At 35.9% G+C, this 120,833-nt stretch overlaps 3 protein-coding genes across 3 annotated transcripts; 2 read left to right on the plus strand and 1 right to left on the minus strand.

Moving 5' to 3' along the window:
- Positions 1 to 9,892: 9,892 nt before the first annotated feature.
- Positions 9,893 to 38,365, plus strand: LOC138701452 (pleckstrin homology domain-containing family A member 8). Its single transcript, XM_069828338.1, has 5 exons — positions 9,893 to 10,121; positions 23,498 to 23,553; positions 28,855 to 28,973; positions 31,998 to 32,148; positions 36,795 to 38,365. The coding sequence occupies exons 1-5, from the start codon at positions 9,977 to 9,979 to the stop codon at positions 36,975 to 36,977; spliced, it is 654 nt and encodes a 217-aa protein (XP_069684439.1). The 5' UTR covers positions 9,893 to 9,976; the 3' UTR covers positions 36,978 to 38,365.
- Positions 38,366 to 42,823: 4,458 nt separating this feature from the next.
- On the minus strand, positions 42,824 to 52,394 carry LOC138701458 (transmembrane protein 17B-like). Its single transcript, XM_069828348.1, has 4 exons — positions 52,054 to 52,394; positions 51,846 to 51,949; positions 49,490 to 49,603; positions 42,824 to 43,140 (listed from the first exon to the last, which is right to left on the minus strand). The coding sequence occupies exons 1-4, from the start codon at positions 52,352 to 52,354 to the stop codon at positions 42,871 to 42,873; spliced, it is 789 nt and encodes a 262-aa protein (XP_069684449.1). The 5' UTR covers positions 52,355 to 52,394; the 3' UTR covers positions 42,824 to 42,870.
- A 318-nt stretch (positions 52,395 to 52,712) lies between these two features.
- Positions 52,713 to 99,627, plus strand: mRpL16 (mitochondrial ribosomal protein L16). The gene is made up of 6 exons (XM_069828354.1): positions 52,713 to 52,877; positions 58,775 to 58,846; positions 61,802 to 61,959; positions 84,986 to 85,117; positions 89,668 to 89,778; positions 99,178 to 99,627. The coding sequence occupies exons 1-6, from the start codon at positions 52,838 to 52,840 to the stop codon at positions 99,391 to 99,393; spliced, it is 729 nt and encodes a 242-aa protein (XP_069684455.1). The 5' UTR covers positions 52,713 to 52,837; the 3' UTR covers positions 99,394 to 99,627.
- Positions 99,628 to 120,833: the final 21,206 nt, after the last annotated feature.

The following is a 120,833-nucleotide window of genomic DNA, read 5'->3' on the forward strand; positions in this document are numbered from 1 at the left end:
GCCTGAATAATTTAGCCATCTTGAACTGTTCTAAGTAGATGAATATCATTCACAGTGGTAAATCTCAAACGAGATGACTTGTTTTAACACAGAATTAGGCCTACGGTAAACTTTGTTCACATCCACGTTATCCGCCTAGAGTTAGCACAGGCCTGGGCACAAATAACTCAATCAAGTCACTGCACATTTCCCCTTAATTTCCCACTCCACCTTCCCCGGCTGAGAACAGTAGACGATGGATTGTATAAGGCAGGCATCATAGCTTTTACGAACTTTCGACTCTCGCTGGTCGCCTGAAATCCATCACTGATGCATAGTATCTACTGTGCCTTTGTCTATAACGTAGTTTAAGAAAGAAGGACAAGGCCAGGGGTTTTAGACTTTCGTTCCACTTTCCCATTGTGCCCAGGACTGAGATATCGGGTCCGCTATTGAAATAACATGAGATGAATGGTTCTGATTTGCTCTTTCATCAACGATGTCAACATAGCGTTAACCTTTTAATGATGAAGAATCGGTAGAATGGAGAAAAATTCTCTCTGGCACCGAGACTTGAACCCGGGTTTCCAGCTTTACATGTTGGCGCTTTGTTCACTAAGCTACACCAGATTGAATCCTTCTCATTTTAAGTTTTACCTACTGTGTTCCTCTTTGTTGGCCTACTCTCGTTAACCGTTCAGCACACCTACAGGGTGCGAAAATTTTCTCTCTAATACCATAATAAAAATACTTGAAACAAACAATTTGTGAACGATAATAATGTATTTTGCAGTCTTATGACATTATGGCGTACAATGTAAGAAACTGCTCATAGAATACAGAGATGAAGAGAATTTGGATTCGAACCCTGTTGCTACAATACTGCCAACAATGAAGAACAGTAATTTAGATTTTTCAAAATTGTCGGAAAACCTATGCTTAATATATTGTAAATATGTTAAAGGAAATAACATGTAGCCATGTTGCCTAATTTCGCCTATTCGATTTTTGAGGTAGCCTACACGGTTATTTGAAAATTTTATTACCTCGTTACTTTATTGCCTTCCAACGTAGATGTCGAGACAAGAGAGTCGTCCCTAAATTTGCTGTCGTTAAACATGAGATTCGAACAGTGAAGGCCCAGAGAATATGCAGACGTGCCAGCTTGGCCCTCATAAGGGAGAGAATTCATCACACATACCTGGAACTCAACAACATCTCACGGGAGCTACTACAGCTATGCTTACAATGCTGCAGGAAGCTACAACCATCCGATCAAGAATGGATAGACAGGTCACTAACTGCCCAGGTCCAGATGCATATGAAGAAAGTCTGAGGGAGGCAAATGGAGAAATTCCACAGATTGGCCTCCTCACAGCCAGGCATCCAACCGCTGGATAAGAACAAACCTGTCATTAATGTATCAAGTAAAACATTAGATGAAAGTCCACACCTGTGGAGTAACGGTTAGCACGTCTAGCCGCGAAACCAGGTGGCCCGGGTTCGATTCCCGGTCGGGGCAAGTTACCTGGTTGAGGTTTTTTCTGGGGTTTTCCCTCAACCCAATATGAGCAAATGCTGGGTAACTTTCGGTGGTGGACCCCAGAATCATTTAACCGGCATTATCACCTTCATCTCATTCAGACGCTAAATAACCTAAGCTGTCGATAAAGCGTCGTAAAATAACCTACTAAAATAAAAAATAAAACATTAGATGAAGACACCATAACGGTACTGGCCAAGGGCCTAAATTTCGTTCCAGCTCCAAGACAATGTCCAGTCAAGGACATTATCAGTGGAATGGAGCAAGCTTTCTCCTCTCTTCCTCCTGGAATATCTGAAGAAGTGAAAAGAGATGTCTGCCGAATAATTAACACAGCCAGACCACCCAAACCCAATATCACGAGGAATGAACGACTAGCACTCTGTGATCTACGTGAAGATGAGAGTATAGTCGTTCTCCAGGCTGACAAAGGAAACGCTACGGTGGTGTTGGACTCTTCAACGTACCACCAGAAAATTGTAGAACTACTAGCAGACACAACCTACAAGAAACTGACACATAATCCCACTAACAGGATCATAAGATTTAGATGTAGGCCTATATTATACTTTAGATTATATCAATATCTATTTTATTACAAAATATTTTCAGTAGCCTACAGATTTAAGCTTGTAATACTAGTGACAGGCTACAGTCGCTAATCACGATTATCTCCGATCGCGATTACAGAAAATGTGTGGACACATTAGGTCATGCTTGGTCCCATCTGGTCAACAGCTGAATTACCATGGTGTTCTCTATGTAAATATATGTTTGTTTGCTCTGGGCATCTGAAATTCATACTTTCTTTCGATGTTTTTTTTATTGTTGTTTCTTGCAGCTTGATGTGGGAATTTTATTTGTTAAAATTTTTACGTGTTTTATAATCTAAACTGATACAGTTTACTTTGGGAAGAGATTTAATAACTTATATAATTTATATCATTAGGCCTAAGATTTTTATTATTTTGTATTAAAACATATTTTTAAAATGAACTCTAACCTCAACGATATTGTTGTAATGGAAATTGAAATTAAAAATCTGCAAATGAAATCAGTTACAGTTTGTAATTTAAAATTTATTAAAATGAAACATCTTTCAGCAGCCTTCTGTTTCCCTCCATAGGATGGTCAAATGTGAAATTGAATCAGGAATTTGCAAAAGGGACCAAGTCCGAAAAAGTGTGGAGAGCCAGAAAGTGGTATAAACTTAATTTGCAAAAAATATGGACTTGGTCCCTTTTGCAAATTCCTGATTCAAATTATATTACCACGAAGATTCTGTAGCATGTGACTCGTGATACCATTTGTGCCAGGAGCCTTGTTGAAATTGGATTTCTTAATATATCTGCAAACTTCTGAAACAGTGGCAGGCTGTATCTGAATTACATGCTGTTTCTGTCTTAAATAATTTACTAATCTTTGTATTGAGCGATAATATATTTTTATAGTGATGGTAAGACAGATGAGGCTTGAAGACATTCTTAAGTTCATATGCTATAACACCCGCTTTTTCATCGTCAAAGTATAAAAGGCGATACTGCTTGAAATTTGGAAATTAGCGTACGGTACTCCTTGGGTTTTGTAAGTCAACGATTTATTTTCCAGGGAATATAGAAGTTCTGTGTTAATTTATCAAGATCATCTTCAAACTTTGTTCCCCTCATATATAGGGTGATTCACGAGGAAAAGTAAAAAATTTAGGATGTGAATTCTGAAGTCATTCTGAGCCAAAAAGTTCATAGGAATATAGCTCCGTTTTCGAACGGTTACAGAGAGATGGCTCTTTGATTTCACAAAAACTTCTGAGATTCCATTGTACTAACTCGCATTTCGAGACAGATAACGGACAAATTTAAAGTTTATATTCACGTATGCATACATAGCTAATATTGTAGACGTCAGGGTCGATGTTTTCGCACATTTTCAAAGGTACCTCCTTCTGCTTCAATGCACTGTTGCGCTCGGGTGTGAATCGCGCTCATCGCTCGGGAGAGTTGCATGTTCTTTATGCCGCATCCAAAATACGGTCGATTAGCGCCTCTCTCGTTTCCCCCTTCCTTTGCTATACCAAGTCTTTCATCTGACCCCATAGACAGTAAGTACTGTTCGATATGGTACCCTTCTGTTCGGAAAGCGTCATTCATATTCAGCAACAGCATGCAAGGAACTTACATCGCACAAACCACACACATACACAATATCGACGTATTCTTTAGTCGAAAATGTATAAAGCATTTTGAAAAACATAACTTAACACTTCCGATAACTGTACCTGTATAACTACTGTACTGTAGGTAGCTGACTGAACTGCTGTGAACTGATGATAGTATATTTGTGTTATCTGCGGGTTCTGTGGCAGACAAGGGCAGGCGATTGGACATTTGTAATGCCCCAACACCCGGCTTCTTTCTCTTATCTACATCGCTCACAATGCAGATTCCAATGTTACGTCATTCATTGCGGTCAGTGACCCTGTCTCAAGTTCTCACGTCAGCAGCATATGGTAACTTTTGATTCACATTGGGGCGAGGCGTTTTACCAAAAAAAAAAAAAAATGCATCTAGCTCTGCCATTGTTCGAAAACGGACCTATGTTCACATGAACTTTTTCACTCAAAATGGCCTAAGATATTGTATCCTAAATTTTTTACCCTGTATAACAATTACTTTTGAATCGTTCTTGTGACTTGACTTAATTTTATTTTAGCTGCATGATCACGATATAGTCAGGGGCGTATTTTGCGGACTACCGGGGCTACCGGCGGTAGCCCAAGGAAATTACAAAAGAAATAGTTTATAATATAACATAATGTAATAATTTTGTATTACCATATTAGTTTTACCACAGTAATTAAAATTACAGTAATTGTTAGATTTATATGCGCTCTCTGCTCTCGAAAGAAACAAGTTGTCAAGGCGGCATCAGTGGAGAAACCGCTGCTACGAGGGGTAGCCTGTGACCGTTCCGCTCACGTCGCACAACTGCCCGTCCCCCGCTCACTTCTGTTTCTATCGTGCAGTGTAGGCCGGGTGAGTTGCTGCTCTTATGATCAGTTTCTTCGAAGGCGCGAAGCAACAATACGCTTAGTACGCTAGCTCATTAATGTGATTGTGTTTTTGCAGTGCAGTATTTTAAATTTGTGATTTGATCGAGTGTCTAAGAGTTATATTAATTGTGAATTATTAAGTTTTTAATTTCCCAATTAAGTGATATTGTGAAAAATATGGCAGAACAAGTTTCTGGAGAGGTTTGTGTTGAAAATGACTGTGTAATAGAAGGTTTATTAAAAGTGCCTTTTAACCGTCGTACATACAACGAGAAAGACCAACTCCTGAGTTAAATTTGTCCATGGACGTAAAAGAAAAACAGCGTGAGTACACACGCCATTTCACTTCAACATCATATGCTAAGTGGAATTGGTTGTGTGGTAGTTCTAAACTGTCTAAACTATTTTGCTGGCCATGTTTGTTATTTAGCCGCGAAACTAATGTGTGGTCAAAAGAGGGGTTTTCTAATATGAACTTCCTTCGAACGGCAGTCCTAAAACACGACAAATCAAAAGCTCATATTTATAGTAGCATGAACTTTGCAAACTTTGGGAAGATAAGAATTGATTTACAGCTAGATAAGCAAAAAGCTCTACACATCAACCAACACAATGCTCTTGTGAAAAAAAATCGGGAGATTTTACTGCGTCTTATTAACGCAGTCTGCTTTCTAGGAAAACAAGAATTGGCTTTTTGGGATCATAATGAGAGTGTGGAATCAGACAATAGAGGAAATTATATTGAATATTTAAGTTCCTTAAGTGAATTTGATCATTTACTGGCCAATCATCTTGAGAGTTCAACAGTATTCCGTGGTACTTCTCCCGCAATTCAGAATGACTTAATATTTGCTATAAGTGGGGTTATGATAAAGAACATAAAATCTGAAATAGAAGAAGCACCTTTTGTGGCCATTGTTGTTGATGAAACAAGTAACTGCTCTAATCAGAGTCAATTGTCCACTGTTTTAGGATATGTCGACAGTAGTGCCAATGTTCAAGAACGGTTTATAGCATTCACAAATGTCAGTTCGGGCAAAACTGCTGCTGCTTTGTTTCAGCATGTGGAAGGTGTTATAGCAGAATACAATGTCGGCAATAAGTTAATTGCACAGACATACGATGGTGCTTCAGTTATGGCGGGAAATATTAATGGCTTAAAAACAAAAGTTCAAGAAAAGTATCCTCAAGCACTATTTGTCCATTGTTACAGCCATGTTCTCAATTTAGTTTTGCAACAAACTACTTTATCCATTCCAGAATGCCGCATTTTTTTCAAAACACTGTCTGGTTTAGCTGCATTTTTCTCATCATCTCCTAAAAGATCAGAAAAACTCAAGGAATTTATGAAAAAGAAACTCCCAAAAGTAGCACCAACTAGATGGAATTTTACATCTCGGCTTGTAAATACAGTAAAGGAATACAGAGAACAACTGACTGCTTTCTTTGAAAATATCATTTGTAATGACTCTGAAGAAAACTGGGATGATGATGTAATTGTGCAGGCTCAAGGATATTTGTATTTTTTCACACAGTTTCAGAATATATTTCGTCTTGAAGTCTATGCTAGAGTGTTCGCACATACATATGTGCTCTACAATATTCTTCAGACAAAAAGTCTAGACATAGCATACTGCTTGCAAGAGGTATCAAAGTTAAAAAATACTATAGCTGAGTTCAGACGTAGTGGGTTTCTGTCCATATGGAGTAATATGGAAAATGAAAATTCTTCAGACAATACAATGGAACCACCATTAAAGCGAAGAAAAGGAGATGATGAATTGAAATACAGGCAGCTGTACTACAGCATACTAGATCGTATGCACATGGAAATTACTGACAGATTTTCTGATTATGGAAAGCTTCAGTTCACACATCTTCTAGACTCTCAAAAATTTTCTGCTTATAGAGAAAACTTCCCGAATGAGACACTAAACAAATTATTTCAGTCCTATAACAGTCACTTTGTTCAAGTACGTTTGAAAAATGAATTAAGTGTAATATATTCAGCAGAAGTCTTTGATTTTTCGAACAAACCTATCCATGAAATATTATCTGCCATATATGAAAACCAGCTGAACCAAGTTATTCCTGAAGTCCTTAAATTGGCAACATTAACTTAATTGTGACAATACCAGCTACGTCAGCATCGGTAGAAAGAACATTTTCTGCGTTGAAGAGAATAAAATCCTACTGTAGATCAACTCATACACAAGAATGTTTATCCGGCTTGGCACTGATGTCCATTGAAAAGTCATTTCTGCAGAAACTTCGCAAGCAACCCAACTGTAATTTCAATGACGAAGTTATCAAAGTATTTTCGTCCCAATCAAGACGTCTGGAATTCACATATAAATAGGTAAGGAATTTTATTATAGGGTTTTTAAAATATATTTTGTGTAATAATAGGGTCGTGGTAGCCCAGACCCTTAAACCAGTATACGCCACTGGATATAGTTGGCATCGTTTTCGAAGTTGTTTCTTCTGTAGGATTAGTGGATCAATATCTGGTGATGTACTGTTCATGTTATGTTTATTTGGGTGAAGAGCTTGAAATTTTGCCGACTGTAATGTTTCAGTCAGGCATTCCACGTGAAAATCTAGTTCTCCTGTAGTAGTAATGTTTGGTCTTGGAATGTGGATGTCAGACAAATATTTTCGGAAATAATCCCATCGGATGACATGCCTAATTCTTGCTCGTATGATTTCTTTTTCTAATGTAAAATCTAATTGGAGAAGTACTGGAATATGATCTGAATTCAATTCATCAAGAGTTTGGATTTCTTTTACTATTAATTTAGGAGAATGAATGAAAGAATCAATAATATCTGGTGCATGATGACTATTTGTAGGGAAATTGTTAGAGAGTCTGGTCCTGTAACCACATAATGAAATTTATTAAAGTGCCTCTGCAAAATTCTGCCATTGGGTGTTATAATCCGTGATTTCCACTGATTGTGCTTAGAATTCCAGTCCCCTCCTACTAGGAACGAAGGTTTTAATGATGTTAGTGCATCCAAATCTTCTGACAGTAATTTTTTGATTGCTGGTTGGTATATGGCAGCAATAAGAAATTCCTGTTTGTTGATTGTAGTAGTAATAGTTGTAGCCTGAAGATTTTTTAATTTTGGAGGTGTAACTTCTTATGAGATAAAATGGATTTGATAACTACTGCAGTACTGCCAAAACCTTGTGTTGGGCCTGGTGTATGGTATATGCGATATCCTGGAATACGCCAATTAAATTGTTGAGGGAGTCGAGTTTCACATACTAATGCAATATCAATGTCATAGCGTTGAAGCAAGTTTGTAAAGAGCAGATAATCACTAGAAATGCCATTAGCATTATATGTAATTATATTAAACGAATTACTAGGCATTTTAGTCAAAAAGATTAGCTACAATATCAATAAAACCTGCACAGAAGCTAAATATCTTAGACATCTTGTCTGGTTGGAGTCTAACATCTGTAATTAGTGTCTTGAAACTTTTGATACTATTTTTAAACTTAAGTTATCTGTTCTAAGAAACTGGATGATATGTTTAATGTCCTCAAAATCTGTAGCAGTGGTTTCTTCATTGTTGCTATGATATTGGAAGCCAGGAATTCTCGAGGTTGTTGATCACAATTTAGGAAATGAAGTTGTTGGTGGTACAGGTTTTTGTGCAGACTGTCTATTCTCTTGCCTTTTTTGATATTTCAAGATTTTTGGGCAGTTTCTAAAGTTTGCTGGATGCTCTCCTTCACAATTGGTACATGTAGCCGGAATTTCAATAGGTTTCTTGCAGTCTCTGGTATTATGACCCACTCCACATTTGACACATTTAGGTGGTAAGGTGCACAGTTGTGCCTTATGGCCGAGGCCTTGGCACCTGTAGCATTGAAGTAATGAATTGTTACTTTTGTAGCTTTCAATTGATATTTTAATGTGCTCAATGCCAGTCAAGAGCTTTAATTTTTGTGTCATTTCTGGCGTGCGTGGAATAGTAAGCACCCATACTGGAAGAGGAATTATTTCTTTGCTATTTGTGTCATTATCGTACATTGTACGCTTAAGTTGTCTAATATGTAATAGTGTAATCTCATTCTCTTGAAAAGCATTAATTTTATATTTGCCTGGTCAAAAGAGGGAGATAAACCTTTTAATATATACTTAATATTGGAAATCTCAAATTCTCTATACGTATAATATCCTCTACTGTGGTCTTGAAGTAATTTTAATATAATATTTCATTCTTCAGTAGTGGTAGGTTTTATTTTTAGTTGTCCTTGAGGTAAGTACTCTGCAGAAGTGTCATTATGAAATTGTGTCTTAAATAATTTCATTAGTTCCATATCTTTATTGTATTGCAAAATGATTGGTGGTGGTTTCTTGGTTTTGGAACATTTATACTTGTGCCAGGTGTAGTAGTTTCGGGAATAATACTTGAATGCTCCATTTGTTCAGAAGTATTCAGCACTTCATATGCATTGCTAGTTTCAATTGGTTGTGATTCATGATGTTTGGCTTTACTTGTTTTAGCCGGTAATTGGAAAACATCTTCAAATTGTTGTCCTTGTCTTCGTTTACCTCTCTGATGATAAAGCTTTTCATATTGATCACACTAAACTATCGAGAAAAGCAGAGCTGATCTGACATTCTGTTCCTACTTCACTTATGAGATTACGTTCAAACAGGAGTAGCCTATTGATATCAATCTGCGTTAGTGTATTGCTTGAAGGTGGAAATGGTAAGCCTTTTTCTCTGCATTTCTCTTTGAAATATGGTGCTTGATCGTACAGTAGGCCGACATTGTGAAAAATGTTCAGACTGAAATTGTTATAATTTTAACAAATCACAAAAGAAATAAACGTTTATAACTATTTAATTGTTTGTAGTAACACTAATGAACACAAAACACTATTAACTTAGGAAAATAAAAACAGTAATTATTGTAAAAAACAATAAATTATAAACTTTCACTATTTCAGTTCGAATTTCGCGGTTCCCAAGAATGAACTCTGTAGATGCTGCCATGTTTTGTTACATTAAAAGTGCATCCGTCAGTCAATAGATGGCAGAGTAATGCCATGGTACCTCATAATCTTTGTGAAGGTCGTGTTAGTTTTGTATAATGTGGAACCCTTGAGTTTAATTTTCATGGAAGACTAGTGTAATGCTATTTATTTATGTAGTTTTCACACAGTTGTGAGTTTTCAGTTAGTGAGACTTTTCTATCTAATATCAGATGACAACATGACATAGATAAAATTGAGTTAAAAAAATTCCTATGATCATCGATATCATGATCGATATATTGTCACAACCAACAATGAAGTTCCGAGCTACTTGAAATGGGCACGTATTATGACATGTCAACGCCGTAAAGAAACAAAATCCACAAAGGCAGGCAAAAGGAGGCAAAATGTCTGCCTCAAATGGAGGTATTCCATTTGAAGAAGAAAGAAACTTTTTTAATAGTGTACAGCTTCCGTTTCCAGAAGTAATAGATGGAAAAATTAATACAGTTCAATTTTTGGAGTCTTCCAAAGGTGTTGTCGGGCTAATAGGTGAGTAATAAACGATGTATCTGTAATTTAATTTCAGGGAAGTGTAATACAATGATGATGTGTTTACAGTATTATTTATTTAAGTTTTTTTTTAATATTCTAAAATGTCACACACTAAATTCTATAATATCGTAATCGTTTATATCTGCAGTAATTTTATTTAATAAATGAAGTTATAGGCTAGATTGTTTCTATTTTTACTGCACTCATTTGATAATGTACGACTGTAGGTTACGTACGTAATTTGAATTCATTGTCTCGTGATGAAAATTAGTTATACTTTCTGTTATCTACTAAAAATTATGGATAAATTTCAGAACACGGATATCTTCCTTTTCCTTTTACTCCAAAATTCCAACCTTGTGCACACAAAATAAATTATTTGTCAATGAAAAGTGTCTTATCGTAAGCATGATGATGTTCATGAGATTCATTCGACAAACACAGACAAATCTACTCTTTTTAGTATTTTAAGATAATTGTTGTCAATGAGGTATCCGTATGGTTCCCAGGTTGAACGAGGATTGAGCGTATTCTCTTCCTGCACTTCCAGCCATCTTACATGTCATACCAACATAACTTACGAGGCATTACGAACGTTCCGCGCTAGTTTGCAATATTGCAGCGGGATGGTTACGCGGGTATTTAAAATGTATAAATTCATAGCTATCGATATAACATAACGAATGTTTCGCGCTAGTTTCTAATGTTCGAGCGGGAATTCGTAGTTGTGGAAATGGCTGCAGTAGGTGATCGTATTAATATTAGAAAGCTGAGCATTATTAATAGTGAAAATGAAGCGCAACAGTGGTGCCGGGAGAAAGGTCTGCTTCCCGCAAATATGGAGTGTCCACTTTGTGGGGAGTTTTCGTACTCCCAAACAATAAGGGAGTGCGATGAGACTAATGTACCAGATGTAGCGGAATCAACGATCACGGATTGGTTTTCATACTTGAGGGAAGTGTGTAGAGGTAAGAAAATGAACTGTTATGGCAGATTGGGTTAATTTAGGATTTTACTGACAGGTTAGGTTAGTTTAGGATTTTACTGACAGGTTAGCTTAGGATAGATAACGATGAAAGAATAATGGAACGTATCGTATGATGACGCAGAATATCTGCATGGAAATATCATATGTACTTCGGTACATTGAAATAATATTAGGATAGATAAGGTTAGTGTAGGATTTTATTGACAGGTTAGGTTAGCTTAGGTTTTTATGGTGCGTTACGTAATTATTTGTGACAGGTTAGGTTAGTTTAGGATTTGTGATAGGTTAGGTTAGTTTAGGATTTTAGTGACAGGTTAGGTTAGTTTAGGATTTTAGTGACAGGTTAGGTTAGTTTAGGATTTAAGTGACATATTAGGTTAGTTTAGACTTTTATAATGCGTTGCATAATTATCTGTGACAGGTTAGGTTAGTTTAGGGTTTTGGTTAGGTTAGGTTAGGTTAGATAAGGTTAGTGTAGGATTTTAGTGACAGGTTACGTTATCTTAGGTTTTTATGATGCGTTACGTATTAGGTTAGTTTAGGATTTAGTGACAAGTAGGTTAGTTTAGGATTTTAGTGACAGGTTAGGTTAGTTTAGGATTTTAGTGACAGGTTAGGTTAGTTTAGACTTTTATGATACGAAGCATAATTATCTGTGACAGGTTAGGTTAGTTTAGGGTTTAGGTTAGGTTAGTTTTGGATTTTGGTTAGGTTAGGTTAGGTTAGGTTAGGTTGGGTTAGAATTTTGGTTAGGTTAGGTTAGTTTAGGGTTTTGGTTAGGTTAGGTTAGTTTAGGGTTTTAGGTTAGGTTAGTTTAGGGTTTTGATGAGGTTAGGTTAGGTTAGTTTAGGATTTTGGTTAGGTTAGGTTAGTTTAGGGTTTTGGTTAGGATAGGTTAGGTGAGGTTATGTTAGGGTTTTCTTTAGGTTAGGTTAGTTTAGATTAGGTTACGATTTTGGTTAGGTTAGTTTAGGGTTTTGGTTAGGTTAGGTTAGTTTAGGATTTTGGTTAGGTTAGTTTAGGGTTTTAGTTAGGTTTATGTTAGGTTAGGTTAGAAATTTGGTTAGGTTAGTTTAGGATTTTGGTTGGGTTAGGTTAGTTTAGGGTTTAGGATAGGTTAGGTGAGGTTAGGTTAGGGTTTTCTTTAGATTAGGTTAGGTTGCGATTTTGGTTAGGTTAGGTTAGTTTAGGGTTTTGGTTAGGTTAGGTTAGTTTAGGGTTTTAGTTAGGTTTGTTTATGTTAGGTTAGGTTAGAAATTTGGTTAGGTTAAGTTAGTTTAGGGTTTTGGTTAGGTTAGGTTTGTTTAGGGTTTAGATTAAGTTAGGTTATTTTAGGTTTTTGTTATGTGTTAGATAGTTTTAGCTTTTTTATGCTTTGTGTAGGCAAATCTGTGACAGGTTAGGTTGGGTTAGTTTAGGATTTTGTTGAGAAGTTGGGTTAGGTTAGTTTAGGCTTTTGTTATGCTTTGCATATACGAAACTGTGCAATGTTGGGTTAGGATAGTTTAGGTTTTATTGACAGGTTAGGTTAGTTTTGGAGTTTAGTGAAATAGGTTAGGTTAGTTTAGACTTTTATGATGCGTTAGGTTAGGTTAGTTTAGGTTTTTGTAGGCTTTTATTTGCTATAAGTGTTATTTTCTTTCTGACAATGTGGATCGCCGTTAGAAGAACGAACCTAGAATTGGAGGGCCGAATCATATAGTAGAAATTGATGAATGCAAGATTGGACGTAGGAAATTTTAGGCTGGTGGTCGTATTGTGGAGGGTTCTCGGGTTTTGGGCATGATAGATCGTGAGACGAAGGAAGTGCGATTGGAGATTTGTCCGAATAATAAGAGGGACAAAGATACTTTTCTTGGTGTTATTCGGAAACATGTCGCCGCTCAAACCACAATAATGACGGAATGCTGGAAGGGATATGAAGGCCTGGATGTTAACAATTTCCGTCATTTGACTGTGAATCAGAGCCTCAACTTTATTGATCCGGAAAGCGGTGCATGCACGAATTTGATCGAAAACGCAAGCGATTGAGTGTGGCTGTCGTGAAGTAGTGATGTTTTGTTTTTTACGTTGGCAGTTGAAGGACGTCATTGTGTATCATAATGGCGGGCTTCGAAAGAAAGTTCAGTTGTGAAATTTATGTGTTTATTGTAGTATTATATGCTCCAGCGGAGTGTTTTTCAGTGCGTATTGAATTAATAACAGTTCAGCGTTCTTCACATTACATCGTATCGTGTGTTTCATGTGACTAAAATCGTTTCACTGACTAGAAAACAGAACGTTTGCACTCACATTACGTTGGACGTTTCATTTCACAGGTAATTTGCCACATATCTCTACAGTTATTTTACTTGTAACAATTACCAATAGAATGCTTAAGTTTTAAAATGCATCTCCACAAAAAATTCCATCAAATTCGCTTTATAATTCGAACATTTTGTATTGCAAAATCGTCGGAATCCGCTCAATCCTCGTTTCACCTGTTAACTTATTCTTAGCCATGAAGTATTTTGTGCTGTCAATTTATGTACCACTCTTGAAACTATAAGCAAACATGTAATAATTTGGTTCTGTTATGAGCTTATGACATACTTATTGCTATCTTAACAATAATTTAATAAATTAGGCCAATGAATTCCAGTACCGGTATTTATTTCGTTTGTTAAAGACTATAGGCATAGACTTAATATTTTAGCAATAAGTAATTATGTGTTCCGCACCGTGGCGTCGTGGTCTAAGGGATCTTGCCTAGGACTCGCGTTATGGAATGCGCGCTGGTTCGAGTCCTCATGGGGGAAGAAATTTTCTCATGAAATTTCGGCCAGCATATGGGACCGGTGCCCACCCAGCATCGTCATGCACTTGGGTAGCTACTATAGGTAGCGAAATTCGGTTGCGAATGCCAGGTATAACGGCTGGGGGAATCATCGTGCTAACCACATGATACCTCCATTCTAGTTGGGTGATCGTCCACCTCTGCTTCGGCTTGTGGGCGTGAGGCCAGCAGGCGGCTGGTCGGTCTAGGCCCTTCATGGGCTGTAGCGCCACGGATTATTATAAGTAATTGTGTACATAGTAAGCATCGGCCAGGCCATCTTCCTGCAATCGAGGTCCAAGGAACATAAGTTATGTTACCAAAATATATTATACTTACAAATGGCTTTTAGAGAACCTGAAGATTCATTGTCGCCCTCACATAAGCCTGCCATCGGTCCCTATCCTGAGCAAGATTAATCCAGTCGCTCCCATCATATCTGGTGTTTCCGAATTGGCTCCCAGATTAAAATGAGTCATCGAATTGGCTCCTAAATATTTTCGGATGTTACCTGCAAAGATAGGCGGCCGGGTAGCTCAGTTGGTAGAGCAGCTGGCTACGGACTGAAAGGTCCGGGGTTCGATCCCAGGTGGTGACAGGATTTTTTCTCGTTGCCAAACTTTCAGAACGGCCCCGAGGTTCACTCAGCCTCCTATAAAATTGAGTACCGGGTCTTTCCCGGGGGTAAAAGGCGGTTAGAGCATGGTGCCGACCACACCACCTCATTCTAGTGCCGAGGTCATGGAAAGCATGGGGCTCTACCTCCATGCCCCCCCAAGTGCCTTCATGGCATGTTACGGGGATACCTTTACCTTTTTACCTTTTACCTGCAAAGATAAGCAATTCGCGTCCGAATAGGCTCCCATAAGTTGATGATTTTTGTAATTTTATGTTAGAGAGTTTTATATCTCCGTCCTCGAGTTTCTCGCCTAAAATTTGGGCTAATTTTCGGATTCCATTTGCTATACGACTAACTGCTGTGAGTCTTTCCATTAAAAGTTGAATTCACAGTTCTATTCCGCTCATCCCATTACTTTAAATTTTATTGATGTTTTAATTAGTATTCAAAATAACACATACATCAAACTGAACAGCAAGAAGAAATATAGAATTACGTAAATCACAAATTGAGAAAGAAAACGTTCTTAAAACTATTGCGAAAGAATACAGACGACGTGATATTACACGGATGCGGTTTTTTTTAAAGTGATCTTTAAGTTTTACTACAAATTTAAAACATCCGAAGCTGTTGGCTTAGGTACTGATTTACTGCAACAACATTTTTAATCAGACCTACGTAATGTAGACAGTCCTAAATCTGTTAAACTTGGAAGGAAAATGCTGATGCACTTGAGTCCCTTTGGAGCCAATTTGGATGTAACCGGTAGCAAATTCGGATTTTAGAATTTTATAGTCAAAGACCCAATCCGAAAAATGGGAGTCAATTCGGATGCACCCCATATCCCACCTCCCTCAAATCCATTTTAATACCTCCCAACTACATCTCGGCCATCCAAAAGGTCTTTTTCCTTCAGGTTTCCCAACTAACACTCCGTACGTATTTCTGGATTCACCCATACAGTAGAACCTTTATTATCTGTGGTAATGACGGGGTTAGTCGAAAAAAATGGGATAATCTGTACCATAAAATATTTTAAACAATTTCGAAATATTCTCCGTGATGTTCTGTTTAACATGCTAGATAGTGAGTATCAGAAGTTCACTAATTGAAATCTGGTTGTTAACAATGAATTTTTAAGGGCCGGTCCCATTCGATACGGTTCAACGCTTGGTTGTGCTGAGTTGTTTGTCTTGCATCTTGATAATAAATATTATTATAGCCATGACCTAAGTTATTGATTGTTGTCAGCTTTCTGGTGATGATAATACATCAATATTATTTTCTTTGCTTACTTTATACTGTACTTTATAAAATATACTCGTATTAAAACAATTATATTTTGTGAGGGGGGGATAGAAGTTAACCCTGGCAGGGATTTTAATACGAATTTATGAGAGAGGGATAACTTTCCAACGGGGGGGGGGGAAATCCCCCCCCCCCATCACCTCCATTAATTCACACCCTGATTATGAAGCATTCGATTGTTATGACCATGTTATTTAGGAATTTAAATTTATTAGAGACAAAAATAAGAAAAATAATTAACTATAATAATATTACAATAATTACAGTAATAAAATTACACTAATTACAGCAATAAAAAAACAAAATAAACGTAAATTTAAATCTAACTTAAATAAATAAATGCAATAAAACTAGGACTATAAATAAAAACTATACTATAATAACGCCTAATACACATTATTAATGCATTATGAACAGGGTGCGAATTAAGATTTCTGATGAGGGGGGGGATAGAAACCTAGATAGAGAATACTAACATAAAATTATTATTATCCTCATTCGACATGGCTCAATGCTTGGTCGCACTGAGTTGCTTGTCTTGCATCTTGATTATAATAATACGAGGTGCATCCAGAAAGTAAGTTTCCCGATTTTTTCCCCTTGAAAGTAAACGTAATTAGCCGTGTCAGTTGTGCATGCGTAACAGATCTATGACGTATCAATCATATGCCAGCCGGACAGGTCCCGCCTGGTGCCAGTAGCGTGGTAGCAGTGGTCTGAAATGGAAGCTCTTATTCCTTCTCCCGCCGCCTGCGAGGTTCGGTCGGTGATAAAGTTCTTTAATGCACAAAGCATTGCGCCAATTGAAATTCATCGGCAGCTCTGTCAGGTCTATGGGCCGAACATCATGAGTAAGCAGATGGTGCGTTGCTGGTGTAGGCAGTTTTCCGAAGGTCGTCAAAGTGTCCATGATGAAGAGCGCAGTGGGCGACTGTCCCTCATCAATGATGATCGTGTTGAGCTGGTGCGGCAGTGCATCATGGAGAACGATTACGAAGCTGAGCAGCCATTTTCTGCAGATATCGCGATCCTTGTTGCATGAGATTGTCACTAAGTACCTGCTGTTCAAAAAAGTGAGTGCCGAAAAACCTTACACCCGAACACAAAATGCAACGTTTAGGAGCAGCACTGACATTTCTGCAACGGTATCACGATGACGGCGACGAGTTCCTTGACAAGATCGTCACGGGCGATGAGACTTGGATTTCGCACTTCACCTCGGAAACCAAGCAGCAGTCAATGCATTGGTGGCATAGTGGATCTCCGGTCAGGACAAAATTCAAACAGATGCTGTCGGTACGGAAAGTGATGTGCATGTTGTTCTGGGACAGGAAGGGCATTCTGCTCATTGACTTCCTTCCAAGAGGTAAAACAGTGAACGCTGACCGTTACTGTGAAACACTGCGAAAATTGCGACGTGCCATTCAAAACAAGAGGCGTGGAATGCATACTGCAGGTGTTGTGCTCCTCCATGACAATGCTCGTCCACATATGACGGAATTTGGCTGGGAGTTGTTTGATCAGCCACCCTACAGTCCTGATCTTGCTCCCAGCGATTTTTACGTTTTCTTGCACCTCAAGAAATTCCTGTCCTCCGGTGAGCGTTTTGGCAACGACGAAGAGCTGAAGACGTCTGTCACACGCTGGTTCCATTCACAGGCGGCAGAGTTCTACGACAGAGGGATACAAAAGTTGAGCCCATGATACGACAAGTGTCTCAATTCTGATGGTGGCTATGTTGAAAAATAGCTGAAACATTACTGTACCTGTTGCCAATAAATGTTTTCCTGAAAGTGTGTTCTTTTTTTTTTTTAAATAGGGAAACTTACTTTCTGGATGCGCCTCGTAATTATCCATGAGCAGGCTTAAGATAAGATGTGTAATTCCTAAGTTATTGATTGTTGTCAGCTTTCCAGTGGTGACAATATATCAATATTATTTTCTTTGCTTACTTTATACCGTAGCCTACTTTATAAAGTAAGTATACTGGTTTTAAAACAATTATATTTTGTGAGGGGGGGATAGAAGCTATCCCTGGCAGGGATGTTAATATGAATTTATGAGAGAGGGATAACTTTCCAACGGGGGGGAGGAGGGGAATCCCCCCATTAATTCGCACCCTGATTATGAAGCATTCGATTGTTACAACCATGTTATTTAGGAATCTAAATTTATTAGAGACAAAAATAAGAAAAATAATTAAACTTGAACATAAACCATTTATGGCTAGAGAATGGAAACATAGCTCCATCTTCTTCCACACGATTTGGATCAAGTTCTTTGAAATAGGTGATACACCATATCGGTAGCACTCATAGATTGTCCTGCGTAATAGGTCACGAGAGAAGTCATCACTTCGCTTGGAAGAGACTTTAATCTTCTTGTGTTCTTCATTCGGAGTCTGATAGTTGTCAAGATTGATGGATGAAATTTTCTTTACCATGGTAATTCCTACACCTGTCGCATCCCCAGTTAAATGATTATTTTAAGTTCTTATTTATTAAGATGTTCCCTTTATCAACTATGGAACACAGAAAAATTTAGATTTTTTTCATCACCTTCACAGTCTGTGTGTGCAATCTCTCTTCTTTTACAATAAAAGGTCCTTTTTCTTTATGGGGGTTTTCCGAGACAAAGGTCCAGGGTTTAAACCATCTCTTGTAGGAATTCTTTGGGACAAAAGACCAGGATTTGAATTTTGCTCTTCATTTCTTGCTTCTCAAACTTTCGCACCACTTTCACAGTAAAAAACAGAAGACATTGTTTCAGTTGATCACTGCACTGCATATACATACACTGACTAAACCGATAGAAACAGGAATTTGTCTTATGATTAGAATGTTAGATAATTGTCAACACTACATTTTTCCTTAATGAGGGTCTGGTTGCTACTGTTCCTTTGTCGATGTGAGGATCAGTCCCTTTTTATGTAAATGGCTGGAAGGGGAAGGCTTCTTTTCCATTTCTAGAAAATAAGGCCATCAAGGCTTGTCTCCAGCTATGCCACTGCCTTAGACCATGATGCTAAGATGTGGGACTTCATTAGTGGAAGATTAACTGTTTGTCTACATATTGGTACAGGACATACAGGAATGCCGCTGAGTGATAGAGCGCTGCTATTAGGTTGGTGCATAAATTCTTAGCATTTTTCTGTACTTTCATTCATTTAATAGTACTCGTGGCTAACGAGAAAGTCAGGCTTCGGCATGAATCAGAGTCACGTGATTATCATGGTCCAGTCATTGACATCTTGACAATCGCCTAATATAAATACATGTTAAAAGTTCTAAAAAACAAAGGAATTTCTATATTAAACTCATGTTAAACGTGCATTTATATATAAACTTGTTCATTGTTGGCCATGTTATGACTAAGACTGTGACGTCATGCCGTAGCCTATCCTTTTTTGTTAGCCACGAATAGTACTATAGTGACACAGCTACCATGGCAACGAATGCTACGAACTTATGCATCAACCTAATATTGTGTTTATATCCATGTATAGGTACAAGTAGCAGGAAATGAGGGGAGGAAAGAAGCAATTAGGCACAGTCTGTCAAAATGTTATGTTTTTTTTTCTCCTTTGCATAAATTTAATACATTGTAAATTATTTTTCTGTTTTGTGAATGTAACTTTCTGTCGTGACTTTTAGGCGGAGTTTCCATGATTCAAACATACACATATCACTTAATAGCCAGTACTGTCCACATGATGAAACACTGACAACTTATCAAGTTCAAAATGATTGATATTTCCTGCAGAGATTATTGATGATGTCACTGTAGAGAGAATAATTTGTAAACTGAATACTGGCAAAGACAGTTATCCCTTGTAGCACCTGCATTGACTAAGACAAAGAATAAACTCAAATCTTACAGTAACTGATAGACTAAAAGAAACTGGCTTTGACATTTATTGTTGCTGTTGTGTGACTTGATGCATGTAGAATTTTATTTAATTTATATTAAAAAATTTCGAGTACTGTACATATGCTCTTCTACTACTACCATCACCATCACGACTATTACTGCCCCTGCTAGCCTAGAATTTAACGAATTATTCTAAATGAACTGGAACATTCCTTAATTTGGAGGATCTATAAATGTATTATTAATTTTGCCAGTTTTTGGTTTTCCTTCACAATTTGCATCATGTCCTCCTGCCATTCTCGTTACAATTGGCTCTATGCACCCTCTGATTTGGGCCACACATTTGTGTTTCTCTCAGGTTTTGTAGTGTTTTCATTTCCGCAGAATTCAGGTTTTTCCCTCATTAAGCTTATTCGAAGTAAAGCAAAAGACTTTCAGGGAGGAGGTTTGTTTTTGTAAATTAATTATACTTTTTAATATTTTCATGTACAATTTCTTAAAGGAAACTCTTGCAGACTTGATATTTTACATTATTAAAGGACCACACTTTCACATTCTTTGATGATAATGATGACAAATACTGTATGCTACATGCCTATCACTCGACAGGGACTGCCACACTGTAAGGTTATTTACTTTGAGAATATATCGAGAGCATTGGATAAACAAAGCAGTGTAGCTTGCATGCCAGATGTAGCCAGTTTTTTCTTCTTTTTCGCAACTTCTTCAATTTGCACAATATTAACATTTTGATCACAGAAAAAAATATTATATCGACTTAATTTTGTGCTTCTTTTGTAGAAACTTCACTTTCTAGACCATCAATAAATATTGTTACATATTGCTGTGTTAGCTAATACTCCTTCAAAGCTATAAGACTTAAATTTATTTATTCCTGTTTGTTTTGTTACCATTTTAAAGCATCTGATTTGTACATCTTATCTAAAACGTCTCTAATACGGTACAAGTTACAAGGTAATTTAAGATCTGAAAATACACTTAACACAATCTGTTACCTAGCTACTACAGTACAACCCAGTGGCGTAACTTTTTATAGCTGTGCCCCCCCAGCAAAAATGAGAATCTGTGCCCCTTTCCTTGCTGCCATTTTTTTTTTCCTATTTTCATATTGTTATTTTTTTACATCTAATTCGAATAAAACAATTTAGGCTTTCCCAGCGTTTGATGTAGAATAACTCTTCTCGGGTTCTCAGCCAGGTGAGTTGGAGATTAGCTTCCAAGCTTTCGACGGCTAGCTCTGCCATCTTCTTCAGGGACGAAGCTACTGCCTGAAGAAGATGGCAGAGCTAGCCGTCGAAAGCTTGGAAGCTAATCTCCAACTCACCTGGCTGAGAACCCGAGAAGAGTTATTCTAAAACAATTTAGCATAACAAAATACTCCATTTTTTAAACAAAATTAAGTGAACAGAACTGAAAAAAAATTAAATGTTATAACCACTGTTTTACTAAGGCTACAATTACACAATAATACCTAAGATAAATTTAATGTGAAGCTTAGTTCAAAGCTCTTTTCCCTTCTGACCTTTTGAGAAGCAAATGACTCAATCAAATCATATAGATCAAGTCTTTGGGTCTCTTCAAATTCAATACTTAATACACTGAGAGCACTAAGTCTTTCTTGAGTCATGGTACTGAAACACTGGGATTCATTCCACCACAGGTAATTTGTGTTTGACTACTTGGTTAAAATACTGAGTCCGTTTTAGTCAGTTTCGAAACAGATTTTTCAAGTTCTCTTTCCCTTTTGCGTTTTTCTACACCACTTAAATGTTCATAATTACTTTTAAAAAGTTTCATTGTCACAAAACCCGAGAAAAATGATGAATTAAATCTAGTAACAAGTAGATGTGTTGCTATAGAAAACTTCATTATTTCAATGTGCATTTACTGTTTATATGCTGCGACTACGGCTGGCAACCTGATGACTAGGGCTATGAAAAGGGAGCAGTTAAAGCTATTGATGGTACCGAGTATAGGTGTGGCAGATGGAATGGGGTGAAATTACCCTACAACTTGATGTAAGCAGTTGTCAAGTTGTAGGGGAAATTCACCCCATTCCAACCAACGCAGCTATACTTGGTACCATCACTAGCTTTAACTGCCCCCTATTGATGACATGAAAATACACCACGACAAACAATGTCTCTATCCATAAAAATCACTCTCACATTTTCAACATCGGCGTCACTGAGGCAATCGATGGGGATGTATGATGCGAAGTATTGCCAGTTGGATCATTGTATGCGCATCCTCGGGTTCAGTGATGGAAGTCATAATCACAGATTTCCATATGCCAGATAGTAAAAATAGTGGCTATGCATTATGGAAAATACGTAATGTGGGCCTTGAACTGTGTTGTTGTTGTTGTTGGTTGCTAATGCTGAATTTCTGACAACGAAATCATTCTCTCGCTCTCCAGTATTTTTCACTCAAGGACGCCAAGTTGATAGTGGCTGGGCAGTGGGCCTTGAACTGTAATTCACACTCATTTCAAAATATGCGTCAGTAACCATTGAACATTTTCGGCCCTCCCTGGCCTCGGCCCCCCCCCCGCAACGTGGGGTCTGTGGGGGTGTAAGTTACACCACTGGTACAACCCCTTTTTAACGAATTTCTGAGGAATTACTTTTTGTTTCCTTAAAAGGTGGTTTACATAAAACGGGAAGGAAAGGCTAAAATAACTAATACTAACATGTGTTACATACCAAACATTATAATCATTTAATTAAGCCTACAATTATTACTTAATTATTTATTATAAATTTCATTTAATATTTTCTAACTCTTCAAATAGTGAGACATGAATGTTTTTCCATTTGATTGAATCTGAACCACACTGAAACTTGGCATTCAAAAATTTCTTCTTTCTTCATTATTCCCCATAATGAAGTAGTTGGCAAACCATGTTTTTTTTTTTTTACCCTATGTAATAGGTTATTTGAGGATTAGCTGCAACAACTCATTATTTTCACTTTCTGCCTGATAGTTAATTTCTTCTGTTTAGACACCATTATGACAATGCATAAACAGCATAAACTAACAAAAAAGAAAAAAAAAAAAAAAAACTTGGAAACAGGATCCATACAACTCGCAAGAACAAAGCAACCACTCTGTGAAAGAACACAAAGCAAGACCATAAAAAACAGCAAAGAATAATGCCGCATTACTATCAATTGAGATATAGTATCAAATATGCTAGTACTATTGATTATTATTGAAAGTCGAGTTGATATTCGGCCTTTATTATCACAAACTCCACTTGAAAAGTATTCCTTAAAAGTGGAATTTTTCTTAAACCGGCTTCCTTAAAAGCGGGAAAACGGAGTTTTACTGTATTTATCTTTCATTGTCTTTCGTATTAGTTTTTCTTTTAATAATATTTCGTTTTGTAGATAGTGTAAAAATACCTGAAATTAGTGTGATACATCTTATTTCGAAAATGAGCAAACTAACTATATTAGTGTAATATTTCGGATATTCTGGGATTTAATTTGATCCTCGAGACATTTTCCCCCCTCAGTAATATTTCATTAAAAATTCAAGATTCAATTAATTTCGGAATATGTATGATAAGAACTTTCTTGTGTTAAATATTAACGTAGGTACCTTGTTAACATGTTTCGACCTATTTTCGAATGAATGCTACATTTTAGACATCTCTGGAATATGTTTCGGCCAGTTTTACAACGAATATGTTACATGAATTAAGTTTAGCATTATTGAAGATGTTTTAATATTGGTTTTCTTTCCAGAGAAATTTGGCAAAGTATTTGCTCCAGTAAGATATGATATGACAGGCAACATTGAGGTAAGTTTGTGTTTCATATGTACAGTATGTAGCCTATATTAGATATGGATCATTTTTTGATGGCCAACACAAGATTCGGACCAATCAGGTGATGGATTTTTAAAGGCAATAAATATCCTTGGCATGACTTCAGTTGGAAGGAAAGAAAAACTAAAAGTCTGTATCGTAAATTTGCGGCAAGTAAAATGACTCTGTCCGAGGAAAAATTACCATATACTTATCTCGTCCTCACTCAGCCAAGTTTCCTGCTTTCCTGTGAGCCAATGTTTCGGTTACAAATGTAGACTCTTTGTGGATTAAAGAAACCTCTTAATGATGGATACATCAAAACAAAGTAGAAAAGGTGTGATACAGTAGTCGTTTTAGAGGCAATATTTATAAAGCAGCCATTAAAAACTATTTATAAGTATTTAGATTTATTAGATATATAATGGATGGACGTGTTTGTTTGTAGGTTAGTTTTTTGCAGTCTTTCAAGAAGAAAATTATTAGATTGCCAATAGAAAGATATTTTATTTTTCGTTTCTGAACATCGAAGTATAGTAAGAACACTAAGTTCCTCCAGGATTTTAAACAGGTTTAGTCACATAGTTGTGTTCTTCTGTGCTCTGTGGTAAAACTCACAATGACAGCACAGAGAATTTCCAGTCGACAGTTAACCTCTTGTTATATTCTGTGGATTATGTCCACATCAGTAGCCTTAAGGCCTTAACTCTGCCAAGTAAAATGAATAAATAAATAATAATAATAATAATAATTATTATTATTATTATTATTACATGGTCTTAATGCCATCAGTTTTATTAACTGATAATTGAGAAGCTATGATCTTGATATAGATCAGCATAAAAAAGGCTAAAGTGAATGTACCTTATCTGACAGCCCATCTTACAGCAAGGACAGTCATTCATGGCCAGTACAGCTAGCACATTATGCAGTGTTGTAATGGAAAACCTTGCTATGCATATTCTAAACAGTTAAAACATTAGATTCTCAAACTTTCTCATTTTCGAATAATTAAATTTGTGGTGTCAGAATTGAGACGTCTACCAGAACTAGGTATTTCTGGGCGTTTCTTGCAGATACGGTACTATTACTTCAAGAAACATTTATTTCTTCACTTATTTGAATTTTTCCGTTGAAGTTCGATAACTGCAGCTCTGTTTATGATCACTTTCAGAACATTTATTGGTTATAATTGTGCCATAGTCTGAAAAAATTCCGTGTATTTTCCAGCATTTATTTTCTTGAATTTCTACACATCTGCCAAATTCTCTTCAATGTTTCATTGTAAGAAATAAGAGATTGTTTACACAATTTAAAGATCTTACCCCTACCCTGCAAAGCAGAGGTCAGCATCAGGTTTAGTCAGATCTGATTTCTTGTGCAAGCAGCATGAGGGTACAGACACACTGTGCTAGCAAAGAATGACGTAAGCAGCATGAGAGGATAGATCGGCTCTGGCATCACGTATTGTTCATGTTGCAGTAGGGTCTCAGATCAATAGGAACCTGGTGCAGGACTTTACAGTGGCTCCACTTGCTTAGAACTAGGCAGTTATTTTTCGACAATATTGTGACCATGTCTAGCCACACTGAAATTCCACCTTTTGAACTTCTAGGAAGACTTAAAACTGAAGAATTTAATGGCATACCCAACTCCAGTTCACCAGTAAAAAGAACAATTTGGGATCAGTTTTATGTTTTAGTGAAAAAAGACAAGACTGTCATCCGGGATTTGCTCAGTGTGTTAAATGTAAGCATGTATGTACAGTACTTTGTTACAACTCTAGATTGGGAAATACAAATTTGTAGTTTAAATTTCTTCTCAGGTAGAATATAGAAAGTCTGGAAAAGTCTCAAATACTACCAAAGTTGGCTGTCCGAATTGAAGTTAGTTACAAAATACAGGCAGTTATTTTGCATTGCTATATTATAATTATATCACATTATAAATTTTTATTTTGAGGAATTGTTAATAAAGCATTCAAACCATTTGTGGGAAAGATTACGAAATTAATATAATCATAATGCAGCAATGTGAAATATTTTTTCATCAGTCATGCACTATCACTGCTTGCAGAACACAGCACTGCTTGAGTCAGATTTGATGTCGGATGTTAGATAGAATTCAGATGGGTTCAAGCAGTTGCATACCCAATAGAATATGAACCTAGCTTAGTAGGATCCTGACCTTGCTGGACCATCAACTTACCTGACTATATCCGGCTGATACAGACCACTACCACAAAGAAAACAGACCCACTTAGTGGGCCATAGAACTTAGAACTGTACAGTACTCCTTTGTATGTTAATTTCCATGTCTCATTTGCCGACCACTTCATGCAGGCGTAAGTTAAAACTTCGAGTGATTCAGTATAGGTTATAGCAAGACACATGTGTTTAATCTGTTTAAGAGTTGCTCTATTCTAGAAGCCAGAGAAAATTTGTGGACACACAGTATCTTGATATCTACTATACATGTACAACCAATTTGTGGATTCTTTCTAATAATAATTTGAAAGCTTTTTTGATAAAGTAACTATTCTTTATTTCCCACCCCAAGCCTCATTTCCTCCTCCCTCTTCTAATCCCATTCTGTTGTCAGTCTCTTGCTGTATAGCTTATTAAATTTATTGTACCCTCTCATATTTTGTTCTTTGCTTCTCCTCTCAGAGACCTCTGCAGTCTCATGAGATGTTATGCAGAAACATGTGAAATTTCAATTAAGATGTCAGAGTCCATGGATATCCAGAGTACCGCAATCCTTTGCGCCGGAAATGCTGACAAATCAGCCATTGTTATTCCAGCGCACGCTATTTGATGTATACAATTGTAAGGGAATGAATGTAGCTTATGTAGCCTAAATCAGAATCAGATATTTTTAATTTTAAGGGCCACGGACACTGACCTAAATTGAGTTTTACTTTAAATGTTCCTATCCCAAGCGGTTGAAATGGAATAACAGTAGTGGCCAATTGTGCTACTCTGGGTATCCACGGACTCTGTAAGATGTCAGCCTGCAGAGACATCTGTCCGCAAACAGGGAGCTTTGTTGGTTGAGAAACAATGTATATTGTTATTATTATTATTATTATTATTATTATTATTATTATTATTATTATTATTATTATTATTGTTAAATTTTATATTATTTTTTAAATCTTAAGGAGACACTCAACTTAAAAATTGGAGAAAAAGTGTCATAGAAATGAAAAAATTAAATTTCTACACTAATTTACGTGACAGAACTAAATCAATACGCAGAATTCTTCCCCTATTCTTTGAGAAGTCACAGTCAAATGCACAAAGCCAAAAAATAAAAAATGATAATTAAAAGTGATATTTCAATTAATGATTGATTAAAAATTGAAATATTTTTTATTTGGAAAAGTATTGGATCTAATGAGCTGAAATTTTGCATGTTACTTTCTATGTGTATATTAAACTTTTTCTCCAAATTTGAAAAAGATTGGTTAAATAGGAAAAAAGTTCCAAAATATAGTTGAGTGTCCCCTTAAGTCTACAACATGAGAATCTCAGTTTTATTTCCTATACGAAATAAACCAAGCTGAGGATTTTTATCACCCTTTAATAATTCATTGCCTTGGCCGATTTTGAACATGTGAAGGATGGTAGGCCTACAGTTTTTCTCTGCCTCCATGCAATGTCACAGCTTGCGGAAGTTTGCAATGCTTTTTAATGCTCTGATGCTCACGTCTAAGATAAGCCACGTGAAATTTACCAGTCACTTACCAGCAGAGATATAATAAAAGAACTGTAAACTCTAGACCACCAACAATTACTGTTATTACAGCCCTTGAACTTACATTGTTGTTGTATTTGACCAAAAAATTTTATTTGGGAGCAACTTTCAACATTTTCATCCATCATCTCTTCTTATTCTTCTTCTTCTTCTTAACCTGTTCTTCCAGTTTCCATTAGGAACCTTTTATTTTGGTTGTATCAACATTTCATTTACCTATTTCTTTGTAAGTTGTACTAATTTTAGGAGCATCATCATTTCTTTTTTGTTAACTTCATTACTTCTATTAATGTTTTCTTTAATCTAATTTGGCTGATTATAATGTATCCTTCAACAGCTCTTAGAATGTAATGTAGGCGCTAATATTCATTTTTATTCTGAACCAAATTTTTGAACCCTGCAACAGTGTTGGTGGCATCATAACCCTACATACAGAATTTAATGAGCTGCCTTCTTATGCATTTATTTACTTCAGTTTTTAATGTACGAGGTGTAAAAAGAAAATCTTGTGACACTGCAAAGTATAATTTTGATATATTAATGGAAATACATGTTTTCAGCATTCCTGATACCGAAAAGTAATTTTTGGCTTGGCTTTTGTCTGCCTATATATATTTTTTTTTAATGTTGAAGTAGTCTGCAGATATTATCATAATACAATGCACATACCATTTAGTTCATTAACTCTAGAAGAGACAAGACTAATAAAATTGTAATGCATGATGCATCTGCAGTTCAGCTATGTTGTAATTGTAGAATAATCACGAGTTTTCGGATAAAAATTTGCAAGTGAGTGTAATGGTAGACAAACCATATGATATGCATTTCCGTAAATTGCTGCATTTTTAGCTTCTACAGATAATGTAAAATAAAAAAATTAACATAATTTCTTATTACTCTTTTTATTTTACAATTACGAGTATAACAGCGGCTCTATTATTGCCCTTGTAGCTCCACCAACTTGTTGCCTTGTCTGCAGTTGTATAACGTCAGCTGTATAGTCATGGTTCTAAGCAGTGACTTAAATAGTAGTATATCCAGTTAGCATTAAATGAACCTGAATTCGATTCTTTCTGCAAGTGAAGATTTATCTCTCTTCTATAAAAACTGATTATGTTTACTTTTCGTTGTGTTCTCTATGTTGCCCTTAGTTTTGCGTCATTCTGACGCTTTGTAGATAACCTCCCAGGGAGCTTTCATGTAGGATACAAGGTAGACTACTGCCAACATTTCAAAAACTTTAGTGTGGTTCTTTTCTTACATATTTCAATTTTGTCTTTATGATATCAGGAATTATTAACTTACCAGTCTTATAAATTTTGTTAATTTCTACCTTCTGAGACAAAAGGCAACCCAAAAACATTTTTTTTTCTTTGTTTTTACAAATATTTTTAAATCGTGTATTTTAATTGTTATGTTTAATTCTTGAATGCTTTTTAATACATTTTTCTGATACAATTTCCTGAGTACAGACAATGCTGTAGCCATATCTCTGCAGTAGTTGTATCTAAGAACAAATCATGGTTTACATTACAGAAACTAACTCAGCGATATTACACCAATAAAGAGAAACACATGTACCTGAATGACATGATCTTATGTGAAAAGGAAGAAGGGGGGAATTATGCAATAGAGGCGCTTCTGTGGTTAAGAAGGTAATAATACTTTATTTCTATATTTCTCAGTTTGAAGATTATATTTTCACTTCCTGTAAGAAGTAATATAGACCTATGCACCATTAACTGGATGACTAATGCATGACCTTTCTATGCTACATTCCCAGGTCCATATTTCGGCAATTCAGATGAAATTTTGGTAGATAAAGATAGTACTCTGTACTGGGAAAGATTTTCTTGGGTACTCCCAATTCCCCTGTCACAAATTCATCTTTAAATGAAATTTTGATAGATAAAGATAGTACTGCATATTGGGGAAGATTTTCTTGGGTTACTTCCAATTCCCCTATTACAATTTCATCTTATTGTCACCTCTCCAGGAGGGAAATGTGTGACCTACCCAGTCAACATGCTGTAATATATTCTCCAGCCTGCTGAAGGAAAGTGGATAAAGAATGAAATGTATTGACATTGTCCAATTATGCTATATTTTCATAGTAATTATTTAAAAGTGATTCACTATTTTTTACCTGCAAAATTAATATCCTTTATTAGGTAATGAATGTCAAACTCTGCTACTGGTCCAGGATATTTCACTCTCTGATCTACAGTCTTTGTCTGGAGTTGTTGACTGCGTCTAAATACATGCACTTCAGCCATGCATATCTCCTAATAGTTTAGGCATTTTAATCTAAAATTATAAACTATTCTTGTTCAGGAAATATTTATAGTGTGCAGTGCGCAAACTATACTTCACTATACAAATACAATATAAAATAACTTGCAAACGAATGTATTTCTAAATAGGCCTAAACGGAATAATCCAAAGGATTAGGAAAATCCAGTCATCAATGGTCCTGCAGGTCATAAAAGAGAATAATAGAATTTCGGGTTAATGTACATTTCCAAATGATTTCTCATTCCTTTGGAGCCAACATCTTCAAAACGAATGTATTTCTTAAAACAAGTTTTAACAAAAATGTCATTTTTTAGTTTTTGTCGTAAAAATGAAGATTTTCACAGAAATGGTCAATTTTCGCGAAAATTCGCGACAGAATTACAGTCATAAATCAGTCACATTTGTGATACATTGTGCATATATTTCTTGCTGCATCTCTCCATTACATTTCGCGTTTATTGCTACAAAAAACCTGGCGCTGCTTGTAACCCCCTGTTTAAAGAAAGTATTTTGAATGCCATATAGCCTAAAATGTAAGTCGGAGCTAGCTTATCCTACGAATCTTCATATAAATCAGTTCAGCCATTATCATATGAAAAGTACCAAACAATAATACGGACAGACAAACAGACATACAATCAGAAATTTAAAAAATGCGATTTTTGGTCTCAGGATAGTTAATTAAACATGTTAACACCTATTATTTTTTGTAAAAGCGAAAATTACCAGAAAAATTTTGGTTACAGTTTTATTATTAGTATAGATTATTTTAGGTTAATTACAAAAAGTATCATCCCTTAACTTTATCACTTTGATTTAATTTAACCAAACATTATTAAATCTATTACATTTTTTATAGAACTTTAACAAAAAAAAACTTAATGCATGTTGTATAATTCAATAAACACCAGATCACGTGTTTCAATGGAGGCCATGTTTGGTTATCAATTTTGGCATTGAAATAAAAATTAAGACACTCTTAGATGCTTACATTATAAGAACAGTGGACCTACAGAATGCTACTGAATAACTGTGATCAGGTTACCAGACATAAAGTCCAGGATTATAATGTTATACGGTGGAAGGCTGTGATCATGCATAGAAACTGAAAGCTAGCACAAACAAAAGACTTTATGGTGACTACGAGTAATAAAACTAGTGTGCACTAAATCGGATTGAAAATTGTTACTAATGTCAAAAGTTGTAGTTAGCCTGCTCTATTTACAGTAATAGAAATGTACCGGAAGGTAATATGGCAAAACGATGGTTAGAAGAGTTTCAGCTATAGTCGAAGTGATTAATATTAAATAGTGAACAATGGTTAGTAGAAACAATATTATTATGTCCAGAAAGAGAGATTGTGATGAAGGAGCATGATTCGAGAAGAAGGTTAATTAACAGGGAACTGTTAGCATCTGCATCTCAAAATGGTTAATGAACGCGAATGAACTATGACTGGCCTTGTGCTCACTAGACAAGAGAGTATATTGATCTAGCTTTTCATCTTGTTTGCTTTAATAATTGGCATATTTAGATACTCTACTTAAATTAAATTTACATTATGCTGTTACAAATTATACAAATATTAATATCTATAACATAAGTCGTATGCTAAGAAAAGGGCAGGTTAGATATAAAAAGTTGTGAACAGTTTGTCACAGTTGTAGTTAAGACTTTTTTTTTTTTAATTACTTCAAAACTATATAATGAGAAAGTATGTGACATTTCAGATGATACAGTTAATTATGTATGTATCCAATACCTACCCACTTCACTTTACGTGATTCGGGTTCCCCATATTACGGATAGATGGCAGGATTGTGACCCATTTTCTATTTGTACACTACTTCAGCAGGCCACACAGTACATGATGTGTATCTGTGGAGAATTATGTCGTGTACTAGGGTGAGTGTATGTGTGTGTGTAAGTATAGTGTCTGGAATGAGTGATGGTGATGAAGATGAGGAAGGGAGAAGGAGAAACCCAGTGCCGACACATAGCCTGTTCCTGTTGAATAGCACCAAGGGGGCCGCCAGGCTTAACGTCCCCGTCTGACAGGCGAATCACTATCAACAGTGACATATGCCTTCTCTTCATATGTACTGTGGAGAGATTTGGAATTTAATCCAGGCATATTGGTGCACAGTCTAGCGATTAGAAGTTGCGCGCACCGCCATCTCTCTTAGTCCCGAGGTAGAAATTTTACATGAAAATTTCTGACCTTGCCGGGAATTGAACCTGGGCCGGCTAGTCTGGAGGCAGACATGCTACCACAGAGCTAACTCGGCAGACACACAGTTAATTATTATAAGTAACAAAGCTGCATAACGTAATTTTATATTAATTTGGTAATGACATGTTGCAATGCAAAAACTTTTTTTCAGAGCCCTACATTTTATCCATACATTTTTCCAATGTATATTAGAAGATACACGGCAGGGTAAAAATTCTGAAGATTTGATACCTTTTCTGAAGAAAGCCTATGATGAAACCCTGAAAGCCTACCATGGCTGGATGGCCCAACAATTGTTTGGGGTAAGTTTCCTTCCATTAGTTATGTCGTTCCTGTGTCATTTCACAAAAGTTAGTTCTGATATTTAGTGGAGCAGGGAAAGAGATATTTTATTAATTATGCCTTTTTATTTTTTACAATAATTTATGTTTTACTTCGTTTACTTTTTCATTGTTCATCCAATTTTACTAACTATTATTACAGAATGAGATTCAAAAACTTTTTTTTTTATCTCATATTTAACAATATGTTTTAACTGCGAGTTCATCGAATGTCATTGGAATTAGTGGAAGTGAGATGGTATTTTTTGTGAGATAAGATCCAAATTCACCATGAGATTACATGGCATTCGTCTTCCAGTTGGGAAAAATGTTGAGAAAAACCCAACCAGATAATCAACCTAAGCAAGCAACATTGAAACCTCATTAAAGTACAGTCTTGGATCACAAGTTCAGCTCATTACCTCTGGCCTATGCTGATGAACTTCAAACAGGACAGTTATGTGATAGGAACTATAATAGTAGGAAACTTTTCACAGACACTCCTCAAGAATTTAACTTTCTATTTAGTGTTGTCAGATATTTAATCATAAAAATTGCTGGTAAAATTGGATTCCATGTAATGGTATATGTTGTTCCCAAAGAACCTTCTTAGTGTATTAAAAAATATTAATGTAGTATCAGAAGCAAGTTATTTACCAATATTGTTCAGTAATATCGAGTGGCTGTGAAGTGTGTGAACTCCCCTTTATTTTGTGAAGGTTTGTGTTGCCGTGTTGGTAAACTTGGTAACTATGCAGTGGAAGTAATAAACAAATATGGCTGATCAGAGTCTGTATACCATCGAGCAGAGATTTAATGACAGAGATTTTGCTTCATGAAAGACCTCATTTCACTGACACTGTGAATAACATGAAAATGAAATTTCGAGACTGCTTTGATATGGAACTGCCATGGAAAGCAAGTGTTGTGTAGGAAAAATGTGCACTAGCAACGGACAGTGTGAAAGACTGTTCTCGAAATGGCAGACCAATAACGAGGTGGGAAACATACCACATTGTTGGGATATCAGTGCAAAAATCTTGAAAGAAATTCACTCGGAAAAGGTATGCAGAGCTCGGTATTCTTTCGATCATGGTGGATGACATGAAACGTGGTTTAAAGCTAAAGCCTTACTCTCTATTGCACATCAATGAACTGAATGCTGCTGACATGGATGTGCGGAAAGAGGTATGCAGGTTGCTTCTTGCATCATTCCATTTTCATGTCTGTGGAATGTTCATCTTCACAGTTGAGTGTGCTACAACTCTAAGCCATGTGCTAAACTTTTAGGAATTGTACTGGATCCCAAATTATCTTGGGCCCCATATGTTTGTACTAAACTTTCAAGAGTTAAATAACTCTTATTAAGCAAATTGAAATCACTGGTGCCTAAAACATATGTAAGAAGTGCTTATTTTGCCTTCTTCAATAGTATAATAACCTGTGGTATTTCTGTATGGGGAAATGGTTCTAGTACATCTAATGTTCTCCTTCTACAAAAAAAAAAAAAAGCCTTACGTATTTTAACTGGTTCTGCTTCTGATGCGCACTGTAAGCCATTATTCATAAATGAGGCTATTCTGACTGTTATTAATCTTTACATCTTCACCTCTTGCTGAAGGTAAAGAAAAATTTAGCAAATTATTATCACAGATCTGATCTTCATAATTATAATACAAGATACAATTTTCACTTGACTGAATCTAATGTTACACTGGAAACAACTAAAAAAATAATTTATGTCCATGGCAGTATCTATGTTTAATAGATTACATAAGTCTGCACACAGTGTTAACTATAACACATTTAAGAATGTTTTAAAACGCTGGATGATTAATCATCCCTTTTATAGTATTAGTGAATACTTTGAGTCCTCTGTTAATAACGTATGTTTCTAATATAATCTTATTCACTCTATTTTGTTTCTATTATGACTATGTCCATAGTATTTGTATAATACTCATGACTTTAATATAATCTAATCTAATCTATCTCTCGGAGCATGCACTTTCGAAATATCACCTTTTGAAAACCTGCTCTCTGGGGATTCATCAAAAAGAGAGTCTGAAATAATCAATATCACACAACAGAAAAGTTATGAGCTGCTATGGAAGATGTATTCACGCACATGACCCCGATGTCAATCAATCTTCTTAATGTATCCAGCTGGTTTGCTGACAACATAAAGTCCACTATAGTCTATTCAGTTCTTGGTTTTCGTGAGAAATGAGGGGTATTTTGATCGGTGTTCATTATAGATGCCTGTTGCTAGTAGCCAGAGTTGGGGTGTAGTCAATATATACTGCAGGGCTGTGTCTTCTGCAACTGGTACTGATGGTTTTAATTTACTTCTTTTGTGGTTTATGGATGGACAATATAGAAGAATGTGTTCCAGATCTTCATCATGATTATTACATCACAGACAAGTAGGATTATCAGAAAGGTGAAATCAGTGTAGGTACAATTGTGTGATGTCAGAACATGGCACAAAATTCAGCTATGCTATGATAATGACTGTCTGCATACTGGTGTTCTGGGTCCTTAAAACATCAGGTAAATGTTAATATCAAGCATTTAGTAATAACCATCATAATGTAGAAAATAAAGGAAGGGGTACATCCACTTCTCAGCCACTCCGTAGATTTTTATTATCAGTATATGATTAAAGTAGCTTAAAACGAATTAAACCACAATATACAAACTTTTTGGGAGCTGTGATGAACCCTGTTTCTCGTGTGCTTCTTGTTCCTTTACAATCCTATGAACTGATGTTTCAGGTACAGCCACTCCTGTTACTTTAATTGCTGTCTTTGCACATGTTGAATCTTTTTAAAATATGCACAAGAAGTAAATTCATCTCTCCTTTTTTCCTCTATTTTCATCAAGTCAAACATATTAGCGACAATTTTTCAGCTCTGTATACTGTAATGTTTTGAATTTAACCGGTGTTATAGTTTAATTTTATATTTAAAGAAGAGGTGGTAATTTCATAGAAGCAGTGTACTGGGTACAAAGGCAAACCACGAAGCACATATTAATTACAGCATGGTTAAGGTGCTACAGTCTATGCTAAAGAATGTAAAGAGCCCCTCTAAATTATTTTCAAAATACTGTTAATAATTAAGGCTTAGAAATATGTGAAGTACAAATTTCGGTAATTGGTTAAGAGAGGCATCCTTTTACGTAAAATGCCGTTTTTCCGCAAAGTTAACCTCACTCAAAGTATTATTTGTTGTCTTTATGTATTTAATTGGTTTTTGATGCTATTTTTATTTTCATTGAGCATCATGGGAGTTTTTGGGAGCGACAGCATACAAGTGGGGGGGATGGGTTGAGATATATCTAATACATTACTTTGTTAGGTAGAACATAGATCGAATCTCAGCTACATACGAGTAAGTCAAAGGTAAATCCTTTATAAATTCGATGATTCTCACTTTCAAAATCACCTGCTGAACTTATTGTGCTAATTTCGCCTACCCTTATCCCATGATGAAAAAATATAATATTTATTTCTATTATTCACTATTATCAGTGAGGGAAGTAGGAAAAAACCAGAGGTGATATGCTATCCCAAGATTTTCCTCTGGCATACCTCGATTTAAAAAAAGGCATACCCCTTTCCTTACAACATAGACGTAAATGATGTATATAATAAATTGTTTCGTGCAGTCAGTAACGCAAATCTTTGAAGCTTACACAACACATTACAGTTCTTAATAAACTAATTTTAAGTTACTTCAGTTATTATTTACTAGATCATTTTACAATGTCCTTTGAGACTTATCATTTAAAATAATGTTAAAGCTTCAAAGTGTCGTACTTAATTATTAATAAAACGTGCAACAACAAAAATGACACAGTCACTAAATTGGCAGCAATGGCCACCACAAGCTACAGACTACAGCCTTCTATACTTGAAATACTACCGTTGTAAGCATTCCAGGAGTTGAGCTTATCAAATAAACGTATCTAAATACACGTTGAATATAGTTCCAGAAGGCTGTGGTTTACATTTACAAAGCAAACAGATGATACTCTCTGCTGTGAAGAAATGTATAAACAAATTTTTACGATTACATTTTTTCAATGACAGTATGTCATTTTTTACTAATGGTATGTTTTCTGGCCATAGAAACCAGTAGCGGTATTCCATACTGTCACATACTGTCTCACTTCCTTCACTGACTATTATGATATCAGTAACGAAGTGTCGTTCCACACAAAAGCACCCATTTATACGCATATTCACAGCAGCTGGAATTTAGTACACTGTTGCTATGAAATTACCGAAGATGCACATACATCAACACAGCACTATTCAGAAACAGACTGCTCTCACATGCATCAAAATCTTACAAAAATCAAACTTAAAAAAAAAAAAAAAAAAAGACATTACTTATGAGACGATCTAATATTTCATTTCCAATGAATAATTATGTATATACCACTGCTACCATGTCATTGCTGCTGCTCTGATTGTGATTTTGTCTAATATGGCCATTTGTTTCTTCTCGTCATTCTCGTAGTATACTATAACATGTAGTATATAAGAGCCCAATATTACTATTTTACTGGCATGAAAAGTATGTGAAATGTTTGAAAGAATATTGTGTGATTTCATTTAGCTGCTGTCTCGGATGTGCCCGTCCCGCAGTCAGTTGATGCTAACATTAGCATTAGGACGAGAGAATCACGAAGAGCCTGTATTGCGTGAAATGGCTGTCTTCCTACAAGGACTGGATTCTAACATTCAAGTGATTATAAAGCTTTATTTAGAAAATGACTTGGAGTCCAATGCGAGAGTTTAATTACAAATTTATTGTACTTATATCTCAAGTTCTGAATTACCTATTGATTTTAAATTGCCAGTCAAGTGTGAAAAGAGAAAAGCTAGCTTTCATATTGTATCTGGTTGGGTAGGATTTTGAACATTCTCTTACTCATTGTGATATCTCTCGTAACACAGTCGCAGCTCTTTTATTTTTATTTTACATACCGTACTTGTTTTTAAGGAACAGATTTTATCACCATGTACAGATACGGAAATAAAATTTGGAGCTCCTTTATTTTAAGTTCTGCTTACAACACACTGCACATAAACAAGAGCTCCTGTATATACTCTACTTGTGTACAGTCATACGAAATTGTTGCCTACATACAGGTGGACTTCCATCAAGACGCTCCAAGTTTTAATTCCGTATCTGTACCAGAGAAAATCAGTGATATTCTACAATTTAACAGAAAGTAAACTAATTGTTACCTTATTATAGTAATAGATTTGTTTATATAAATTGAATATTGATATTGCATTTGATAATGGTACTTAACCTTGCAAGTCATGAGTGCCATACTATTATTTAACTTCATGGCCTATGATGATATGTAATACTGAGAAAGATGTTAAGTGATATACAGTGTAACAGCTTTTAATAATTCTACAATGCTTGGGAAAAGTGGCATAAGTCAGTATCCACAAACATTTTGTATTAATTTATTGACAACTTACGGAACATCTGCTTGCTTGGGAAAAGAGACATAAGTATTTCTCCATTACAGTAATTCTTGCAGAAAAAAAATAAAATCGACATAAACCAGTGTAAAGACAGTTTTTTTTTTCCTTCTCCTGTAAAATTAATATTTTTGACTTGTGCCACTTTTCCTAAGCAACAGAACTTCTCTCCTTATGTTCATTTCTATAAACACTTTTGTAGAAATTTTGTATAGTGTCTTTAGAATGAATGGTTGTGAATGATATACCCATCCATGTAATTGACATTTATTATGCATTTATTAACAAAAAAAATCAATCATTACAGTATTTAGAATTTAGAGGGGTACATCTTTAAGGCAATACAATTAGGAAATTGCTCAATTTTATTATGACGTATGAATGAGATATCACATTTCTCAGGATATTATAAAACAAACTGCTAAAGACTCTAGAAACCTAAAGGAATTAAATTTTTCCACCTGGGAACTTTTTAAGCATTCTTTCACGAATATTTGGAGAGCGAGTAAAATTAGATTAGTAATAGAAATTTCAAGAAACAATATGTTATATACTTACAAATGGTTAGTCTTTTTGATGACTACATACAATCCGTCGTTCACTTTTGTATTTGCACATGAGTACCTAGTGTTTTGTTATAAACTTGTTAAGTTTAAATAGAAATAAATTATATTTGTTGTCTTGTAATTCTGTTATTTATTTGGTATATTGCATTTATATTGTGATGTTATATACAATAGAACCCTGACTGTCCGTCACTCTATTAACTGATTGGCGGATTATCCATCTTGTCTTCCTCGTCCTTTTTTTTTCTGCAGAAAAAATATCAAGTATTCTCCATTATATTATTACGTATTTTTTCTAGAGAGAGTTATTACAAGCCTTTACTCTTACACAGTATTGTCTACTGTTCAAATGGCCGTACTGTATAACTTGTATGCAGAATGTCTTTTACGAGTGTTAAAAGAAAACTGTTGTGCTAAGTATCCAAAAAAGCGCAAATAATTGAGCAGTTTGGTAAAAGAGAAACAGTGGTGCATCTCGCATCAGAATACGAGATTCAAATTACAACTGTGCGAGATGTAATAAAAAGAGGGTAAAGTGTATTAATTACGTAAATCTACAATATGACACCTCTACTATTCCATCTTGAATCTTGCTTACACTACTTTTAACACTTAATTACATATGATTGATAAAATGGCAAACTTACTAGTGTTAATTATATAAGCACGTGTGGCTTACAGCTGTTTCGGTATATACTGTAAACCATCATCAGAGCCTACCAGATCCTGGCATCATCTAGATATCGTTGCCTGTTGTAGGGGTGTGTTCGTGTCTCAACACACAGATCAGTTTCAGAACACACTCACTATTTGACTCCACTTTTCAACATGCGAACACACCCCTACAACAGGCAGCGATATCTAGATGACACCAGGATCTAATAGGCTTTGATGATGGTGTATAGTATACACCGAAACAGCTGTAAGCCACACGTGTTTATATAATTAACACTAGTAAGTTTGTCATTTTATCAGTCATCTCTACTATTCCTATCTTTTCATAAGCAGCCATCATAAGGAGTTTTCTTTGTCCTTAAAATCCCATCGTTGACAACCAGGCTTAAATTGGTGAACTTCTGATCTGCTACCTATCATGTTAAACACAAGGCCACGGAGAAAATTACGAAACTGTATTATGCACTTCATTTATGAAAATATTTTATGGTACAGAATATCCGATTTTTTCGCTTGAGCCCAACCCACAGTTTTCACATAATATATTTTCGAAGTCATTCAGAGGAAGAGATCGGTGTCAGGTGTGAGTGTAAAAATGAGCAACAAGTGAGCGAGTTCTTCTGTGTTATTTAAATTGAATGTGATTGACTTCGTGGAGAAAATGTATTGACATTTTTTAACCAATTTCTATATTTAGGCCTACTTACTGTTCACCTAATTTTAAAAACTTTATTTCCTTACTCCTTTTATACATATCAACATATAAGACCGTCCTTACTTTTTTTGCATTTAAAAAAGAGAAAAACAGTGGGTCTAATATGCGAGTAAATTTGGTATGAGAAATGCAGAGAAAGATGGAACAGAGGAAGCAATCCTATGTAAACGCTGCCATGCTTTCATGACTTCATTGTGAAGGTAAATAGTTTTGCGAACATTTGAGTGGTTCAGCATTTATTATGTCGTAAAATGTAAATAATAATGCCATACCAGCAGATGTACACCTGGAAACAGGTTTCACTTTCTACAGCGCCATTCAGGCCTATAGTGTATGTTATCTTCAGAACGCGATTTATGTAGCAACTTCCTTTTTTTTCTTAATAGTCTCTTTCACTGTTTTTATTAAATTCTGGATTGTTGACTCAGTTGATTGTTGAACATCTGGATATTTCCATAGAAATATAACACGATACTTTTTGTACGATTTCTTCTTAACTGTATATATCATAAATTAAGATTTACTGTTCTAATGTGTACTACAATGCCACGAACTAAACTGAACTGCACTGAATGGAGGTAAGCTATATACTAATGCTCTAATCTGACATCTTTTCAGCCTGTTATATCTGTCCATACTAGTCAATACAAAACCTTCCCACACTCAAATTTACGTGAGTGAAGCGTGCTTCGTAGCGAACATTCTGTATAAACGTTACAGACGTTTCAAAATTTGCAAAGAAGAGCACTCATTTAAAGTAGGATTCAATCTGAATGATCTGAAAATGAAGTAGCAGTATCTACATCTAACTTGTTCAAAACGAACCATATCTAGCATAATGTAATTTGCCATCTGATACCAGTGTACTATGACATAAACGTAAGACCAAGACCGTTTCCAATACTCAGACCATAATACAGAAATAAAGATGGCTGCTGCTGCTGCGGTCCAACCATTTCCATATATATAGACGGTTCCGCCATATAAGATGTCAAAATAGTTATATTTTTCGTATTTATTAAGTTGAATTACTAAATTGTGTCTTAAATGAATGTCCAGCGTTAATTTATGAGCAATGTTAGGTTCAATTTCAAAGGCGAGACAACAAGATTAGTACAGTATGAGTAGAAACATATTGCTATAATGTTATGAACTTAACAGTGCAAATGCAGCCTGAAAATAGTTTTCAGTAAGTTGAAAATCATACCCTGAACTCTGTACAAGTTAATGCAGTAAATGCAAACGTTCACTAATAGTTGTTGGGCATACAAAAGGATAACACATACTCAAAATCAAGTAACACAATTAAAAAAGCTCAGCCAATACTATTACTAATACAACTACTGCTGCTGCTATTACTATTACTATGGTACCATGTACCATTGCTACTACTACTGGTACTAATAATAGTAGTAATAATAATAAATGATCTGAAAATGAAATAGCATAATGTTATTCAAGAAGCTTATGCCCAATATATTAAGAGCAGAACACAAGAGAAGCACTGGTGAAAGGACATCTTAGAAATACCAAATAGGCAGTCACCAAGTTCCACTTATGCACTGGGCATGACTGTCTAACTCAACACCTGGATCGTTTTGGCTTACTACCAGACCCCAAAATGTACCTTGTGTGATCTACAAGAAGATATGAACATCTACTTCACTGTCTAACCTTAACCAAAGTAAAAGAGTCTGATCAATATTGGGAGGCGAGGAAATTAATGAGACAGTGAAGGACATTTTCTTCTCCTTTTGCACTCTTTTTTTTTTTTAATTGTATTTTATACTGAAGTTCTGTTTAGGCCAAAGATGTAAATCTCAATACCTGTCATTGGAAAATAATAATAATAATAATAATAAATGATTATATTTTATATTTTTAATAGATGGATGTTGACAACCTAGGGTCCTTGGTCTAATTCGTCCTGAATTTCAATTCTTTATGTTTTATCACTTTTAGACTTAAGCCTAACTCTTCATGACCTCTTTTTCACTTTTTTCAATAATTGGTTTGAAATGTTTTACCCCGTTCAACAATTTTGTATAGTTGATAGAATTTCTTCTACACTGTCATATTTCATATTCAAGAAAATAACATAGTCACCTTAAACAACAGTCACAAATGTAGCCACACACTTCTTTCCTGAACATCACTTTGAAACTGATCAAAAGTGCTAATAATGTTCCTTTACACCATTCCCTGAAAAATTCTTCTCTCACCTTCCGTTCCCCTTTTCGTTGATCTGGATTCTTTCTGGGTGCTAGAATGACTGACAGTATGGTATGAAGGTTGGTTAGGAAATATGATTGTTTAGGCATTGTTGGTAAAATTCGAAATTTCCCGAGGAATACGAAAAGCATCACGATTTACAATAGGAGAAATATCTTTCCTAATAACTAATGTAGGTTCAAAATGTTTTATGCGTAACACTGTCATTTTAGGAGGACAGGAACTGGCCACCCTATCCCATTATCTCTTGGCTTAGTTGCCTCATAAATGGTGCCTTGTTGGTATCATTTGTTAGATTCAGACCTATCTTCGGACAATGGACTAAACAACAGGAAACTGTAATTTCCTTAACTTGGAAATTATCACGATTATGCACCTAAACCATTTGTCGCGTAAAGTTGTGTTTTTCGGGAACTTAAACTGAAATATGAGACAGATCCATTATTAGAATTACAACCTGGTACACAACACGAATGGCCCATTTCACGACGTAATTAACACAAGAAAACATAATAAAATCACGTGGTAATCATGTTTGGACAGCCAACGGCGCCATTTTGGCCAGAATCAGTACCTGCATTAAGGTCTGAGTATTGAAGATGGTCTTGGTAAGACTGAATGCCTTGAAAAAACAGCATGGTGTCGGGTGCAAAAAAAAATGGAATAAAAAAAGCAATTATTTTATGCTCTGTGGAATTAAATGACAACTTTTTAGATTAGAAGACACAAAAATGTCCTATGTTATATTTCCATGCTTGGTTGTTAGAACATCGCAGATAGAGTTGTAAAAAAAAAGATTCTATGGGTGTACTAAAAAATTGTATTCTTCATGCCATAACAACAATAAGATAGAATATCATTCTAGTATACAATTTGATAATTCTGACATTTATTCAGCTATTGTTTCTTATTAGCGTTCATTTTGTAAATGTAAAAAATTGAAATAAAACACGGAAAAAATTTATGAACCTTTTATTTTACAAAAATTGTACATAATACATATTTCAGTCTATTTTAGTGACAAGATTGAGTTCACTTCTAGATCCAGGTGGAGTCTGAAATTGCATAATATGGAAACGCTTGGCCTGATGCTGAGAAGCATGCCTCAGTGCAAAAAATCCAGAAATCAATTGTACAATTAAAAATGACAGCATTATTCCTTGGACAGCACGTTCAATAGGTGAAGGTATAGTCTCTTCATTTACAAATAAGAACATCTGTAGTGGAAACTGTAGCAGAAGTGATAGCATCCAAAAACCAGCTAATTCAGGTATCTGTAAAATATTAAGATGAATATCAATATATTTACAGTAGTCCAATAAAATAATTACATTTTCTGTTCAAACTTTTTTTAAACAATCTTTCATTTTGCTTGGTATATTCAATGTTCCATATTAAGTACTCTGTTTATTGTAACTAATAGGAAGTAACTTTCTTCCATCTTTTTATTCACAGTAAAATAACTTTGCACTATCGAAGGAGCTTAAATAATCAACTTTTTCTTACAGTATTTATCTTCAAAGTTAACACGTCTATCAACCACTTGCTTTGTCATTCATTCCGGTTCAGACCAAACCATATGTAAGATCTCTCTCTTCGATTTTCTACCTATTAAAGAAATCGATGAATAACATTTTACAGGTTCAGATTTAAGACTTGCATTAAAAAATGTAAAATTAATCAAATCTTGTTCAGCATCTGTTGACCTGACAATGTAAATTTCATTTATAGATGACGAAATTCATTATTCCCATAACAGAACAATAGAAGAATCATGGCTAGCAGAGGTCTGAATTTTGATCATGAATGATGACTAGCACAAGGGTAATTTTGTTGAGTTAAAAATTTTGCCTAGAACCCTTTTATTCAGGGATAAGATTATTTTACGTGCAATACATCTCCGACATGAATCCTTAACTCACATTTTCCAAGGAAGCCATGCTAAGAATAAGTTCTTTGGTGACCTTATAAAATCTATAGAAAGAATTACACAGTAATATACAGTGGTGTCAGCAGACAAAATATCAGAAATCAATTCACTTGGTCACAAGGGGAAATTTTTTCCGAGATGAAGAAATAAAACAGTTAGTGGAAGATAAAAATATCACTTACGAGAAATGGCTAAACTAAAAGACTAAAGAGGATAAAATAGATTATAAAAGAAAAGCAGCTCCACAAATAGAGAAACAAGGAAAAGACAAAGAGTCTCTTGGAACAAATTTGTTACAAATATGGAACAAGAATTGTATAAACCAAGACCTAATACATAAAAAATTTTGAAACATTTAAATGTCGACACAAAAGAAGCTGTAAAGATCTCGGGGAATATTAATGAAAACACCTTTTCAGAATATTATAAACACCTCTGGACAGATAGCAATACAGTAATCAGCTAATGTCAGCTACTCAAGAAGAAGAAGAAAAAACATTTCCAACCAACTCATTTAACTATTTAGGATGTTTACCATCTTATGAAAATGAAAAAGGTATTCAAAATAAAGTTTCAAGTTCCTAAAAATAACAGGACTCATAAATCATATTTTTAAACCTACAAAATTTTCAAGGAGAACTAGAGTAAAAATTTATAACATTTTGGCACTTCCAATGTTAATGTATGGCAGTGAGATATGAACTCTAAAAACATTTGATAAATCAAGAATTAGAGCAGCTGAAATGAAGTTCATGAGAAAAACTGCGCAATATATTTCGTTAGATCGCAAAACTAATGAAGAAATTTTAAATGAACTAAAAGCTACATCAGTGCTGGATAAAATACAAAAATAACTGATTTGAACACATCCAATGGATGCCACGAGATCGTCTACCAAGAATAATGAAAAGTTACCAGCCTTAGAAAACAAGACAACAGGGATGACCATTGAAACAACTACTGGACAACTGAGATTGAAACGGTTCTACCATTTGGTCCAAATGCATGAAGTGTTATAATGATGGTAAAATCCATTGCTCTCAGGTGGATTTGAACTCGTGAACCTTAAGTCTAACTGCTAAAGATATCGATAAGAATATAGCTATACTCCGCGTCAGTAGAAAATCCATCTGAAAGTCAAATCCAATGCCTTGCCTCTCCAATCCGCGAACCTTAAAACTTCTCACGATGTTGCGAGTGAATGTCTTGAATCAGCATATGTCACGCAGTGTTAAATCATGGTGCTATATGCGTATAAGGAACATCAGTCTTTACCGATAGCCGTATTAAAATTAGCGTGTTAATTGTGCAGTGTCATTGCTCTTTAAATTCATGTCTATTGTATTGTTTTATTATTTTTCATTGTTATTTTGCTAATTTCGTTTATTGATCATTGACATAATGCAAGAACTTCAAATAGAACCCATTATGCAGTTCATCAGCAAATATCAACTTCAGTGGAAGGGTCATCTCGAACGAATGAATCGATGCAGAATTCCAAAAGCACTGTTTCATTACCATCCATATGGCAAAAGATCTCTAGGCCGTCCAAAGAAGAGATGGACTGAAAATTCTAGTTTGAGACTGTAATAGGCCACTTGGCCTAATACTTGTTAGGAAGATGATGATGATCATTTTGTCATTATGGAGAGTATGGCTGGATCATCTGCTATCTACAGTACACCAGTTAAAAAACGCAAACGAATGGGACAATCTGATTTGCGAAGTCACAGCAAAAAGACTGTTTACACCAGTTAAAAAACGCAAACGAATGGGACAATCTGATTTGCGAAGTCACAGCAAAAAGACTGTTTACACCAGTTAAAAAACGCAAACGAATGGGACAATCTGATTTGCGAAGTCACAGCAAAAAGACTGTTTACACCAGTTAAAAAACGCAAACGAATGGGACAATCTGATTTGCGAAGTCACAGCAAAAAGACTGTTTACACCAGTTAAAAAACGCAAACGAATGGGACAATCTGATTTGCGAAGTCACAGCAAAAAGACTGTTTACAGACTTTCTTAAAGATCTTGCGGAACATCCCGAATAAATGCCACCATTGATCTTAGGAAATCTCAAGATCTGATGTGTGGAATCTCCAAACGAAATGTAAACAAGGTTTCGAGAAAGAGCTAAAATCTACAGAACATCTTGCGAACTTTTCTTTTGCTAGGAAAACATTCAAACATGACATCGTCATGTTATTGATTTCAGTGACTTCGATAAAGACATGTTGCGCCGTTGTATTGCACTGGGAATGAATATATTTCGTGCAGGTATATTACAGTGAATATATTTTATCTTTCCACGCTCACATGTGGACAGCTGCATTGTGCTCTGCCATTTCTGCTTTACCTCCACGAATGTGGAAAGATAACATTTATGCACTATATATTAACATGTATGAGCCAATGTTTTCGTAATGGGTATATTTCTCATTTATTCAAAGAACGGCTATATTTTATTGAGATAAATCTATTTTGCACAGTCATATTATACGAATATTTAACATATTATATGGACGAATATCTCGAAAACATATATTTCTGTTTTTTAAAGAATGAATGTATTGTATTAGGGTTAATCTATTTTGTGGAAGCATATATTAAACATGTATGAGCTAACATTTGCATAATGTGCATATTTCTCATATTTTAAGAATGGTTGTATTAAACTATTTTCTGCAGATATATTATACAGTATTAAACATTAGGGATCAATGTTTTCATAACGGATACTTTTCTTCAAGGATGGTTATACTGTACTGAGGACTAATCTATTTTATGCAGGTGTCACTTTTGTAGTAAAAAATATATAGGTCAATGTTTTCATTCAGGGGATAGCATGCTGTACATGAAATTCGCTGGAAATTCTCTTTCCGTAAACATCTTATGACTTTGCTATACTGTGTAAACAATACAATTACCAGTTACTTTTATTTCATTTGAATTATTTGCTAAAATACACAGTCTTCCGTGAACTAAATATTCACAAACATTGCCTTTCATTACCAAAATAGGAACAATCACTCAATGATAGTGGTTTTGGAATAGTTGTCTTATAGGAGGATGTGGAACGTATAGATAGGGTACAAATTGCTTCTGAAAGTCTAATGTTCTTGAAATGGGATAAAAAGTTACTTTCACATCGTGAAATGAAATAGAATAACAAAATGGTGTTAATCTCTGGTCTAAGGAAACATACGATTATTATTTTGGTGTTAATTGAAATGATTTTTTTTTTACTACTAACATAATTTCTAAATTTTTATTTACAAAAATTGTAATGTATATATGTACTATTTCCAAGTCGTAAATTCAGAACATACGTTTCTGAAAACTAATATTGATAAAAATTAGTGAGAAGTTTAATTTTTAATTTTGTTATATTCAGATCATCATGCCAACTCCAATTGCCTCAGTGCTATGTATGTACTTATCCTCGTTCATGACTGTTGGCAACATATTGCTTTGCGCACTTCAAGGCAAACTCGTACTTGTTTCTTTTATCACGGAGGAGACAGTGAAAGACACAATGTCAGATAAGGAAATATAATTTCAAAACATACTAGACTTGTTTGTAGAGATAAGAATATTGCGTAATTGTCATTGTCCCATAATTCTAAGAAGTGGTCTTGAGGTACACTGATAATTTAATTTATTTTTAATCTTGAATCATGGTTAAAATATTGGAGTGCAAGAGGTCAAATGACTTTATTGTCAAACGCCTGGCATTAGAAAACAACATTTTTAATCTTGAAAAATGATTAAAATTCCTTTGAGATGTAGGCCTAAGCCTGAATATAGAAAATTAGGGAAGTCTGTACAAATTTACAATCCCAGAATTGGAAAAAATGTTTTTTTGGATTATATGAATATCTATTTTTTTTTTTTTTTTGCATTTCTTTTTCCTGCTTGTTTGTAAATTTTCCTGCAACTGAACATCCAAGATCAATAATTATTATTGCATAAATAGATATTACCACGATAAATAACAGCAAAATACGAGCGATTTCGAAGAATACGTAATCAATTTTTTTTATTTCAATTTAAATACCTTTTTCAGATTTTGTTTCGTTTTTCAGGATATGACCAGGAACTTTGTGTTTTTGTGAAATCTGGCATACCGTGAACTGAGCAGGGCCAGATGGAATTTTAATGAAAATCTGAAGGACACAGCAAATCATTTCTCTCCACAAAAATCGTCTGTAGCTGCATTTAGATTGGCAACAGGCCATGATTGTTTGGCCAAACACTTGCATAGAATTGGAATATATCAGTCCCCTAACTGTCCATTGTGCAACTCAAACCAAGAAATGGATTCGGAACATCTCAAAATCTGTGCTTCAGTGGCTGGTCATGATAATATCTTTGAAAAATATTGGAGTGCAAGAGGTCAAATGACTTTATTGTCAAACGCCTGGCATTAGAAAACAACAACAACATTTCTCTCCCTTATGGACTGATCTATTCAACACAGGCCTCTATAATCGATTTAATATGTGTAATATTTTGTTTTTGTGTTTTTATGGTATTGTATCCATGTATTGCAATGTGTTGTTTTTATCGTGATTATTTATTTTTATTGCGTTTTTATATTTCTCATGTAAATTTATATAAAACGTTCACCATTCATTTTACTATCCCACTTTGCAAAGTGTCCCGATTTTGGGATTTGAAAATCTGGTCACCTTAATTAAAAGTGACAATGCTTCTTCTCCTGCAAAATCTTTTTAAAAGCACATAGCAGACTTTGGAGGTGCAGCAACGATATCCATTGCCATTTATATAAATCTTACTTTCGTCTACCCCTTTCAAATACATAAAATAACACAACAGGTTTTAGCTAAAAAAACACTACACCTCTCTCTTCAAATAATTATTAATGCTATAACTTCACACCTCTAATTTGCGGGCCTTAAACTGCAAGCAGGCATAATAAAATATAGGTCACCTTTGTCTACTCAGACCTATTTGGATGATAGTTAGCTTGTTCTGAAGCATGTGGACATAGGCCAGCAGTCAGCTGGTTGATGTAGTACCTTTATGGGTTGTGGCACCACAGATTATTTTTTTACTGAGACCCATGAAGTCAGAATCATATAATAATAATAATAATAATAATAATAATAATAATAATAATAATAAAAAAATGTCTTTATTAAGATTAAGATGCATAGTTTCTGTGGAAAGAGATAAGACAAAACTCTGAGTTACGAGAAGTAATTGATATTGCATATTTTTTTCTAAAACTGTTTCATTTTCCTTAACATGCTTAATTTCATGTGTCACAACGTATTTAGGTCACAATAACGTTTACAGACTTTCACATGGGGAATACTTTATTCATTTATGACATTTCTGTTATCTCTAAGTTATCTAGGATATATTTTGTCTTATTTTTTTCCCCTTATAATAATTATAAGGCCAAGTGGCTCAGTGCCAGATTTGCCTAAACAATATTCACACGGGAAAAAGATAGTGAAGTTTTTTTTTTAAATCATGTTCTCTTATATGGTAATTATTCTTCCTTTACCATCATCTAATATTTACCTAGTAGGCCTACATGTACTTTGGCACATATAGAAATTATATAATTTACAGTCATTCTAGGCAGAAATCAGAGGTTTACAAATTTGTAGGTTAGGCAACTCTGGCACTAAGCCACTCAACTAATGTGTTTACATTACTTTTTCAGTTAGATTGCCTAAGTAGCCCATATATAGTCGAAGGCACTCTATACCAATCACTGCAATCAAAATAGTCACCACTATGAAGCGATAGATGTTGCTTAAACATTCATACTGAAATAGAAAAAGGAAATATTAATGTAATGCTTCTCTTTCAGTGTTCAGACCATGGTAATTTTAACATGATAACGAGCATTTACCATTCTTGTAATATAAGTTAATTAACACAAAATGTAATAAAGATGCAGACCTAAACACGCGTTTTTATCCGACAGTTAATTGAAAATCCTAAAAATCAAGTATATTAATTAAGGAAATGTTCCCCAAGAAAATTTATAGCTCAAAACTTGTATACAACTTAATTCTCGGTATCATTGACTTTTAAATAATATGTATTCAAGCTAATTTACATTAGAAATGCATCTTTTCATGTTTAATTGAGATGTCTAAAACCATTTTTAATATTGGTTATTATCCTATTACTTATGTAAATGTTTAAGATCTTACTTTTCGTCATTAAGATTACCAGTATAAGAATTATATATATTTTATAATTAGCCCTATTATCGTTTTGGATTATGTTTGATACACTCAGACGTTTAATAATTTTTCAGTTACTTATATTATATTTTACGCCATATAGATGTTAATGTAAGATTTATTTTAGTAGTTCAAGCTCCTATGAGCTCGAAATTTTCTGAAAACATGTAATGTATCATACAATGTATTATGCGAGATTGTCGCTTATTTAAGAAACAGAATTAGAGAAAAATGAACATAATTTCGATCAAATTACCTGTGCACTACTTTCATTTCTAAGAGTTTAAAATTAAGTGAATTATCATTCAAAATTGTGAACACTGAATATAATCAAATTGAAATTAGAAAGATGACATGTAGGAAGTACCGTATTTCCTTTTCTTTGTTAGGACAGTCACGAAGCTTGTGTTTATGAGGGTACAAGGAACAATTGACTGCAGATACTATTTCGCATTGTTTGTGATGAGGCGATAGTAGCGATCCTAGTGGCCAGCAACTACCTATGGATGCATTTTTACTACGTATTGAGCTTCGTGACTGTATATACTAGATTGTGGGAATACTGTATGCACGTCATTCGAAACCTAGAAATAGATTTTTTGGAACTTCATGATATTTTCACTACACTTCGTAAATAATAAGAAGCATCATTCTCTGCTTAACTAGGTGAAATTACCTACTGATATAACTATTTGACTAGGCTATTTCGAAGTTAAAAAAAGAACTATATTTGCGAAACATTTTACAGCTTCTTTATCTGCAAGTTCGCTATATTGACAGTTTTGTTTGATTTCGTTATGGCATAGGACCTGCACATTGTCAGCTAAGAATGCGTTTTCTTCGATAGTGCGTAAAGTTCATTTTACACACTGTTATCAGTACCTGAAGTCAGCCTTTAAAACACTAGTGCGTAAAAAACTAAAATCACTTTTGGTACTGCTATTCATTTTACGCACTGCCAAAGAAAATGTAATATTCAGTATACAAACTTCAATAAGAAATTGATGCATTACCTCGATCTTTCATTACTTAAATATTACACGTAACACAAATAAGTAACAAATGTAACATTCATATCTACAGTTTAGCCCTTATTCTGAAGTTACATGTAGTACTCATTGTAAAAAGATTTAACATTCAACTGTTCCTAACAGCTTTGCTGTTTATATGGACAGTTTAGACGGCCACGAAATCGTGATCATGAATGGTTCTGAGTTTAGACAGCCATGGCATTATGATCTTATAATCTCTCAACTTGAAATATTTAGTTAATGTAAATTTGTGCTATCGTAGAAAAAAAAATATTTATGACACGTTCGTTAAGTTATCTTTTTGGCCCTCGTGAAGCCTCGTTTTACAAACTTTATACTCGTACAAATAAGAGAACCTTTACGAACTATGTGTATTACTACTGTTATTTTCATTTTATCTACTCTGTAATTACATTGTTGAGTGGATTAAATAAATAAATAAATAAATAACTATTTTGGTTTCATTCCTAGCCGACGATATAGCATTCAACAATGAAAAATATAACAATGTTGGAAGGACCATTAGTGGACAAACGTTATTAATAAACCGAGGTAATTTAATTCTTAAATCAGTTTATTTAGTCCAGAGACATATTATATTATTGACATCAATTGAACATGTACAGCTAACAATGCAACCTAAACACATAAACTGTTTATACTGAAATTGGCGTTGCTACGGAAATTGGCCACAAATGGTACCACCATTACAGTCGCACACAAAAGGGGGTAACTTTCAAGTTACTCGAGTAATTCCGAATTATGGAGTCAACATAATCATTTACCTTTAACTGTAACATAGTTATCACTGTACACAGCCAGAATGGAAAGAAAATGACATTGAAGTATAATGACATTTGGAGAGGTAGGTTCGACACAATTTCGTTTCCTGAAAATACAAAGATTTACATTAGCTGGTCCTGTATTATGTGCTTGGGTGTACGTTCATTACAATATAGGAGCCATTCTTTTTATGATTTCCGAAATCCAAACCTAGTTTTATGAATTCTGTTTCTCCATAAGAATTATAATACGTTAAGCCAGGGAATATTTTGTCTGACGCGCTTGTCAATCTTTGTTTCCAACTTTCCGCCATTGTTTGACAGCTGCCCACTGCCCAGCTGGTAGCTGCAGTGATGCCACTGACAATCAAATGTACCAGGTATCTCAGAGAAATATGCCAAATTGTACCGAAAGTATTTTTTTTGTGTACCAAATTTACCAAACTCTTGGACCTTCCTAACAAATTACAAATTCTGGCAAAAGACATTAATACGTAACAGAAAACTGACATTTTGTTGCACTATTACTATATATTTACAGCAATACCACGCAATACGATTGTCCACGCCAATGAGTTCAGTCAGTTCAGTTAAAATAGCGTACATACGGCCAGGTGCAAATATTATGCAATCTTCAACGTCTTCTGCTGTGGAGGAGCTGGAAAATGAGCAATTTTTCTTCTGACTGGGTATGTAAATTAGACTTTTTAAAAATTATTATGTATTATAGAAATACATTTTAATGGATTATGGTATTTAACACAGTCTAATACTTATCTATTAGACTGTGGTATTTAATTTGATTTAGCGACTTTTTAGTTTAGAATTTGGCGACTTTTGGCTATCACGAGTTGGCTACAGTGCTGTGGCGACTTGGAGTCCATCTTGGACAAAAATGGCCGTTGTAGTGAGCTGCATTGCTATAAAAGAAAGAAGTTTTTAATTTGTTGTAGAGTACTTTATTAAATTTATTTGTTGTATATATTAGAACCAAAATGCAGTGCTACTGTTCGAGAACGGTAGGAAAACTATTGTGTAAGTTATTTACCATGAACTGGAGGCCTGTATGAATATAAACTCACAATACAATTTAAGAGAAGTCTGATTTAACTTTTCATTTAAAACATATTATCATTGACTCTAATATGTTCTTATTGAAGGTGAGGAACTACTACTACTGATGGGGATTGGGATTATTACAATAATAATAAAAAACGAAAATTCTGTCTGTGTCCTCTTCCTCTGAGAAACCGAATTTAGGGCGCGTTTGCGTACAGGGGCAGCGGCATTTCTCTAAGGTTAGAGCCCAGTTTGTGTGTGTGTGTTTTTTTATATAAAGAAATACCGAATTTTTTTTTTTTTTTTTTTTTTTTTTTTTTTTTTTTTTTTTTTTTAGGGCACAAATCTAAGAATTAACTTATCGTTATTAGTCCGCCGAGTTAGCTCTGTGGAAGCGTATCTGCCTCCAGACTAGCCGGCCCGGATTTGATACCCGGCGGGGTCAGAAATTTTTATGTAAAATTTCTACCTCGGGACTAGGAGAGATGGCGTTGCGCAACTTCTAATCACTAGGTTGTGCACCAATATGCCTGGGTTAAATCCCAAATCTCTCCGCAGTGCATATAAAGAGAAGGCATACTGTCGGTTTCTTGGTGAAAGTGACCAAGTCACATTGAAGGATTCCAAGCAATATGAAAATTTAAGACACGATTTTATATTAAAAACTAATAATATAGCACATTTACCTTCAAAATAACTAATTACTAACGTCTAAAGAAGTACAGTTATCTTTGGATGGATCATTAAACCTTTAAATGCCTTTTCCCAACAATTTTATATTTTGGACTTGGTCACTTTTACTAAAATCCGACGATATGTCACTGTTGATAGTGATTTGTCCGTCGGACGGGGACGTTAAGCCTAGCGGCCCCCTTGGTGCTATTCGACAGGAGTAGGCTACGTACCAACACCGTGTTTCCCTTTCTCCCTTCCTCATCGTCATCGTCACCACCACCACCACCACCACCACCCATTCCATTCCATACACTACATTTACACGAACACTTACACACACACTCACCCTAGAACAAGACATAACACTCCATACACATCATGTATAGCGTGGCCCGCCGAAGTGGTATGCAACTAGAAAAATGGGTCACAGTCCTGCCATCTATCCGCAATATGCGGAACCTAAATCACATAAAGTGACATGGGTAGGCATTGGATACATACATACATACAGTCGACCTGGTTGGCGAGTTGGTATAGTGCTGGTCTTCTATGCCCAAGGTTGCGGGTTCGGTCCCAGGCCAGGTCGATGGCATTTAAGTGTGCTTAAATGCGACAGGCTCATGTCAGTGGATTTACGACATGTTAAAGAACTCCTGCGGGACAAAATTCTGGCACATCCGGCGACGCTGATATAACCTCTGCAGTTGCGAGCGTCATTAAATAAAACATAACATTTAATATTTACATACATACATACTTACTTACTTACTTACTTATCTTTATTAGAGTCAGATCCACGGGGATACTGGTGTAGACTGACGGATTCCAGGTATTCACTACATTGATATTAATTTCTTTTGTTTTCTCAACCATTGCCAACATACTATTATTGACATCCAGTAATACCTGTGTTGTGACCAATGTGGAATTCTTAGAGGCCCAGTTTCTTCAATCCCGAGTAGGGATTCGATTCCTAGGCAGAAACATAAAAATCAAGGGATATTCTAGTGCAGGGTGCCTTCTCCAACATTTTCACACGCAATGATCACATAACTCAGTGATACCGGCATGATGTTGCACTATGTGGGAAAGTACTCCATCGGTCCAGGGTAAATCTATATGTGAACCTATATACCAAAACACGTATATGCAAGGGACACCAAAAATCTGAATTAATCAAACCTAACCTGTTGCTGGTCTACAAACTTACGAAAACTCGCTTTATGTGTACCAAAAAACATATGCAAGGCATACCGAAAGACTGGAAAAACCGAACTTAATCTGTCACTGATCCTCGATCTTACGAAAACTCGCTTATTTAGGCCTATTATTCCAAATGTCGATTTCTAAAGTTATAGGCCTATCATCTCTCAGTTTAATTTCTTTAGGAAAATAGCTGATAAGTCAGTGTGTGCTAGACAATATTTTCTTACAATTTCAGTGGTAGTGTAATTTTTGGTGGGTTTTCTGTACTTCTAGTGCAATAATATGTGATTTATATTCGTATTGTTGGCAATAATGCATTCTCCCATTGTCTTCTCCCATCTGTTTCTATATTTGTGAATATGGCGGACGTGTCTGTGTGCACTAGAGTTCATTTCCCTGTCTAATCACTGTTAAATATTTCTTTTGTGTATTAATTATTATTGATAAACATTACCTTTAAAGCGGCCACAACACAACAGTGAGTTCTGACAAGGTTAGAATGGGTTAGATGAGGGAATAGCTAAATGACAACCTTATCACAGTTCTCAGCCTCTTGTCATTTATCTCTCTCTCTCCCTCCCCTCCCCTCCCTCTCCCTCCCTCTCCCCCTCCCTCTCCCTCCCCTCCCCCTCCCCCTCCCCCTCCCCCTCTCTCTCATTTTGCAGCTGTCCCTTATTTGCATTCTAAAACCTGGCTAGCCTAGCCGAAAGTTATATTTACATTATTATTATTATTATCATCATCAGCCTATTATTATTATTATTATTATTATTATTATTATTATTATTATTATTATTATTATTATTATTATTATTATTGTTAGAACTAGGATTCGTATGTAATAATAGCTAATATTTTTAGTCGGTGTAGTTTATAAACATGCAAGTCATGCCCCCACTACTTACTTATACTTGCCATTCTTGTCATTCAGTACTTCCATTAGTTAGCGCTAAGGGTCTTTAATCCTCTTAAACACCACTTACAAAACAGCGAGAATTTAAAAGCTGCATTGTCTAGTCCTTGTGATTTTTCTTGCATTTCAAGTCTTCTCAACCAGGCTTAGAACCTTCTTAGCTGGCATCACATCGACTCCACTATACTCGGCATCATTCTAAACTTTTACTACATATAAATCCTAGCTCTAGTTATTGTTATTAATATTATTATTTATTTATTTATTTATTTATTTAACCTGGTAGAGATAAGGCCATCAGGCCTTCTCTTCCCCTCTACCAGGGGATTACAACTACAATATTAAGAATACAATTACAATTATAATTACAATTAATATTAAATTTACAAATACAATAAAAATCAAAGTACTGAAAGATTAACTGATTAATAAAATTTATATATTTTGATGTACCGAAGTACATATGATATTTCCATGCAGATATTCTGCGTCATCACATGATGAAAGAGTGATGGAACGGAGAAAAATTCTCTCCGGCGCCGGGATTTGAACCCGGGTTTTCAGCTCTACGTGCTGATGCTTTATCCACTAAGCCACGCCGGATACAATCCCGACGCCGTTTAGAATCGTCTCAGATTAAGCTCCATCTCTTGGGTTCCCTCTAGTGGCCGCCCTCTGCACTACGTCATAGATGTCTATGAACGCAGGACCGAAGTCCATACATGTGTTGAGGTGCACTCAGATGAGTGACTGTTTGGCCGGGATCCGACGGTATGGGCGCCGTCTTAAATCGGTCCTGCGTTCATAGACATCTATGACGTAGTGCAGAGAGCGGCCACTAGAGGGAACCCAAGAGATGGAGCTTAATCTGAGACGATTCTAAACGGCGTCGGGATTGTATCCGGCGTGGCTTAGTGGATAAAGCATCAGCACTTAGAGCTGAAAACCCGGGTTCAAATCCCGGCACCGGAGAGAATTTTTCTCCGTTCCATCACTCTTTCATCATGTGATGACGCAGAATATCTGCATGGAAATATCATATGTACTTCGGTACATCAAAATATATATATGATATGCGTAATAAATCACTTTGTGATTTAAGACGGCGCCCATACCGTCGGATCCCGGCCAAACAGTCACTCATCTGAGTGCACCTCAACACATGTATGGACTTCGGTCCTGCGTTCATAGACATCTATGACGTAGTGCAGAGGGCGGCCACTAGAGGGAACCCAAGAGATGGAGCTTAATCTGAGACGATTCTAAACGGCGTCGGGATTGTATCCGGCGTGGCTTAGTGGATAAGCATCAGCACGTAGAGCTGAAAACCCGGGTTCAAATCCCGGCGCCGGAGAGAATTTTTCTCCGTTCCATCACTCTTTCATCATGTGATTAATAAAAGCTAGACAGTTTATTGTAAAAGTTAAGAAGAGAGAAGCATTTCTTTTATTGATTAAGTACAAATTAAACCTACTCTGCGCAGTAAGAAAATGCTTAATAAGCTTGCTTTTGAACGCTACTAAATTCCGACAGTCTCTGATGTCACTGGGAGGGTATTCCACAAGTGCGAGAGCGAGATTGTGTATGATGATGAATACGATGATGTCTTATGTGTTGATATGGCTAGTATGCGGCTATTTTGCATGCGTGTGAACAGATTATGATATGACAGGTAACTGAAATGGGAGGCAATAGGTGTAGAAGTGTGAAGGACTTGGAAAAGGAGAACAAGAGAATGAAAATTTCTACGTTCGTTAAGCCATAGCCAGTTTAGAGTTTGGAAGGATGGGGTAATGTGGTCAGCGCAACGGACATTGCAGACTAAGCGAACACAAGAATTATGAACACGTAATTTTTGCGACTGGTTGACATTGAGGTCAGTCAGTAGAAAATAACAATAATCGAAGTGGGGCATTACTAGTGTTTCCATTAGTATTTTCTTGAGTGATAGCAGAAGGAATTTTCGAATGCTGTTTAAGGAATGTAGTATGGAAAGCACTTTTTTGGTAATATGGGTTACTTGGTTATTCCAGTTTAAATGCGTATCAAAGTAAACTCCAAGGTTTTTAACACAGGAAGCAAAAGGGATTATTGTGTCGTTTAACTTGACTGGAAGAGCAGGAGTAGTATTGCATAATAGACGTTGATGCCTCACTAGGATCGCTTGTGATTTTCTTGCATTGAGAGTCGATAAGAGGAGAACCAAGAAACTGTGCTTTCTGATAGTTGGAGTGATCGTAATTTTCTCGTCAGTAAGTCGATATTTACAGTGTCAAACGCTTTACTGAAGTCTAGTAGTGTCAGTATTGTAATTTTACGTTCGTCCATAGCTTTTTGGATGTCTTCCGTTACTTCCAACAGTGCAGTTGCTGTACTGTGTCGAGTCCTGAAATCTGACTGATGTGTGTCCAAGAGTTCATATCTGTTTAGGTAGTCAATGAATTGTCTGTGTACTATCCTCTCTAACGCCTTCGATAAGGTAGGTAGAATACTAATAGGTCGATAGTTGTTGGGGGTAGTCGGCGTTTTAACTTTGGGTATAGGGCGCACAAAGGCATTTTTCCAAGCTTTAGGAAATAATGGATGCCGTCAGTGAAGCATTGAAAATGTGTGTCAGTGTTGGTAATTATCATCATTATTAGTATTATCATCATTATTATCATTATCATCATTATGATGATTATTATTATTATTATTATTATTATTATTATTATTATTATGTCCACACCTGTGAAGTAACGGTCAGCGCATCTGACCATGAAACAAGGTGGCCCGGGTTCGAATTCTGGTCAGGCCAGGTTACCTGGTTGATTTTTTTTCTGGGGTTTTCTCTCATTCCAATATGAGCAAATGCTGGATAACTATCACTGCTGGACCTCGGACTCACTTCACTGGCATTATCACCTTCATTTCATTTAGACACTAAATAACCTGAGATGTTGGTACAGTATCGTAAAATAACCCACTAAAAATGTCAATATTATTATTATGATTATTATTATTATTATTATTATTATTATTATTATTATTATCACTGCTGTCACCATTCTTTCAAAGTGGATGTGTTTTATTTTTTCAGGCATTAATGGCATGCCGAGTATCATACAAGTGGCTGGAGTCAAATACTTTCCACGACCAGAAAAATATGATCGTAAGTTTATATTTAATTGTTCTATTTAATGTTAGTGGTGTATGTGTGTGTGCGTGCGTTCGTGAGTGTGTCGAAGCAATAGAAAAGTAAAATGCGTAGTAGTTAAATCTTCTGATTCTGTATGAATACCTATATATTGTCCTTAGTCCTTAAAGTAAGGGAAGCTATTTACTGCCATGGTTGAAATCAGGGGCGCACCCAGGATTTTGTTTGGGGGAGAGGAGGCTTCAGATAATCTACTGTACTTTTAACGTTAGTTACGTTCAGAGCACATACTGGTAATGTATAGCTTAATTTAGTTTAAATATTAATTTCATTTGTTACAGATATTTTCAAAGATGGGAGTTAGATTTACAAACACAAATATACTATGGAATAAAGGACGCTAAATTCCGAAATATGAGCCTACTGAAAATTTTTAGGTCGGCTTGCCCACTACTTGTTCTAAAGTACGCTACCTAAATCTCATTTTCAGAGTATGTCAAACTTTAAAAGATTGGGTCATATAGAAAGTCACATATATTTTAAATACAAAATCAACTTTCTTGCACCCTCATAATCACAGTATCATATCACTGCCACATTGAAAACAGGTAACTTATTAGGTATAATGTCTGGAAAGAAATTATCTATTGATTTAAGTATTGATAATGGAAAGAGAAGTCAGGCTTTGGAAAACAGGAAGAAAACTCGAGACAGTTATCGAAACTATGTGGACGACAAGATCTGCCATTATGTAGTCATAGGAACTGTGGTGAGTTTGATATAACTAAACCCCCAGTAGAGAATGAAGGAAATTTTATAACTATTTTAAGAACTCGCGTAAGTGTGGGGGATAGTATGTTAACGAACCATTTTTTTCAGTTGTAGTAGAATTGGTTAATTTTTGAACAGCTGAAAATGATGAAGTTGACATGGGGTTTTGTAAGATTTTACTTCCTTTCTTAGCAAGATGGTCAGCAGCTTTATTACCAGATAATCCACAGTGTGCTGGTACCCATTAAAAAACTAGCAGCATCAGTAGTGGTAGGTACGAAAATATTGCTCTGTACCATTGATATCATACCATTTCCACGAAATTTAAAATAATAAAAGATGGTAGTGTCTCTATGCACAACAAAATATAATTCCTGAGTAGCTATGCAAGGCCATGTATTGTGGGTTCCTATCACCATGGCATGGCGCGTCCTCAGGTTGTGGATAGAGGAGACGGCCTCCAGATATGGAGGGTAGCTGCGAATATATTGAATAAGCAGTCGTGGACAGCCGATAAGGGGCGGTCCTCCAGCTTGGGGGTTGGGCGAAGGGCTAACTGTAAAAATCAGCTTGTTACAAAACCTAACAATAAGCCTCGAATGGGACTGATTCTCCGGCATGACCACAGCAAAGGAATAAGGTTATAAGATTTGGTACATGGAGCTGCACGCAATGTATTCTTCACCTGACATAATTAAGAACATTAAATCCAGACGTTTGAGGTGGGCAGAACATTTAGCACGTATGGGCGAATTCAGAAATGCATATAGAGTGTTAGTGGGAGGCCGGAGGGAAAAAGACCTTTGGAGAGGCTGAGACGTAGATGGGAAGATAATATTAAAATGGATTTGAGGGAGGTGGGATATGATGGTAGAGACTGGATTATCTTGCTCAGGATAGGGACCAATGGCGGGCTTATGTGAGGGCGGCAATGAACCTCCAGGTTCCTTAAAAGCCAGTAAGTAAGTAAGTAAGCTATGCAAGGAAAAGTACAGTTGCATCCTTTCAATTACTCACAAGGCATGACTGTTTGTCAAAAAATTGAACAAAATTGGTATTATTTCCTCACAACTTTATCCATTGTGCAGTCTTTAGGAAGAAATGGGTCAGAATCATCTTCAGCGATGTCCAACCCTTCCTTCTAAACCCACTGTGTGTGAGAAACATTGAAGAGCAAGAAAGTTAATGGCTTTATTGCCAAGAACTCAGCATTAGTTAACAACTACTCCCAAATGCAAATTTTGTCGTTTTCACCACTTGTTGTCAAGACCAAATTGTCAAAATTGGGATTTGTCCAGAACAGTTATAATAGTGATTATCCCCCCTCTGCCTCCCACAGCCAGAGCTTTCCAATCCTGATCATGACTCCAGGATTGTCTAGTACCGGTACTAACATGTTAGTTGATTAGATGATAATAATTAATAGAGACTGGATTTTAAAGGGAAAATTTTTCATCAAAAAAGGACAAAAAAGGGGGAAGTTGTAACCAAAAAAAGGATTTGAAAAAGGACTATATTACTCCCGAAACACACTTCAGCACATTCATGGAAATACATGGCACACACAATCTTACATTTTATCTCTTCACAACATAAGGAAAGTGTTGTATTTGATCACATTCAATATGTTTCAATATGATTCTGTCTCTCTGTCTTTATAAACAGAAAATGACCGCTCAACATCAACTGAAACCAGAGGTGAAAATTTTCTTTTTATCCTGAACTCTAAATCAGCACATTTTATTAGTTTTTCAATGTCTGGAATCAGAAGAAGAACGATATTTATTTTCGCTTGCTCAGGAAGTTATAGACCTATCAGAAAAATATAGGAAAATGATCTGAATGTTTGCGATATTCTGTCAAAAAGGACCAAAATAAGAGATGTTTTTAAAAAGAGGGGATAAAAGAGAATATGGACTAAAAAGGGGGGGAAAAGGGAAGTCAAAACCATATAATTTGGTCAGTGGAAGATAGTTTTGAACATCATAATAATTATTTCATGTTTTGTGTTAAAAAAAAAAATGGGATTCCCTTTAAAATCCAGTCTCTAATAATTAATCTCATTTGAAACAATTACATAGCTACCAAATAGAAAACTTAATAAGAGAGTTGGTAAGAAAAGGAAGAAAATGAAACATATTAAACATTGTGTGTTATTCAGAATTTTCTAATTTATGTATTGTATGATTTCTGTACTAGATGTGGAGTATCCAGAGAGAACAAAACTTAGGTTTATGGAGAAAGTGCCAGCATTACCTACAAACATTCGACCTCCAAAGATGACCAAAAGCCTTAAGTATATGCGTGGACCAGAACTTGTTCATAATTTTCTTCTTCATGAGCAGTATGGAATTATTGTGAGTATTTTAATATTTAACATATTTTACATTGTTGGCATATTAATCTTAATACTTCTAGGAATTTTATCTTTATTAAAGTTTTGTCATTGTAACATTTCAGATAATTTTAAGGTTGTACATTAGATAGACATGCAGTAGGACTTAACATTTTACACTGTTGGCATATTAATCCTTATAGAAATTTTATAACTGCTTATGCTGTAACTGGCTATTGAGAAATTATGCTGGAATGAAAGAAAGCAATTTCCAAATTTTCAGTCATATTGATTTTGTTAGGATGCTCACAATAAAAGGAAAATGGTCCTTTCTATTGATATTACTTATTAGGACTAAAATGTCCCAATTATTGTTTTGATTGCGTATGATGACAGACTTTCATTTGCTTAAAAAGATACTTGGTTTTAAGAATAAAAACTTATATGTGTGTGTGTAGTGTCATATCTAAAAACTCAGGTATCAGCATCAACTCCAAGGATTCCTGTGTTTACTTGCTCCTTTGAACTTCCCTTATAAAAGTTGTATAGATTTGCGGTCTTACTAATAAAAATTCTATATACAGGTGTTTAACTGTCTTATACAATGAGTAGCTCGTTTACAAGTCGTGTGTAAATTCCTTACTAATAATCACTACATACTTCGTGTATAACAGTATAACTGTTACATAGCTACGTCATAGTTTCGTCATTACTTCATTACGAAAGGTAATAGAATATCTGAGGTTCTCTATTGCATCCGGTAGAGTGCTCTAGTGTGCTGTGTTAAGTATGAATAGTACAACTGGCTCTGATTGATTACCACACTGTATTTTGGTCGAAGAGTACAAGCTACAGCAATATTATTCTTATTATTCTGTGCTCTTTGATTTGTTCTTCTGTGGTTACAAGGCAACCATCATCATAAAATGACAGTTGATATGAACAGCTGTTAGAGGAGTGGCCATTTTTTTCTCTATATACAACTCTTAGACAAGGGATTTCATGTATATAACTACTGCAAAGCAATTCCCATTGTATAGTTTATACATCCATCACTTATGCATGGTTTATTAGTAACGTTTTCTGTCCCAACTCTGCATAAGTCTCGTATAAAAACTATACATGATTTATTAGTAAGACCGTTGGTCTACAGAGAAGATGATATGTTGCAGTGGTTTACTGTTACTACACGGGTAATGAAAATGACTGTGATTTATGTAGAAGTGGTGGGAGGATGCTAAAGTAACGCAAGTGCCTTGAGAAAACCCAGTCTAACAATTTTTTGTCCACCAAACATAGATTCACCTAATTTGAATTCGAATCTCCATAGTGGAGAGCAGATAACCTATTAGAATGGCTAACATTGTACCTAATGTAGGGTTATTCAAAAGTCACGAAAGAATAAATTATAAGTCTCATACCGTACCTAAATTTGATAAAAAGTAAATTTATAGAAAAATTATAATATAGTTTTGTTAATAAAGGAATGGGCTTATTTTCACATAATTGAATTGAATTTAATTTAAAGGGGGAGGGCTATAACAGCCCTAGCAATGCGACCTAAAAGATCTATTACACATCCTCATCATAATATCCTATCAGTCCATTAGTTTGATGCTCTTAATGAACTGAATCAAACTAAGGACTGGGACAGTTGATAGCTCTTCAAGCTTTGAAAAATGTTTTCCAAAGATGAGAGCTCTTTGATGGGTGAGTGCATTGCAGTCGCACAATAGATGAGTTACAGACTCATCTCCCTGTCAACGAGTACAGGTTGGGTTGATATTATGTCCCATCCTGTACAGGTTCTTCTTGAGGGCACAGTGTCTGTAAGGAAACCGACTGTCCAGCGGAGCTGTTTCTTGCTCAGTTTTAACAAGTCGACCTGCTTTTATTAAAATCTCTTATGAGGGCCTTAGAGTGTCTGCAGCTCTCACTTGAGTTCCAGTAGTTTTTGTGTTTCTTGAGAGCCCAGTCCCTGATAACCTCTTTTACTATTCTTAGATATAATCCCAACACAGGCTCAGGTCCTATGAATGGGATCTTGGTTCCCTTTTTGGCAGCCTCATCTGCTCTCTCATTACCATGAATACCTGCATGTTCCAGCAGCCATTTCAGTTGAACTGTGTTCTGTTCAGCCAGTATCATGAGGGACTCACGGCACTCCAATACCAGTTTTGACTTAACCAAGGGGTCTTCAAGTGCCTTAAGTGTCACTTGGGTATCTGAAAGTATAAGAATATGTCCACGATTGTAGCCCTTCCTAATACTTTTCCTGACACTGGCTAAAATCTCAGCTTGAAAGACTGTGGCATTTCCAAATAATCCAGCACCAGTTTGTGACTTGGTTTTGAAACCATCAGTGTACCAGACTGGACCCTCTCTGGTTTAACCTGACTTTCCTATTCACTGCGCTCTGTGAGAGGGAGGAGTTTAGGTTCCCCTATGAAAGTGAATGCTGTGTTACATAAGTCCAAGGCAAACCTCTCGACATGTGTTGAGGTCCATTGTTTGTAATTCACCTTGAACCAAATGTGAAAGTGGAAGCGTAACGTGTTGACACATGACAAGGTAAACAACACCTCGACACGTGTCATGTGTTCAGCGTACACATTGACCTTCCGCAGCCCAGCCGGTTGAAGAGAAGGTTCAGTTGCGAAAGAGTTTTTTGCTGCATGCCACTGGTATAAAAGTGGAAGAATTCAGGTTGTATACAGTTGTATCATGGATCCATTAGCTACATTATCACGCATTAGTGTTGGGGAGTACACAAGAATAGGCAATATTGGGACGTTAACTCCCAACAAAGAGTATATTTTGAAAAAGCTAAGAAAATCAAACACTATAAACGGTCTGGTGATAGTGGCGGATTTAGAAGACTTATCTGTTTTCCTCCCAAAACGGTTTACGAACTTATCTGAAGCGGTTCTCAATGAAATAACGTCTGATTCAAAGATATTGTTGGTGTACCGAGGGTTGGTGCCGATTGGCGGAGGGAGTAAAACGATCCATAAAGTGGACTTCAAAAGAAGTGAATAGCGGAGAGGTGAGTAGAAATGAATACGATTATACAAATATGTTAGTATCACCAAGTATGTTGCATTATTGGTAGTGTGTTAGAAATATGTACTATTTTAAGTTAGGTAATAAGTTGTAAATGTTGAGTTGATATGATGAGATATGGATGATGTGTTGACATAATGCTAGATGTCTCGGAAATACGAATCTAATTACTTACAACATAATGGTTAACCCTGACATGGAACAGACACGTGTGGAAATTTAAGTTAGGTGAAAGTCAGGCGATGCGTGATCTCCTGCATCTGCGTGCGTGCGAGAGAGGTGAGAAAGCGAAAGTGTTTGGACATGCGTACTAATGTAGTTTAGGTAATATGTTGCTTAAGGGGGTTAGACAGAACAGGAGCCCCTTCGCTGTCAGAAGTACAAGATGAATTATTTTAGGAGAGAAAAAAAAAAACAATGCCTGTCTGTGTGAGAGTTGGGGATTAACCTTGAATGAGCCCCGAAACACGTTGAGGAAACTCGTATAAATAAGACGTTGTACATTTCATAGGAATACAGTGCAAGAATGGACTTCCAATTACATTGTAGGTTGTACCATAATGAAATATGTAATGGCATATTTCATACAATACGCTGTAGAAATCCAGGAGTTATGGAGCCATCATTACAGATATACGATTGTGCAGCAACGTGTTATGTGTATCGATTGAGCCAGTTGGAGGTGAATGTAAGTACACTGCATATTTTAATCATCGAAGTCTCATATTTATTGTTTCATTAACGTACTTGTATGCATGTATCTGCTTACCATACACAGAACCAACATAAGTTCACTGAATAGTTTAATTAATACTTATGTTTGTTTCATTATCTCATGTATGTGTATTTATATGTTTTTGTGTTGTGATTATCATGATAGCGTCATTAATAATGTGATGTATAAATCTAATGCATGATTTTTATCAAAGTGCACGTCATTAATTACATTAATCAATTTTTGTTTCATTATCTCATGTATGTGTATTTATATGTTTTTGTGTTGTGATTATCATGATAGCGTCATTAATAATGTGATGTATAAATCTAATGCATGATTTTTATCAAAGTGCACATCATTAATTACATTAATCAATTTTTGTTTCATTATCTCATGTATGTGTATTTATATGTTTTTTGTGTTGTGATTATCATGATAGCGTCATTAATAATGTGATGTATAAATCTAATGCATGATTTTTATCAAAGTGCACATCATTAATTACATTGATCAATTTTTGTTTCATTATCTCATGTATGTGTATTTATGTGTTTTTTTGTTGTGATTATCATGATAGCGTCATTAACCCATTTATGCCCAGATTATTTTTTTTTTAATTTTTGTTTCACATATATTAAGTGAGTCAGAGGGACGTTGTAAGCATGAGGAACTATGGAAATACTGATTTTTGTTACTTCGGTAAAAATTTATGGGGTGGGTCGATAATGGCACATCCTCGAGAATTTGTTCATTATGTTGTTTTGATGGTTTCTTGTTTTATTTATGCTTTTGCGTAGTATGCAACTTGTTTAATTTAAAAGTAATGTGTAAACAAATCATTACCATATTAAAAACGCATACGATTTTTTAAAAATATTTATTGAATAATTTCCCTGAGAGCTATATTCATATTTACATGTATTTTACATTCACACATCTGAAAGGAAACCTTGTAAAAAATCCGTGGCGCTACAGCCTTTGAAGGGCCTAGACGGACCAGCCGGCTGCTGGCCTCACGCCCACATGCCGAAGCAGAGGTGGACGATCATCCAACCAGGATGAGGTATCGTGTGGTTAGCACGATGATCCCCCCAGCCGTTATAGCTGGTATAAGGAAACCTTGTACTGGAAGAAATAAATAATTTGAAACACACAATAAATTATGGTACATGACATAAGGTCCACACCTGTGGTTAGCGCGTCTGGCCGCATAACCAGGTTGCCCGGGTTCGAATCCTGGTCAGGGCAAGTTACCTGGTTGAGGTTCTTTTCCGGGTTTTTCCTTCAACCCAATATGAGCAAATGCTGGGTCACTATCGGTGCTGGACACCAGACACTTTTCACCGGCATTATCACCTTCATCTCATTCAGACACTAAATAACCTGAGATGTTGGTACAGCGTCGTAAAATAACCTACTGAATCTACATGACATAAGTCCTTAGTTCTACTCATGGTATGGTGCATCTCTGACATGCTTTTACATTGTCACAAATCTTGTATCACCGTCTTTGTTGTTGGGTTTAGTGCCCACAGTGATCATTCCTCCAGTGTTCTTTGATGGTATCGAAGGAACGAACTCGTCTTCCACTCTTTGGAGAAGTGTCAAATTTTAGGCTTGCATTATTTCGTGGCCGAAGGCGAGTACATCCAAAGACTTTCCATATGATCGACTGACTGAGAAGCCAAGCATTGTTCATGCACACACCTAATAACCACGAAAGTAATGGTATGTGCCATTTTTTCCACGTATATCAGAAATATGTACTCCACTCATATTGCAATTATATTTACGGAAAACATAAGGCAGACGAACTTTGATTTCCTCTTGTAAAGGGGCTACTTCATGTTCGTTAGACATGTGCTCACCTTTATTTCTTTCTCGCTTTATTCTATGTGTCAGTGGTGGAGAATTCTCAATTTCATTGCCGATAAGATCTGAATCTTTTCTAATATCGGTGCCCCCCCCCGTCATTATAATGTCTAGTAGCTCTGTCACTAACTCTACTACGGCTTGTAGTTGAGCTCGGTCGGAGTCCTTGCAATCTTCATCTCCAGAATCTGCATCCGTTATCCTCAGACAGACCAATGAATATATCTGCCCCGTATTTTGGGATTTAGGAAGAATCAGATCTCTCCAACTATCCTAGAATTTAGATTACTCTCAGACCAGTGAGTCTGAAAAGAGGGAATACTTATGATTATGGAAAATGTTATGAAGGATCTCAGTTTTCAGATGGGGCCAGTAGAGAACTCTCATGAAGATAATAAAAAGACAAAACGGGGCCATTCTGATTGTTATTCACACCCGGCTCTCATAGGTGCCGCTAGTGCCGAGAATTATGAACTACTTAGTTCGTCAAAGACTATCCAGTGTGCATCCCAAGCGGTGAGATATAACATTACACAAATAAAACAATGTTGTAAACGAAAGCGGTAATAAGCCTGAGATATTCTGAGAAATGCCATCAGAATTATCATCCCCAAAAGCACTCCTAATCCTTACACAAACTTCTATTGAGGTAGTTGTTTGTAAAAACATCACTCAAAGAAAAATAATAAGAAAACAAAATGATTTCATAATGAAAAGCTATGTGAACGGTAATCCTCGAATAAGTGCTTAGTGGGTCATTATCGACCCACACTAAATTCAAAGCCCTACTGTACAGCAAATAGCGTAAATATTGACAAAAACATACAAGATACATATTCTCCTGAATCTTCTTGGCAGGAAACACAGATTGTTAATAAAATTCACGGATTGAACAGAGTTTTTACTCACTTTTTCTTCTCCAAGGCAGACGGTAGTTGCGTCATATTTATTCGGCAAGTTCCCGCGCAAGAATGACGTGGTCTGTTGGTTTCCCGCGTGTTCCACAAGTGCATTGTACCTTTGTGCATCTAAGAAAAGTAGACACGTAGTGTTGTATAGACTAATTCGCGTTGAAAATAATTTTAATCACTGGGTCGAAAACGACACACCTGGGCATAAATGGGTTAATAATGTGATGTATAAATCTAATGCATGATTTTTATCAAAGTGCACATCATTACTTACATTAATCAATTTTTGTTTCATTATCTCATGTATGTCTATTTATATGTTTTTGTGTTGTGATTATCATGATAGCATTATTAATAATGTGATGTATACATCTAATGCACGATTTTTATCAAAGTGCACATCATTAATTACATTAATCAATGCATCACATTTATGTTTTTTGTAATCATTTAACTAGATTGTGGGCTTATTTTCATTTAATTGTTGTATTTACATAAGAATTACTCTGACAAACGATGTAAATTCATACAACATATTCATGTTTTTCTAACTAGATTGTAGGCCTCATTTCTGTGTTTGCTTGTTAATCAGCGTTTGCTCATGCTCAACAAATGTTACTTTACTGTTATTATGTCATTGTTCATGAAAGCGTTATTAATAATGTGATGCATAAATCTAACGCATGATTCCTTATTTTATTCACATAAACAGTGATGCAGAGCCGAGAGAGTTTGAGACTCGCATTGAGGAGGTCATGGGTTCAAATTCCATCACCGACCATAAAGACAGCTACCAGTTAACATGTGCTCATTTAATAACTGGGGGTATAGCTCAATTGGTAGAGCATTCGCTTAGAAAGTGTGAGGTTCCGGGATCGATACCCGACATCTCCAAAAGTTTTTATTTTATCGATAGAAATACTCCGATAAATGATATAAATCCATGTATCACATTTTAACTAGATAGTATTTTCATTTAATTGTTGTGTGTTAATCAAAGATTGCTCACGCTTCAACAAATATTACTTTATGTATTAATTATTTTCACAGATGCCAGCCGGGGCAGAGGCACCTCCAAACAACGCACCAGTAGAGATGCCTCTCCATAATCACGTAAGTTTATTGGATATGTTAATCATACTTAAATGTTTTTGAGCAGTTGCTCATGCTCTAACAAATGTTCCTTTATTGTGGGCTTATTTTCATTTAATTGTTGTAATTACATAACGTTCCTGTGCTCATAATTTACCCATACTATTCGTTTCCCATGTTTCTTAAACTAATATTTATGTACCTAATTTCATTTTAATTTATTTTATTTGCATAAACAATGATGCAGAATCGAGAGAGTTTGAGACTCGCATTGAGTAGGTCATGGATTCAAATTCCGTGGTCGACCATAGAGACAACTGTCAGATTGGAAATTTACATGTCATCACCGCCTCAATTACCAATACGATAAACCACTCCTATCTGATTTTTGTTAATCAAAATTTTACTTGGTTTCATTAATTACGTTCACAGATGTCAACTAATTTATTTTATGTAATGACTTGCTGTTTTCACAGATGCTCCAGTGTGAGACACACATGAAGATGGACAGAAGGATTGGGGAAGAGGGGAGGGAAGAGGCATGCTCCTGTATTCAGTGTAACACAATTACGCTTGAATAAAAAAAAAAACAATGAATATAATGAGTTATTATTTCGAAAGTGAAATCACATTCCTTATCACTGAGCAAGAAACCTGGCCTTATTTCCATCTTGGGGGACTTAGGATCGGGATAAAAGAAAAGAGTAATAAAAGCAAATAATGGTTATATATTGATTACAATGCAACAAATACAGTTCCAGAAAACAGTAGCAAAATGAATTGTTTCTTTCCACAAACTCTTTGTGTAAACACACTCACAATCAATCATATGTGACATCTCTTAAAAGCACTATAATTAACATAACCACTAAGCATTGTAATTAACATAACCACTATTCCACAATAGTCCATGATGATATGCTGTCAACCAATTCGACGAGTTTGATGGTATGACGTGAGGTGGTGGTTTGAACAGCTACACATTCCCAGCGAGATGGTGAGTTCCTTTACAGAAACATTATTCGTCCCGGCTTCGTGGAAACCTTGTACATCAATTATCATAATGGACATCCTGAAACAAAATAAGAGCAGTGTAGAATGAGAGCTAATGTAAATTGTATAATATTACGGGGAAAAGTAACACATACTTACATTTTTTTGTTACACCACTGTTTGCACCAGGTTTGTGAGGGGTGTATAGTTTACGAAGCAGTTGTGTAGAATAAGACAATATGCAACAGTATTTGCTGCTATATTAGCATTTGCCAATATGTCAACACATATATTTACTGCTCCTAGTTTTACTTCATCATGTTGTTTAGAGCAATCAATGACGAAAAGTGGTGCTTTTTCGATGAAATCTTTTCTCGATAGCAGTGGATTGTTTGGTTTGTTGTAATATGAATTTTGAAATTTGCTGTATAATTCATATAATAGAGCCACTTTACCATTCTCAATATCCAGATTTAGATTATTGTATGGGTAGAATTCATCATTCAAATATACTCTCACGTCAGTAATATTACAATGATCAAAGACACTGTTATCCTTGTCAATCCCGTTTCTGTTTGTTTCAAATCCAATTATAACATATCTTGGTTTTCGAAGTTTGTTAGTAGTTGTGACATTCCACATAATCTGTTTAGTTGCAGGTAGTGATGGATATTCAAACAACTGCCATGAGCGAAATGGAATGCTAAGCGGTCTATCACTTCTCAGTATCTCTAAAAGTCTAAGACTTTCAGAATCAGGGACTGTAATTAGAGGCATGTTCCAATGAATTCTTGTTAACGTGACCTTGCAATTCTCACCCATTCGAGCATTAATAGAGTCTTTTGCTCGTACAATTATGAGTTCCAATTGCGCATTTATTATGATATCTTTAAAATCTTCAGCAAATCCGAGAAGAGTTTTCAGAGGGACGCAAATGTTGAATTTAGTATTGGTAACAATATCAACATCCTTAGTGGGATGGATCCAACCGCTGTTTCCAAGCATGTTAGATTCAAATGTATTCAGAGAAATCAAATTCTTCATCGTTGACGTAATGCCAGCGTTTTTAATGCTGTCAGTAAGCTGTCCATTAAGTTCCAATTGTAGACTTTCGAACAAAAATTCCATAGCATTGTTAACCAATTTCGCACTAGTTGGCGTGCCCTCAGGTTTTGTAATGCTACCTTCAATAACAATACAACTCTCACAAGGGAGCATGTATAAATTTTCACTTTTAATACGAATATTGATTGAGTCATTTTCATTGATGGCTGAAGGATTCTGTGGGAGAAAGGAATGCGTTTCTTTTTTCACTATTCTCTCCTCAAATATTGGCGATTTAGTAACATTTAAGGGATCCATTGTCGCTTTACTTTATATCTGTATTTTGTGAGTAAGTGTACTGAGCGAGATGTCAATCTCTTGGTTTCAGAAGTTGAACTAACGTGTTCAGTTGATGTGTTAGTCCTGATATAGAAGTTTTGAGGGAATTGTAATCCCATCTTTTTCGAAGATGTAATTCTAGAGTAATAGTTTCACCCCTAAAATCAATCAATCTTCCGTCTTGATCCAGTATTCTAATAGTAATATTATCAATATATTTAGTATTTATTTTGAAATATCGAATGTCGAATGGCTTGTCAGACAAGTGAAAACCTGGGTCAACATTTACAATTAAAGAATGAATTGCATGTGTTGATTGTTTAAAAATGAGCTCCCAGTTAAATTACATTCTATTCTTATAAGAGTGACAGGAAATATGTTAGCTGGGTAATCGGATATGTGTTTATGGACAGCTTCAAGTTTTTTCGATTTAAATCCCAGTATTTTACCTATTGAATCGGGAGCGGTGAAATCAATTTCATGTTGACAATAAATTTGTGTGTGTAATGTGTTATTATTTGCTACTAATTCAAAGGCGATCGGTCGTGTGTGATTGTCTTTGATCATCATTGCATGAGATATATATTTATTGATATCATCGATTTCATATGTTCCCGTGGGTAATGTAATTGTTTTACTTTCCTTCGTTGACTTTGTAATATATGTAAATTTGTTATTCCCATCGTTAACATTGCGTATGGTGTTATATGTTGAAAAATTCACGAGGCCAATTTCATACTCTGAATCTTCATCCAATGTGATTGGTGGATGATAGTTACAAGATATCACTGATGTGTTACCTGTCACTGTGAAAGACATTGTGACAGCATACAAATTGTTACGTTTGCATTTATAGCAAAAATTGAAGAACTAACTGTCCACATAATTCCATATTAAACTTTTGATAACGGTTAGTATTATATTTAATTGTTACACCTCGTAAGTAATTAGTTATCTCTACAGGTGGGGGGAGGTCTCCAAACAAATCAAAGTAGAATGCTTCATTGTTATTAATTTTATTAAGCGCGACCCAATGCGTTCCGGGTTCCTCATTAGAATCTAAATTAATTACTAGTTTTTCTTTATACCATGGTTTCCTTGGCAAAGCATTTCTCATAAATACACCGCGAAAATGTTGTATCTCAAGAAATCGTGCATAATTAAGAATATCAGCATCACTTAGGGTTTTTTTTTAACTGCATTCCCTTACCGCTCTTGTATTGTCTCACATACAAACCCTTTCCTTCCGATGCTTTCTTTGGTGAAATAACTGTTGCAAGTGTTCGTAAACCAGCCAATATTAAAGGGAAAGGTAGCCCACCACCAGATTTTTTCCTCATCGCAATAGCCTCCATAGTTTTATTATGCCTCATAGATTCTGAAAGTTGCTTTTTATCACTTTTGGCAGAATTTACAGCTTTCGCTATTTGTGCAGCATCACCGGAGAGAGCTCCTAATGCGCTGAGACCTAAGAATATTGGGAGCAGAGGGAGAATTCCACCTCTTTTCGGCCCCTTTATGACTCGAGGTTTCTTCTTCTTACGCGTATTGTTTTTTCTTTTCATTGCCGCTTTCAACTTGGAGAGTGTCATGTCTCGCTTTCCAGCACCAAAGAAACGTTTAGCACCCATTACTTTGGAGACAAAAAAAGCAGCAGCCCTCTCACTCGGTTTGGCATCAGATGCAGTTACACGTGCTCGGGCTTTGCCTTGTAACACTTTATCAGCTGCGTGTCTTGATGAAAGATCACTGCTTTGTGCATATGCAATATCGTGTTCTCGACACGCCTCGTCTAAAGCATTGACGCCCAGTTGACCTTGAAAAATTCTCTTATGCAATTTTGTGCTAGGTCCGCAAAACTGATAGCCTGGTAGATGCAATTACACTGGTAGCTTGTTGATAATTGTATTTAAAATACCGCGTCCTCTTACGGTACGTTCCCCACTGTGGACAAGCATACTATAAAATAACTTATAAAAAGTTGTTCCTTATATACATATAATGTATTATTCTACAATGTTATGATATTTGTAAAAGCACTTTATACACAATCCAACAAAACACTTTGAACATTGTGTTCGAACAATGCTGTTACACTCTTTTTGCATACATCTCTTTCTCCCTCTAAATGGGATATATTGAACCCAATGATTCATGCAATCATATCGGAATTCTCTGCTATCGTATGTAATCGGGGAACACGTTAGTCGCACATCCAGTTTCTTAGCGTTCATAATTGCAACTGATACGAAAATCATATGTTTGTAACATTATATGGTGCCTTGTTGCTTTAAAGCAACAAACAGTCGAAAAATGGTACCTTGTTGTTTTAAAGCAACAAATGGTTGAAAATGGTACCTTGTTGTTTTAAAGCAACAAACGGTCGAAAATGGTATCTTGTTGTTTTAAAGCAACAAATGGTCGAAAAATGGTATCTTGTTGTTTTAAAGCAACAAACGGTCGAAAATGGTATCTTGTTGTTTTAAAGCAACAAATGGTCGAAAATAATACCTTGTTGCTTTAAAGCATCGATATGTTGAAAATGATATCTTGTTGCATATATGTCGAAAATTGTATTCATGTTAAAGTATTTAACAGTTGTAATTACACCTGTATCTATCACTGCAGTGTTTGGCAACAATCAAACAACATGCAAGTTGTGAAGCAAACACAAACATTACCAATTGAAGTTATAGGAGAAAGTGGAAATGATACAAATTACGTACGACACAGTGCACTATTTCCCAATCACGTGCGATGTATCATATGTGGTCCAAGCAATGCTGGGAAAACAAACTTGTTGTTAAACTGGATTCTTCATAGCTCTGGATTAAAATTCGAAAATATCTACATCTATTCAAAATCCATATTCCAGCCAAAATACGAATATTTAGCCAAAGTATTGGAAAGAGTACCAGAAATAGGACTTTTTAGATATAATGCCAGCGAGGATATTGTACCATTTGAAGACATAAAAGCAAACTCCGTGTTTGTCTTTGACGACATAATGACTGATTCACAAAAGACAATATCGAAATTGTTTAGTATGGGAAGACATAAAAACCTCGATTTATTTTATCTCGGACAGACTTATGCAAAGATTCCCAAGCACCTTATTCGAGACAACTGCAATTTAATTGTTCTTTCCAAACAGGACAGTATGAACCTGAAGCATATATTTGACAATTTTGTCAATCCAGACATGACTTTTGATCGATTTCAAGAAATGTGCTCCGAGTGTTGGAATAGTGGTCATCGATGTTTAATCATGAATTTAGAAAGCGAATTACACAAGGGGAGATATTGCAAAGGAATAGATTCCTATATAATATGGAAATGATTACTCTTCTCTTTACTTAGTATCAAGACTTCGAGAAAGTATGAGTATTGACAAATTTGGACGGAGTGTCTACAGAAGAAGAGAAAAAATAATTCTTCCAGAAGATTTCCCACACGATAGTGATAAAAACTATCTTATTGACGACGTAATACTAAAAGGGTCAAAGCACCGGAAGAGCCGGAGGACGCTGCAAATAAACTATACGTGGATAGAGCTATTAAGGATATTCAACGATATGCCATCGAAAATGATGATAAAATTAAATCGTCTTTGGAAACGTACACGTCAACACTTGTTGACACGACTAGTAGCAATTTTGAAACGCGAATTAAACACTATATTAATGAAACGAATGAACAGATGGTGAAACATGTGCATGAATGTATGCAGCACCAGGAAGCACAATGGGATGCAAAATTACAAATATATGATGAAGATCGTGCATTATTTGCCATTGCTGAAAAAGTGACTCAAGCAAATGAGTTGAAGAAAGAAATTTATGAAATGACAAACAAGTTCAAAGGTGTTACATTTTTTCATATTGCTTCAACTCCAAAGCATGATAATACGAATGTATATAAATTATCCAGTAGACTAAATTACTTTGAAATTCCGATGAATGGTGTAGTAACTGTTACTACAACACCAGCTGATGTAATCGTGAAATTAAATGATAAACTATTCAAAAATGGAACATCTGTTTTCAAGCGTGATAAGTTATCGTTTCATATGTCTGGTCGCAAGCAGCAGTTAAATGCAACTATAGAACTTGTGTATAAGATAGTGAATGTAGCATGAATATTCACCATTGCATTGCAAGATGTCAGCTGCTACAGCATCTCAAGACAAACTGAAAAGAAATATCATAAAACATTCTCAAGCTGTAAAACGCAAATTCATAGCCCTGAAGCAGGGACAATTGAGCTCTCAACATGCACTCGGTGAAGCGTTTCAGCCAATTACCACACCTCTACATATGTTAATAAATGAAATGCAGAATACGAAGAAATATGCAGACGATGGAGGAAAGAAGATGGATTACATCAAAAAGGATGTGAAAGAAGAGGAGGAGGAGGAGGAGGAAGAAGAAGATGATGATGAGAAACACAACCCCATTGTTAGCATGCATATACACAATCTCTCAAAGCGAACAAAACATAAAGCATATGATAAGGTATATGGTGTTCAGTTTAGTAATAACAAATTGGCGATTGGAAACACGCCCATTAAATTTGACAAAGATCATGTAATTATGAACAATATACGATACAAGGGAACCTCTGGTTTATATAATTTACTGTTTCTCAACAACCCACCGGATGGTAGTTATGATGATCAAGACCTATATAAATACAAAGATATTTTAATTTCCACTAATGTACATCGTGTTGATTATGATCCGAAACAGAAGCTAAGGAGAGCAAATACCAAGAAGTATTATGATATTATTGTTCCATTGTTTCAGAAGCGTGGTGGAAGTTGGAAAGTTTCTCTACCAAATCATAAAATAGAATATAAGCATTGGGATGATCCGAATGAATTAGTTGAACACCTTGACCTTCTCATGTCATCACGCTATGCTGGAAATACCAGTGTGGATAACGAAATCTATGCTATAGAAGAGGAATTGCGTGAAGGTGGATACATAGAATGAGCAAAGAGGGGATTGCACAAGAACTTCATAAACCAGCTCGGAAAAATTTTCAAAGACGTCATGTCATCACTAAAGGTTTATTTGACCTCTTTCAAAGCGATCTCATTGAACTCATTCCCTATGCTAAGCAAAATAAAGGATTTAAATATATACTGGTAGTAATAGATGTTTATTCCAAATATGCTTGGGCGAAAGAATTTAAAAATAAAACCGGTAAAGAAGTGACATCTGCTATGCATTCATTGCTAAGCGGAATGGCAAAGGCTCCGAAAAATTTGCAAACAGACTGGGGAAAAGAGTACTACAATAAACATTTTAAATTGCTAATGGAAAATTATAACATCAATCACTACTCGGTGTTTTCTACAACAAAAGCATGTATCGCCGAGAGATTCATCAGGACACTCAAGTCACACATGTTTCGAGAGTTTACGGCGCATGGATCCTACAGATGGTTGGAGCTATTGCCACAGCTGATTGAGAAGTACAATGCCACCGTACATTCAACTACAAAGATGAGACCCATGGATGTTACTAACAATCAACTCCTTGATACAGTGTACGATCAACAACCAGTGCGACGAGGAAGACAAATGTTTCGAGTGGGTGATTTAGTGAGAATATCAAAGTACAAGAAGCTGTTTACCAAGGGCTACCTACCATCGTGGAGTACTGAAATATTCGAAGTGAAAAAAGTGCAACAGACTCAGCCAACGACTTACATACTTCATGATCTAGAAGGTGCACCCATTTTAGGAGAGTTCTACACCGAGGAACTTCAAACAACAAACTTTCCAGATGTTTATTTGGTTGAAAAAATTTTGAGGAGGAAGGTTGGGAAGGTGTATGTGAAGTGGTATGGGTTTCCTAACTCAAAGAACAGTTGGATTGATGAGGGTGATGTATTGAAATAAAAACAAGTTTCCGCACAAGCACTGTAAGTTTATTATGAGTTAATAAAAAGTATATAAAATGCAATATTCTTATTATTTAAACACACTCTTGCACACGTCTTCTTTTACATGGAGGTTCATCAAATTCATGTGGCACTGTATTAACACCATCTTGTAATATTACTCTTTTATCGTCAAAAGAATTTAAAGTCACTTTATTTACACGCATTGTAAACACATTATGAAAATATGATCTAATAGAATTGTTTCTTGAGTAAGTAGGAATACCGGATTCACAACATGATGCATAATCTGCAAACGTGATTTCATTCCTAATTACACTTTTCTTAATATCCTTCAGTTTTTTTAATTTCAAAATCGGAACACTTCAAGGCGTACACTTTAGCCTTCAAACCTACAAACTCATCAATATGTGAATTTGGAATTTCATCCTTGAACTTCCCAAGCACACCTTTATTCTGTAGTGAATATAAAATATGATTTGGTGAATACACACTAGTATCCAAATGATCCAGGACATTTTGCAGATCATGGTACAAATCATCTGTTTGAGCATGATATATAAAACTGTCTGTGTCCATGTAACACAACTTAAATCTGTCACCAAACTGTTCTTTCATAATGCACTTGTACATGTGCACTTTTGAAAGTTCTAAAATACACATACCTACATACAATGCTTTATCAAACAAAATTTGAGTTTGTCTTAAATGAATACCCACCAGGTTTTCAGCATAAATTACTCGGTCGAGAAAGTATGGTTTTGAAATGAGTTTTTTCAGTTTCTCATCATTTGAAACTAATCGGAAATGTGTTCTTTTTCGAACATTTTCCATTGTCTTTCCAAATACCGCATTATTCATAAGCTTGAAAAAATCTTTTTCAAAATCATTGTTTGCATTTCTACGCATTTCAGTATTCAAATCAATGTACTGTTTTAACCAATGTGATTGCTTGAATTTTATAGCACGATGTATTTTCACAATTTGCAAGCCATGGTCCACTGCCTGCTGCAAAAGTTTGTAGTGTGCCACATAGTTTTGTTTGGAATGCAGTGTTGTCAACAATTTTTTATGCTTTCCACCTGGTGGTTTTGCAAATTCCACACAAAATGGTATTTCCTCATCTGTTAGCCATGCAAATCCCCCGTATGGTAATTTTTGAGACATGGCGAATCCATACAAATTATTCGCATCCACATAGTAAATTGCAGAAGGGGGTTTAGAATCATCGAAATTCTCGCTTTTAGGATCGTTCACAATTGCATGACAGGTCACACATTGACAGATTCCGCCACGTATTCCTTGTTCGAAAAGTAATAGCATAGTCATATCCTTAATCAATTGCAATTTAACACGTGTTAATTTCAACATTGCTGAATAGGCAAGTCCTGGCACTGTATAGTAATACATACAATCTAAATCATATGCTTTGAGACACATTTCGCGAAAATTTTCAAACACATCTGTCAAGATGAGGGTGTCGGATTTTAAGTACAAATCTGAATACTCCCCCAGCGTCTGAATATTGAATGTCTCCCACACAGATTTTGCATGATTATATCCTCTTCGGTAATATGCTCATTAGTTAATTTGCTGAAAAAGTTCTCCTTCGGTGGTAGACAATTGTCCTCTAGTCTATCTGACATTGTTAAATAGTCATAGGGAAAAACACCCATATGACAAACAAGATCAAATTTGTCTCTGAAATATTTTTTCGTTTCCGAAAACTTATCTTTGGGCAAGTTGTCTGCTAATTGTGCTAAACTGGATGGCATAAACCGAAAAGAATCAAGAAATCGCATTTGCATATAACGCTTTCTTCTGTACATGCAAGGAACATTTTTAACAAAACTGATGTACTTTTCCTGCATGTTTGGTAAAACTTGAATGAGGTTGTCATCATCACCCAATTCCTTCACAATAAAATGTCCATCATATGATGACAAATTATGCAGTACAATAGGAATGAAGTGCTGATGCTGATACCTCAAATTACACTCATTGTGAGCGGCACCGCGAAATTTTCCCGTCAAATGATCATGATCACGAACTTTATAATTATCGCCTATAAAATCACCCTTTTTACAAATGTGACATATATTTGCTTTCAAGTATGCGTCATTTTCTTCACTGGTTAGTGGAATCATTTCTTTAATATCCTGAAATAATATTTGTTCAATTTTTTTCGTTTCCATCACCATGTCTTGTACGAAATGCTTTGCTGCATCACACCCTCTGTACAATTTCATGTCTGTGTACGTATCCTGACTATCCTTAAGAACATAGCAATAACTAAATGGTGTATGTTTTTCTGATATTGTACCGTATAATTAGAGTCTGGATTCCCATGACAATTCTCAATGGGCTCTAGTAGACACTCAAAATCCGCATAAATCACAAATCTCACCTTCTGCGAAAACTCGGGATGATCAAAAGACAGGTAATCTTTATACGGAAATACTGATCTAACAGCACTAAATTGTGAACATACGCTCTCGTGATCCTTCAATCGTTCTGCACACGACCTAACCTCATTATGTCGAAAATATGCAAAACACCGTTTACAAACAGCAATTTGACTTCCAACAGCACCTGTTAGTTGAGGCCGTACGAGTGCGCTGAAATTTGTTATGCAACAGTAATGTGATGTGTTATCATTATTAATGTATAACAAATCCATATGATCTGATAATTCCTTTTCACACATTCTCAGAGGAAATACATCATCATTCTCATCAAGTGCAAACACATTTAATGAAATATCATTGCGTTTTTCAAATTTTGCAATGTCATTAATTCCCACGGGGAAGTCAATGCACCAATCATATTTATATTCTAAATCTGGTCTATTCTCATAGCTCAACATAAGGTCCTTGTCTCTATCGAGAAATTTCGATAGTTTGCAATACTTAAAACAATAGATATCACTGTTGGCAATGTTTACTAAAGATTTTGAATTTTTGTACCTGCGAGGAAGTTCTATATATGCACTTCCGCCCATCAATGGCGTATATTTATTTACTCGCAATTCTAATTTATGTCATTTGACATAAAATAAACCCAAACCCTTCATACTACATTCTTCAAACTCTTTCAGAATCTTTTCCTTTTGTTTGTTGATAAATTCCCTGATATCCGAATACTGATATAACACATCATTTTTACTTTTAAAATTATGAAATATTGTCTCGTTGTGAACATTGGCAAACATACATTCAACAAATATGTTAAATTTTAAAGCAGAGTACTCACTTAAATGTGTCTTTAAAATGTCTTGCATTTCATTAGTGACACATTCTAAAATATCTTTCAATTCACTCTCATGATTTGTCAGATTTAGAGCAATATAAGTCTTCAAACGATTTTTGAAAGCTCTATCCGATAACGCAAACACAGATCCTGAACATATTTGACTGGATGTTGATGCCACCATTGGGACAGCATCCGTTCGAGAGGTCGGTTGTGCAACCATCCCAGATGTTGATGTTGGGATAGCAACCACTCCTGAGAAAGGTGACGTAACCATCTCGGATGCAGAGGTAGATGGCGGCATAACATCAACCCGTGCGATGTTCATCACAGGTGCAGCGTTTTCATCTCCATTCAATTTTTCATATGCCCCTTTGACATCTGTATCCTAATACAAAATTACTATTAATATTTTCATAAGTATTACACAAACTCAGTATGTATTTATATTTACATACTCACCATATTATGATTTTTCACATGTTGAATCATATATCTTTCAACTTTGCCAATTGTTCCACACAGTTTACATATGAACCTGATTGTAGTGTGCGTTTCTTTTTTGTGTCGTGCCAATATCTTTTTGGTTGAATAGGTTTTTTCACATATATCACATTTGTTCTCCATTTTGGTCCTTTATGTGGTTAATTGTTGAATAATATCTTCCACATCCGTCGTCTCCTCCTTCAAAGCTTCACGTTTCCTCTTTCCTCTTTTAATTGTCTGCTGAAAACAATAATGTAAGTTAGCCATGCATACAGTACGCACTACATAATTTTTTGAAAGAACAAACGAAAATACACTCATCGCTTTGTGGTTAGGGCATGTTTCAATACAATTCTCCCGCCAAAATCTATTTTTCCTGTTGGCTTTTTTCTCCTCATCAACAACCACTTTCACAATTTCAGGTTTCTGTTAAACAAAATAATAACAAATATTACCATTATGCATCACAAATACAGTTGTACTTCATATAAAAAAGAAATACACTTACCGGTTTATAGTTGGGGCATGTGTCTTCACATCTCTCCCGATAAAATATTTTTCTTGGCGCTTTCACAACCACATCCACACTTTCTGGTTTCTGCACAAAAACAAAATAACAAATATAGCCATTATGTATATCATATTAGAATTAGTTAAAGAAATAACCACACTGTACTCTCCTCTTTGTAAGTGAGGCAGCTAGGATCGCACAGTTCCCGCCAGACACGTAAATGTGACTCGCAAGGATCGCTGCATTCAATCAGGTGCTCGCCATTACCTAGACATGTATTGCTATGGTAGGTATCCTCATGTGCTGAAATTGAATTTAAAAAAAGAATTTCCGTATTACCACATGGTAACACTAATGAGTAATCAGTATGTAACTGATTTTCTCCATGTATTATTCTCTTCACCTCCATATATATTTTATTAGAGTTGTTTATGTAATACTCGCGAACTATTTGGTGCTGCTCATCCAACCATTCATCTCTCCTACCAGTTGGGTATGAATATGTTACCTCAAATGGCACTTTGAAATGTTCTTCTTTTGTTATTAGTGGAATGTTCTTCAAAGCGTTACTGTCCATGACTCCTCATCACGCCCTAATACTTCCGCTTTTATACCAGTGACATGGAGCAAAAAACTCTTTCGCAACTGAACTTTCTCTTCAACCGGCTGGGCTGCGGAAGGTCAGCCGGTGTACACCGAACACACAACACGTGTCGAGGTGTTGTTTACCTTGTCACTTGCCCTGCCGAGGTCAACACGTCGCGCTTCCACTTTCACATTTGGTTCAAGGTGAATTAAAAACAATGGATCTCAACACATGTCGAGAGGTTTGCCTTGGACTTATGTAACACAGCATTCACTTTCATAGGGGAACCAAAACTCCTCCCTCTCACAGCTCCACTCCATTTCAACATTCTCTCCATGCTCATTCGTCAGCCGCTTTCCCACACCGCTCGCTTGCAAATCCCCATTCACCAATCACCTCCTTTGACCACGCCCCCTTCCCCTATCCCTCCTCTGGCCACACCCCTTTCCACTCATCCCTCATTTGGCCACGCCCCCTTCCCCTCATCCTTCCTTTGGCCACGCCCATGGGAGCCTGGGGAGCCTGTGACGTCAGCTTCATTTCCTTACTACTACTGATAGTCATTGTCCAGTAATGATCGGAAAATCACAGTTAAGCTTTGAGCGCTAAGCATTTTAAACTTTCAATTGCTTCTCCTGAAAAATGTATTCCAAATGACATCCATCATTCTTGCAGTGGACTGTTCAATTGGAAGATTGCCCATTCATGCTCAAACTTACTTCTTAAACTTAGTTCACCAAGAAAACATAAGAGAGCGTTGAAATCAGTTATTTCCCATGGAGAAATGCTATTCCTCTATTGTTTTGCGTCTTTTGTTTGTGATCCCTTAGTGTCATTCTGAAATAGTAAATCTGTAGTTTCTTTGTTATAACTTATGTTATAACTTGTAATCGAACACAGATCACACACAAACAGCGTTTTATTGGAATATTCTTTATTTTTGATTTTTCTTACTCACGAAGAAGACTTATTTATACATGTCTACAAGGTGGAAATGAAATAACCTTGCAATTTGAAAGAGACGATAGGGTACACTTAAATGAATAGAAAACTTATATTAAGTTTTGTGGTTAAATGCATGGCTAATTAGAAAATTAAGTTGGAAATTTCAGCAGTCTGGCAACATTGCCACTAACACAGTCGCCTGTGTTCTCGTAATAAAGATGTAAGAGGTCAATGAATTTAGGTCTGTCTGTGTACGCGAGCCTCCCTCTCTCACTACGACATTACAGTCTACTCGCATGATTCAGTGGTTTGAAATTAATGGTTTTTAAATTAAATTTGCAGGAAAACTGGTAACGTTATTGAAATAAGCCGGAGGGATAAATGATTCTTTATTAGATTTTCTATCGATATGAACAAAAATCACTATCCTACTCGCAATAGTTACCGAATAAGAGGGTATTAAACATTTGAGAAAAACATTTTTTTCTGAGAAAAACTATGAACTTTCCACTAATATGGTACTATACTTTTTTGTTGCATACAACATGAGCTATTCACCCTGAAAATCTGCAGGTTTATTTTACTTCCACTCTGTATAAATTCTAATAGAAATGCATGAGAATAATTTCTTAAATCTGAACTTCATAGCTTGCTGCCATTTCGCTACACAGAACTACAAAACGAAACAATGAAATCTCGAGCAGATGCTTACAATATCGTTTGTTTCTATGGTTACTTTTTCTGCTGCTTAATTTGGAGAGCACAACAGTCAGAAAATTTCAAGCAGTCATAGAAGTCTATAGGCTTGTCTGAGGGCCAAAAGTCTTTATACTTTTCGCCCATACATGAGGAGACTTGCCTGTGGATTAGATTTGCACAGATTTACCTCCAAGTAAGTCTTTGCGTGTATAGGGTCTCTAATGCTTTGGTCTATCAAATGAAGGGGTGAGAATGAGATAGTTAAAGGCCACACTTTTAACAAAAATGTTTTTTTTTTTTGTACTAATTAATTTCTTATACAAATGGGGAAACTACCAGTAAAATATTATAAAAATTACTCAGGAAATAACATAAGTATATACCGAAGAAATTATGATACCGCACCTAATAGCCATTGGACTCTAAACCTTCAGTACGCTCTTCTGTATAATTTTGTCTGTGTGGCTTGTGACTATATCATTCTTTCCCCTTCAAATGTATGTTTCCTTTTAATGTGCCTTAGGAGCTTTACTGTTATTAAAAATTGATTTCTGATTGAATTTTGCATGAAAGCTAAATTTTCAGTATGAGTTATGTTATTACTGTTTCTGAAAATGATTTCATTTTCAGGCGTTAAATGGAGGACGTATGAAATGGGGTCACTTTGAGATGGTTCGACTTGGAATTCTGAGAAAGATGGATCAACAAAGGATGTTTGCCATATGGAGAATTGATGGTCCTTGGCAACCTGTCACAAAAAAGGTATTATCACTGTCTGTATATATACACTTTGTGTACTCCATAATCAAGGAGAGATATTTTCTGAATATGTAGGTTTCTGCTTGCATTTTCCTTTAATTTTCTTCACCAGGTCCTTGTTCTTTCTCTCGGAAAAAAAAAATTATACAGGATGGAAAGGAACCTGTTATTAAATTTACATAAGTAATAGATCAAGTCAATGCAAACAAATTTTGTCAAATAAATTTTTTTGATATGTCCAATAGCTTTGAGAATACGAAATGTAACATGTTGCTACACTGCAAAAAGTAGCAGTGCTCCTTGAGGTGATTGCTACACAGTGGGGAGCCTATGTTCATTTGTATACTGTGGCAGGCCACTTGGCTACCAAATTATCAAAATACATTATTCCTTAATCTTCGTTGCATACACTTGCTGAAAATGCTATAGTATAATGGAATCCAGTGTTTGAGGCGAAGCTGTACCAACCTTATTTCAGATAATGCCCACATCCCAGTTTTTCTTCGCTGAATTCTAGAAAAAAATATGCGTGGAATATTCGCATGTCTATATTGTTCACTGATTGCATAATCATTGATGTTTATAATTCATAGCCAAATTGAATAACAATGTCGATAATGGTGAGTCTTGTACTACTTCACATTTAATAGATAGTATGGGTTTGGTTGTCTTCAAATTTGCTTGTACTTGTTTTGTATTTTCGGTAAGTAATGATTCAGTAAGCCCACACAAATTTTTCGAAATTCCAGAATGCTGAAGTTATCATTTTATGTGCTCGTGTTCAGTGGAGTCAATTGTTTTAGATACGTCTATAAAATAATGCAACAATTTTTTTTATTAACTTTCGCGTGATATAGACAGCTATTTACAAGCAGCATTGCTATTCCCATTCACTTCGGAAAATTACAAACTTCGAACATTTTCGTTTTTCTGGCTCTGATACACTTGTCATCTTGACACCCACAAATGTAATCTGTCACTGAATACTCCAGCTAGAAGAACACAACATGAACATTCGTCTATCCTGAGCAGTGCTATATTTGATATTTTGTAGGATTTACCAAGCAAGTTCCACTCCTTAAGATGAGAGTTCAGCCTTAGGCTTTGATTTTTTTATTTTAGTAGGTTTTTTATGACGCTTTATCAACATCTTAGGTTATTTAGCGTCTGAATGAGATGAAGATGATAATGCCGGTGAAGTGAGTCCGGGTCCAGCACCGAAAGTTAACCAACATTTGCTCATGTTGGGTTGAGGAAAAACCCCGGAAAAAACCTCTACCAGATAACTTGCTTCTGACCGGGAATCGAACCCAGGCCACCTGGTTTCGCGGCCAGACGTGCTAACCGTTACTCCACAGGTGTGGATATTAGTTAGCTGTAACTCCCTGGTAAAGTCATCCAATTCCTATTGCTTAAGAAAAAGTGTTTCCTTTGGAATGCTCTCATCACCAATACTGAAATCACTTCGTCACTTGGTTTTATTATTTCATCTTCAGATGTAACACATTTTGGAGATGAAGGAATTGGCAGTATGTCACTATTTGGTACTGGATTAATGGTTGATGCTATCCTAGGATATGGATTACTTTTTCTGTTTGTGAATAATTTCAATATATTGAAGCCTTCTATACCCAAGCTATTGTAACTATGCACCTGACAGTTTTATGTAATGCCATCATGACCACTACACAACAGCTGAGTCCACACCTGTGGAGTGACAGCGCGTCTGGCCGTGAAACCAGGTGGCCTGGGTTCGATTTTCAGTTGGGGCAAGTTACCTAGTTGAGGTTTTTTCTGGGGTTTTCCCTCAACCCAATATGAGCAAATGCTGGGTAACTTTCGGTGTTGGACCCCGGACTCATTTCACCGGCATTATCACCTTCATCTCATTCAGACGCTAAATAACCTAAGATGTTGATAAAGCATCGTAAAATAACCTACTAAAACAAAAACAACTGACGAGTCTTTCTCACCAATTCTGATGCCTGACTATTTAATGCTATGCCTTTATGCAAAAGATTCTCATTCTGTCATTTATCATTCTCTGAATGATGCTTTTTTTTTCCGACATTTCACAACAGTGCTACAAATTATTTATAACACTAACAAAAAGATTATGCATGTGGTAGTAACATCATGTAACACAGCATGTAGCAAACTGACAACACAGTAGCATGCCATATAGCAGCAGCAGCAGCTGATATAAAATGCTGATTGATTCAGAAGGCTTCTGCAGTATTCTTCAATTTTTTTATGGGAGGAGTTGCCAATGCAATAATAGCTGTCAACAGCTTGGATATAGCTGTATATTAAATAAATTAGTCTTATACTTTACTGTCATCTACTATCAGTACTAGTCATTCGTAACTACTAATACTGCCAGAAAAAGCAGTTAATTTTAAATAAGACTTCATAAGATATAGATACAGTCATTTGATTGTAGTTTTTATTTTTGTAGTAGGCCCCTACTTTATTTGTTATTCATTTTTAATCTTTTTTAATTGTTCTTTTGTATAATCTGTATGTCTGTCAATAATTAAAGTGCCAAAAGAATAGTAAGTACCTGTAATTTAAGGAATTGATAACGAAAATAATGAAATACTGGTAATTATAACAAATTTCATATCTGGGTAAACAAGGGTAAAGAAAAGTCATTGTTGAATTGAAAGAGCTGCAATTGAAGAAACAAATGCCACTGGATGATAAACCCCAGTAGTTGTCAATTCATTTGAAAATCAAAGAACTTCATAAATGTGAAGAATTGTGTTGTGTTTGTTTCTTTTAGAGTGCATTGCTGTGGTACTGTTTTAACTATGTATTCTTCTTACAATGAGGGAAATGTATAGTTGTTTGAAAGGGAAGATAAGTTTTCATGGTAACCACAGAAGGTAACTTATTTTTATTCAACTTTTCAGTAGAAACCCTGATAATTCTTACGTATCCAGAGAGAGGAGACTCTGGATCTGATGTCAGGTTTGTAATGTCATGGATTTAACTCCCTTGACATTCAGATCAGTTTCTGTGACTCTTAGTAGATGTTTAAGGCCCAAGGTTAGATTACTGATTAAAACTCAGAGATGGTTTTTTTATGTTTATATTTGTGTGTGTGTGTATGTAAAGGCCTATGTGTATATGTATGTACATATGTTATATGTGTGTATAGGCCTATATGTGTACGTACATGGGTTGTAAATAAAGTAGTGGCAACACATGCACATTCGCGTGTGATACGAGACAACTGGTGATCATAGTTGAAGATATTGTCGATGTATTGAATGATAAAACTGGTTACTATAACAACAGATGTTATTGTGTGTGGTAAATGTAGAGCACTATTTTTAACTGCTCTAAAGCATGTTTACTGAACTTGGATAAAAATCGAGGTAGCCCATGGTAGAAATGCACGCCTTTGTCATCCAGGGTTACTTGAAGCTTGTAGCAACTTTGCACTACCGTATCAGACAGTTGCAAGATGGGTCTCTGCATTTTGTACAGTTCGGAATGAGACGGCATATGTGCCTCACACAGGTCACCTGTCCATTTGTGATGAACAAGTGAAGTTAGTGTGAGGTCTCTTTGCTGTTGACCATCACTGGACTGTACGAGAATTATCCATCGAGGTTGGACTCAGTCATCAAACTGTGTGGCACAACCTGAAGAAAACCTACATAAGAGAATCTGACATAATCTCATAATCTGACAGAAGCACAGAAGTGGCATCGATACGCAGTAGCTCAACTCCATCTACAGAGATACCACAACGAAGGGGACATATGCTTGCAACGTATTGTTGCCATTGACGAGACGTGAGCATGGACATATGAGCCTGAACTAAACTGTCAGTTTAATGAATGGCATCACAAAGGATCACCACGTCCAAAAAAGTGCGATATGAACCCTCTAGGGTGAAAGTCATGCCGATAGTGGCATACGACAGTGAAGGTGTAATCATTAGCCATGCCATACCTCAAGACGAAAATGTCAATGCAGTGTACTACCACCATTTTCTCGAACACAACCTACATCCAGCAATGCGGCGTAAACATTCACATTTCCTGAGCGACATCCACCTTTCATCATGCATGATAATGCTCGTCATGTCGCAGAAGCAGTGGCTGAATTGCTACAGAGATGGGATTGGGAAGTATTGGAACATCCTCCGTATTCCCCTGACATGATTCGTAGTGACTATGGCTTGTTTCCACAGTAGAAAGAACCACTTAGAGGCAAGAGGTTTCCAGATATTGCATCAGTGCTTCATGCAATAGGGCAGATCATCAGAGAGATCAACAGAAACAACCTTACTAATGGCATTCAACAGTTACCACAGATTTGGCAAAAGATAGGAACAGGCTGGTGATTATATTGAAAGGATGTAAATACATTTTCCTGTAAGTTCAATAATACAATATTCGTACTGTTTATGTTGCCACTACTTTATTTACAACCCTCGTATGTAAATACAGATGTATGTTATATGTGTGTATAGGCCTATGTGTATATGTATGTGCATACAGATCATGTAATATTACATATTGTAATTTTTCTTTCAGGGCCAGGGTCAACGAATGGGCGGAGGTAAGGGATCAATAGATCATTATGTGACACCTATCAAAGCAGGAAGAGTCATTGTGGAAATGGGAGGAAAATGTGAATTTACAGAAGTAAGTTTCTTATCGTAATTAATATATATTGCATTCTTATGAATTATTTCTTTTTCTCTTCTAGTTCTCCTGTTAAGATTTATCAATATTAAAAATTCTACAGACATTTAATAATACTTAGTTAATTCCCACTCACCTTGTATTTCTGGTTATCATAGCTTTTATCATTTCTCTTGTTTCGTTTGTGATTTGGTTTTATAATTGACAGTAACTTCTATTGCTGCTTTTGAATCTAAAGTATTGCTACATATTGTTTAATGTGTGATCTGTATAGGATGTTTATTAGAGCTATTTTGATTGCTGCTAGTTCCCCATCAAAATGGTTTGCATTTTCATCCAATGCTAGATACTGTGAGAATTCTTTGCAGACTACTTTTGTACTTGAATTCCTGTTATTATTTATCAGTGAACCATCCAGACTCTTGTCCATTCATTTTTGGGGTATTTTTCATTAGTTGCTTTTAGAGCAGTAGTTTTCATTGCTTCTGGTAAGTCAGTCTTTTTTATTCACCTGATATATAAGTTTGATTTAGTGACCTATATTGAAGTATTCAGTGTTATTGGTTAATCTGGCTGCTGTGATTTTATCTGATGTTAATATTGTGTCTTCAAATCTATAATTATATTATTACTGTATATGTATTGATTGTATAATAAAGGGAAACGGAAACTGGGAGAAATTTTATGACACTCTTACAGATTACAAGTATAGAAGTGTTTGAATACCAACCTAATGTAAATCTGTCTGTTTTCAATATTACGTATTTTCCTGATATTACATATTTCAGTACATATTATGCCTATATTTCACACTTGGTGGCGGTGGCAGTGGACTCGGGGATGGTGGTTTATTACATATGTATATGCAACGAAATATATGATAAAGACGAATGGCCCGAAGATTTTACGGAGATGGTGTTGCTGCCAATACCGAATAATGCCAAGAAATATAAGAAGTTCAGGACTATCAGCCTGATATCGCACTTGGCGAAGATTCTTTTGCAAATATTGAATCGACGTTTATATTCTAAGGTGGAAGGACAGTTGGAAGAAGAGCAGTTTGGCTTCAGAAAAGGAGAAGGTACAAGGGATGCAATTAGACTACTACGGACAATCAGCGAAAGATACCTAGAGTGGAATATAGTATTTGTGGACATAGAAAGGCATTTGACAGAGTGGAATGAAACAAACTGATGGACATCCTCAAGAAAATAAGTGTGGATTGGAAAGACGGTCATTCCACGAAAATGCGACATTTTCACGAAAAATAAAAATCTCACGAATCTCTGCTTGTTATATGTCATTTTTTTCGTTATGATCCGAATTTTTTGAATCTGATAACACTTATTGTGTAACAACACGTATGTGGGAGAAAAAGCGCCAAGAAGTCTGTGGTTTAAGAGCGCGAAATTATCTACTGGAAATCACATATTTGAATGCACATTTAAGGCAAATAAATCATTACTTTTGTATGTTAAATGCAATTAATAATGAAGTGCTGACCTTTGTTAATAATTACAATGCATAGAAACCGTAATGCAATGATTATTTCGTGCTTGATTGCAATTATTACAAGGGAAGGTTGAGAGTTCATGTGTCACGCTCAAATGGACATTTGTTTATATTTCTTCAAAACCATTTCATTTTTTCATGTTTCATAAATGTAAAAGTGAGACACATCACATAACAATCAACTTCTTATATGGACAACATTTTGATTTATGTACGTATTCTACAAGAAAAACACGTGACACACGTAGGCCCTAACACAATGACTGTGACACACAAACAAAAATGTTATGTTCGTGTGTCAGTAAGGTTTATCGTAAAATTCAGTTACAATTTTTGTTGTTATTGGAAGTCTTTACGTCTAAACATAATTAGTAGTGGAATTTCAAATACTTATTGTTGATTTAGATAATTGTGTGTGCGTGCACACGCACCTGTGCGTTTTTTTTCTATGTACATAAACTGTAGGTTAAACACTCTTGAAAATATGTGTTCCATAACTGTTGTAAGGGGGAAAGGAACTGGCCACGCTATCCCATTATCTCTTGGCCTAGTTGCCTCATAAGTGGTGCCTTCTTGGTATCATTTGTAAGGTTCACACCTGTCTTTGGACAGACTAAACAACAGCTGTTGTAAAAATTTAATGTGTAGGCCTAAAATTAGCATAGACAATTTATGCCTAAAGTTCGTATAAAATATTATTTTTTTTTAATTCCTTGAATTAAAAACTTACAAAAATTGGTTTATGTTAATTTATTTCATATAAAAAACAAGCTTATGCAGTACATTTATATCGTAAATAGGTAGCCACCATACTAGGCCTATGTATAAATAAATTGGTGTAATTATTTGCACATTACGTAAATGGTACTAAATTTCTGATATTAATTTAAAATCGTTTTATTTAATAACATTAATTAACTTACCCTTACGCTATCACCAATCCCATTGACACTAAATAACCTAGTGGTTGATACAGTGTCGTTAAATGACCAAGTAAAAAAAAAAGACGTCAAATATAGGCTATATGTGAAGTTACAAAATCTTGTGGTGGCGAAGAATTTAAAGTGTCTGTGGTGTCTAAGGAAGGGAAGTACTACAAATGGCTGACATATTGGTATATTCATCACATGACATTACACAGGAAATATCACCACATATGGTTGTAAACAACCGTAGATATTTTAAATTGAAAAGTGTATTTTAGTGCAATCTAGTGTTGTTTTGTATAATAAGAACTGTAGGCATAGTATATAAGACTTCCACAAGAAGTGATGTATTTATAGTGCCTTTAAAACAATTAGTAACCAACATGACAAAAATGTTCGTGTGTCAAAACATATTTGCAATATTTTATTTCTTAATGGCACTGTTTATTTTTTTTAAAGTTCGTGATTTAGCAGTTACATGTACTACATAAGTGTCTTAATTGTTTGGAAAACAACTGAATGCATTTATGTCATTTGGCACAATAATATGAATATTTTCCATTTTGGTAATAAATCTAGTGGCAAGAAAATGTTCGTGTGTCACACCATACAATATTTAATATTTTTTGCATTATTAATTATTCCTTTTCATTAAGAATTTGTGTTTATATTTAGGAATGCTTATGTTAAAAGACAGTAATGTCTTTTTCATGAATTACTAAGTATTTAATTAAATATCCTGTGAAGATCATATTTAGATACTTAAAAAATGTTACGTGTGTCACTATGGAATGACCCAGGAGGCTGTTCAGTAACATATATGAAACAACTAGTCAAAGTCAGGTTATGAGGAGAAACGTCTGAAGGAAGCGAAATAGGGAGAGGAGTACGACAAAGATGCCCTTTATCATCTACTCTGTTCAACATCTACTTGAGGATTTAGTGAAGAACTGTTTTCAGAACATGGGAGGGGTAAAAGTAGGAGGAAGAAGAATAAAGTGCATAAGATTTGCTGATGATATGGCGTTGTTAGCAGAAGAGGAGACGATACTAAGGGATATGCTACTGGAGCTAAATGACAGCTGTGAACACTATAGGATGAAGATAAATACAAACAAGACGAAGACGATGGTTGTCGCAAGAAAAATAAAGAAGGTAAACTTGCGAATTCTGAATGAGACAGTAGAGAAAGTGAACAGCTTCAAAAACTTGGGATGTACTATAAGCAGTAACATGAGCTGCAGCCAATAAGTCAAAAGTAGGATAGCAATGGCCATGAAAGCTTTTAATAGAAAAAGGAGCATCTTCTGCGGACCTCTGGAAAAAGAAGTAAGGAAGAGACTAGTGAAGTGCTTTATGTGGAGTGAGGAATTGTGTGGAGCAGAAACATGGACATTACAACTAAATAAAGAGAAATGAATAGAAGCATTTGAAATGTGGATATGGAGAAGAATGGGGCATGTGAAGTGGACAGACAGAATTAGAAATGAAGTTGTGTTGGAAAGAGTGGGTGAAGAAAGAATGATGCCGAAATTGATCAGAAAGAGAAAAAGGAGAAAGAGAAGAAACTGCCTACTGCCTACTGAAGGATGCACTGGAAGTAATGGTGAACAGGAGAAGAGTTCGGGGCAGAAGAAGATATCAGATGATAGACGACATTAAGATATGTGGATCATATGCGGAGAATAAAAAAGGAAGGCAAAAATTGGAAAGATTGGAGAATGCTGAGTTTGCAGTGAAAGACCTGCCCATGGGCAGAACACTTATGTATGTATGTATATTTTTTTTTAATCTGTATTTGGAGTTAATCTTCTTGGATGTACAGCTGTCAAAAAAAAAAAGTGGCCGCACTCGTGAACAGCGAATATTTTCAAAGTCCACTTTGGGTCGCGGCGATGTTACACAATGCATGTGCTTGTACAAGCAGTTCCCGAACTATGAAAGTGTTCCATGTCTGCGCCTCGTAGGCCAGCGGTAGAGTGCTTGTTTAATGATTCAAAGGTTGTGGGTTCGGGCCTTCTTCAAGTTTTCATTTTATTTTTTAATCGTTCTTTAGCGATGTAAATGCTATTCAAATTATCATTTATATTCGGTTATCGTTCTTTATGGATATCACGTTATTTATATTTTGTTATCGTTCTTTAGAGATATGAATAAAATTCAAGTCATCATTTGTATTCTGTTATCGTTTTATAATGATATGAATAACAATTATTATTATTGTGTCTCCAATGGTGGTTAGCCCTATTTTACATATGTATGTTAGGGCTATAGTTTCATACACAAAAAAGATAAGCATAAAGAGAAATAGAAAAGAAAATTAAATTAGCTTACGCGATGTAAACAAAACATAAACAAACCGTAAATTAGGCATTGCGATTGCAAAATAAATATTAGGTATCAATTTGAAACATACAAAAACATTAACAACACACATACGTAACACTTCTATAACACAAATACGCAGCTTTCTGTACCATACATCATAAATTAATACACAATAGTCACACAAACACAATCAAACTATAATTACGACATTGCGACGACATCAAGCATCACATAACTGACTCACATACATAACAAATCAAGCATCCGTTACAACACATACACTTCAACATAGTAACCACACTTTTTAAAAGTTACAAATTTGGCTACAAGAAGAATAAATAGGACACTGTTACTAATTATTATTCTTCTACAATTTCTTAAATACATCTGTAATAAATCTGTGAAATTCCGATATGAATAATATTCACGTTTTTTATATTGTTATCATTCTTTAGCGATATAGATAATATTCAAGTTATCATGTATATTCTGTTTTCCTTCATTAGCATTATAAAATAATATTCAAGTTATTTATATTGTTATTGTTCTTTCGCAATATAAATAATCTGTATTTTATGTAAGTAATTATTATAACACAAATAACCATCTTTCTTTGTAAAATAGGTTATTTTATTTAGATAATTAAATAAGTACTATATAATATCTTATATTAATTAAACAAACCGTTATTTATATTGTAATCGTTCTTTAGCGATATAAATAACATAAATTTAATATTAGGTTTCGAAAAATCCAGTTGCATAATACTGGTATTAGTTTTTCTTTTTGTATTATTACATTATACTATCTTGAACCACAATAAAATGAAAAGGAGTAATGAGGAATCGAACCTGAGACGTTGACATCTAAATTTCGACGTTCGTCCGCTGAGCTACGAGGGCAAAAGTGTGGAAACATTTTCGGAAAAATTGGCCCAATCACACTCTAAGATTTTCTGATGATTCGCAGAAGCTAGTCCAGGATGCGGGGGGCAAAGGCTAATTGAGATTTCCCGGTCTCTGATCGGGTCAAACATCCTGATAGAATTAATATTTAATCCTTGCCGTGACTTTCGGTGAAGTCCGGAGGGCCCAATTAGTCAAATCCACTCTCCTCATCTCCACGCTTGGGTCCCCTGGAATTTAATAAGATGCGAAAGAGATAGTGGTGTGCGGAAAGCAACAGGATGTTACCGCATTTAGGCCTATCCTTCCCAAGAAAAACTGCAAACATGAACAAAGGAAGCTTTTAATAGAAGAAGAAGGATATTCTGCGGACCTCTGGAAAAAGAACTAAGGAAGAGACTAGTGAAGTGCTTTGTGTGGAGTGTGGCATTGTATGAGGAAGGAACATGGACATTACGACGAAATGAAGAGAAACGAATTGAAGCATGTGAAATGTGGATGTGGTGAAGAACTGTGCATGTGAAGTGGACAGACAGAATAGGAAATAAAATTGTGTTTGAAAAAGTGAGTGAAGAAAGAATGATGCTGAAACTGATTAGAAAGAGGAAAAGGAATTTGTTGGGTCTCTGGTTGAAAAGAATAATAGACGACATTAGGATATGTGGATCATATGCGGAGACTAAGAGGAAGGCAGATAATAGGAAAGATTGGAGATTGCTGGGTTTGCAATGAAAGACCTGCCCATGGACAGAACACTTATGTATGTGGATATGTTCAGAATGCCTGGAATATCGTGTCTAAGAACAGTCGCTATTTGCAAAGACTAGTCGATTCCATGCCCACTCGACTGCAAGATGATCGAGATAAGAGGAAGATAGACTAAATATTGAATTGTGGCTTTTTGTTTTGTTTTTTGAACGCTTAATTGTTTTAAGGCCGACGCCAGTAAATTTGTTTTGTTTATGCCACGAAAGATATTTTTATTGAGAATAAAATCTTTTTTCTTTCCATTTGCAGCCACAATATCATAATGATAAAGTCATGGCATAATATATTAATGAACCTGATGTTAATTACTAAAATAATCGTAAAAGAGAAAGGAGCCATTATGTATAGTTTGTCTCTCTCAAAAACATAACGCTACCATTACGCTATCGAATCACAGAGAGAATACTTCAATTATAACTGTAGATATCAGGCAACGTGGTCCAACAACATGTAACATCGCCTGTCTCCGAATTATAGCGAAGATACCCAAAGGGAACTTTGTTTCAGGAGAGCGGCCACTTTTTCTTTTGACAGCTGTACCATAATATTTCAGCACATTAAAGACACTTTTACCAAATTTTTTATTGGCTTATATTCTTAGTCATATAAACATTGTATATTAAATTGTTTTACATATTACACACTACAAATAAGAAAAATAAAGTTTTGACTTGAAGACTGAAAACCGTTGTGAAACCGAAACTGTACACCCACAATAGTACTCATGATTTGTCAGGGAAAATTTCTTCACCAAATCAGGGATAGTTACGGAAAGTCAAGGAAATGGATATCAGAATTTCTGTATGAACCCTGTATTAATACTGAGACTAGCCATACTATCTTTGCTGCACTTGTTAGAAATACCTATTGACTTAAATCTAAATACAGTTTTGTAATTACTTAGTGAATAATAGCTTTTTATACGTTGTAAGTCGTTTGCTCCCGAATCATTTTCAAAGTTGTATTTAAAATTATGAATATAACTGTTATTATCATGCAGTACTTTCTGGAGTTGTTCAGTCAATTCTGTTTTTAAGCTTGATACTATATTAGACCTAATAGGCAATTGGTCAGCATCTGAAATAAAATATTCTTGTAAGAACTGAGAACTCTTACTCTCAGCTGGAAGACTTCCAATTAAATGATAAGCATATGCTTCACTAATATGTTTTCGCAGGATATCAGCCGAGTTAAAATTTTGGAATGTTCCAAGCTTTCAACTGCTATCTCTGCAGCCATCTTCAGGGAAGTTGTGTCTGGACAGAAAGTCGTGGGTTATATAGATGTTAGACTGTCTCAGGTGATACGGGATTGGTTGGCGGATTGGCCAATCCAGAGCCGGGAATTATCATTCCTCGTAAGCTCTGCCCCTCCCGGGATTCTTGTGTGAAGTTTGGCGGGCGGCGAGTCCTGTTCCGCTGGTTGGAATCGGTTGCTGTCCTCGGTCCGTGATCTTCGTGACCTTGATTGTAAGAGGGCCTAAGCTGGTCCAAGGCCAGTGTCCATGTCTGACTGAGCTGTAGTCCACCGTCCCTGTTAAAGTTGTTTTTCTCCAGCTTAATCTATATGGCCTCCTTGATTGTACGTTCCCAGTAGTGGCTTGATTTGTTAATGACCTTGGTGTGGTCAAATAGTATTTTATGCTCCTTTTCTATGCTGTGTTGCGCCACTGCAGATTTTTCCGGGTAATAGAGCCTCAGGTTCCTCTTATGCTCTTTGATTGTGTCTTCTATTGTGCGGCCAGTCTGCCCTATGTATACTTCGCCGCACTCACATGGAATCTTGTAAATCCCTGGTGTCCTTAGGCCCTGACTGTCTTTAACCTGACGTAGATGACTCCGGATTTTGCTCTGTGGTTTATGGATGGTTTTGATATTTAGCTTCTGGAGGGTTCTGCTTATTTTGTGTGAGACGCTCCCACAGAATGGAATGAAAGCTTTCCTTGTCGATTCTTGCTTGCTGTCTAAGTCTATTGTCTTTCTTCTCGTGGTAGCTAGTTTAAGGGCTTTGTTGATGTCTCTCCGGCTGTAGTTGTTTTGTTGTAGTGTTCTACATAGATGGTCCATTTCTGCAGGCAAGTTGTTGATATCGGATATGACTATGGCGCGATGTAGTGAACTAGTCAGGACAGACTTCTTCTGCGAAGGGTGGTGGAGGCTGAGTGCATTCAGGTACAGATCTGTGTGTGTCAGCTTTCTATATATGCCATGCCCGAGAGTACCATCTGCTTTCCTGTGTATGTGGATATCCAGGAACGGCAGAGAGCCCTCTTGACTCCACCTCCATGGTGAACTTGATATTGGCGTGGATGCTGTTGAAGTTTTGTAGAAACTCTTGTAGCTTGTCTTATCCGTGCGGCCAGACCACAAAGGTATCGTCTACGTAGCAGAAAAAGTAGAAAAAGATAGCAATAGCAGGTGACAGCGGGGAGCCCATTGCCAGGTTCCGATAAAAGAGGCTTCTAGAACTGGTTGCGGAACAATTCCCGGATGATATTCTACAACTCTTCCGACTGGCCTTGACTACAACTTACTTCACGTATAACAGTGAGTTCTACGAACAAACTGACGGTGTGGTCCAGAGAGCACTCATTTGGAGCAAAGATAATAAAATTCCTTTAACATGTTTCTTTATTGTTATTATATGCAAATAATTAAAATAGGATCATTTGGTTCATGGAACATCTGTTTTTGGTGCAAGGCTAATTCGTTTAACTAGATTTTGAACAGTTCAGTGTTGATAGAAATGTATTGACAATTATGATGATTGTATTGGAAATAAACGCACTGGTAGAAAGATAATGTTATAAGTGTATTTACTAACTTTCTTAAATCCCTCAAGAATTAAGAGCCGGTGTACAGAACTTTGCAAAACTTCCAACCATCCTTCATTTATTGTGTAAGTTTGCACACTTTATAAAATGCCTATATATTAATGTACTACCATTTAATTTGTTTTAGGTAAAACCAATTCTTGAAATGGTGGCAAATAATTTACCATTTCCTGCAAAAGTTGTAAATCAACAGATGATGGAAGAAATGGCAGCAGAAGAAGAGAGACTAGAAAAAGAAAACTTGAATCGCTATACTTTAAAGTATGTTATACAAAATAACTTAGGAGGCTGTCACAATTGGATATCACCATATGATAGGAAGTGGTTTGGAAAGTATTTATAGAGTCGATAATGTGAAGTGAATTGAATGTAAGAAGTTGGACATATGATTCTATAATACAAACACAGTGATCACAAAGCAGAAACAAACTTCGAAGTAATTGCGTTGTGTCAGAAAGAATATTATTCACAACATTTCGAAACATTGTCTTGATCCCATGTGAACAAGTGGATATTGATTACATATATACATCATGTGTGCAAAGAAGTATAATTAATAATAAAAAAGTACATATTATTTTATGTTCTTCCATTTTTAAATACCGTATTTACTCGCATATTTTTCGTACTTTTTTGGACAAAAAAAGTCGTCTTGAAATAGAGGTGCATAAATTATATGGGGAATAAAAAAATACATATAACATCTTGCACTAAAGTAATTAATTTTATTATAATGTATATAGGTACTGTATATAAAATAATTAGTACGTAAATACATTAAAAATCTTCGAAAACAACGCCACTTCAGCAGAATCATGGGTGACTGAAAAACAAATAAGAATACAGTACGTAACATTAGGTTTTATGATAATGTTACGGCGATTGGTCAGAATGGAGGGGATGATTTTTATGCATGTGATGACATTGGCTACAAGCAACCCCTTGTCACAGCATCTCAAGGTCAGCCATGGGATGTACTGAGACATGTGACGAGCCATAATGTTATTGTATTTTTTTATCATTATAACTAGTGAAGAGGCTAAACTTTACAAAAGAAAAAAAAGAAAGAGAAAGATACTTAAAAATTGGGGTGTGTAAATTATGCGACTGAAAATTATGGGAGTAAATACGGTACATCATTATTTTCTATTTAATATCTTCTGCTCATTGCAGTATTTAACATTAAAATTTCAGAGATAGTTCAGGTTTCTGATTGAAATATCTTATTCTGAATATCAGTTGCATTGAAAAGTGAAGTGTAGAACAGTCAATGATATTTTGTCTAATCACAGAGATTTTTAACGTAAGTACTTTACGAATATGGAAATGGAAGTTTCAATGTTTAAAATTCATTGTATCTGATAATTAGAGCCCGGATGTTTGGCAAAATGTCTTTTTTACTGGATGGAAGTAAATCATTATCTGCATAGATATAAATGTGATTTGGAGTAAATCAAAGTGGTAGGGACAATTTTTATTTTGCCTGTTTTGCCTTTTTAAGGTGTTTCTTACTAATAAATGTCTTTTTTTTGTCATTTTAAAGCAATATTTCTTGTTTATTTGCAATTTTCTAATTAATTTTAATGTAATGTGTATGCAATTTAAATATTTGAAACAGTGACTAACAATAGTAAATAAGAGTAATTTATTTCGGTGCTTAATCTGGTAATAATCGTGCTTTAATACTATTGGTGTAATATGAATAATGATCGACAATCCACAGTTACAAATATAATGTTGTCATGTCTTCACGATATCAACAATCAGCTTTATAATTTTAAATATTAAGCTTGTTCTCATAGAAGTTGTCACATAGCATTTTCAATTGTTTGTTTTCATATTTTCAGATCTTATTTTTACAATTTTGTGCTACACGTGTTTATTATTGTAGGAGAAAGAAATTTGAGTGAGGAACAGTCAGTCATTGTCGGGTTGCAGAAGGTATAAGATCAGTTAGCTAGAATGCCTAAATTCAGTAAACCATTGGAAAGTAAACTTCATGCTTATGTTAGTAAATTTGGTGCCCATGTGTTTTCATCCGATGGAATAGTTTTGTTATGTAAGGTTTGCAAAAAGACAGTTGATCAGGAAAAAAATATATATATATTTTAGCCTTTAAGTCAATATGTGTCACCTACGAAGTAAATATGTGAGATATGTTGATATAATTTAAATTTATTGCTAAAATATATTATTGCATTTTTTGCCTGCCTATTTTAACTGTTATAAATGCCTAAACATCCGGGCTCTACTGATAATATACTGTATTTTATTCTGTGGTATTTTGTTCAATTTATTACAGTTGTTACATCAACTAAGGGTACATTATAGAAAATCTTTACTTCAATACATTTTTTTTATCGAAAATGGAACAATACTAAAATATTGGAATACTAATCAATACTGATGTTCTGCGTGGTCTAATAAAGTATTTATGTCTTGGACTAGTGATATGAAATGAGCACTGGTTCGAGTTCTTATGGGAGAAAAAATTTTCCCATGAAATTGTGGCCATTATATGAGCCGTTCAGAGCAGAAGTGGTGTAAGTCAAAAATGGGTAATGAGGGTTAAAGTAAACATTCTGTAAAATACAGCGCAAAGTAGCAATTAAGATTCAGTTTATTTAAACTATTAGTAGTCAGTGGATAGCACGAAGGCTATATTAATTGCCAGTTTGCACTGTATTTTACAGAATTTTTACTTTAAATCTCATTACCCAATTTTGACTTACACCACTTTTGCTCTGAACGGCTCATATAACACTGGTGCCTATTCAGCATTGTGAGTAGCGAAATCTGGTTTTGTAAGCCAGTTGTAACATATGGAAGGACATCATGCTGACTACAAGTCACCCCCATACTGGTTGGTTTGGTCATTCACCTCTGTTGAGACCAGTAGTCAGTCTCAGGGGGCTGTATGCTAAAGAAGAAGACCACTAGTTCAAGTTCTACTACTACTACTACTACTACTACTACTACTACTACTCCTACTCCTACTCCTACTACTAATACTACTACTAGTACTAATAATTCTATGATTATGTCTACTAGTTCTAGTTTTTCTATGGTTACTAGTACCACTACTGATTATAGTCCTAGTTCTGCAACTATGACGAGTTCTGTATACTAGATCTAGTACTACTGCTGTTGCTGCTGCTGCTACTACTACTACTACTACTACTACTACTACTACTACTACTACTACTACTACTACTTCTTCTTCTAATACTCCTACCAGGTCAGGTTTTTTTTTTTTTTTTTTTTTAGAAAATCAACTTCTATACAGAATTCAGATTTCGATGCTATCATGTCCGATGTGGGTCATGGGTGAATGCAGCACCATGCCCCATTCCTCAATCCTGGCATTACATACCGCAGATTTGAGTCTGAAATATTATCGGACTTTTTTTATAGGTTCAAAATTTTTAATCACACATAAAGTCTGTCAGGAGCAAGAGAGGAGTTTGATTTTTTTGCTGGTTACTAGTAGTCATGCAGGGCTCCTACATCAGAAAGAGCAGGAATCTCAGCCTCTTCATTTTCATTTTCTAAAAAAGAGAAAAGTCTTCTCTGAGTAGCCGGTTTTGACGGTTTTTTTTTAAATATGCCAAGCTCTAGCATCCACATCCCTATGGGTAAAGGACTGTCCTTTGGACTGCAGTTAGAACTTCAGGATCCTCTCTGCTCTGCGTACATCAGCTTCCTTCCTGCTGCACATTTGGCAGAGTTATGGCAGTGAGAAAGTTGACTTTAAGGGTAGATTTGATATTTTTTTTTTTCGAAAATCAAATTGTGTTTGGGATTTCGATTTTGATGCTACCGCATCTGACATTGATCATGGGTGAATGTAGCACCATGCCCTGTCCCTTGATCGCAACATTATATACCGAAGATTTGAAACTAAAATATTCCTGGCTAAGTTTGATAGTGACAACAATTTTAATCCCACGTAAAGTCAGAGGCAAAGGAGCTCGATATGTTTGCTAGTTCAGTAACCCTGCAGGGCTCCTACAGTAAAGTGGACAGATTCTCAGCTCCTTTGTTCTCATTTTCTAAAAGAAAGTCATATGTGAGAGCTGATTTCTACTATTTTTTTTATATTTGCCGGACTCTAGTGTCTATCTGCCTAGGGATAAAGGGTTTCCTTTGGACTGCAGTTAGAACTTGGGGACCTCTCTGCTGTACATCATACATCGGCTTTTTTCCAGCTGCACTTTCAGCGGAGTTGCGGTGAAAAAATTCGCGGAAAGATGGATTATAGCCTTGATATTTTTTAACATGGCAAGGGATATGCTACTGGAGCTAAATGACAGCTGTGAGCAGTATGGGATGAAGATAAATTCAAACAAGATGAAGACCATGGTTGTCGGAAGAAAACTAAAGAAGATAAACGTGTGGATACTAAATGAGGCTTATAGAGCAAGTGGACAGCTTCAAATATAAGCTGTACTATAAGCAGCAACATGAGCTGCTGCCAGGAAGTGAAAAGGAAGATGGCAACGACAAAGGAAGCTCTTATTAAGAAAAGGAGCATCTTCAGAGGACCTCTGGAAAAAAAACTAAGAAAGAGAACCATTTGAAATGTGGATATGGAGAAGAATGGAGAGTGTGAAATGGACAGACAATAAGAAATGAAGCTGTGTTGGAAAGAGTGGGTGAAGAAAGAATGATGCTGAAACTGATCAGGAAGAGAAAAAGAAATTGGCTGGGGTGCTGGCTAAGAAGAAACTGCTTACTTAAGGATGCACTGGAAGAAATGGTGAACAGAAGAAAAGTCCAGGGCAGAAGAAGATATCAGTTGATATTTTCTTGTGGTCTAACGTCCACATGGCTATGGGTAAAGAGATATCCTTTGAACTGCAGTTAGAATTCAGGGACCTCTTTGCTCTACATATATCAGCTTTCTTCCCGCTGCACATTTGGTGGAGTTACGGCAGTGAAAAAGTTCGCAGAAGGGTGAGTTTGTTTTATTTTTATTTATTTATTTATTTTCTTGAGAACTTGTGTTCAGGATTCTGATTTTGATGCAACCATGTCCGATGTGGCTGACGAGTAAATGTAACGTCACACTTCATATTATTCTTTTTTCATAGGCTCAAAATTTTTAATTCCACATAAAATCTTTCAGGAACAGCGGAGAATCTTTTTTTGCTGGTTACTAGTAGCCCTGCAGGGCTCTTACAGTGAAGTTGTTGGGGATCTTAGACCTTTCATTCTAATTTTCTAAAAGTCTTCTCCAAGTAGCCGATTTTGACAATTTTTTTTTGGAAAGTAGCCTGGCTTCAGTGTTTATATTCCCCCCGGGGTGGAGAGTTATCCTTTGTACTGCAGTTAGAACTCTGGGACCTCTCTGCTCTACATACATCAGTTTTCCTCCATAGCAGGGTCACGGGTGAATACAGAAACGCTTCCCATTCCTACATAGCACCATTATATACCACAGATTTGAGATTGAAATATTCCCTGGCATTTTTGGTAGTCTCAAAATTTTAATCCCACGTAAAGTCTGAGAAGAGGAGGTCGATTTGATTTGCTGATTAGTAGCCTTGTGGGGCTTCTGCAGTAAAGCGAACGGGGATCTCAGGTCCTTCTCATTTTATAAAGAAAAGTGTTTCCTACTAGCCAACTTTTGACAGTTACTTGGAAATTTTCCAGACCGTAGCGACCATATGCATGGAATATTATAGATATATTAATATGTCTACAGAATTTATCTGTAATATTGACACTTAATATTTAGGAGAAAAATTCGCTCTGGCACCGGGGATCGAACCTGAGTCCTTGGTTCTACATACCAAGCACTCTGACCATTGAGCTACGCCAAATTCAATCCACAGCACCAGATCGAACCTTTCCTCCTTCGATGTTTCCCTTTGTGGCCTGACTGCAAGTTAGGCGTATATATGTTGACGTATATGTCTAGTGTCAACTGCCATTATACTAGGAGCACACTCAGCTGAGTGACTTGTTGGCCGGGAATCCGCAGTTATTATGCACTGCTGGCTGAGAGAATATTATAGATATATTAATTTGTCCTACAGAATTTATCTGTAATATTGACACTTAATATTTAGGAGAAAAATTCGCTCCGGCACCAGGGATCGAACCCGGGTCCTTGGTTCTACATACCAAGCGCTCTGACCACTGAGCTACGCCGAATTCAATCCACAGCACCGGATCGAACCTTTCCTCCTTCGATGTTTCCCTTTGTGGCCTGACTCAAGTTAGGCAACAAGTCACTCAGCTGAGTGTGCTCCTAGTATAATGGCAGTTGATATTGGATACACGTCAACATATATATGCCTAACTTGGAGTCAGGCCATAAAGGGAAACATCGAAGGAGGAAAGGTTCGATCCAGTGCTGTGGATTGAATTCGGCGTAGCTCAATGGTCAGAATGCTTGGTATGTAGAACCAAGGACGCGGGTTCGATCCCCGGGCCAGAGCGAATTTTTCTCCTAAATATTAAGAGTCAATATTACAAATAAATTCTGTAGACATATTAATATATCTATAATATTCCATGCATATGGTCGCTATGGTCCGGAAAATTTCCAAGTAATTGTCAAAAGTTGGCTAGTAGGAAAACACTTTTCTTTATAAAATGAGAAGGACCTGAGATCCCCGTCCGCTCCGGAGCGAATTTTTCTCCTAAATATTAAGTGGCATATGCATGGAGTTAAAAGATTGTCATTTGGTCACAGAGTCAGGAACCTCTCTGTTTTATGTACATCAACTTTCTTCCCCATGCACATTCCTCGGAGTTATGGGAGTGAGAATGTTCATGGAAGCATAGATTTTAGCCTTTTTTTTTCTCTCGAAAATCAACTTTCAGAGTTCCAATTTCAATGCTATTGTGTCCATTGTGGCTCACAGGTGAATGCAGCACTGCGCCCTATTCCTCGATCGTGCCTTCATGCAGAGTATTTATGAAGTCTCTATCCATTTTTGAGAAATAATGATTTTTTTTCTTTAATTGCAGAAGGTAAGAAGTCTATCAATATGTTCAGAACAGACGAAAGGGCGGACATTGCATAGAGCACAATTAAGGGGATTGACACATTAGAGAGTTAGGGATGCCTTTACTCGACAAAAGAAACAAAGAAATGAAGCAGTGTTGGAAAGAGTGCACAGTGCTTCCTAGTGGGGGCGGTAAACTACACACACATTTCAGATATATGACCTAAAAGAAGGTAATTTACACACATGTAATTTGCACACTCCGATTTTGGATATGTAATCTGCACATCCAAACAACCCAGGTAATAAAAACAGGATGTAAATTGCACACAGAGCTATAATGGCATATATTTCCTTTGAACACACTCCTATTACAAAATTAACATATTAACCAATAATTTATATTGGTAGGTGATATTTTGCTTGCTTAATGAATTCCAATCGGGATATATGTCCCTTACTAAAATCTTTTATATTTCTGTCCATAGTTTCTTTCATCCTTAAGGAGCCCTAATTTTTAACTTTTGCTGCCGTACATTGATATTCCCTGAATTTTCATGTATATGTCTATTTGAAATTCAGTTAACTTATTTGTAAAAGTATAAATATCAGGATGAGCAAAATAAAATGTATTGTTGAATCTACTATGAAAAAGCTCAAAGGCATTAGTTTTACACTGCAAGCTTCCTGTTTTAGCTGCCCAGATTGAAGGAGGAAAGGTAGCATCATTGTCTACATAGGTGTCTACTAAATAGTCACAAAAGTTATCTAGTTTTTCATCTTGTGGCTTAATGGCCACTAAATCAGATACAAATCAGTCGCCAACCTCATGTGGGTCTGAAAATGGGAGACATAACTGCCGTATATGGGCAGATGAACAACCAAATGCGATTTCAGACTGGCAACGAGGTACCCCTAAAGTCAGTGTATGGCTAGGCATAACAGTTGACAAAATTTACGGACCGTTTATGTTTGCAGAAGCCACAGTCAACTGCATGTGCTATCTTGATATGTTTCAACAGGATGGTGTACCTCCCCATTTTGCACTTTTCGTTCGAGACTACTTGAATGATGTATTTTCAGGCCACGGATTGGTAGAGCTTCACAACGACTATGGACCTCACAGTCACCAGACCTTACACCTTTGGATTCTTTTTTGCATGAGAATGCATTAAATCCAAAGTGTACAAAAACAAAGAGATCTTCAGGACCTCAAGCATAGAATTTGGTGTGCTGTCGACATGATTACAACGTGTTTCATGCAATGCGGGAATGCTAGGAGCAATGTTTCGAAATGCGGAGTGGTAACGTTGAAATTCACTAAATACATACATTTCAATGGACGTACTAGACAGAATTAATTACACTGGTCAACAAATTTTAACAAATTGCATGTCTCGGAAGTAAAACCAATCAATTACATTGTAATTTGCCCTCCTAAATTCGAAAATGATAATGAAAAAGCTTAGTTGGTTCTTGTTTTCAAGATATATTTAACTTTTATAATATGTTATAAATAATTTTCTCATTCGCCATCAAATAACAAGTACACTGTAATAGTTTTTTTTCACACTTCCGAGGTAAAGGTAGCTGATTCTTATGGAAATTGATGTACTGATTCCGAAAATGACATCAGATTTTTTCTATCGGGTCTAGTTCAAAAGATATTCAATAAAAACCAAAATTCTAAAAATGTTTAATATTATATCATATTAAGTACATACTTTATAGACGTAGTTTTTTAGTCTTTCTTCTGTATTTTATGTCTGGGGCCTCTCTTATTACTGACCAGCAATAATCAGCAATCATCGTAGTGCTCCATTTATCCTGATATCTTCTTTCTAGAGTAGCGATATCTTGGTGAAAACGTTCCTCATGTTCATCACTTACTTTTCCGAGATTGTCAGGGAAGAAGTCCATGTGGGAGTGGAGGAAATGCATTTTAAGAGACATGTTGCATCCCATTCTATTGTATGCAATCAGCATATTGTCCAATAATTCTCTGTAATTTGTCGCTTTGCTGTTTCCAAGAAAATTATGTAGAACTAACTGGAATGATTCCCAAGAGACTTTCTCCTTGTCTGTTATAAGTTCATGAAAATGTTCATCAATCATTAACTTTCTAGCTTGTGGACCTATGAAGATTCCCTCTTTGATTTTAGAACCACTGAGTCGTGGAAATTTATGAAAGAGAGATCTAAAAACTTCTCCATCTCTATTCATACCCTTTACATAGTTTTCATAAGTCCCAGTTTAATATATAACGCTGGTAATATTATTTTGGTCCCATCTATCAGTGGCATACAAATAACATTTTTGATGTCTGGTTCTAACTTCTGCCTAAGAGACCACAACTTAGTTTCACAGTGTTTATCTCTTGCACGACTACCCCACTCACACAAAAAACAACTGTATTTTGTGTAACCCTGCTGAAGACCTAATATTAATGCAACTACTTTCAAATCTGAGCACACCCACCAGTTGTACTTATCTTAATTCAAACAGTTAATTTATACCTTAATGTTATCATATGTCTCTTTCATGGATACTGAATATCTGACTGGAATACTGGTAATTATGCAGTAATACTATTTTAAGACTGACTCTGGATGAGTCTATAAAAAGGTGCCACTCGTTTGGGATGTGTTAAATCTCCATCAACATCATTACAGAATACAAGATTGGGAAATTCTGTAATTTTAACATTTTTTTTTTCAAGATAATTAATTGAACTCAGCCTTCTTCTTAGGTAGTTCTAACAATAAATCTCTGACGAGATCATTTAGTTCATTTTGAGTCATTATTTTAGGAAGGCTTACTTTTATAAGAAATATCTCTCGTTGGCTGCTAAATACGGCATATTAGAAGGCATAAATTTTCTAATTGTATGATAACTGATTTATAAATCCCGGTTGGGGCAAGTTACCTGGTTGAGGTTTTTTCCGGGGTTTTCCCTCAACCCAATACAAGCAAATGCTGGGTAACTTTCGGTGCTGGACCCCGGACTCATTTCACCGGCATTATCACCTTCATTTCATTCAGATGCTTAAATAGCCTGAGATGTTGATACAACATCGTAAAATAACCCAATAAAAGAAATAAAAAATAAGTGTGTAGGCCTATACTGTATATTTATTTATTTCTTACTGTGTCATTACACTGTGTTTATCGACATATAAATATAAACAATATATAAAATGTAAATAAATATCATGTCGAGAAAAATCGTGAAATTCGAGCAAAAACGCTACGCAAAATCGAAATGAGAACTAATCCACCAAAATTAAGGTCATTTTCGTTTTTAGCACCCCAAAATTAGTAAAAAATGACAAATTTCATCTCCAATACATTTTGGCTGTTGACCAGTGTTACCTTTTGTTCTAAATAATTTTTTTTTCTCTCTCTCAAAAATGGATCGAGACTTCATAAACGTCCTGTATACCGCAACAATGATACTGAAATATTCCCGGCCACTTTTTATAGGCTCAAAAAGTTTGATCCCACGTAAAGTCTGTCAGGAGCAATGTAGGACCTCGATTTTTTTTCTTTGGTTATGGGGTTTTCAACAGTAAAGTGGATGGGGATCTCAGCCACTTCATTCTCATTGTCTAAAAATGTCTCTGGGTAGCTGCTTTTGATGGTTTTTAAAACTTTGTCAGATTCTAATATCTAGGGATGAAGGATTGTCCTTTGGACTGTCGTTAGAACTTGTGGACATCATCTCTACATAAATTAGCTTACTTCCCACTTTACATTTGCAGATTTATGTCAGTGAGAAATGTGCGAAGGGTGCATTATAGACTAAAATATTCTGGGCCATTTTTGATAGACTCGACAATTTTAATTCTATGTAAAGTCTGTTAGGAGCAAGGGAAGAGTTTTTTTTTTTTTGCTTGTTTTAGTAGCTCTTACAATTTTATTTATTATTTTATTTTATTTTATTTTATTTATGTTATCAATCTTTGTTCACGTCAGTTGTGTCCCAGTTAATCTGCCATCACTCTCTATATAAATATTATAAAAACTAATACATATTGGACCTATAAGTATCCTCTATTATTGTTCGCATAGGCTTCTGCGGCTGGTGTACATTGCGTGTGGATAAGCTTCAGGGCTTCTACCGCATTGTCTTGGTGTTATTGGCTGACGTTTCGACCGCTGTGTTGTGGTCATCTTCAGAGCAGTTGTTGGATAAGGAAATAGTCTGCCACCTCGTATATATATATAGTAGTCTTGATGGGGGGAGTACTTGCGGTGATAGCTCGTAGGTTCTCCTTCTGGCATCTGATTGGTCCTACTTTGTCCAATCCGGTTGAGGTCTGTATTAAATACTGGCCCTCATAAGGTCCGAAAGAGTGACCTTGATACCATGCCCGATGTCCAGCTGAAGGGGGGGGGGAGGCGCCAGGATGATAATGTGGTGCCAGGAGAAGTCTTAAATCTAAATTCCAGACCATGGACGAACACAGGAATAATACCCTTTAAGAAAAAATTCCTGTGCTCTAACCGGGAATCGAACCCGGCACCTCATGAATTATAGCCAGAAGCTCTGACCACTAGACAATGAGGCTGGTCATATATATATATATATATATATATATATTTATTTATTTATTTATTATATGGCTGCAAAAGGGTATTTGTCGGATACAGGGGGAAGAGCCATTAATTCTTCCCATTGGAGGCTTTAAGAAACCAACCTGGACAAATACCCAATGTCCCATCCCTACCTTCCCGTGGTGCAGCTGTTAGTAAGCATAATTTTACAAGCTGAACTAAAGGGAGGGGCTACTCATCAATTAGCACTGGTCAGCTTGATGAATTAATGACCGAATTTGGAATAATTTTCCTCTATTCAATACCTAATTCCCTCTTTACCCTTTCCTATCCAGTCCTCTGACTGAACTCTTACTTTCTTCAACCCTAATGGTATTAGAGCATTTGAGGCCTAGGGGTTCATTTCACTTTCCTTCCTATCCTTCTTACTTTTCTGTTCCTAGTGCTGACCTGCTATGTCACTAAAATCGTCCTCCAGTGGCTTAAGGAGGGAAAGCTGGTGATCAACAAGATCTCCCAACTAGGTCTAGTAGACCCGTCGACCAACAGCAGGTGTGGTCCTCAAGACATTCTGGGGATTGTGTGTGGATGAAATAGCCACCAAAACGTCAAAATAAGGTGTTCACTTAAATCGGCTACAACTTACCATTTAACCTCAAAATCTGTGCTTCAGTGGCTGACCATGACAATATCTTTGAAAAATATTGGAGTTCAAGAGGCCAAATGACTTTATTGTCACACCTCTGGCATTAGAAAACAACAATAACATATATATATATATTTTTTTTTTTTTTTTGAAAATGAAGTAGTTGTGTTCGGTATTCCGATTTTGATGCTACTGCATTCGACGTGGGCACTGGTGAATGAGGCACTGCGCCCCATTCCTCGATTGCGCCATTACATACCGCAGATCTGAGACTGAAATATTCCCAATCGCCGTTTTTCATAGTGTCAAGAATTCAATCCCACGTAAAGTCTGTAAGGGCAATGGAGGAGCTTGAATTTTTGCTGGTTGCTAGTAGCTCTGCAGGGTCCTACAGTAAAGCTGGTGGGATTCTCAATAAGAGAAAAAGTCTCTCCGAGTAGCCGATTTTGCTTGTTTTTTACTCTGTAATCTTTCCCTGGCTCTACTGTCCATATGCTTGGTCGCACAGGGTTGACCTTAGCACTACAGCTAAAAGTCAGATACCTCCTTCCTCTACCCTTTCAATTTTCTTTTCGCTGCGCATTGGATGGAGTTGTGGCAGCGAGGTTTTTTTTTTTTCGAAAATAAACATTTTCTTCAGTGTTCTGATTTTGATGCTACCACGTCACGGTGAATGCAGCACTGCGCCTCGTTCCTCAATTGCACCGTTACATACCGCAGATTTGAGACTAAAATATTCCGGGCCATTTTTTATAGTCTCGACAATTTGAATCCTATGTAAAGTCTGTTAGGAGCAAGGGAAGAGTTTTTTTTTTTGCTTGTTTTAGTAGCTCTTACAATTTTATTTATTATTTTATTTTATTTATTTATTTCATAAATCTTTGTTCACGTCATGGCGGATTAGTTGTGTCCCAGTTCTTAATCTGCCATCACTCTCTATATAAATATTATAAAAACTAATACATATTGGACCTATAAGTATCCTCTATTCACCATAATAATAATAATAATAATAATAATAATAATAATAATAATAATAATAAACTAATAATAAGTATAGCTCTTATATTTGAAACTCTTACTTTAACTTTTTCATTTCTATATTCAATCTCTTAAAAATTATTCTGTTAACTTCATTGACTACTTTTCGTAGTTTCCTATTCTGTCCGAGGCTTCTGTTGAGACTTGAAAGCAATGTGAAAATGACGCTCAATGGGTTGCTAGCCCAGAGAGGTACAATGGGTGGGGTTTCCACTTTCACTTACCTTGGCTATACACTATCACCTTATGGGGATCACTAATAAAATCATGAGACCTTCACTAGTACAAAGACACACAATAATAGGCTTGTATAAAACCTTAGCACAGCCAGTATTAAACTATGGTAGTGAAGCGTGGACTGTGAAGAATAAAGATGTCAGTAGAATAACAGCAAGTGAGATGAGGTTCATGACAGCAACAGCTCTTATATTTGAAACTCTTACTTTAACTTTTTCATTTCTATATTCAATCTCTTAAAAATTATTCTGTTAACTTCATTGACTACTTTTCGTAGTTTCCTATTCTGTCCGAGGCTTCTGTTGAGACTTGAAAGCAATGTGAAAATGACGCTCAATGGGTTGCTAGCCCAGAGAGGTACAATGGGTGGGGTTTCCACTTTCACTTACCTTGGCTATACACTATCACCTTATGGGGATCACTAATAAAATCATGAAACCTTCACTAGTACAAAGACACACAATAATAGGCTTGTATAAAACCTTAGCACAGCCAGTATTAAACTATGGTAGTGAAGCGTGGACTGTGAAGAATAAAGATGTCAGTAGAATAACAGCAAGTGAGATGAGGTTCATGACAGCAACAGCTGGATATACTCGCTGGGATCATAAAAAAATGAGGACATAATGCAAGAACTTCAAATAGAACCCATTATGCAGTTCATCAGCAAATATCAACTTCATTGGGTCATCTCGAACGAATGAATCGATGCAGAATTCCAAAAGCACTGTTTCATTACCATCCGCATGGCAAAAGATCTCTGGGTCGTCCGAAGAAGAGATGGACTGAAAATTCTAATTTGAGACCGTAACAGGCCACTTGGTCTAATACTTGTTAGGAAGATGACGACTATTATGTCCGACTACTCAACATTTATAATTCCATATCTGTTAGAGCTTTGACTTTCTCTTTCCATCTAATTTTGACTCTAAGAAGAAATTGTCCTAATTTATGCAGATTGCTGGCGTTTAGGGGACCATTCATTATTTGTAGAAATTTTTTATCCACCCAACCGTTTCTCAAATAATTCGTTGCCTGACACTTACACGCAATATGCATTGTGTCTTCCGCTAGTCCTTAATAGCTCCTACAACAATGCGAGCGGGAATCTCAGCCCCTTCATTCTGATTTTCTAAAAAAAATTCTTCTCTGAGTAACAGATTTTGACGTTTTTTTAAACTGTGCCGGACTCTACCGTCTATATGCTTGGGCGCACAATCTCTTTCACTACAACTTAAACTCATATACCTCCCTCCTCTACACACATCAACTTTCTTCCTGCTGTACATTCGGCGGAGTTGCGACGATAATGTTCGCGAAAGGGTGTTTTTTTTTTTTTTTTATCTTACCGTGACTGACGTAGGTCCAGACTAGAGTTCCAGTCTTGTACGATACCGGATCGGTGATTTTGACATTGTACTATAGGAATAGTATTGTAGAACTGGTTTTATTGGTCATAAAATAAAGGGATCGAAGTATTTTTTTTTTTTTAATTAAGGATTACAGAATCATACAACAACGTATGAAATGCCTTTATAGGATACTCAAATAGGGCTTCAAACTGGTTGTCAATGTCATAATAGGTGTGAATGGTAGTTTGGGCGTACGTGTAAGATATAATATAGGTATTAGCTAAAAGTTCCACACGTGTGGAAAGAGTTTGTGTTACTTCTCTTAAACAATCACAGACATCTTTCTATATTAATGTTTCCTTATTAGAAATAGATTTTTCTAGAGTAAGATATTTCTGGAACTCGTAAAGATCCAGAAGTTACCTCAGTCATTGTACAGACCCAGAAACAAATTCAGGTGGCCCAAATTTTATTTCTGGGTCTGTATATTAAGAATTTCTATCGGAAAAACACATTGTAACTTAAATTATACGAATTATCTTCAATTTAATTTAATTAGAAATGAGATATTAACGTTAAATATTGAAATTCTTAAGAATTATACTTCGGATGCCTTCGATTATGCCCATGAAAGTTTCATTTAGAGTGGGTTTTGTTTTATTTCCAATCTCTGCTATATAATTATTCGATTTAGTTTTGAAATGAACTTTATTATAATTTTGAATTTATAGTTCAGTTGATTTATACTTAAATTTTGAAGTAATAAGCTTAAGTTTTCAGTTGCCATTGCATTATCGTAAATCATTACATAATACTTTCATTTCCTTCTTGTTGATTGTTTTGTATCATAATTCCCACACTTCAAACCTAGGAATCATTCGGAGGACCTTCACTTGAACACTGGGATGCTTCTGCTTACAGGAATCCTCTATTATATAGGCATATTCAATTAGATTCTAGATATTTACGACGAGAATCGAACACAGGATCTCATGATTTGTAGTCACGAATTCTGATTTTCAGACGACGAAACCGTATGTTATAAAATTTGCTTCGGCTATATACATAATTTTTAATAGCGCTGATAGATAACATCGCCTGTTGTTTATGCAACTAGCAGAACCTTGATGTATGTAAAGTTGCATTATATTCTACGAATGTTACTAGAAAAACTACCTTATTCTACAGTAGACAGGGGCGTATTTTGCGGGCTACCGGGGCTACCGGCGGTAGCCCAAGGAAATTACAAAAGAAAAAGTTTATAATATAACATAATGTAATAATTTTGTATTATTAGTTTTACCATAGTAATTAAAATTACAGTAATTGTTAGATATATTTTGTGTAATAATAGGGTCAGCGGTAGCCCAAACCCTTTAACCAGTATACGCCTCTGACAGTAGACTACCGCAGCTTTACAATTCTGGTCACGGGTGAATGCAGCATCGTGCCATTATATATCGCAGGTTTGAGACTGAAATATTTCCGGCCATTTTCAGTAAGCTCAAAAACTAATTCACGTGAAGTCTGTCCGGGATAACGCAGGAACTGGACTTTTTTTTGTTATTAGTTGCGCTGCGTGGCTTCCAATAGTAAAGTGGGCAGGGATCTCAGCCTCTTTGTTCTCATTGTCTGAAAATGTCTCCGGGTAGCTGTTTTTTACTTTTTTTTTTTAATTTGTCGGGCTCCAGGGTCCACATGTCTAGGTATAAAGGGCTGTCCTTTGGACTTCTGTTGGAACTCGGTAACATCTCGCTTACATACATTAGCTTATTTCCGGCTATATATTCGCAGATTTATATCGCTGATAAATTCGCGGGACGATGCATTATAGCCTTGGCATTTTTTTTTTTTCGAAAATGAAATTGTGTTCGTTATTTCGATCTTGATGCTACCACGTCCGACGTAGATCATGGATGAATGCAGCACTGTTCCCAGTTCGTCGATCGCGCCTATATGCAGGATGTTTCCGAGGTGGTGTTACAAACTTTCAGAGATGATGGTGAAGGGCACATGTATCAATTTGAGATAAGGAACCCTGGTCCGGAAATGACCGAGTCGAAAGTTACAAGCAAAAATAGTTGTGTGTAAATGGAATAATTTTATTCCTCTGTACACCTTATTTGTGTGTATTTATCTGTACATCTTACACATACTGTATTCATCTGACGTTGTTTATGTTGTCTACTTACAGTATTCCATTCAGTGCGAAGTCTGAGGGATGGGGGCAGGAAACTACACTAAAGCAATGCAGATAGCGTAATGTGTAACGGACATGGTCGGTCCTGATATCCACGTCTGTAGACAGCAATGTATGTGTACAAGTTGCAGTGTCCAGTCGATCAGTCCTAGTGAAATGGAGTACACGAGAGCAGAATAAGCAGACCTGATTTTCGAATACGGATGAGCCAATGGGAACAGTAGACAAGGTCACAGATTGTATCGGGACAAGTACCCATGTAGGAGACATCCGGCCCATATCATTTTTCCACAACTGTTCCAAAAGTTAAGAGAAGGAGGGCACGTGGTGCCAAATTACAATTCCATTTCCACACAACAATTTTTGCTTATAACTTTCGACTCTGTCATTTCCGGACTATGGTTCCTTATCTCAAATTGATACATGTGCCCTTCGCCAGCATCCCTGAAAGTTTGTAACACCACCTCGGAAACACCATATACCGCAGGTTAAGGGTGTTCGAGAATAATTCCCAATTTCTTTAATTTTTGTTTTCCCGAAATGCAAATTCTCGAATGACACATAAAATTGATATACCATTATATACTTTTAATGTAGGCTAATATATTAAAAGCTATGAGAGAATTGAATTTGGATAATATCCCCATCTTATAAAGTAAATTTATACCTAAGTATCTCACCTTGTTATCTTCTTCTTCTTCCCTTCAAGTATTAGACCATATGGCCTGTTGCGATCTCACAGTTGAATTTTCAATCCAGCGCTTTTTTGGATGACCGAGAGATCTCTTCCTGTTTGGACGATAGTGGAGCATGACTTTTGGGATTCTATCTCTACGCATGCGATGCAGATGATTTATCCAGTTGTTCCGATAATGTTTTACGTGTTTAATTACAGGTTCTAGTTTTAATTCTTCCATTACATCTTCATTGCGTTTGTGTTCCCATTTCGTATATCCCGCTGTATATCAAATTTAATTTCATTGGCCGTTATTCTGCTTTCGTCTTTCTTCCTCACTGCCGTAACAAAGTACAGGTCTCGCCAAGGTCTTGTATAGGCGAATTCTAGAATGCCTTTGTACTAGGGAAGGTTTCATAATGTTGTTAAAATTTATTCCCATTGTTTTGGTGTATTTATAAATTTTCTGTGAAATGTCTACTTCATCGAAAAAAGATAATGTGTATCCGAGATATGTAAAATAATTTACTCTTTCTAATATTTTTGAATCTAAACATATTTTGCTAGGCACAGGGTATTTTCCACAGAAGGTCATAATTTTAGTTTTTTCTATATTGATTTCCATATCACTCACCTTGTTATAATCCCAGTAAATTTTGTTTCTTACCCCTTTCCTTCTCTTCAAATACAGTACACATAATCATCCGACAGGAACTTCTTCCCTCTGCGTCCAGAAGTATAATGGTAGCTTGACCTGTCATGTTTTTGGTTTACAAAATGATCTGTCATGCTATCGATAACTTAATGAGAAAAAATGTCTTTTGTGTGTCTCCTGGCAACAAGTGATCATTGTCAACAAATGTCTCTGTTGTGTATTTTCGGGAATTAAACTCGGCAAAGTGAATATCCAACTCAAATTTCGGAACTTGCCTTCGGGAACGTCGATTCTGTAAATTAATATTCAGGAGAAAGTACTGTCTGGAAAACGGATATTCGGGAGAGTGGATTCACATTGCTCAGTTCTTCAAGTTGAACTCTGGGCCATCAAATCTGCGGTACACTGGACTTCAAAGATATCTGGCCTACAATTTTCTGATGCGAACTTTCTAACCACAAGATAAGTCAAAACCAAATATTATACAATATACGTAGGTACGGTATACAGGGTGTTTAAAAAATACGGGGCATAATTTCAGGTATGTATTTCCCACATGTAGACAATCAAAATAGTTCATTACAACATGTGTCCGGAAATGCTTCATTTCCGAGTTACGGCCTTCACAACATTGAAATTCACCGGAACGTTTTTCTTTCCGCAGGTCGTTGTCATTACAGATGTTCAAAATGTCCACCTCATGCTTGAATACAGACATCACATCGATGTCTCAATGACCTGCGAACACGATCCCAAACTCCAGGAGTATTGCGTATGTCCTCAGAACATGCCACAATTCGATTCCGAAGCAATTCCAAATCAGGCACTAGAGACGAATAAACCAATGATTTTAAATGGCCCCACAAGTAGAAATCGAGAGGGTTCAGATCAGGTGAGCGTGGAGGCCAAGCAATTGGGCCACCTCTACCTATCCATTGATCAGGAAACCTTCTATCCAAGTACAGGCGAGCCGTACGACTGAAGTGTGCAGGAGCGCCATCATGCAAGAAGTGAATGTTTTGACGATTGATCAGTGGAGTGTCTTCTAAAACATGAGGTATGGTGTTTTCCAGGAAGTTTGTGTACGCCTGCCCCGTAAGTCTGTTTACAAGTACCCTACATGGGGTCCAACTAATCGATCACCAATGATACCGGCCCACATGTTAAGGGAGAACCGCACCTGGTGATGAGATGGAACAGTTGCACGTGGGTTTTCATACGCCCATACATGCTGATTATGGAAATTTGTTATGCCATCTCGTGTGAACTGTGCTTCATCTGTAAATAATATTAAGGCAGGAAAGTTCGGATTTACACCACACTGCTGCAAGAACCACTAACAGAACCTAACTCGTGCAGGGTAATCTGCAGGTGACAGGGCCTGTACACGTTGCAAATGATGAGGATACAATTGATACTCTTTCAACAGTCTCCAGACAGTCGTATGAGGAACATTGACTTGCAATGCTACCCTTCATGTGCTGATAGAAGGAGTCATGTTCACAGCCTCCAGAATCTCCTCCTGTACTTCTGGTGTTGTAGATCTTGGTCGTCCCCTTCCCAAACCAGGAGAGTTAAATTTTCCATACTCGCACAGACGGTAATGAAGACGTACAAATGTCTTCCGATCTGGACATTGTCGCTGTGGGTACCTCTCCTGGTACAAATGACGAGCCAGCGCAGCATTGCCGTCCACCTTACCGTACGTGAAGTGTATCTCTGCCAGCTCTTGATTTGAATACATGTCGCACAGTCTAACGCCTACACAACACTGAATGTAACCTTCGCCTCGGAATGAACTGTCAGAGTGCCCTCTTAATGTCTCCTTTGACGGCAACGACCTGTGGAAAGAAAAACGTTCCGGTGAATTTCAATGTTGTGAAGGCCATAACTCGGAAATGAAGCATTTCCGGACACATGTTGTAATGAACTATTTTGATTGTCTACATGTGGGAAATACAAACCTGAAATTATGCCCCGTATTTTTTAAAAACACTGTATAACAAATTGACATACCGAAATAGTTCTGCTAGTTCTCAATAGATGTCACTCTCATTGGAACGGGGGAAAAAAAATGTTAGGGAAAATGGTGATGTTGATTAAGTATAAAATTATTCTCATATTTAAGAGTATTAGCAATTTCCCGCTAAACCTAATCCATTTTACAATCATTAGAGGGGGATGAAATTTCGAATTCTATAATGCTGGTTTATTTATGTAGGCCTACCATTGGCGACACTGACTGTGATCTTCGCCATCTATTCATTGAAGCAATAACTAAAGAAACCGTACTAACACCACATAAATATATATTAGATTGTGCTAACACGAACAAATTATAATTATCTATCATTATCAATTAGTATGGGTCAGCTATCTTTGAACTTCAGTGTACAATGGTGCAAAGGAAATAACAAAAAATGGACCTATATTCAGCGATTCTCAAGCTGCGCTGATGACAAATATAATTTAAACCCAATTGCTGTCTCCATAAGATTGGAAATAAAATAAATAAGTAAATAAATAAATTAATTCTCCCATGTCTGCCTTTCCCGGACTCGTGTCACACCAGATTTACAGGAAACGAAAAAGCATACCAACTCCATTGTCATATGCAAGACGTCAAATAATAATAATAATAATAATAATAATAATAATAATAATAATAATAATATACCAGTTGTTCTTTATGGTTGTGAAACTTGGACTCTCACTTTGAGAGATGAGCATAGGTTAAGGGTGTTTGAGAATAAGATGCTTAGAAAAATATTTGGGGCTAAGAGGGATGAAGTTACAGGAGAATGGAGAAAGTTACACAACACAGAACTGCACGCATTGTATTCTTCACCTGACATAATTAGGAACATTAAATCCAGACGTTTGAGATGGGCAGGGCATGTAGCACTTATGGGCGAATCCAGAAATGCATATAGAGTGTTAGTTGGGAGGTCGGAGGGGAAAAGACCTTTGGGGAGACCGAGACGTAGATGGGAAAATAATATTAAAATGGATTTGAGGGAGGTGGGACATGATGGTAGAGACTGGATTAATCTTGCTCAGGATAGGGACCAATGGCGGGCTTATGTGAGAGCCTCCGGGTTTCTTAAAAGCCAGTAAGTGAATATAATAATAATAATAATAATAATAATAATAATAATATATTTTAATTCATTGTTAATTCTCTAGCATCTATTTATACTTTGTGGTTATGCTCATTGATGGCGTTATATGTCAGCAATGTGACGTTGAAATGTGTGTTCAGGTTTCTGCCCAGCGACAGTTCTAATATATTGTATTTTATATTATGAGGACTGGTTAATTAATAGCCCAGCACAATTTCATTCACACAAATTTTCAGACTCTAGACACTTTTCTTTTTCAAGGAAAATTCCCTGAGAGCCGAGCCGGGGAATCGAACTCGGGATCTCCAGGTCTGGAAGCCAGCATGCTGACCACTAGA

Source organism: Periplaneta americana, chromosome 1 (genome assembly GCF_040183065.1).
Source record: "Periplaneta americana isolate PAMFEO1 chromosome 1, P.americana_PAMFEO1_priV1, whole genome shotgun sequence".
Lineage (NCBI taxonomy): Eukaryota > Metazoa > Arthropoda > Insecta > Blattodea > Blattidae > Periplaneta > Periplaneta americana.

Bases quoted from the DNA above. Each gene is read 5' to 3' on its own strand.
- LOC138701452 (XM_069828338.1), top strand. From the start codon at position 9,977: ATGTCTGCCTCAAATGGAGGTATTCCATTTGAAGAAGAAAGAAACTTT. The intron at 10,122-23,497 runs GTGAGTAATAAA...TTTTCTTTCCAG, and splicing joins AGGTGTTGTCGGGCTAATAG to AGAAATTTGGCAAAGTATTT. The intron at 32,149-36,794 runs GTAAGTTTCCTT...GATTTCATTTAG, and splicing joins TGGCCCAACAATTGTTTGGG to CTGCTGTCTCGGATGTGCCC.
- LOC138701458 (XM_069828348.1), bottom strand. From the start codon at position 52,354: ATGTCAGTTTTCTGTTACGTATTAATGTCTTTTGCCAGAATTTGTAAT. The intron at 51,950-52,053 runs GTTTGGATTTCG...TTGTATTTTCAG, and splicing joins AACAGAATTCATAAAACTAG to GAAACGAAATTGTGTCGAAC. The intron at 49,604-51,845 runs GTAAATGATTAT...TTTCTATTTCAG, and splicing joins TAACTATGTTACAGTTAAAG to TATGAATGTTTAAGCAACAT.
- mRpL16 (XM_069828354.1), top strand. From the start codon at position 52,838: ATGCAGTGCTACTGTTCGAGAACGGTAGGAAAACTATTGT. The intron at 85,118-89,667 runs GTATTATCACTG...TTTTTCTTTCAG, and splicing joins GGCAACCTGTCACAAAAAAG to GGCCAGGGTCAACGAATGGG. The intron at 89,779-99,177 runs GTAAGTTTCTTA...AATTTGTTTTAG, and splicing joins GAAAATGTGAATTTACAGAA to GTAAAACCAATTCTTGAAAT.